The sequence below is a fragment of the Haliotis rufescens genome, unplaced genomic scaffold (genome assembly GCF_023055435.1).
Source record: "Haliotis rufescens isolate VD_foot unplaced genomic scaffold, xgHalRufe1.0.p SCAF_22, whole genome shotgun sequence".
NCBI classification, from domain to species: Eukaryota; Metazoa; Mollusca; class Gastropoda; order Lepetellida; family Haliotidae; genus Haliotis; species Haliotis rufescens.
The window spans coordinates 4,586,868-4,715,795 of record NW_025963913.1 but is presented as its reverse complement, the minus strand read 5'-3'; the positions used below and the strand labels follow the sequence as shown (position 1 = coordinate 4,715,795).

The 128,928-nt window shown below is 41.2% G+C and overlaps 4 protein-coding genes and 1 long non-coding RNA gene across 14 annotated transcripts in view; 3 read left to right on the top strand and 2 right to left on the bottom strand.

The window, feature by feature from the left end:
* Positions 1-9,665: 9,665 nt before the first annotated feature.
* LOC124136311 (mitogen-activated protein kinase 14-like) lies at positions 9,666-29,268 on the top strand. Of its 8 annotated transcripts, XM_048401448.1 has the most exons (15): positions 9,666-10,218; positions 17,536-17,665; positions 19,631-19,689; positions 20,594-20,705; positions 22,475-22,504; positions 23,768-23,815; positions 24,060-24,174; positions 25,414-25,485; positions 26,084-26,163; positions 26,848-26,926; positions 27,046-27,219; positions 27,610-27,955; positions 28,018-28,089; positions 28,152-28,516; positions 28,579-29,268. In XM_048401448.1, exons 1-12 carry the CDS (start codon positions 10,091-10,093, stop codon positions 27,645-27,647), a joined length of 1,065 nt encoding a protein of 354 aa, XP_048257405.1. In that variant the 5' UTR covers positions 9,666-10,090; the 3' UTR covers positions 27,648-27,955; positions 28,018-28,089; positions 28,152-28,516; positions 28,579-29,268. The 8 variants fall into 8 exon arrangements, with proteins under 8 accessions (XP_048257405.1, XP_048257404.1, XP_048257403.1 ...); XM_048401447.1 differs by having other exon boundaries at positions 27,610-28,000; positions 28,032-28,516; XM_048401446.1 differs by having other exon boundaries at positions 27,610-28,067; positions 28,104-28,516.
* Positions 29,269-44,859: 15,591 nt separating this feature from the next.
* Positions 44,860-68,500, bottom strand: LOC124136312 (NCK-interacting protein with SH3 domain-like). The gene is made up of 12 exons (XM_046502203.2): positions 68,229-68,500; positions 65,228-65,337; positions 63,589-63,737; positions 62,697-62,782; positions 61,610-61,942; positions 60,166-60,327; positions 59,559-59,645; positions 58,535-58,673; positions 58,020-58,100; positions 56,967-57,188; positions 56,572-56,744; positions 44,860-54,231 (listed from the first exon to the last, which is right to left on the bottom strand). The coding sequence occupies exons 1-12, from the start codon at positions 68,394-68,396 to the stop codon at positions 54,040-54,042; spliced, it is 1,902 nt and encodes a 633-aa protein (XP_046358159.2). The 5' UTR covers positions 68,397-68,500; the 3' UTR covers positions 44,860-54,039.
* Positions 68,501-68,696: 196 nt separating this feature from the next.
* LOC124136313 (gamma-tubulin complex component 6-like) lies at positions 68,697-111,806 on the top strand. The gene is made up of 32 exons (XM_046502204.2): positions 68,697-68,806; positions 70,968-71,163; positions 72,944-73,086; positions 73,658-73,782; positions 74,621-74,709; positions 76,685-76,751; positions 77,375-77,431; positions 77,696-77,823; positions 83,898-83,940; positions 84,139-84,275; positions 85,004-85,208; positions 88,003-88,298; positions 90,510-90,561; positions 91,108-91,217; positions 91,834-91,925; positions 97,161-97,300; positions 97,404-97,546; positions 98,629-98,720; positions 99,974-100,062; positions 100,188-100,303; positions 101,402-101,570; positions 102,058-103,159; positions 103,563-103,655; positions 103,995-104,151; positions 105,211-105,352; positions 105,729-105,885; positions 106,933-106,970; positions 107,271-107,403; positions 107,832-107,886; positions 108,503-108,664; positions 108,931-109,130; positions 110,685-111,806. The coding sequence occupies exons 2-32, from the start codon at positions 70,979-70,981 to the stop codon at positions 110,774-110,776; spliced, it is 4,809 nt and encodes a 1,602-aa protein (XP_046358160.2). The 5' UTR covers positions 68,697-68,806; positions 70,968-70,978; the 3' UTR covers positions 110,777-111,806.
* A 1,649-nt stretch (positions 111,807-113,455) lies between these two features.
* On the bottom strand, positions 113,456-114,731 carry LOC124136314. Its single transcript, XR_006861342.2, has 2 exons — positions 114,597-114,731; positions 113,456-114,298 (listed from the first exon to the last, which is right to left on the bottom strand). It is a non-coding gene; the product is annotated as an uncharacterized LOC124136314 (long non-coding RNA).
* Positions 114,732-128,145: 13,414 nt separating this feature from the next.
* Positions 128,146-128,928, top strand: part of LOC124136316 — an 11,482-nt gene continuing 10,699 nt past the window's right edge. For 2 of the 3 annotated variants that reach the window (XR_006861344.2, XR_006861343.2), the window contains exon 1: positions 128,146-128,503. Coding sequence is in view for 1 of the 3 variants with exons in the window: in XM_046502206.2 (XP_046358162.2) it covers positions 128,485-128,503; positions 128,859-128,923 (84 nt within the window). In the remaining 2 variants the exon portion in view is untranslated. Of the gene's footprint in view, positions 128,504-128,858; positions 128,924-128,928 lie in introns of all 3 variants that reach the window. The other variant, XM_046502206.2, reaches the window with a different exon arrangement.

Sequence of the window (128,928 nt, the reverse complement as noted above, 5' to 3'; positions counted from 1 at the left end):
AACTGTTCACCGCAGATACGGCGAAATGTTTGCACCTGGTTGAGACTGATCGGTGACTAGTGACTGGGACTGGTCGGTGACTAGTTGTCGATCGATCACCGATCAAAACATAATGCATATAAAAAAGGTACTTTCCTGAATCTCATCATTTATTTGCAAGTTGTCACCGATGAAGCGCCGGTCGATCACCGCCTCATCACTGATCAATCACCGATAGGTCACCACTTGTTTGCAAAGAGTCAAGGCCCTTGTGTGGACGAAACCGATCGCCGCACAGTGGAAACCAATCTGCGATTAAAATAACACCACTTGGGGACCTCTAGGAGACCAATGAAACCTCCGAGCGACCAAATCGGTCGCAGCCAGTCTTGTGTGCATGTTCAAAAGTCTGGTTGCGACCGAATGGGTTTTGCGACCGCTCTGAAACCTTGTAGCGACCTCAGTGAAACCTTTCAGAGACCCCTGGAACCTCATTGCGATTGTCAAATATTTTGGTCGCCAGGAGGTTGCATCGCGGTCGCATTGTCTGTGTGACGGAGTAATCATACTGTTTGAAGCAGACGTTATGTTTCACCGTAAAACTGAATAGAGTTATCACCCCTTCTGTATTTTTATTTTCACACACGAGTAATTTAAATGCTTTCGTATGCAATATCTTCTGCATTCGACATATATGATGCAATTTTATGGGTGAAATTTCCTTGAGTGAAACTCAAGGAAATTGAGTTGTCCATCACTACACACTCTGTCCCCAATCAGTTGCCACTCCCTCTGCACGAAGTTGTGAAAATCCAAGCCTAGTTTTCGACCCAAGAAGGCAAAAGTGTGAAAAAGGTCGACATACTATAGACACATAACCAACGCTGATAAGCTTGAAATCCACAATCTATCAATCTATGAGAGTTCGGCACACATCGACATTCAAAATAAAGGATTTTACTTCGAATCAGAATTAACTTCTAGCAGGAAAAGATGTTTTCTAGAGTATTAAACAGGGAAGTAAGTACTTATGCTACCAGGTATTCCCAGTTGTATTCGAGACAGTACACAAAAACAAGTCGAGTTCTCGCTGCCGCTAAACAATTTTGATTTTATTCTGACTGATTTCTATCGAGTTCTATTTGAAGGGATGCCTATTTTTAGTCTGACTGATTTCTATCGAGTTCTATTTGAAGAGATGCCTATTTTTAGTCTGACTGATTTCTATCGAGTTCTATTTGAAGGGATGCCTATTTTTAACCTGACTGATTTCTATCGAGTTCTATTTGAAGGGATGCCTATTTTCAGTCTGATGTCCTTCGAACTGGACTCAAAACGAAACTTTCGAATGTGTCGGAGGTTATCATCCTAATGTTATGGAGATACGATACGCTGGACAATCCGACGTTCCATATGGACTCAATCTAATCTTAAATGAAGGCAATAAGATAGATTGCAAGACAAAATGTTACAAAACATTATTTGACAAGACAAAGTTGACTAAAATCGCATACATGGTAACATATTCAGAATTAAAAAAACTGATCTGAAATTTCATTTTCATTTAATTCATGTCCCATTTACCAACCCAATATTTTCGCACCAAAATTCTGTAAATACAAGTAATCCAAAGAGTCTGGCCTCAGCGTTGGACAATTGTTAACAAAGCGAGAAAGCATTTTTTGTTGTCTGTATCACTTTTATTGTATCACAGTTCTACTTTTATTGTATCAGTTAAAACACAGTATAAAAGGTATCACTGTGCAATGAGTGCTTTGGGTGGGTCCGCACCGTTTGTAGCAGCTATCGGTCTTCGTTCTGTTGGTGTCCGTTTGTTGTCAACTATGAACGCAGCACCCGTTGTTGTTGGGGTGGACGTACATGTAGCTGCTGCAGTCTCTGGACAAGACGGAATTGTTCCTAAATTCGTGTCTTGTTGGTTGCACAATACAATAACATATGTGTAATATTTTATTCCAAACTAAACACAATTTCAGAACATATCTCAACTGCCGTGTCCTTGGTCAGATAACCCAGGAAGACTTTTGGTTGGTCCTGTCAGAGTTTGAAAAAGTCATTCAGATGTAAGAGATTTAAAGAAAGTGAAACAAAATCTCTGGTGTGAGTGAAGAGGAAACACCAATACAATGAGGCAGGGGGGCAACACAGGAAAAGTTCTGTACAAAAGCAATGGCAATGTCCACAGAATCAACTGTTTTCCTGGCATTTCTAGACCATGCAAAATGTACTTGACACTGGTAATAAGGATCGTCGCTATAACAGAATATTAAAGAAAGTGGTAATCCATAAATTGTGTCTACTTTGTCATCCTTCAACTTCTAAGAAATGCTTATCAGACAACACTTGCTTCCCATACACTCCTGCATAAGACTACCGAGCTACGCCAAAGATTGTAAAACATGAAAATTCATATTTGTCTTTATGTGTGATCTGAATTTTTTCATGCTCATCACATCTCTTAATGGGACTCATTCCACCATCGAAGTGAAATATGCAGTGACCCTGAGGTGATTTGGGCATGGAATACATAATGGAGAAATCATGAGAATCTGTTGGAGTTATGACTCCAACTTTATGTTATCAGTGTTATAGTTGATATTTAATTTCTCTATTTTGCATAACAAGAGGTTACATAATGACCCGTAGCGTCAGTTTTACACATTCTGAATGGCCAGTGAATAATATACTTGCTCAGAACCAACCACAACAACAATAGCGCGAAATCGTCATAATTTAGCATGGTTCAGACAAGAGATCTACCCTGCAATGGTAAATTCTAGACCTATCTATGTGCCAAGTTTAGTGATGAAATAGTGAACCTTTTTTCAAAATCTGCTCAAGAAACAACATTTTGCACGCACGGACAGTGTCCTTGTTAATACACCCTACTATGCGGGGGATAATAATAGAAATGTGCCAAAAGGCCCAGTAGCTCACCTTTTTTTGTGGTAATCACACAAATAATTACATCATCAGAGTATTTACATACTTATGCTTCGATACATATTGCACATTCAATCTCATTAAAATACGATCTTAGTTCTCGCTATCGCTAAACAAAGCGGCAGCGAGAACTTAGATCTGTTTTTAATGAGATTGATTGCACATTGATCTTTAAATACCAGGGAAGTCCTAACTGGAAACGAATGACGATCTAACAAGCGTCTTCAGTAACTCGTCTTGCCCAATATAACCCCTGTGACCTCAGTTAAATCCGGTGTCGGAAGACACACCTACCACTACCCCAAACCCCCACCCATCCTTAATGTCATTATTCTCTTCTCTTCTCTGGACGTGGATATGGAATCTTACCTTCTGTTTTCGACGGATGTCTCAGGCATTTTTGTGGTCGATTTCAAACTGTCTGAGTTCATTTGATTTTGCCGCCAAGTGCCGTTACTCTGCAAAGGCAAGTAGTAGGCGGAAGACCCCCGTCTCCAGGCTGTCAACCCCAGTGTCTCCTCCCACTAAGCTGCAACACTTGCGGATTTTATTGCCTATCTTCAGATTGATCAGAAGAAACAACAACAGGCTAATCAGCTTGGTTGATTGGCCATCCCAGGCCTAAAACTTCGGCAAAGGCTACTCCGTCTCCGACAGCGACGCTTACACCATCATATCGGGCAATTCCACCTCTCTTCTGAAGTTGTGGCGGACAAGAATGCTAGGCGCCAGTGAGGCGATGGCCTGTTTCCCTTCGTTCTTCGCCTGGCAGCGCCTCAAACTCAAGGAAACGGTCTATCACGCTTACCCGGGCATAGCATAGGACGGACAACACCTTGACTATTACTCTACCACTTGAAAATCTGGAGAAAGACTTCCAGAATTTTGAGAACCACACAACCTCTTTCAAACCACCTAAGCATTCAAAGAAACAACAGCTTCATGAAGATTATGCCGAGAAGGTTCCTTCCTAGGACAAGACCATGAATGTGTGCCTATCAGAGCACCATACAGAGGAGATATGATATGGTACCCCTGAGATGTTCAACAACATTTCCTCGGGCTGTAAACGACACACACATGATATGGTACCCCTGAGATGTTCAACAACATTTCCTCGGGCTGTAAACGACACACGAATGATATGGTACCCTTGAGATGTTCAACAAGATTTCCTCGGGCTGTAAACGACACACACATGATATGGTACCCCTGAGATGTCCAACAACATTTCCCAGGGCTGTAAACGACACACATGATATGGTACCCTTGAGATGTTCAACAAGATTTCCTCGGGCTGAAAACGACACACACATGATATGGTACCCCTGAGATGTTCAACAACATTTCCTATGGCTGTAAACGACACACGAATGATATGGTACCCCTGAGATGTTAAACAACATTTTCCTATGGTTGTAAACGACACACACACATGATATGGTACCCCTGAGATGTTCAACAACATTTCCTAGGGCTGTAGTGAGTGCGTGAGTGAGTTGGGTTTAACGCCGTTTTTAACAGTATTCCAGTTCTATCATGGCGTGTGAGCTTTATGTGGGAGGAAAGCCCGAAGTGATGCAGGTCCTAGTATTGACCAATCAGATTCCATCTCTCATATCACTTGCATTTGCTTCATACAAAACGGCGGCGCCCAGTCAAGACGATCTGCTCGATACTCAAGATCTGTTTTGTAATAAAACTGGCCTTAGCCCGCGAAGTGCATCAAATCACGTGAGCATCTTGCTTAAAAATATGAAAGAATTTGCAAATCATCCGTCGACGCCCGGTTGGCGGTACATAACCAGCAGCCTAGTTCGGAAAGAATGGAAACTGGACTTTTACATTCAGTTAGCTCCCTTGCCTCGGGAAGTCTTGTAGGGAGTGTTTTGTCACTCAGAATCTTTATGCACAGATCTAAATATGAAAGAGATGAGGCCTCGCTGGTCTCCTTTATTTCTAGTTCGGATAGGTAAATCAGTGGAAGGGAATTGGCTATTTGATGGTTATTGAACGATATCAGATCATCGACATAAGCACAGTAAGAGGAATAGAGCCACTAGGCCTCATCGGAATATTTCGGGAATGTATCAGAAGGTTGAATCAATTGTTAAAGAGAATAAGGTCAAGTAACAGTCGGCATACTAGGTATCCTCACAGTATATTATTAATAACCTATGGTACACACTGATATATATTACTAATAAAACATTGTAATAAATAAATTAAACGGTATTTGTTACAAATAAAATAACATAAACGATCCCAGAAAGCAGAAAATATCGTTTAAGAGCATCAATATGTTTTTTAAATTTCCTGGGAGCAAGACCCAAACCCGCCTAGCGGGCCCACGTAAATTTAGTTTTGCTTACAGTTAAAATAAGCCAAGATGTGCCCCTGTATGTGACTGTTAGATAGTTGCGCTAAAATAACAAACAGGGCAGCCGATAGTTGCAAGGGATGAAGGCTACAAGTACTGTGACTGATGACCGTTACTTACAATGGTGATTACTAATAACAATATGTGAATGTCTACCTTTAGTGATAAGGCTCGGTGACTTGGTTGATGCATGTCATCGTTTCCCAATTGCACGGACCGATACTCATGATGTCAATCACTGGATTGTCTGGTCCAGGTTATTTACAGACCGCCGTCATATAGCTGGAATATTGCTGAGTGCGGCGTAAAACAGCAAACCAACCAACCTTTACCACCGTAACAGTCACATACGTAGGAGAACCATAAACAACTGTCTAACACAAGGATCACTCCAAGGAGAATAAGGCCATCTCCGACGCATCGTGACAACATATAACAGACATAGAATCAAACCTGTCATCAGAACCATCAACTCGACTATGCTAGATCCGGAACACTGAGACAGCACCATGTGCCTTCCGTACGGGGGTAAAGCTCACAAACAGTCTGAAACATCCAAAACACAGATCAGAAATCCATCAAGCACATTCAATATTCGCATCACTGAACACCAAGTACAAAAGATCGAGAAACTAAAGGAAGCTATTCGCGTACAAAGATTACATCTATCCATCAACGGAGGCCAGAGTTACTTCCCCCCAACCGCCAACCATGGCCCTTTAAGCTAGCATCACATTCGTAAACACCACTGTAGTCATAGTGTCCTGTTGGACACATCAACTCGAGAATATCGATTTAACTACAAGCTCCAAAGCTTGCAACTATAGAATTTACCGAACTAATTTCAAATTTGAACAATATCTTCTCTTATCACCAGAAATCTTTACTCCTATTATAAAATTCAGAACCCTAAATAATAATTTGCGGATTGAGACTGGCCGCTGGGAGGGCATCCCAAGCGAATATCGCACATGTAAGCTTGGCACCTCCGCCATAGCCGACGAGTTCCATTTCCTTTTTAGATGTGAATATTTTGACGAGCAAAGAAAAACTTTAATTGATAATAGATATCTAAACTTGTCAAACAACATTTCCTTTAAGCATTTGATGTCAAATATGAGAACTTGCAATCTTAAAAAAATATCCAAATTAATAAAAATAATACTCTCTGTACTAAAGTAAACCGCTGTTGCCATTTGATCACATTAATTTTTGTTTATATGTAAGTTATTATGTTGCTCATATACAACCGGCTGGTGGTTTGAGTTAATAAAGAAATTGAATTGAATTGAATTGAATTGAATTGAACTGAATTGAACTGCATCAACAGTTAATGATTCTACCAACTCAAAAAAATAAAGGGTCCCTAAATTTGTCCTGTAGAGATACCATACATTACCACAATGACCAAAAGCAAATCCTGGCAATATGCAGTCTTGCGCCAGTAATCGTTTGTGGGCTAGTAAACTGATATATCCTGATGGAACAAGCATGACTGTGTGCAGCTGGAGTACAAGGACTCACACTCACAGCCACTCAGGCCACAGGTGTATTGTTGGGTCGTTAGTGGTCTCCCATCTATAATACTATTCATACAGAACAGACACTGTGGTCATCCGACCCACATTCTTCTTACATTCTAATCTTACAACAAAGAATACGGCTCTATTCGGGGACCACTTGGAAAAGGCGACCTTTGTAGTACAACTAATGTAATCCTATGTTAAAGTGTAGGAGTAACACTAAATTTATTGATGAGATAATTCTGAGCTAGTGTGCCGTTAGCCACAACAAATTCATCTGGGGCACTTTGCTGAGGTCAGCTTACAACGAAAACTGATAATCTGGACAATGTTATCGTGGGTATTGATCCTATTCGATTTATTTGATAATTTATGCATAACTTAACATGGTAAAGATTAAAGTTATTAATAAATTCACATAAGCCACCATCGTAGTCTGTTGGCATATTTTCTCAGTGTAATGTAAAGACCCTTACACCTCATTGCACCTCTTCCGAGAGATAGAATCGAACACATACACCTTCAACTGAAAGGCCAGAACTCCAGGTACCAGTACCTCTGGCCACCAGGGGACAACACAAGGAGTGAGTGAGTGAGTGAGTGAGTGAGAGTGCGAGAGAGCGACATAATCAGGGAGAATCGGGATTCGAACCCACAACCACAGGTTTCTAGTGTGCCCATCGGACGCAACTCTGCACACCGAATTGGGGCGTCTTAGACGTCTGGCCTACCCGTGCCCCCTACAACAAGGAACATCTCCATGCTGAAAAGAATCCACGACACTTGCCCCAACCAGATGTCAGAAAAAGAAGCAGATCACTTCACACCCAGCTTTACAGAATACAATGCCTGTCCAGCAAACACGTAGTCCAACCTCAACCTCCTAAACACAAGTGTTTCAATAGAGGAATAAGTGAGTGTTCGTTTCATGTCACAGCTATATTCTGGTTATGCTACAGCCAACCAAGGATTGGTAACTGAGCTAGCGTTACCGGTTGGCTCTGATCCTGTCGTATTCGTTTCTCTATCTCATCCCAGATATGTTCTATGTAATGCTGCCTCGAAACGTCTGTTACAACACGTACAACACGCCATTCAAATTACTATTAACAATGTTGAGTTGTGTTCTCCCATCAATTGTGATGCCACCCCATACCATAACACTTCCACCCCCATAACTGACGACGTTGAGTCTCGCAAGCGTCGCTAAAACGTTCTCCTGGGTCCACGCCTGTAGACCCTTGCACAACCATCGGAGCTGTCCAGATGAAACATGTGAACAGTACCTTTAGTCTACTTGTCCTCTTGTCTTCTGAACCTCAGATGCCGTCTACACCAAGCTAGGCGTGGCTGGCGGTGACCTGGAAGCTAAATTAGGTGTATCATTGCCCTGCTGTAGATAACGTATCCATTGTGTTTCGATGAACATGAACATTAAAATGTCTGGCAACTTCGTTTTGCGCCATTTTTGTTTGCAGCACACTCACGGCGTTGATTTTCAGCAAGCCGTGACATTGCATGATCGTTATTTACGGTTTAAAAAAGTGTTTTATGAACACCTGATAGCTAAACAGTCATTATTTGCTGTTCACATTAGAAAAAAAACACTTGTATGCCCCCAACAAACACGCAAACATCCAAATTAACATGCACGTGCAAAATGTGAATCACGACCTTAAAATCAAGGAGATGTCTTCAATGAATATGTATTGGAAGATACATTATTTAATTTCATATGAGGTAAGCCCCTTTAACAATACACTTGTCATCTTTCAGATGGAGGTGATGCGATGCCTCGAACGGGTGATTGATCCCTAATATGAATAATATCATTGTGTGTCAGTCTTTGTTTCCTTTGATCAACGCAGCTGTCAATTATTATTAAAGGAAACCGGATTGCGCAGATCAATGTTCATGCTGTCAATCACAAGATTGTCTGGTCCAGACTCAGTTATTTTCAGAACGCGGTCACATATAGCTGAGGTACGGTGCTAAACAACAGTCAATCAACCGATCAATCAAAAGAGGTGAAGTTCCTTGCAATCAGTGGTTGGCGCCCATTATTGCCTCACTCCTGTGGCTCTCTTGCTCTCTGCGGTTTGAACGTGGCATATCGTTCATGTTGTTTCACTACCTGTGATGATTTGGCAACGGTCCTTTTCATTTTATACCATTTCTGCTCTTGCATTTTTACGGATACCTGAAACAGGATGTTAAGCGATTTTTGTCACTGCTTCACGTGCATCTCCCAAACCAACCCGTTGAAATGAAACAAACAAGACATGGTTATTCGATAGTGATGTACTAGTATTTGATACGGGTAAAATGGTTGTGTTTTGGACCAAAGACTGCAGTGTTTCAGCATTGTAATTTTTTGTGAATACTTCCTTTTGCACGTCGGTGTATTAATAATGATTAAATAGCAATAATATTTGAAACTGTCCAAAAAAAGATCTCCACATGACTACCAGGTAATTTAATAATAGATTTTAAAGGATCTACACACGCGGACAGCCATATTACTGGTGCGGCAAAGCTTGAAACAACATATATCTGGAAACTTCCCGTGAACGACAGTAATCTACTTGTACGGACAATACTTATCAAGGAAATAACCATACACGTAGATAACGCTGTGTCTTTCGTAAGAAGGATCCATTCGCAACATGACAACTTCGTGATTACGTAAGGACTCGTCATCGACCGTTTCACTTCTCACCGCTCTCTGATTGGTTACCTATTTCCGTAATGAAAGGGGATTTCCCGTTGAAAACAAACAGCACGTGACCCCGACCATCGTGTTTACGTCATCAGCGGAGTCGATTGCCTACGCATGCGGAGTTGGGATTACCAAGCCATCTAACGGTGGAGATTTGTTTAATCAGTTGGGTAATCCTGCCTCTTGATGGAGTAACTTGCGGTTTTCGTATGCAGTGGAGCATTTTGCAGGAAGAGGCGCGTGCAAGCGGGGACACTCTTGCCACGCCCACTATCCAGGGAAAGGGAATATTTGCAGTCTCACTCATCTCGTAAGTCAGTGCCTTGTGCGAAACGAGGTCAAAATGACTGTTACTTCGCTACGCTTAGGTGAATAAGAGTGCCATCGCGGAAAGGTCGAGTGACTCATGGACCAGACCCGGAAATACGTTCGATGTTGAAAGAAAGAATCCTAGAGGATTAATCGTACTGATCAAAGTTCGGAAGAAGATTTTATAATCCTCGAGCAGTGATCTCGATAAGGATAATGTCGAAAGATCGTTCCCCTCCAAAACCCGGGTATTACCACACGGAACTTGTAAATACCCTCTGGGAAGTCCCCAACAAATACAAGAAGCTGAACCCGATAGGTACAGGGGCCTATGGGCAAGTTTGGTAAGTGTATTTTCACTGTGTATTGTTTACAGATGAACAGACCTTGACCATGAGATTCAAGGACGGTACAAAATAAGATGAAAACTTTTCAAATGAGACATGGTAGATCTGTATCTATGCAATGGGACGGTCTTTAGTAATATATATGTTTCATATTGTTATTCATATTATTTCATCGACAGATGAAGTAAACTTAGAAAAGACACAAAAGTTGTTTGAAGATACAGTAACAACTTTGGCTTTGTTATGAAATAGTCTTACACACCACACACACACACACACACACACACACACACACACCAATTCCTTTCAGGAAAAAGTAATGATTAGATTTTCATGAAAATAATTAATTTAAATGTGAGCCTGAAGACATTTTTATTTTGCCTATATTTAAAAAGAAAACTGTTGAAGGCATCTGTGTACATTGACTGTGGATGGATGTGTTTGGGGGGACTATGTACAGTGTGTATTTCGTCCCGTAAAGGTAGAAGGGAACACACACAGCTATGTTCTTCATCAGCAGTTACTTCGAGAAAATGAAATAATGGGAAGAGGGGTATTTGTAAAGCAAGGAAGGGATGAAAATCTAATAATAAATTTCCCATGACCTAACAATATAAACAGTGTGTGAATTATGCCTTTATAAACAGCCTCCTCACAGGTCCTTTGGTCATCATGATGTCACCAGTTGGTGAGCAATTGTTTGGCTGGTGATTGATTGAAAAGTTGTTTTGAGCAACGGTCAACAGTAATGTTGCAGACTAAATGATCAAGTCTGGCCATAAACTAGTGGTTTCACAACCATATGGGGGTGGATGGGGCATGAAGAAATACCATGGTTCTAGCTTTACATTATTTAAAAAAAAATATTTGAACATTATCTAGGGTTTAGGACTGGTCATTGTTATAGGGAAGGGAGTGTCATGAAAATATGTTACATGTATTCTTTTTAGGGGGAAATTGAAAAATGTTACATAAAATGTGGGGACAGCATCACTGGTATTGCAATGAACAATGCATGCCATTTGACGTCCCACGATGATGATTAAGACGTTTGCTTATTCAAAGTTCATGCACAAAAGTTATCATCACTCCTTTTTTATATGAAAACTTCTGTTCACCCCTCCCCTTGCAATGACTCTCCCACCAATGAAAACACTTTATTCAGCATGATGGGCGGACTTGTTGGGGGTGAATATAAATGATGTTTATATCAACAATAACTCAAATAAAGACCCTTTCATGAGAGATCTTGCAGCTTTTCATTGCAAACATACAACTAGCTCCTAAAGCTGAAGGTGCTGTCACCCATTTCATCCTGTAGCACACATTTATCATCTGTTCTAAGCATGGCTTGTGACATCTTGTAACATACTGAATCACAACATTCTGAACAAAAACTTGATACTTAGAAGTAATTACATGGCAGTTTTCATATCATATTCCATATCAACTGGAGACCTTCAGCGCTTGGGCTGATATGGGGTCGAGGGTTGATACAGGCGTTATATGAAAACTGCCATATAATAACTTCTAAGTATCAAGTTTTTGTTCAGAATGTTGTGATTCAGTATATTACAAGATGATTTTGTTCTAAGCCAAACAAACAAAACAAACACTTGTGAAAGTGTTTTTAATTTTTTGGTCAACATAATGTTCCTACTTTTTACTATGCTTCTCATATAGATAGTGAAGCTTTTCCATTCCAAGACGTCACGGCAGCTTTGCCGTCATCATGGTCATAGCCTGTTCGGTGAAGGTGTTCTTTCAGTTTAGGAAACATGTGGAAATCACTTGGTGCCAGGTTTGGCGAGTATGGAGGGTGAGGAAGCTCTTTGAACCCACATTCTCACATAGCAGCATTTGCAAGTCTAGAGGTGTGAGAAGAGGCATTATCATGAAGTAGTAGAACTCCTGCAGTCAGCATTCCTCGCTGCTTTTCTTTGATAGAATGTCTCAGGTGATGAAGCAAATTAGCATAGTAGGCACAGGTAATCGTCATTTGACTTTCTAAGTAATCAACAAGGATCACACACTTTGCGTCCCAGAATACAGTGACCATAACTTTCTTCACTGACCTTGAATGTCTTTGGTGCCGGAGAAGTGGAATAGTGCCATTCCATGGATTGATGTTTTGACTCGGATCATAGTGATAGACCCATGTTTCATCACCCATTACTAATCTCTTTTTGAATTTGACGAATTCCTCCTTAATTAGCTCTAAATTTTCTCTGGCAATGTCATTTCTTTTTTCCTTAAGATCAGAATTTAGAATCTGGGGCACCCAAAGAGCAGATATGTTATTCATCTGTAAATGTTCATGAATAATAGTTTCAAAGGATCCATGGCTAAGACTTGCAATGAACTACTCAAACAATGTACTACATTGACTAGTTCACTTTGTTAAAGCCTGTAGTTGAAAGTTAGTCAGGCTTAGAATTTTTTTACCAGCCCTCATAATAACCTTTCTATAATATGCCATAGCGCAAACTGTAAAATGTATCTATTTGTATTTGCAAATTAATGCAATACCTTTGGAAGACATTGTCATGGGAAAGCTAGCCAAGCAGATGAGCATACAACGCAATAAGGGATGTAATTCAAATTTTTACCACCACTGATATCGCCCTTTCAAACTGCATTGATAACCTATATCAGCACAGCAGGGTTGTAATACGGGTCAGGTTATTACAACACTGAGATATGATCGTCTCATTGTTGGCTCTATCGCACCTGCAAAATGCCTCATATCATTGACCGATATATGATAAGAAAAATAATTTCCCCAATGATATTCTAGGAAACTCTATCATTCATTGTAATGGTACAGGGAAATCACTCAATAATTAATAATGTATCAATGGACTATCACAATTGCAAACCCATGATGATCAGATCCTGATCTGAAGGTGAGGTGTGGTTTAATGTTGCGTTCAACATTATCATGATTATTGCACTTATATCATGTATATAGCATGTGCATGTATATATGCACATGTGTGTGTATGTGTGTGTGTGGCTGCTTGTATTAGTCCAGACTTATGCTGATTTTAAAGTGCTAGCCGACTGAGATACCATGCGTCAGTGTAACATAACTACCCCATTTAGACACAGTATACTGACTCTGAGCCCACCAGTCCTTGTTTTAGCCCCTTATGCTGAATGCCAGGCGGGGTAACAAGTACCATCGTTTAGTGTGTTTTGGTGTGATGTGGCGTGGGATTGAATCCAAGAATATCACTCTGCGGTCAGACGCTCTATCCACTAGACCACCGAGGTAGTCCTTGCCAGCTAAGGGACGTAACTCCACCCATTCAGTCGGATCACTGTGCACCTGTGTCCCACGACACATCAAGGCTATAGACACAGATAACAGGTTATTCAATATCAAGTTTGCAACTAGAGATAGTAGAGATTTTAGGTGACATAGAAACCAAGCCTGATATTTAAGACCCTTTTTGTGCACATAACAGGCTTCTCCACTCCAGTGTAACTGCATGTGATATCTGCTCCACTGTATAAACACTGCCTCCTGCTTGTGTCTTCTTTGAGAGGCATTTAGAAGTTGAGGTGCTAAGTAAGGGTAAGACACATGGATGAACAACTTCTTTATTACAATTAGGAGCAACGTTTCGGTGTAGGTTCTAACACCGTTATCAAACAAGTGATGTTCAGTTCTCGTCAACCATACTCTGCACATCACTTGCTTAATAACAGTGTCAGAACCTACACTGAAACGTCGCTCCTTATTGTAGTTCATCCATAAATCTTATCCTTACTTAGTACTCCAACTTCTAAATGTCTCTCAAAGAAGTTAGGCAAGACTCGGCTTACAGGTTTAACTGACCCTAGATATATGTAAAGTAGCAAAAAACATATACTGATGAAAATGAGTATCATCAGGGAACATTTAGTTTTAGACACAGTAAAATGATTTATGCTATCATGGGTTCCCAGCCTTGGCTACCAAATACACGTTGGAACAATACGCACAAACACATCTCAACATTTGAATCTGACTTGTGTTGAATTTGTATGCGTGCTATTTCAAATGTACTGACATTATAGCATATTTCCCTATATATTTAATTGTTCCGTTATTCGTTTCCATCATTATACCTGAAAAGCACCATTTTATATTCCTGTGAATGCAAACGTATGTAGTACATGTAGTAACCACAAACAAATTTGTGTATACAGTAAGTGTAATTGACAAGACAAGCTTTACTTACACTGCTCATATCAACAAAAATACCCTGACAAAAATATGTAAAATTTATTTTATATTTTTTTCCTTACCTACTGACCTGGATTTGGCCCAAAAATATCTTACACTAAGATATAGAACCAACTATCACTTGCTTAAGACATGGTAAAATGCACCTGACCATGCCTACGGGAACAAGTTTTAAATAAGTCTGTGTGAAACTATAGAACTACAGTAGAACCTTGATGCGTTGAACTTGGATGTGTCAAATTCCCTGTTGTCTCGAATTCATTTGGGAGTACCAAGTATTCAAATTAAGGCTAAAATTCCCCTGTTGACTCGTACAGTTCAAAATAAATAACGTCCACACACTGACAGTCACCAAACTTTCAACTTTCAACTGACTTCACACACAACTGACTGACCTCACTGAACTTGACGCAATGACATCAAATGCTTTTACTCTGCCAATACCCAATCAAGCTTAGTTTTAACAAGCACACTTTACATCAATGGTGCAAGCTGATTACTGTATACACATTAGCAGTTAGTTACTTAATTGTTCTCACGTGACTGCCGATGACACGTGAATATTGACAAATGAATATAAGGGATTAAGGTTATGTTAGTGAATCTATTATTCAAGATATGACTTAAACAAGGATGCCACTCCAGATGGGGGACAGTAAGATCAATGATACACCTGAGTTGCCATCCCCTTCACAACCAGAAGCCTCGGCACTGAAATTTATGTACGCCTTTAAATCTATTTTTGTGTCTGAACCTGGCAATAACATTTTATAACATGATGTTTGATTTTCGAAAACAATCGTTGTGTCCCACTCGTGGGGAACAAGTTGGAGACAATGAGGTTCAACTGTATGTGTGATAATACTATATTCCTTTGAACTTATATTGAACTCTCCCCTATGACTGATGTTGGAGTCCTCAACAGGAGGTTACACAGGAACTGGATGTTCAGGAAATACAACCTCTCATGACACTGAATCACTCCATGTGTTGACAGCTGTTGTCTTTAGGAAAGGAAAACAAAATTAAAGGATTCACCAGTTCAAAGTTATTCCAGAAATTCCCATTTAACAAACAAGGATAACAGGACAAGTTCCTTGTTTTCTTATGTACTCTCAGTGTTGACCACCTTCAAGTTTTACAAGGACATGGGTGGTCCAGTTGTTTAAGGCCCTGGCATTGGTACGGACCAATTCAGTTTGCTTTGCAGGACTGCAGAATCCTGTGATTGTGAGTTCGAATGCAAGATTCACCCAGATGATTCTTTCTTTGTTTCTTGTTTAATGCCACACTCAGCAATATTCCAGCTATATGTGGTCTGTAAATAATCAAATCTGGACCAGACAATCCAGTGACTGACATCATGAGCATCGATCTATGAAATTGGGATACCATGACATGCATCATCCAAGTCATCGAGTCTGACCACCCGATCCCCTAGTTGCCTCTTACAACAAGCATGGGTTGCTGAAGACCTATTCTAGCCTGGATCTTCACGGGTAGATCTTTATAATGCTGTACACTGTGTGTAATGGTAGCAAGAACTAAGATCAGATTTTAATGAGATGGAACTTAGTTTTTTGCTATTGATTGATGCCAAGTAGTACGTATAATAGGTGATAGAATTGAAATACTGTTGAAAGTAGTGTTGAACATTGCTGAACCCCGCAGAACACTCCCTCAACAATATGGACATTGCCGTGTATTTGCATAATATTCCAGGTATGTGGTATGGCTTGTCTCCCTTCACCACACTCAGGTATATGAATCTGTCTGGGTACAGTGCTGTTGCCCTAATTGTCCCACCATTAATTGTCGCTGAGCTACCTCCTTCCCAGAGTTCGTGTAAGCTGTCAAGGAGGTTTTGCTTCTGTAGAGGAGCTTTTCAGTGTTGGAGGAATACTTGCCCTTGGACCCGTGAAGATCTGGCCTGCATCATTGTGTAGTTAAAACACTCGTCTACGTACAACAAATTGTCAGAGAACTAAAAAAAAACATTGTCCAAAATCACCAAATGAGGTTCTTTTATTTTTTAAGCCACTGTCAATATGAGGCCAGTTATCAAAACAATCTTGACTTTATAAGTATATATTTCTTTATTTCGTTAGCTCACAAATCTTTGAATAAACTTCATTCTTATGTACCAAGTGACCTTTTTTAGAAACATTAGAATTGATCTTCAGCAACCCATGCTTGTTGTAAGAGGCGACAAACAGGATTGGTTGGTCAGGCTTATTGACTTGGTAAAATGAGTCTCACATCGCGAAGTGCATCAAATCACGTGAGCTCCTTGATTAAAATCATGAAAAGGTGTGGTAAATATCTGTTGACAACGAGTTGGAGGTGCACATGCTTTGCAAATTCTGCAATCGACCGAATTCAGCACGAAAGTTTACGAACCGGATTTCGATTTTTTGTGCCCGATTTTGATTGGACTATGCATAGACTCGTTAGCCCAGCCAAAATGTAACTCCATAATACAAGCCTAGTTCAGCAAGGGTGGAAACTGGACTTTTATAGTCAGTTAACTCTCTTGCTTCGGGAAGATGGGACGGGATGTCTGTGTTTTCACTGTGTATCAGGAAGTTCAATGAAAAAAATACATTTTATTAAATGTCTGATGTGCAGCAATCTTTTTGTTAAAAATGTCTAAAAGGGTATTTAGAGCCCAGACATATTCTGGACTCTTCACTGGGTATGAATACTTTTCCTTTTAATTATAAGTATCATCACCTAATTTTAAAATGCAGAACTTGTCATGGCAACACGAATATCCCATCCATGGTTTATTGCATTGACTAATACTTATCAGATAAAAGATTATTTAGCGGAATTTTCAGTGAAACAGTAAATTACGATAACTTTCCCTTTGTGCAGTGTGGATAAACATGGCTGGTTTGAGATAAGCAGGTATTACTGAGTATTTGAATCCTGCAAATTTACAAATATCAAACCTTGGCTTCTTCAGCAGTGCAAAACACCTCTCTCAATCGTTGACACCGTAGCTTACATGCCCAAGATTTTAAGGATACTTTCTGAAAGTGTTTTAGTGTTAAACTTCTGTTTGTTGATTATTTCAGCTCTGCTACTGATACAACAACCAACAAGCAGGTGGCCATCAAGAAGCTAGCTCGGCCATTCCAAACAGAGACTCATGCTAAACGTGCTTACAGGGAAATACGGATGCTGAGGCACTTTCATCATGAAAACGTAAGAGTAACAATAAGACTTCCTTTCATCTAAGTAGAGCGTCCGCCCGGAGAGCGGAAGGTCCAGGGTGCGATCCCGGGCCGCGTCATACAAAAAGACGTTAAAAGATTGTACTTGTTGTTACCCTGTCTGGCGCTCGGCATTAAGGGGCTAAAACAAGGACTGGTCGGCTCGGAGTCAGTATACTGTGTCTGAGTGGGGTATTCATGTTAAACTGCGGCATGGTATCTCAGTGAGCTAGCACTATAAATCGGCATCAGTCCGGACTAGTACAAGCAGCCACACACACACATACACGTGCATGCACGTCGCTATATAAGTGTAATAATCTTGGACGCGACGTTAAACCCAATTTCACCTCACCTCCTTTCATCTAATGATCAGTTAGGCCAGCAGCATTTTCTCCTATTTCTTTTGGCCTCTAAACGTGTTAGTTTTTTCAAATTTATTCAGATATGCATGCTGTTTGATTGAAAATATTCTCTTCTGTTGTTTGTATTTTTGTTTAGACTCTTATTTCTAGGTTTTTCTTTGGTTATCGGCCCTGACAACTTTAATGTGGTCCAATGTATATTTGTACATGGACCAAGAAACTGTAAATCAAGAACAGAGTGTCCACACCAGATTGACGGATAAGAGTTAAGGGACAGTGAATATTCTTGGGGGCCTTGGGATTTTAGTTGGAGAATATGTTTTCAGTTACTCCTTTAACACGTTGAAGACATTCTTTTTGTCTGAAAATAGGTGCCAAACAATGTTTCAAATGAGCACAACAGATTTATTTCAAGATACAGCATGTTGAGTTAGGGCTTGATTTAGCTGTATGAAACATCGCCTATTATTGAAAAATGCAAGCTAATAGTTATGTCTACATGTACCGAGTGTATAGGAAAATGTTTCAAATTTGAGTTTAAAACTTACATGCCCACATTACATCAATCTTTGGACACACTCAATACCTCTAAGCTTTATTTATGATAATATGTTAATACTCCCTGTGTTATATGTAATCTGTCATGCTTTCTGTCAAACAATAGGTAATTCAGGATTATGTGCACATATTTCAACTTTGATAAATATATGGGACCAGGGTGCAACCTGGTTTTGTCTGGTCACTCAATATTTATTTTGTGAACTTGTTTTTTCTGTATATTTTGAAACAAATTCATTATTTTTTAACGATTCGCATCCACCCCCACCTTACCCCAGCAGAACAATCAATACTCTATTCGACGTAATAAGCGCCCCGGTCTAATAAGCGCCCACGGCAACATTTGCCAATATATTGGCTAGTGAACAATCCAAATTAGTACCCCTTCCGATTGATCAATGTACACAACACTTATTTATTCGCGTATAATATGCACTTGTGTGTTATATGCACCCTTAATTATGGGCAATTAAATTCTGGAAAAATATGTCTGTCGTATATAAACTTTTCAGGCTGTCAGCATAAACCATGAAATTTATCTTTCAACTTGGATTTTTTCACCAAAATAATATTCTACTAAGAGCCCCCTATTTAGATTTTTGAGAGCGCCCTGGGCGCTAATTACATTAAATACGGTACATGCAATATTATTTGTCTGAAAAAGTAATATTCACAGTGTCATAAAACGATTTGGAGTAAGAAACATAATAATATAAATGATGTGTATGGCACATATCTAGTACTTGGGGCTTGGGTGTGGAAATACAGACCCATGTACATTAGCCTGCTTGACAAAATTTAAGCCATGTTGGCCGTTGTCGCCCCCAAATAATATTAAGTTAAAATATTATTGAAAGAGACCATTGACTTATCTGTGGGGACATAGACATTCATGTAATTGTTATGAAATCAAATGTAAATTATGTGAGTTGCCAGAAGTTATCTGAAACCATCCCTGTGCATGGAAGTGGCTGGGTGTCGTCTCCGGACACCTGTTGTTCTCAACTGCTGAAGGTGTTGACTCCATGTTTCAGATAATATGTCTGCAGGATTTGTTCACTCCAGACCAGACGTACGACAGGTTCGGTGATGTGTAAGTATAACAAATGCAACAGGCATTTATGAACAAGGTTTAGCTTTGTTTATTTGGCTGTAATATTCTGAATGCCACAAGAAATAATTTATTCATTTAGATGAGCCATGTTCAATAAAACAAAGACTCAACTTTTAATATCTCCCTTTGGAAATTGACAAGCAAAAACTAAAGTCATGTTATTACAACCAAACAGGAGCTGTCATAAAGATATGTTTGTTTGTTTGTTTGTTTCATGTTTAACGACGCACTCAGTGATATTGTGGGAGCTATATGGCGGCAGTCTGTAAATGGTCAAGTTGTGACCAGACAAGCCAATGATTGATATCATGCGGGTCAATCTTCACAATAGTATATCATGACATGCATCAGCCAAGTCAGCAAGTCTGACCACCCAATCCTGTTAGTCCCACAACATGGGTTGCTAAATCTTCCTCACAGGGTGTCACAGAGATGTATACAAATGTCCTCTCCGTGCAGGGTGCTCTGTTATGTCTTTATGTACACTCAGTGTAGTGGTCTATGGGAGATAACTTAGGGAGTAAGAAAGGGGGGAGTTCCAACATGTCCGCCTGCATGTATGCCATGTGCTCTGTGTGAATTAAAACCCTTATTCTACATTTCCTGAATCCATTATACAACATGCTCCTGAATTATTGGATCAGTCGGTCAGGTTAAGTAACTTATTCAACTGTGTGTCATTGATGTGTAGATTGTTGCTCATAATATCAATCACTGGAATGGTGGGTCCAGACTCGTGATGTCAACAGGCAGCCGTCATATAGCTGGAATATTGCTGAATATTATATTGCAAAAAAAGAAATAAACAAATCCTACATGATGAATTATTATTCATGTTTAATGCACTGGTAGCTGTTACCCTGCACCATTGTTTTGCCTGTAGATACCTGGTGTTGCCTTATATGGACACAGACCTGCATGAGATCCTCAAGCTGCAGGCTCTGTCTAATGACCACATACAGTTCATGCTGTACCAGATTCTCAGGGGACTCAAGGTGAGTTACTCTCAACACATCTCTGTATGGTGCTCTGCAGAGTTATGTCCCTTAGTCATGCCAGGATCTGCCGATCATAGATGAGTATGTTAGATTCACCCTGATTATGATCCATGTTCTGTTGGTTAAGTACCCATGTTGTGGGTTTTACTGAAGTGGAAAATGTCTATGACCTGTGTCATGTTGGGCTTTTCTCCCACAACAAATAGACATGATGTCATCTCAATGAAATACTGTACAAAGTGGTATTCTCACCTACTGACTTACAGTAATTCTTCTTCATATAAACACATTTTGTAACTTTCCTAACTTTTTTAAACATGTTTTTAAAATATGCCAATACGGTGGGCCAAAAAGGGCCCTTATCATACCTAATTCACTGTGAACATCAACCTGATGTGCATCAGGTGTCAAAGGAACTGACAGACAAGCTGCTGCCACCATTACAGCCTTGACCCAAGGGGGCTTAACGGCTTCATATGACCATGGTGTTGTCATATTTACCTCCCCTATATTCATGGACATCCTTGAAAATCCATATCTCCCTTTTACAGTCATGCCCCGCTTATACGGACTTCAGATATCCAGAAACCTCGGTTCCCAGACAATTTTCATTCAAAACGAAATAATTACTATATAAATTTACCCGTATATCAGGAAATTCAGTTTCCGGAACCGGACGGTCATTTTCATACACAAAACACTGAAATGCACACAAAATTGTCTCACTTATCCGGACAATACACTTCCGCGGATGGTAATCCTTCCGCTGGTGGTAATCCTTTGATTCGTGAGAAGTCAATTAACCAAGTGACACTGAGTTACGTTTGAGACGAGCTTGTTTATTGTACATGTAATCCCCTTTGATAAATATGGCGTCTGTGGAGGTCAGAGGTCAAAGTTGGGTAAGTATGGCCTGTCAACTCACAAGGAGGCTCGTGCTTGTATAGAGACCTTGATTATCTATTACGAGAACACAGGCGATCTGGAAAATTTGGAATTATTGTTTAAAATTCAAACCTCAAAATGTGGTAAAGTTCCATGACAGACTTTTTGAAATGTGTATGAATAAAGATTGAGTGGATGTATCTGTTTGCTCTGTCATCTGTGATGAGTTGCATAATGGAAGGGAAGTAACTCTTCCAGTAAGAAGCTGGTTTCAGTTATACGGAAATTCATTTATATGGACGAATTGTGAAATGACGCAAGTGTCCGTATAAACGAGGCACGACTGTATTATGATAAACACCCAGCACCCATTCATCACCATAGCTTTGTTTGGGAAATGACATCACAATCGTCATCTCTCTTATCACCAAATCTCGCTCCTCAACTTGAAATCAATGCACTATCAAAATAAGTCTACTCAATATGAATCCAGGATTGATCTAATTTCAAAATTGCATCCTCATAATGGTGATCCCTTGATACATTTACTTGAATCAAAAGACTGTCATAAATGTTTTGGCTAGAAAAAATGTTTTTCTGAGAAATAAGAGGTGGAGAATCTATGGTATACATTGACAGTAGTATTTCAGTAGAGCACTATTAGTATTGCCATTTGTTTCAATCATTAAGAAGGGTAATTAGACTGGTTAAGGTATATATTGTTATATAATGGAGTTATATTAATAATACACTGGAAAATTGATGATAATTAATAAATTGATGAAAAGGTTTCTGATTCCCAACTATTTCATGTATTCTGTTGCTATCATCAGTTCCTTGGCTTTCTTTGTAACATTGTGGGCTTTTTCTTATTTTTGCAGTACATTCACTCGGCTGGCATCATTCACAGAGTAAGTGGACAGTTTGCTAATTTAAGAAAGAAACATCGAGTGGGATGTGATTATCATACAATAAAACACTGCAGGGAGAATAAACAATATTATGTACAGCCTCTTTAGGGATGTTGCTAAAATGTACAAGCTTTAAAAATATTTACCTGTATTTAAATAATGATAACTCCCTGAATAGAATCCGACCTTGGCAATATCGGACAAGTCCATTTTATAAACAGGTTGGTTTAATTTGGTCTTTTCCTGCATGTACCCGGTACTCACAATTTTCATGTTGAATGTCTGTACCTTTTCTCCCAATACCGATTGTCATATTTCTCCCACTTTTGGGTGCGATCTTTCGGCTTTTGTGTTTATCTGTGTTGCCCAGCTACATCTATGGGGAAAAACTCACTAGATACTTCCCTCTCAATAATAACATTGATCAATTTACGACGTCATGAAGTTGCGAGTGCATGTTCGAATCTCCAGAAATGATGTCATGATAGAACAATGTTTTATTGTGAAATAAGCCACGCTTCATTCTTAATTGTTCTTTGCGATTTATCACTTAACTATTAAATATTGTCTTCTAAGCCTCTAATAGGAAGTACAAAGTCATTATACTGTAAATCACACATAGTAATACCAATTCTAGGAAGGAATTTTCTATTTCAGTCAGTGTAAATCCATGGGAATTCTGGACAGAATATATTTTCCCTCTTTTTAAAAAAAATATTTCGAGATAAAGTCGCTACAAATATATATTTAACCTTGAAGCAAAGAGAAATCTTATTTCCTTGCACTAAAAATCCTCATGGTAACCGACAAGTTGACTTCGTTTAAAAAATATACTCATATGAATATCGCCAATGTTTTGTTTAACAACAAACATTGATAAGGTACTTTATTTGCCGGTCCACAGGGACCGTCAGTTACATGAATTACTGGTCCAAGCCTAATTTTACCTGTAAAAACTGGTAATTACCGGTAAACGGGAACACTGTCACGATCACGTGTTTCGGGAAGACAAAGTCAATATTTGACATTCTGGTAGCCACGTGCTTGTTTTTCACTGGTTGTACTATAATATCACCTCAGCTGGGTATGATGGGTTTTTTTAAATACCGCCTTTTATATCAACATGATTAGTGACATCATTTCACTAGAAAGTAACAGGCCAAATGAGCAGTTGGATCCCTTCACAAGGTACTCCCTTGTTCAAACATAGGGTTACATCTTGATATTGTAGCGAGTTGTTGTAATACTATCATTCTGTTTCAGGATCTGAAACCCAACAACATAGGCGTAAATCAAAACTCGGACATTAAGGTGAGACTTAGCCATGAGAGGTCTGTTGTCATTGTTTATGTACAAACTTTCAATTTTTTTTAGTGCATACCCTGAACTATACTAGTGAGATATTTAAATGAGATGTCACAAGAATTGCTACCTCGTTACTTTCATTTGTTGTGAGTGATAATTCCCTTTCATTTATATGGAAACATATTTTGGTAAAATCATTTTTCCAAATATAGAGTCTATGGTCATGATGGTGTATTTTTGTGTTCTATAGATTTTAGATTTTGGGTTAGCTCGGTCAAGCGCAGAGGAGATGACGGGTTATGTTGTTTGCCGTTGGTACCGAGCCCCAGAAATCATGCTCAACTGGATGCACTACAATCAGAAAGGTATTTAATACATAGACATATATATTGTACATATTGCCATACAGGCAGACAGACCCAAAACTAAAACATGATATTGTTTCACAGTCTGTGCCAAACACTTTTAATTCTACCTGCCCAAAATTGTATTTGGCATAAATTTTGAAGTATATTTTAGTGTATGCTGATCCTACTTATAAGATGTCTTTATATATTTCCCCATATCTAAAATCACCCTGTGTGGAATCAAGGTTTGAATAGGCGTTCAGCAACCTCTACAGGTTGTAAGTGGCCACCGAACCGATCAGGTGGCCAGCCTCTGTGACTTTTGTTGATTACGTGTCATCGTACCCCAATGATGAGGATTGTTGCTCACGATATCGATCACTGGAGTGTCTAGGCCAGACATGATTATTTACTGGCATCCATCATATGGCTGAATTAATGCTGAGTGTGGTGTAAATCCACAAACAAAGAAACTATATCTAACCTCGCTGTATGAATAATGTAAGATGACACACTAACCTCTTACTAAGTTTATAACCATTGTATAAGAGATATTTCTGCCATTATTTAGAGGTTATTATATGCAGTTTTCATATCATACCCGATGTCAGCCCCCCGAGAGCCCCATATCATCCTGAGACCCCTATATCATCCTGAGACCCCCATATCATCTCGAGACCCCCATATCAGCCTGAGAACCCCATATCAACCCGAGACCCCTATATCAGTCTGAGACCCCCATATGAGCCTGAGACCCCCATATTAGCCTGAGACCCCCATATTAGCTCGAGACCCCCATATCAGCCTGAGACCCCCATATCAGCCCCAGACCCCAGAGACCCCCATATCAGCCTGAGACCCCTATATCAGCCCGAGACCCCCATATCAACCCTATATAAACCACAACATAAAACTGTAATATGTATCTATTTGCAAGTGATTGCAAAATATTTTCACCTTGTTTGGAAGTCATTGTCATGGGAAAGCTAGCTGAGCAGACGGGGAAATGTAACTCTAATTTCTTACCACTCAGGATGATATCGATCGCTCATTCAAAATACATATCACAAGCCATATCAGCCCAGTAGGGGGTGTGATACGGGGGTGGTTATTACACCCCCTGTGTGTGACATGACTGTCCATGTTGGCTCTAAGGCCCATGCAAAATGCATCATGTCATTGATAGGTATATGATAAATGGTATTATTTATAACCCAACAACCATAACAATGGCTTTTTTGTTTCTTCTGTTGACAGTGGACATCTGGTCCGTTGGCTGCATCCTGGCCGAGATGATCACCAGGAGACCCCTGTTCAAGGGCTCAGACCGTATCCTTGCCTCCGTGTAGGATGTTGTCGTGACCAGGCAATGTTATTTAGTTCTCCAAGTTGAAAGTCTTACAGCCACACTAATAGACCTGAAAAGAGGTCACAAGTAGACATGCACGGTAGGAATGCATTAATCAGGGATGAAGGGGACAGGTACAATAATACATGTGCTAATGACATAGTCACAAGCAAGCAGAATGCACTATTCACAAGGTCACAAACAGACAGACATACTATGAATGAACTATTGACAAGGTCACAAGCAGACAGGGACACTATGAATGAACTATTCACAAGGTCACAAGCAGACAGGCACACTATGAATGAACTATTCACTAGGTCACAAGCAGACAGGCACACTATGTATGAACTATTCACAAGGTCACAAGCAGACAGGCACACTATGAATGAACTATTCACAAGGTCACAAACAGACTATGAATTAACTATTCACTAGGTCACAAGCAGACAGGCATACTATGAATGAACTATTCATATTTAGACTGGGACACAAGAGAAGAATAATTCAGTGTCAGACACTGATTTCAGCACAGATTGTATTGTGGAACCTTGTTTGTCTCCGTGACGTCTGTCTCAGATATTGACCAGTTGAACAGGATACTGCAGCTGACCGGGACACCCAGTGAAGAGTTTATTGCGAAGATGGTCAGCGGGGATGTAAGTATCGGAGACTTCTAGTCCCCAATGTGCCCAGCGTGTTGTGAGAGCTCACTACAAGTGTTGGTTAAGATGGGTGATGGAGACTAGAACTGGGGAAGAGACAGTGTGGCATTGCACCACAAAGTCAGGCCAATTCTTTGTCTTGTTGCATGGATGATTCACTTCCCTTAAATCTCAATGTTTTTATTGAAAATTAGGGGGCTGTTAAACAACTTTCAATGTTAGATTTTGTCATAACCTATATCAAAGAGATCAAGAAACTGTAAATCAACACTGCCCAGAAAATCCATGCAAACAAGACAACCATGTTGTCGCTAATAAATGAAAAACCTTGTACTGGTTTTTGTGCTAGGATTCTCTTCCTTATCTTTTATTATCTGTCACATATAGGTAGGTACTGACCTAACCTTGGACAAAAAACCATTAGGGAATTCCATGTGATTTTTTGTTTTGTTTATGTTTTGTGAATGCTGCACTCAGCTATATTCCAGCTGCATGACGCCAGCCTGTAAATAATCAAGTCTGGGACAGACAATCCAGTGATTGATATTATGAGCAACGCCCCATGCCATCGTGGTACAATGACATGCTATCAACTAAGTCTTTGAACCCGACTACTCGATCCATTTAGTCACCTTGTATGACTTCCATATGACATTATCTCTGTTTATCTTCCTCCAGGCACGAAGATTCATACGGTCACAACCAAAGTCAAAAAGGAAGAATTTTTCAGAATATTTCCACAATGCTGATCCTCATGGTAAATACATTGAAACCTTTTCCGTTCATGCAATGTAGCTCACAGTTATTGTGTTGACAACACCACCTGAAACTGTAATCTCCATCTACAGGTAGTCATGTTTTAATATCATTTTTCAGCTGTTGACCTTCTGGAAAAGACCCTTGACCTTGATCCAGATTCCCGTATATCCATAGAGCAGGCACTGGCACACCCCTACCTCCGTCAGTTTTATGACCCCGAGGACGAACCTCTCTCCCCACCCTTTGACAGTTCATTTGAAGATCTGAAGCACGATTGTGAAGGATGGCGAAGTAAGTGAAGTTTCTCTTTTCCAAATGCCTTTATATCAGTGTGATTAATTATTACAGCTAAAAACCTGCTGTTGTACAAAGCGACCTTAGCGCTAAGGTGATCGTAACTCCCATACCTTAACATAGACTTACAACAGTCATAGCGCTAAGGTTGTTTTGTACCACGGCATCCAGGTTATCATAGGGTTGTTTACATAATTCCATGATCTCCTGACTAAAACCACTTTCGTCATGTCTGGTGTAGGTGTTACGTACTAACTACATCTTCTTGTGATGTAGCATCAGCTCGTTGCTGCATTTGCTCTTCATCATTCATTGCTACCAACAAGTTTAACTTTTTTTCATGTTTTCATCTTCAGTTTTGTTCCATGGTATTTTACTGTTTTGCAGGGTGTGTGTATGATGAGATCTGCAAGTTTAGTCACTGAAGTCTATGGCAAACATATCAGGAGCGTGTGTTTGTTGACATCCTACATCAATCAACTGGTGCTCTTTCTACCCACAAGGTCATACCACAGCAGATACCTGTGCAGACTCGACATATCACAGAGGAGGAGTGGTCTCCATTGTGGTCAGTGCAGGAATATATACTACAGGAAGGCCACAATACAAAGAACACCCCACACCAAGGACTCAAGGCCATGAAATAGTGGCAGCTAAAACACACCCCAGGCAGGCCACTGAAGCAAGGTCATACCACTGGGAGGTCACTGCAGCAAGGTCATACCACTGGGAGGTCACTGCAGCAAGGTCATACCACAGTGGAGGTCACTGCAGCAAGGTCATACCACAGTGGAGGTCACTGCAGCAAGGTCATGTCATACCACAATGGAGGTCACTGCAGCAAGGTCATGTCATACCACAATGGAGGTCACTGCAGCAAGGTCATACCACAGTGGAGGTCACTGCAGGAAGGTCATACCACAGTGGAGGTCACTGCAGCAAGGTCATGTCATACCACAATGGAGGTCACTGCAGCAAGGTCATACCACAGTGGAGGTCACTGCAGCAAGGTCATACCACAGTGGAGGTCACTGCAGCAAGGTCATACCACAGTGGAGGTCACTGCATCAAGGTCATACCACAATGGAGGCCACTGCAGCAAGGTTATACCACAGTGGAGGTCACTGCAGCAAGGTCATACCACAGTGGAGGTCACTGCAGCAAGGTCATACCACAGTGGAGGTCACTGCATCAAGGTCATACCACAGTGGAGGTCACTGCAGCAAGGTCATGTCATACCACAATGGAGGTCACTGCAGCAAGGTCATACCACAGTGGAGGTCACTGCAGCAAGGTCATACCACAGTGGAGGTCACTGCAGGGAGGTCATACCACAGTGGAGGTCACTGCAGCAAGGTCATGTCATACCACAGTGGAGGTCACTGCAGCAAGGTCATACCACAATGGAGGTCACTGCAGCAAGGTCATACCACAGTGGAGGTCACTGCAGCAAGGTCATGTTATTCCACAGTGGAGGTTAACAGTAGTTCTCAGATTATGAAGATTCCCTTGCATAATGACAAAAGCATATACTAAGTATTATTGTGAAGCATGTTAAGATATGTTATCATTGTTTAGGAACTGCTGATGCATGTAGTTAGTTCACAAGGACTGAATCCAGATGCACATGAATTAGTTACCAAAGACTGCTGTACATAGAGACCTTGCAGCTTTGCAGCACAAAATGTGTGTTTGGAATTGTTCGATCTATTAGCTATCAGCCAAGACTTAATTTTCCTTTTGAAACCTTTTTTTTTTAAAAGCTGCTTCCATTTGAACTCCCACATTTGTCATTACAATTAAACGGTTGGTTGTCTAAGGTGTATATAATAATTATGATAATTATTGCAATATCAGCATTATTTATTTCAATGGAATATATAGATATATGATATATCAGTTGAATTTGGCTCCAGTACAAAAGGAATATAAGGTCTTTGAAGGGCATTTAGAAGTGATTAACATAAGGAAGAGAATATATGGATGTCAACTTCTTTATTATGAGGAACACAACGTTTGGAGTATATGCTTACTCCTTCATCAGGTGAATGAATGCCATGAGGCAGAGAGCATATATATATGTACATGTAAGGACAACAACATTAATAAGATAACAAAAGGTGAAAAATAACAAAGGGTAGAAGCTAACAAAGGAAGCCAACAGATGATTGGCGCTACTAGGTGATTAGCACTAGACAATGGAAGCCAACACGTAAGTTATCATAGCTAAGTAATTACATGTACATATATATGCTCTCTGACATCAAGTTGACATCCATATATTCTCTTTGTTAAAAGGAATATACTTGATAACTCATCCATGCATAACTCACTTATGGAGCATTACAGAAACTGTTGGCACAATGTTTGATATGTAAAATAAGCAAGTCTGTGATTATGATAGAATTATCTGGATCTGGGTGAATAGATCACACTTAGCAATCAGTTCTAGCCAATATAGTGCGTTGTTTGATTTGGCCCAGGTGATGTGAACAAACCATCACACAGTCTAGTTGTACACTATCAGAAGCCTTAGGGGTATATCTCTGTGTTTTGTGTGTAATAAAACATGGACAGAGAATTATCAGGGTATTTCTATCTTAAAGTTGTTCCTGGGCCTTGTGAAACACAATGTTGCACATCCAATCCACTGCTCATCAAATGGCATCTTCTTTAAATGCTAATGAGAAAGAAAATATGTTGCTCAATCCAAAATGACCTTCTTAAAGCTTCGACTGAGCCAACATTTCTGGCTTTAGGGAAAGTTCCAGCACATGTATCAGCTAAAATTAGATTCAATGGAACAAATCTCAAAAAGTGTCTGTCTTTTCATCCCGAAAACAAAAACTAACACTTACAGTAGGGAAAAAAATGTCTCTGTGTGGAATCTGGGAATTCTATGTGCGCATAGTTTTAGCAAGATGTCAATGAGTCCAGCCTTAATTTTGACACTTTGTGTATAATGTGATCTATAAATGTTTGTTAGAAATGTAAGCTTAAAGTCTTTGTCACAATATTCCAGACACACAGATAAAAAAAAAGAAATTGTCAGAGCAATTCTTGACTTGCACATTCAATGGGAGTGGTTGGATTTGGAATATTTGGTTGAAGCCTGGCACTATCATGTCCAGTGGAACATGAACACTTCAAGGCAGCAGAAATACCCTGGCTATGCCTATATGGTAATCAACAGAGTGAGTGAATATATCAACCTTACCCACACAATATTCATCTATGTCGTATGATTCATCATTTGCATAACCATGGCATGTATATATATATATATATATATGTATGTGACGTTCGTTGCTGTTTTGCTCACATAGTTGCTGTATAGTTTGGTGTGTGTTTTTTTCATAAATTGTTTATGTCATATCTGTATTTTTATCACAGTTTACTATTTATACTCTTGTATACACAGTTAATGAGGTTATGTAGCTGTTATGATATATGGAACATGTTAAGTGGTGCGACAAGTCCTCAGGAGTTTGGGTGTCTGTTGTACACTTGTGACACCAGTCCAAAAACATTTTTTATCATACCTTTATCAATATTCAAACTGCCAGTGATTTCAAGGGATGAAGGTGACCTAGATTCAAAGCCTCTTTACCGAACAGCGTGGAGTCCACAAACATTTCTCTGGATTTGGAGGGGTAGAGCTGCAAGGTCCCTTAAAGACATGGATTCTCTGCAATCACATGAGCCCTTGACCAAAGGGGCTCATTCTATGGGCCCCAGGAGCCCTTGAACACAGGGACTCACTGCATGGCCAGAAGCCCTTGAACACAGTGACTCACTGCATGGCCAGAAGCTGTAGCTTGAACAAAGGGACTCACTGCATGGTCAGAAGCCCTTGAACACAGTGACTCACTGCATGGCCAGAAGCTCTAGCTTGAACAAAGGGACTCACTGCATGGCCAGAAGCTCTAGCTTGAACAAAGGGACTAACTGCATGCATGGCCAGAAGCCCTTGAACATAGTGACTCACTGGATGGCATGTGGCACAGAAGCCCTTGAACACAGTGACTCACTGCATGGCCGGCTGCCTTGAACATAGTGACTCACTGCATGGCTGGGTGCCTGGAACACAGTGACTCACTGCATGGCCAGAAGCCCTTGAACACAGTGACTCACTGCATGGCCGGTAGCCTTGAACACAGTCACTCACTGCATGGCCAGAAGCCCTTGAACACAGTCACTCACTGGATGGCCAGAAGCCCTTGAACACAGTGACTCACTGGATGGCCAGAAGCCCTTGAACACAGTGACTCACTGCATGGCTAGAAGCCCTTGAACACAGTGACTCACTGCATGGCCAGAAGTCCTTGAACACAGTGACTCACTGCATGGCCAGAAGCCCTTGAAAACAGTGACTCACTGGATGGCCAGAAGCCCTTGAACACAGTGACTCACTGCATGGCCAGAAGCCCTTGAACACAGGGAATCACTGGATGGCCAGAAGCCCTTGAACACAGTGACTCACTGCATGGCAAGAAGCCCTTGAACACAGTGACTCACTGCATGGCCAGATGTCCTTGAACACAGTGACTCACTGGATGGCCAGAAGCCCTTGAACACGGTGACTCACTGGATGGCAAGAAGCCCTTGAACACAGTGACTCACTGCATGGCCAGATGTCCTTGAACACAGGGACTCACTGGATGGCCAGAAGCTCTTGAACACAGTGACTCACTGGATGGCAAGAAGCCCTTGAACACAGTGACTCACTGGAAGGCCAGAAGCCCTTGAACACAGTGACTCACTGGATGGCCAGAAGCTCTTGAACACAGTGACTCACTGCATGGCCAGAAGCCCTTGAACACGGTGACTCACTGGATGGCAAGAAGCCCTTGAACACAGTGACTCACTGGAAGGCCAGAAGCCCTTGAACACAGTGACTCACTGGATGGCCAGAAGCCCTTGAACACAGTGACTCACTGCATGGCCAGAAGCCTTTGAACACAGTGACTCACTGCATGGCCAGATGTCCTTGAACACAGCGACTCACTGGATGGCCAGAAGCTCTTGAACACAGTGACTCACTGGATGGCCAGAAGCCCTTGAACACAGTGACTCACTGGATGGCAAGAAGCCCTTGAACACAGTGACTCACTGGATTGCCAGAAGCCCTTGAACACAGTGACTCACTGCATGGCCAGATGTCCTTGAACACAGTGACTCACTGGATGGCCAGAAGCCCTTGAACACAGTGACTCACTGGATGGCAAGAAGCCCTTGAACACAGTGACTCACTGGATGGCCAGAAGCCCTTGAACACAGTGACTCACTGCATGGCCAGAAGCCCTTGAACACAGGGACTCACTGCATTGCCAGAAGCCCTTGAACACAGTGACTCACTGGATGGCCAGAAGCTCTTGAACACAGTGACTCACTGGATGGCCAGAAGCCCTTGAACACAGTGACTCACTGGATGGCAAGAAGCCCTTGAACACAGTGACTCACTGGATGGCCAGAAGCCCTTGAACACAGGGACTCACTGCATGGCCGGGTGCCTTGAACACAGGGACTCACTGCATGGCCGGGTGCCTTGAACACAGGGACTCACTGCATGGCCGGGTGCCTTGAACACAGGGACTCACTGCATGGCCAGAAGCCCTTGAACACAGCGACTCACTGGATGGCCAGAAGCCCTTGAACACAGGGACTCACTGCATTGCCAGAAGCCCTTGAACACAGGGACTCACTGGATGGCCAGAAGTCCTTGAACAAAGTGACTCACTACATGGCCAGAAACCCTTGAACACAGTGACTCACTGGATGGCCAGAAGCCCTTGAACAAAGTGACTCACTGCATGGCCGGGTGCCTTGAACATAGTGACTCACTGGATGGCCAGAAGCTCTTGAACACAGTGACTCACTGGATGGCAAGAAGCCCTTGAACACAGTGACTCACTGGATGGCAAGAAGCCCTTGAACACAGTGACTCACTGGATGGCCAGAAGCCCTTGAACAAAGTGACTCACTGCATGGCCGGGTGCCTTGAACATAGTGACTCACTGCATGGCCAGAAGCCCTTGAACATAGTGACTCACTGGATGGCCAGAAGCCCTTGAACATAGTGACTCACTGGATGGCCAGAAGCCCTTGAACACAGGGAATCACTGGATGGCCAGAAGTCCTTGAACAAAGTGACTCACTACATTGCCAGAAGCCCTTGAACATAGTGACTCACTGGATGGCCAGAAGCCCTAGAACACAGGACCTTGGTGACTCACTGGGCCACTGCATTTTTCATGGATAGAATGTGATAGAACAATTCGATGGGAGAACGGGATATTTTCTATTGATGACTTTGTATAATGCTATGAATCATTCAAGTTCATCATCAGAGAGTAAACTTGTATCATTGTTTGGTCAAAGGTTTGTTCACATCAAGTGTTCAGACTTATACACCACGAATCATCCAGCCATACAATCAGCTTCTTGTACTCAGAGGGGGCACGGGTGGCCCAGTCGTCTAAGGCGCCGCGATTTGCTGTGCAGAGTTGCGTCCCTTGGGCACGCCCGAAACCTATGATTGTGGGTTCGAATCCCGGTTAGCCCCTATTATGTTTCTAGGTTTGTCAGCACCATACCCATGCTCGTGGGTTTCACTGATGTGGTAAACGTCCGAGACCTGCATCACTTCGGGCTTTCCTCCCTCATTAAACTGACACGCCGCGATATAAATGGAACACTGTTAAAAGCGGCGTTAAACCCAACTCACTCACTCACTCTTGTACTCAGACAAAAATCAAAAGGATCAAAGGATGCCACACCAACAAGTGTGTCCTGACTGCAATGGCAAGGGAAGTAACTCTTTCATTTATCAAAGAATCACTCCAAGCATCCTGTTCCTTTCATACCTTCACAGACATAAACCCAAGTCACCACTGGTAAAAAGAGCAGTTTAAAAACAGTAATTTGTCAGAAATATTAGTTTTATTTTCATTTCAACCTAACAAATGTAAAATGTAAATGCGTCAACAATGTGATCAAATATCAGGCCTAACCTGTCATTAAATTTCCTTTGGTGATTAAGTTTTAGAGCCTCTGGCCATGACGAAGAATTACATAAATGGTCAATACATCATAAATGTTTTACTTCTCAGTCCAGCAGATTTGTAATGTTGTTATATCATTGACATTTTTGAGATGATACTTAAATAATGTTGTTTTTTGTGCCATGTTTTGTCTGTAAAAGGTGTATAAAGTTATATGACATTATGAAATAATCATGTTATTAGGAAATGAATATGAACCACCGAACTTGATTTGAAATACGAATGTTAAAAATTAATTTTGTTGAACCTATATTACTAACGTATGTGTACAATAATAAGCATGTATAAAATCATGCCTTGATTATATATGTATGTTCAGTCATTATTAAGATCATGCATTATATAAGTACAAGGTCAGTGAAAATAATCATCATGCAATATATATATATATATATATATATATATATATATAACAATCCCACCTTATCATAAGTATACCTTTTCTGCTGATATATTTGATAGTTATTTCAATTTATAGCATTATCATTTTCAGGCACATACTTATACTCTTTTTAATTTCACCATGACCATCTGTAGTAAAGTACATTGCGGATATTTGGGGCACACCAGAGTTTTGCTTGTTACTAAATAACATGTTGATGAAGATGAACTCTCTGTGTAAACAATACTCAGTGATGTGACTTAGAAAAACTGATTTTATTACAATTGGTCGAGGTTTTGTAATACTGCCGTGCTTTATACACATGTTTTATCTTTGAGCTTTTACCTGTGTACAGTTTGTTGTCGCTTGTCTCTACACAATTTGATATTTTTTACACAAGATTTTTAGTTTTGTAGAAATCATTTAATTTTAGAAATATTTAGTTGGACTTCACAAGCTTGTGTTCAGACATGATGATCTGTGTCCTGGCATGACTTATCAGGAAACAGGAAGTAGTTTATGTCCTACCTTTCAAGTCATGATGTCAGACGTGCCTGATTGATTCAATCATTACTGTACATTTTTAGCTGTTTGCCAGAAATCACAGCCAGATGAAGTAATTCATTGTGTTCATGATTTTATGTACATATTTTTCTTCATCTTCCAGATAAGAAAACTCATTGTCGTTACTTTACTTCCAAATCGTCTACTGAAATGTGCCACCAGTATCTCCAACACAAGCCAAACGTCATGGTGAATGTGTGTTAGGGCAGATAGGAAGGATGTTACCATTGCCAGATACCCATGTGTGGCCCCGGCCACCCACTACGTAATTACCGATACTGGACTGGGAACTAACCATGTGATAAACTTATGTCTATTTACCCTCAAATGGAAAAACAACTTAATTCAATTAGTAATGTTATTTCAGTGTATGTTTTTATGAGGGGAAAGTTTGCAGAAAATGGAGTCGGCCCAACCATATTAGTTTTAGTATTTCTCATCTCCAAGTGTGATGGAGTGTGCAATGTGAAGACAGCTGTTCGTATGATATTTATCATTCACTGGGGATATTGCTTGGGTGACCATGTATCACAGTCACAAGACTTGACTCATCTCCCTGTCACTGAGGCTGGCTAGGTGCACCTTTACACCCAAGACACTGGTTATTACTGTTTACAAACTGAAAAAAGTTGGAACATAATAAATACAATCTCAACTGTAAAAGCAACTAGGCTTGTTGTAAGAGGTGACTAACAGGTTTGGGTGGTCAGGCTCGCTGACTTGGTTGAAGCATATCATCATATCCCAATTGCGTAGATCCGTGTTCATGATGTTAATCACTGGATTGCCTGGTTCAGACTCGTTTATTTACAGACCACTGACATATAGCTGGAATATTGCTGAGTGTGGCGTTAGACAACATTCAACACCTCATTTCTTTTGATATCAAATATATCAAAACTCGTCAATAAATTTGCATACTTGCATAAGATGGAAGAATGAATTTGGATTATCAAATAGAATCTCACAGTCAAGTCTTTTGATATTTGATATATAAAATATGAGAGTAAGAGTCTCTACATCCTCTCTAATGGTTGGCAAACTGAAAAAGAATATTGATATCCATAAATTTGAATATCAGGCTACTCGAAAGCTACCAGACTTAATGGAACTGTGTATGTGATGGAGTACAATAAGACGTCAAGGTTCTCAATATGAAAAATTTTTTATTATGTTTTGAGAATACTGCATTGATTAAAGGAAAATATAATAAACATTCTGATATAAAACTGTTATATATTAAAATTTCTTAATATTCTCATGAAAACTGGGTATTTCATAAGCTATCTTTTTACATAGAATGTGCCCTTGAAGATCCAGGTTAGAGAGCAACTTCTTCAGCAACCCATGCTTGACGTAAAAGGCGAATTATGGGATTGGGTGATCAGGCTCACTAACTTCGTTAATGCATGTCATCGTATCCCAATTGTGTGGATGGATGCTCATGATATCAATTACTGGATTGTCGTGACCCCCGTCATACAGCTGGAATATTGCTGAGTGTGGAGTTAAACAACACACAAACAACCCAGAATGCAATTGTTTCATTGGCTTGGACACACTATTGGCACAAGTGTATCTGTATGGGAGTTTTGATGGACCCGATAACCTTGAAGTAATTACGAGCATCCAGTCCATTCAATCTAACCCTACGAGACTCATGTAGAGAGTTGTAGCATTCAACCAGTGTCTTAACGCCTTGACATCTTTTCTAAAATTCATTGTTGACAGTGTTTTGTGTTTTGGAGATATTTCTATATGTAAGATTGCCCTATTCCAAGAGCTTTGACCCCCATCCCCCATCTTGTCCATTATCCTGCCTTCCCAGAATACCTCAGTCCAACACCTGTCTTGCCACCTGGGGATTCCAGGCAGACTGATCATGAAGGATGAAGGAGACCTTTGAGGATGCTAGCAGACAGATGTAACAGGGATTGGGTCTAAAATGGCTACTTACTATGGATAAGAACTGAATAGGAAACAGCATGGAGAGACCATCTGAGATGACTACATTGGAGATTGGGTGGTCTTCTTACTATGGATAAGAACTGAACTTTTGTGTCTTGATTAAGTGTTGAAGTTCAAAATATGTGGTTACTGATATGGGGATTGGATGGTTAAAATGACTACTATTTAAGGGTAAAAATTGGTTGATGGACTTCATGGAACGAGCAAATAATAGCTGATTTAGTGGGGACCCATGTCCTGAGTTCAGGTATTTAACCCCTCAGCTAATGTTTTGTCTGCCCAGATGTGATGTTTTTCATAGGCCTCCATGACACATGGGAATAACGTCTGAAACAGGCTGAGGGTGAGATAAAGTTCTCTCACTGCCCCTTGAGAATGTAGATGGCTATCATTAGATACAATAACAGCAGTGTAGATGTACACTTGTTAAGGTTGACAGAAACGTGGCATTATGAATAGGACCTTACTATGGTGCTTGACCAACCAGAATTACCTACCCCGTGAACACTTGGTGCTCCTCAACCACACATTGGCAGTGGCTATCTCTGTGACGCTGTGTGACACTCTGTGACACACTGGACACTCTGTGATTCTCGATCACATACTCTTGTGACATTCTGTGGCACATTCTTGCCAGTCTGTGTCCTGGTGATATTCAGTGACACAGTGTGACACTCCAGAAACACATCCACCTGCCGAAATATTGATGGGAAGTGCTTTAATGTCTTGTGGTGCAGTAGATGAAGAACTTTTCCTACAGTTGAATCGAATGAAATAACAATGTCTGTTTTTCTCTCCAGCATTATATATTTACCATAGAGCAGAAAGTACCCACCTGATATGACTGTTTAACAGAAGAATTGGGTGTTATGCTATTCTTCCTCCTAATCATACTAATCGTGTGAGGGGGCACGGGTGGCCCAGTCGTCTGAGGCGCCGCGATTCGCAGTGCAGAGTTGCGTCCCTTGGGCACGCAGAAACCTATGATTGTGGGTTCGAATCCTGGTTCGCCCCTATTATGTTTCTAGGTTTGTCAGCACCATACCCGTGCTCGTTGGTTTCACCGAAGTGGTAAATGTCCGAGACCTGCATCACTTTGGGCTTTCCTCCCACATTAATCTGATATAACTGGAATACTGTTCAAAGGGGCATTAAAACCCAACTCACTCACTCACAGCATCCTGTGCATCAGCAGAGCATGTATTGCCTGAGTGTGGTCTCCTCTGTGATGCTCTTGTAGCACACATAACAGTAATGAATCAAGGTAATGACACAAATTGTTCAAACTAGTTGCATGGAAACAATTTCAAGGTCGTCTCTGCTGGACATAATTCTGCTTAAAATTTCTTTTCTTCAATCATGAAATTATTGACAATAATATTGTAACATCTATCAACCTTTTTCTTTTCCAAACAGTTTTTGTATAAGTGTTTTTGAGAGTTTTTCTAGGGTGATTTTACAGTTAGTTTTATTTCATTCAGTAACGCAGTTAGTTTTTTATTTGTTTACATCATGTAGTTATTAATGTTGCATTTAGATATCCAGAGATATCAGAAAGTTTATTCAGAACATGTTCATTTAATATATTTGAGAAACCTCTGTATATTGTTTGTTTCTTGTGTTTCCGTTGTAGAGATCCGAATTGCATGCTTGACTGCTTAGGATATATCCTCTATTTTTTTATTATATATTTGTAATGAGGAAATATAATGTTTTGGAGAGGATTTACTTAGCAAATTTCTTTCATCTATAGTCTATATCTGTTAAGTACTTATGTAAATATATTTCACGTCTTTCAATACGATGTGTATGGTTTTGTTAAACAAAAATATCTTCCCATGGCAAGGGAGTTAACTGACTGTGAAATCCAGTTTCCACCCTTGAGAACTAGGCTGGGATTTTGTACTTGGATTGTAGCGATACTAGTGGCTATTATGAGCTATGTCCCTTTTGTGTCCCTCCTTTTGACCAGTCAGATTCCACCTCTCATATCACTTGCATTTGATTCAAACAAAATGGCAGCGCCCGGTCAAGACGAACTGATTGATAATCAAATTCTATATTGTGATAAAACTAAGTGCATCAAATCATGTGAGCATCTTGATCAAAAACATGAAAACATTTGGAAAATATCTGTTGATGCCCAGTCGGCGGTACACATGCTTTGCAAATACTGCAATTGACCGAAATATGCATGTCAGTTTATGAACTGGATGTTGATTTCGTTATGAGATTTTGATTGGACTATGCATAGACACGTTAGTCCAGCTAAAATGTAACTCCAGAATTCCAGCCTAGTTTAACAAGGGTGGAAACTGTACTTTTACAATCAGTTAACCACCTTGCCTCGGGGAGATGATCAAAGAGGACATAATACAATGCTTAGTTATCAAATAGCTGTGATAATGCAGTTTGGTCAGCATGCTCAGGATAAAATGTAGATTTGCCATGAATGTGAACTTGTTTCATATTTATTACACCAAAGTTTTATATTAATTGAGTACTTTGCTCAGGGAAATTCACAATCCAAGTTTGAGTCAAGATGTTCACAACACGCTTTCTGCTGTGAGTGAATTTGAAACATGATCTGTATCAAACATTTATTGTTATAAACAAGGTTCTCACAGACTTTATGGGGCCTTGAATTTGTCAGTTCAGCTTTCAAAAGACATAAAAACCAATAAAATGCCTTAAAAAGTTCTTGGGAATTTGGGAACTGTGCTACACACTGTCAACAACTGTTTAACTAAATATATTATAGTTATTTGTTTTTTCCAAATAATGTGTAATGATATTGTGATCATGTGTCAAAAGATTTGTCAGTTACTGGATCGATAAAGATTTTAAAACACAGGTATTGTTTAAGAGTGTTTTGGGAAGTCAAATGAAGCCATATTGATGGAAGAATGGTATAGTGAATGTGTTTGACAGCACACATGGGGCTTACTTCAAGCAGTGAAACGTGGGATTATTGCATCTTGTGGGAACCTGGTGACAGTGTTCTGAATCATAAGATGTTATTTAGTCGATGGTAACATGTTCTCTCCAAGTTTAAACTTGCAAGAACAGCATTTTATCCTGATGCCAGCAACAGTACTACTCAACTTTTGCTAGAGATAATCAGAAAATGTCTTTCTATTTCAATATACACTTGACATATCAGAATCCGTGAAGAAAATATTATGAAGATTAAAGAGTTTGCTTGTTATTCGCCTTAGGAAACTATTGGATCTTGTTTGTGAGACATTCCCTTGTCAATACAACAGGAAAATTACATCATGTTATATTGAAATTTGATACCTGAAATATATGTCATGTGTCAACATTAGAGATGACTTAAGGCTAGTTAGCTTCCTAATTACTCTGTTTATTTCTGCATTTCTGGAGTAAAAGAATTACTGTATATCAGCTTACCGCATTCGACATAATAAGCGCCCACGGCGATATTTGCTAATATATTGGCTAGTGAACACTCCCAAATAGCATCCCTTCCAATTGATCAATGTACACAAGACTTATTTATTCGTGTATAATACGCAATCGTGTGTTACATGCACCCTTAATTATGGGCGATTAAATTGTGGAAAATATATCTGTTGTGTATAATACGCACAGACTTTTCTTTTGTATCATTTTCACCACGAAATTTACAATCTTTCAACTGTTTGTTTTTTCTCACCAAAATTATATTCTAATAAGAGCCCCCTATTTCTAATTTTGAGAGCGCCCTGGGCGGTTATTGCGTCGAATACAGTATTTATATTTGTCATCTCGACTGAGTGTTGACACTGATAGAAGACATGTTTTTTGCCTGAAAATCAGATGTAACCCATCAGTGGTGCTTTCCCTGTGACATGCTGGTGTACATGAGATTATGTAGATGCTATTCTAGTCACAGCATGTTAAGGATGTCTGCTGGTATGTACACACAGTAATACATACTTCACAAGTCTAAATCGTTTAATGTAGCTGTCTAAAGGAAACAGAAGGGAGTCACTGTGCTTCCAACTATTCTATATGCACATTTGTTAAGTACCACCCCCAAAATACATTTTACTGTGCAATCAGTTTTAGTAGGCATTTTATTTTAAGTATTTACACATTTACATATTTTCCTTAATGTCCAACGTATGACATTCCATTGATGATGTCATAGACTTATGATGTCACTGATGAGGTAATAAAGCGATGATGTCATAATTGAAGAACATTGTGATGCTCATAAATTCCCATTTGCATGATCAATGTCGTAAAATGGGTATTAATTAAATTTTTGTGTAATATAAAAAGCCTTTTCCTGAAAGATCTTGATTAACATTTTCACTTTCATATTGAAAATAAATTAAATTAAAAAATGGTCAAACTCTCCAAGACACAACAATTGGAGTAGCACTGTGTTTACACAAGTAGATCAGTGGACATCCTTGACTGCTGAAATCCTGTTGAGTTTAATCAGCCATACACTGGCTGGAACGTAGAGAAGTCATGAAAAATTAAATTTACTGCTTTCATTGTGTATGTATGTATGAATGACAAGGATGCTGAAACCATTATTGAAACATCTTCAGTTCTTGTTAATTACAAGCTGATAATACATACCATAAACAGGCAGGGACAGTGGCCAATCATGGGATGGAATCTCAGACTTTTGCTCACATTATTTTCCAAGCTCGTTATATTTGATTTAATGTTATGAAATATAGAATCAACAATTTCCATTTCACTATGTTGTTGAACATCAACTTCAACGTCACACAGATTTGTAAGAAAAGAGAGATTGTATAACATTAATAAGATATGCAGTCTAATCAAAGGTTGTCGTGTCAGATTGTTGAGATTTTGTTATGCATGATAAAACTTAAAACCAAACTGCATCGAAATGGACTTGATTTCCTAATAAAGAATGCATAATACCATTCGGTCTTTGCGTTATCACTGTGGGGCACAGGTGGCCCAGTCACCTAAGGCATCACTTGCTGTGCAGAGTTGCACCCTTTAGTTATGACAGGATCTATTAACATGGGTTCGAATCCCACTTTGGATTAATTATTATTGTTAATTTGTCAGCACCAAGTCTATGCTACTGAGTTTCCTTGGTAGTTGTCTAAGATCTGTGTCACTTCAGGCTTTCCTCCCATAATAAACTGACACCAGGATGCCCCTGCAGTCTCCACCAGGATGCTACTGCAGTCTCCACCATGATGCCCCTGCAGTCTCCACCAGGATGCCCCTGCAGTCTCCACCATGATGCCCCTGCAGTCTCGACCATGATGCCCCTGCAGTCTCCACCAGGATGCCCCTGCAGTCTCCACCAGGATGCCCCTGCAGTCTCCACCAGGATGCCCCTGCAGTCTCCACCAGGATGCCCCTGCAGTCTCCACCAGGGTGCCCCTGCAGTCTCCACCAGGATGCCCCTGCAGTCTCCACCATGATGCCCCTGCAGTCTCGACCATGATGCCCCTGCAGTCTCCACCAGGATGCCCCTGCAGTCTCCACCAGGATGCCCCTGCAGTCTCCACCAGGATGCCCCTGCAGTCTCCACCAGGATGCCCCTGCAGTCTCCACCAGGGTGCCCCTGCAGTCTCCACCAGGATGCCCCTGCAGTCTCCACCAGGATGCTACTGCACTCTCCACCATGATGCCCCTGCAGTCTCCACCAGGATGCTACTGCAGTCTCCACCATGATGCCCCTGCAGTCTCCACCAGGATGCTACTGCAGTCTCCACCAGGATGCCCCTGCAGTCTCCACCAGGGTGCCCCTGCAGTCTCCACCATGATGCCCCTGCAGTCTCCACCATGATGCCCCTGCAGTCTCCACCAGGATGCTACTGCAGTCTCCACCATGATGCCCCTGCAGTCTCCACCAGGATGCTACTGCAGTCTCCACCAGGATGCTACTGCAGTCTCCACCAGGATGCCCCTGCAGTCTCCACCATGATGCCCCTGCAGTCTCCACCAGGATGCCCCTGCAGTCTCCACCAGGATGCCCCTGCAGTCTCCACCAGGATGCCCCTTGACAACACAAAATGCATCACAGTGTCAGGCATGACCCAGTCGGCTAAGAAGTCACAATTCACTGTGTAGAGGTGCATCCCAGAAACCTGTGATTGTGGACTTGAATCCCAGATCCCCCTGACTCTATCTTGGTTTATCAGCACCGCTTCCACTCCTGAGTACCAGGCAAGTGGTAATCATCTAAGCCCTGCATCCAGTATAAAACTGACATCCAGTATAAAACTGACATGCAGTGAAATTCTGTTCAAAGCTGCCGTGGCATCATCTCAAAGTGAATGGCTCCTGGTATATTGTTTCAAACCCATCCACAACACAAAATTCACTATTAAACTAGCCACTTGTGAAGGTTGGTTTTTATTTATCGCCTGACACAGCAATATTCCAGCTATATGATGGTGGTTTGTATATATTCAAGTCTGGACCAGACAATCCAATGATTGACATCATGAGCATCGATATACCCGGATCTTCACAGGTATTGTGAAATGTTTTCAATCAGCAGTGAACCTGTTACAAGACAAAAACACATAGTGATGTTGTGATTTGTTATTTATTGTAATTGTTAACAAACATACATCAGTGAAAAACACTGTAACAAGATCAAGAAGCAACCAACTCACACTGTACCCGTGTCAACCACACCGCTCTCACCTGCTAAGCTGATACTATAGCTCACTGTAAATGTCAGTCCTTTGGATTGTTACCATAAGTACCCAGTGAGTACATTCATGCTCAATATTTCCATGAAAACCTACTTCGTATCAACATGACAACTAGTCTACACAGGGTTAGAACTTTACACGAGCCTTTACACGAGAACTTTTTACCCAGCTAGTCGAACCCAGCTACAGTGCAGTCTGTAATACAGCTGAATCAAAGCCTGGTCCCAGTCAGGTCAGATTTGACAAACAAGTGGTTGATAGCATGAACATTTTATCTGATCTTGCTAAAACTAAACTGTTTACTATGGTGACAGAGCAGCATGACTGACATGAACACATGTAATAAATAAACATGCACTGAATATGAAATATTACCCAATATCTTGAATATAATCAGACAATGAAAATGTCAAAATAAGTTTAGTACATCTGTACCAGTTGACAAACACAAACATGTTAGGACTTGGCAGGAACAAAATATATCCAATAATTAACAAAATATTCAAACAAAAATCATTCATACTTAGGTATAAAATCACTAATCATTTCTGACATTATATAATTGTTGTAAAGTTTTGGGAAGACCTGCACAATGATATGAGCTTGCTCATAAACTTTTAATGTTATTTGGACTGACAAAGGTAATGACAAATGTTCTGATTTCATATTGCAAATCACACAAAGCAATAACTGTTTCTTCAACCATCAAATGAATAGCATGTACTCCTTTGTAAATTCATTTAATCCTAAGAGGTGAGGTGAAATGGGGTTTAACGTCGCGCCCAAGATTATTGCACTTATATAGCGACGTGCATGTACTTGTGCGTGTTTGTGTGGCTGCTTGTACTAGTCCGGACTGATGCCGATTTATAGTGCTAGCTCACTGAGATACCATGCCACAGTTTAACATGAATACCCCAATCAGACACAGTATACTGACTCCAAGCTGACCAGTCCTTGTTTTAGCCCCTTAATGCCGAGCGCCAGACAGGGTAACAACAAGTACCATCTTTTAACGTCTTTTGGTATGACGCGGTCAGGGATTGAACCCCGGACCTTCTGCTCTCCGGGCGGACGCTCTACCACTAGACCACGGAGGCGGTCTTTAATCCTAAGAACAGAACCCTGCCAATGAACATGTACTAACTGCTTCAAGCCCCAAGAAAATATTAATACTTAAAGACTATTTACCAGTCTAGTAAAGTGTATACCAGTTTATGAACTTATCTGATATAATACACAGACAGATCATCTTGCAGCAACTTGAAAAAGAAAGTTAAAACTTCCTAAATCATTCCAAACATGACATGCCCATGGTAGCAATCCCCAAGTCAATATAGTGGTAGGTCCACCCAACCCCTTAAAGTAATGTTGTCACTTCTGACCGCCTCCGTGGTCTAGTGGTAGACTGGTTGGCTCAGAGTGGGGATACTGTATCTGAGCGGTGTGTACATGTGAAACTGCAACATGGTATCTCAGTGGGCTAAAATTGGCTTCAGTCTGGACACACTCATGCATGCACGCACGCACACACGCACGCACGCACGCACGCACGCACACATTGCTAATAATCTTGGATGTGATGTTAAACCCCATTTCACCTCACCTCCCTGTTTTCACTTCTGAAATAATGGGACAGTTGAGTTGACAGTGATCTACAACCTACTCATATGCACATAGATATGGCTTTTTATGGAAATCAAACTGAGTACAATGACCGTCAACAGATTTCAAGCTACTTACCTACCAAACCCACCAAGGCTTTGTAAATTGATAGACTTTTCCGAGCAATGGTGGCCGGTTACAACCATCCATGCATGCACAGTGGAGTGGCGGCCTGTTAGATTTACTGTATTGGAGCAATATGTAAGTAAATGGAAGGTAAACTGTGTAAGTTTGTAGGATTGCTATCAAATGTCCTGTAGCAGTTACGCAGAGCATACAATATACTATAGGTATATGCCAGGACACTCTAGTTACATATCAGGTTATGGGTTTTATGGTATAATGTACACTTTTAAATTCAAAGCTGACTTGTCCTAATACACATGTAGCAGCCATAATATTTCCTCTAATTAAATACGTTGCATCCCATGTTTCATTCACTGGTATGAGTGAGTGAGTGAGTGAGTGAGTGAGTGAGTGAGTTGAGTTTAATGCCACCTTAACAGTAGTTCAGTTATTATACGACTGCATGTCATTACTTTGGGTGGAAAGCTCAAGTTACCTTTATGGGTCTAGTACTGACAGATCAAGGATCTGAACATGTCTAGATCCTGGCAGAACTAAGGGATGCAACTCTGAACAGCACATTGCTGTGCCACTGTGCCAACTGTGCTCCTTATTTTCACAAAAGAACATTGTCCATTAGATCTGTATCATCTGATGGATCACGACTTAAGGCTATAAAATATATCTCATTTCTCATGACCCCCCTGCCTGATATATATTTTCTTATTTTAGTCACTGATAAGAAAAGATAGTTCATCTGCAAACAATCAGGGTCTGGTATTCTTTTATAATAATCAAATCATTGTTCACTTTATGTGTCTACCAGTATTTTAGGTGGCAGTGGGGTAGCCTAGTGGTTAAAGCATTTTCTCGTCATGCCGAAGAACTGGGTTCCATTCCCTACATGGGTACAATGTGTGAAGCCCATTTCTGGTGTCCCCGGCTAGGATATTGCAGGAATATTGCAAAAAGTTGTGTAAAACATTACTCACTCCCTCACCAGTACTGTTGTGTTTTGTAGCTTACCGAAGTGGAACAATTCATCACATACTGGCGGTTTTCTGAGACTATAAATGTCAGCTCACAAAGGATGTAAGTGAGAGTATAAGCTACCGAGACCTGAATACTGAAGAAACATAATATCACATTGGCATGATTTGATCTAGAGATACATGACAAAAACAAGTTATCTTCAAAAATACTATTCAATCTTGTTCTAAATCCTTAAATAATGCCTGGTCAGCAGATGACCTAGGTTAATGATGAGGTTGATTATTGTTGAAAAAAACACCCAATTCCTTAAAAATCTATAAAAAAAACCATGCTGTGAAACAAAAAAACCCACATGTAATGTAAGATTTAAACAAACATCTAATCACAAGAATAATAACAAATAGCAAAATCTTTAGACTGTAGGAATAGTGTCTTAAAGAATATGCACTCATATAAAACTGTGTGTACCTTAATGTTTGATGAAGAAGAAAGACAAAAAAAACAAAATGCATTATAAGCTTGAAAAGTTCAAACTGATGGGTCATTTATATTTTATTAATTGTTTCACTATTTCGGACTCACTATTGCATGCCAAAGGCCAAAATAAAAATAAACTTTAAGTCATTAACTACAAATATCTTGGAAGTGCAAGTTGCACAAACCCAAACAGATGCAATATCTTTCTAATAACTTTCTAATATCTTTGACACACACATGTTAACAAACTATTTCTGTGCATTATATCTGTTGAGTTTCAGCAGCAATGAAAAAGTGTCAAAATCAACCATGTATGCTTCCCATATCAAGTCATCAACAGATATTAACTTGTTGGATCACAGATTTCTTCCGCCAAAGTCAGATGTTGGAAGAAAGAGAGAAAAGCAAAAAATGACATCAGCCTCAATCTAAATGATCTAGGTACTTGCATTTTCGAATTCTACTAGTCTGTTACATGTTGCTTATCACTGAAGACTAAGGTAAGCTAAATTAATAGACAAGTTAAATTGAGTATGATAACAGTGTTGAGGATTTTTCTAAAAGTACTTTTGTGTCTGATGAGTTGGCTGAAAGACGTGTCTGTCTGGAGAAAAATATTTTTGTTGTTGTTCAAAATAAGTTCAGTGGATCCATGGTTCAACAAATTAGAGACTAATGGCCATAAAGTCATAAGTTTAGACCTCACAGATACCATCAGTATATGGACATGCTGGGATGTGATGCTTGTTCTAGGATGTCTAAGAAACATTTATCCATTTCATTTTGATTGATGTGTATCTAATCAAAGCAAGTCAACGAAGAGACATACAACCAACTTGTACGTCAGCACCCCGCATACTCTCACATCAATCAACAGGTAGAAACTTCAGGTTACTTCCTACAACCAACTTGTACATCAGCACACCGCATACTCTCACATCAATCAACAGGTATAAACTTCAGGTTACTTCCTACAACCAACTTGTACATCAGCACCCCGCATACTCTCACATCAATCAACAGGTAGAAACTTCAGGTTACTTCCTACAACCAACTTGTACATCAGCACCCCGCATACTCTCACATCAATCAACAGGTAGAAACTTCAGGTTACTTCCTACAACCAACTTGTACATCAGCACCCCTCATACTCTCACATCAATCAACAGGTAGAAACTTCAGGTTACTTCCTACAACCAACTTGTACATCAGCACCCCGCATACTCTCACATCAATCAACAGGTAGAAACTTCAGGTTACTTCCTACAACCAACTTGTACATCAGCACCCCGCATACTCTCACATCAATCAACAGGTAGAAACTTCAGGTTACTTCCTACAACCAACTTGTACGTCAGCACCCCGCATACTCTCACATCAATCAACAGGTATAAACTTCAGGTTACTTCCTACAACCAACTTGTACATCAGCACCCCGCATACTCTCACATCAATCAACAGGTATAAGCTTCAGGTTACTTCCTACAACCAACTTGTATGTCAGCACCCCGCATACTCTCACATCAATCAACAGGTATAAACTTCAGGTTACTTCTTACAACCAACTTGTACATCAGCACACCGCATACTCTCACATCAATCAACAGGTATAAGCTTCAGGTTACTTCCTACAACCAACTTGTACGTCAGCACCCCGCATACTCTCACATCAATCAACAGGTATAAGCTTCAGGTTACTTCCTACAACCAACTTGTACATCAGCACCCTGCATACTCTCACATCAATCAACAGGTAGAAACTTCAGGATACTTCCTACAACCAACTTGTACATCAGCACCCCGCATACTCTCACATCAATCAACAGGTAGAAACTTCAGGTTACTTCCTACAACCAACTTGTACGTCAGCACCCTGCATACTCTCACATCAATCAACAGGTATAAACTTCAGGTTACTTCCTACAACCAACTTGTACGTCAGCACACCGCATACTCTCACATCAATCAACAGGTATAAACTTCAGGTTACTTCCTACAACCAACTTGTACATCAGCATACTCTCACATCAATCAACAGGTATAAACTTCAGGTTACTTCCTACAACCAACTTGTACATCAGCATACTCTCACATCAATCAACAGGTATAAACTTCAGGTTACTTCCTACAACCAACTTGTACATCAGCACACCGCATACTCTCACATCAATCAACAGGTAGAAACTTCAGGTTACTTCCTACAACCAACTTGTACGTCAGCACCCTGCATACTCTCACATCAATCAACAGGTAGAAACTTCAGGTTACTTCCTACAACCAACTTGTACATCAGCACCCTGCATACTCTCACATCAATCAACAGGTAGAAACTTCAGGTTACTTCCTACAACCAACTTGTACGTCAGCACCCTGCATACTCTCACATCAATCAACAGGTATAAGCTTCAGGTTACTTCCTACAAGTACAGAAGATCAGCACACTGCCTGTGCACACTGGGGAATGTGAGGACTGAAAGACTACAGGGAAGAACAGAGATCACACACTGCAGCAATAGAACAGTGTCCATAGCAACCTTGGACAGCAGCAGCAGCACTGACAAGGACGCGGAGATATCCTGTCATTTTCACTTACAAAGAAATGAACAACAATTCATACTAAATAATGCCAATAAACAGCTTATTTGATTAATCTGCTTTTGCACATTAATATTGCATTTAAAGACTAGAATAATTATAAAAAAACCTTCAAAATTATGAATATGAATATATAGAGTAGAATCAAGGTGCTGCCAGGAATTACAGATTATCGGTCAACAAGCAGAGTAAATAAACAGCCACTGGCAAACAGATCATCAGTAATTTCAGGTTTCTAGTCAGTTATTCTATAAAATACCCATTTTCAGTGAAGAAGAAAATGCACACATACAACCTACAGACACTTCACTAACATGCTGCAGTCAACCTGTTGCTTCAGTGATATAGGCTTATCAGTCTGTGACATGATCAATGGTTGACACCATCTCGTATTGTTCTAAAACATGCAGCAGTACAACATCATATAGTTTTCACTGACCAATCAGCTTTGAGAACCACTAATTTGCACATATGCAAAACATCAAGTTTTTTTAAATGATCATAACTTTTTTCTCATTACAGTAAAAAACAGTGAGAACAATTTTCTTGATCTATTCTAATCAAAATTCATATAAAATATAGTATTTTAGTCTTTCATCAGTATGAGTACACCATGTTGACTGCAGTGCCAGAGTGTAGGCTGCACATGACGACGCAAACACCATATAAAATATGCAATGTTAAACAATCATATTACAAATACAACACAGAGACATACAAAAAGACATACAAAAAAACAGCACTGACTCTCACAGATCAATACTTGTCAGTTCAACTGAATATACATCTTGTCAAGCATCCTGCCAGTCATGAAGAATAAATATTGCTTTAAATCATCCCTGAAATTGACAACAGAAGCTCTCTACTTGGGCCTGGCCAAGACACAAGTGTTGCTCAGAGTACAGCACTCCATATGATCAAACAGACCGACCCTGGATCTCACAGTGACAATATCAGGTCATTTTACCCTTGTTTTTCATCATACAGTTTGCAGGCTGACTGATCGAGTGGGTTTATCAGGTCCTAGAGCAGAAACTGTTTACAAACAGGTAGCCACAAAATGTCTAGTCAAGCACATTGAGTTAAAGTTGAAGGGACCTAAATATGAGGTTCGACAAAACCGAAAAATGAATATGGCATACATTTACCAATTGGTATAAGTTCACACTTAGCTTCAATCGATTCTACTGTAAAGTTACGTTCTGTAGGTGTAGAAACATCTGATACAGTTATCCTACCAATAAAACCAGGCCATCACCCTATGGCTCAGTCACCTTAAGCCTTGTTCATTGATCCATGATGACTGATGAGTCGAGGTAAGATCGACTTATAAGAGTAAATTTGTGGTGGAAGTTTTATTTTGGACTGGAAAATGACTTCGAGACAACTGTTACTTTGACACATCCATTTGGACACATCAGAGCTTAAGTAATGATGAATAAAGAAGGATTAAGCAGGGACCAAGCTTTTACTTCAACACACCAAAACCATGATGTTTGAATGTATTTATCATTTCAATGATAAACATAAACATTGCTAGGAGAACAGTCTGCTACTACATGCACATAATGCTCTCAGGTTTCTCTATTCCTTCAATAAAAACACTATTTCTTATTTTCATGTTTATAATTTATGATTGCTTGATAAGATATGGCAACACCATATGATAGGGTATTCCTTCATTGAATGATAAGGTATGGCTATATCATAAGGTAAACAGCAATCTTAGCACTAAACAAACTTGTACCATAACACTGACTTGTCACTAAGATGACATCACTTAATGGGTCTAGCTGAAATGCCTTATCTTGGCCTGGCCCCAGTGTCTCATCACACATACAAGCATAAATGTAATGACAGTACCATAGCAAAAATAACACAGGAAAGTCAGAAAAAAACATCAGAATAGCAAAAAGATTGTCTTACTGACTTTTTTTTATCAAAACATCAATGTTGAAAATGGTCAGTATTTCATTAATTTTACTCCAAGCACAACCATTCACCTGTGTTTCATAAAACAGCAACAAGGACGTCGCAGTGAGTTCCACAAACCCTCACTGACAGGCAATGTTTCTCACAATGGCCACGATCCATCACCATGATCATTAGTCTTGAGATTCTTGTGTCTCTCCTCACTACTGACTCTGTACATGACCTGTGTGTTGTAAGCAGCATCATGCACCACACAGGGTCTGGCTGTATCATGCCTAATGAGTGACGATGTTGTAAGTCAGATACCAGGTAATACAGAAACAAACAATTCACTCTCAGTATTTTAGCATCAGCAAAAACTCCCATCAGCAAAATAGTTCTTTAGGACTTCATAAGTTGTTTTCTCACAAATTTTGGGTCAATGGCTAAAAAAGAAAGAAAAAGATCTTTCCATTTCATATGTTTTCGTGCACATCTTTGACAGTTGTCATTTTTGTGAAATGTGACAAGCTTGTAAATAAAACATGGAGAAAAAAGCCACACACTGCTTGGTTTAGTGGAGAAATAACAAATAACTTTGAGCTTGAGTAAAGGTAAACATATCAATGGTATCTTTGTAACCTAAATGACATATATGTCATAATTTATTGGTATTCAAACAAGCAACCATGATAACAAAACAACATTTCCATTATCCTTATTAATGACGTCAGTGATCAATGAATTTGTTTTCATCCTAAACATGTACTTACAGCTCCTCTAAATAAATCTAACTTTCTGGATCAAAATCCATTTTGTTAGATTAATGAATTCATATTATCATGATTATAGATAGACATTTCATAATATGCCAGAAAATGGATTGTCCAAAAATAATTTCTTCGGATACTGGCACACACTTGGTATCAAAGTTATTGTCCATTCCTATTCCCCTGTGCTATGATCCCTTGACAAAGTCTCTGTCATCACATGAACACACAAACTGTGGAAGTTTTTGTTCATCATTAGTCATGCAGGCGTGGTATATATTCTGTTTGGTACAGAAACAATCTCATTAAAACCAGATCTTTCACTCTGATACTAGACCTCTGTGTGTGAAAATCTCAGGACAACTCATGTCAGGTGACTAGAGTGACCTTTGATGGACTAATCCAAATGAGGCATGCATGGGTTCTTGAGCCAAGCTGGTGTAAGCTTTTCAAAACAGTTTGTCTTAATTTTTCTACCACCTTGATTCGGAAACAAATGACACAACTATTCCTTCAATGTTACTCATTTCTGGTGGAGATGCATTGAAGTTCAGAAATGACACTGATAATAGAGCCACAAAAATATAATAGCACGACCTTCATTAAGCCGATTTGGGAATGGTGGTTAAAATTTGTTTATGAGACAGAAATCAGAAATGCTGGTCTGAGTGTTTTGCTCATTTCTGCTGAGAACTTCAAAGCCTTGACGCTGACTGGCTATCAGAAAGTTCACCTGACACGACCTCCTATGAAAGTTTTCTCAGATCATGGCACAGAGAGGTAAAAGATCTGACCTTACAAAAGGCCTCCTCAGTTAAAAGAAGGTGAAAGCCCAAAGAACACAGAACACACACGTTGCTCAGAACAAAGACATTCTTCTAAAATTGCACATTATGACATTATGGCAGGTAGAGCATACATATATCCTATACATCAACAGGGCGCATATAAAACCTAGAAAGTTCCAAGACTTTCCATGATTCCATACCTGTTCACCATGTCCTAAGTGTCATTAGCTGACACCCAGCACTACTTGAATGAGTACAGATGAACCTGGTTGCTGTTACACGTACTAGCCTGCAGGGATGTACCTGGCTTATTTAGTTTGGGATGAGGAATATTTGCATTTTCTTTTCAAAGACCATTTTTTTCTCACTGAGTGACCTGACAAAGTTGATATTTTCATGAGTGGCACAGCGTTATTCCTTTTTATTTTCATTTTATCAATTATGTAAAATCATATATAACGTTTACTAGAAAACCATGCTACCAAATTATGAAATAGCAGCATTTTCTGTACTCTGTATTTTTGTTGTGTCCATTTTATGCAAAAGGGCACCTGGTATTTTTGGCTAACATTTTTCATAAAATTCAAATATTTTAGATTGTATCTTGCAGACTGCGTATGCCACAAAGCAAGCTTTGAGCAACCTCACAGCAGAATAAGGCAGTAACAGAGCTGAGCATGCTGAACAAAATGCTGTAAATAGTGGGAGATAACGTGGTGTCATCCAGCAGGCAGATGTTAGGAAATAGTGTAGAGCCAAGACAGCAAATACAGACGAGACTGACCAGCCTTCACTTCTATCATCACTATTGTTCAGACCTCATCAGATGAATCAGTGGTCACCTCCCACCCACACATCCGGTGCTCCTCCACCCCAAAGGCTGGAGGCTCGGGGGACTCAGGTGGGGCTGAGTGTCTGGTCGTTCTCCAGCAGGATGAGGGTACACAGCTCCTTGTCCTCTGGGACATCGGCCTCCTCGTCAGCGATGGATCTCAGGATATAGAAGAGTTCTTCCTGGCGGTGGTAGAACTCCTTGTAGTTGGAATTCTTTAGCACAAGCTTCGTCAAGACCAGGTAGGATGTTCGAGTCTGTGGAGGAAAGTTCAGGTGTCAGAATGTATCCAATAAGCCTTACCAATCATATCAATGTTAAGACTGTCATAAAGAGTAACTAGTCTACACTAGGACTGTTACAAGTCTACATTAGGACTGTCACAAGTCAACACTAGGACTGTCACAAGTAAACACTGGGACTGTTACAAGCATACACTAGGACTGTCACAAGCCTACACTAATACTGTCACAAGTAAACACTAGGACTGTTACAAGCCTACACTAGGACTGTTACAAGTCAACACTAGAACTGTCACAAGTCAACACTAGTACTGTCACAAGTAAACACTAGGACTGTCACAAGTAAACACTAGGACTGTTACAAGCATACACTAGGACTGATACAAGCCTACACTAGTACTGTCACAAGTAAACACTAGGACTGTCACCAGCCTACACTAGGACTGTCACCAGCCAATACTACAACTGTCACAAGCCTACACTAGCACTGTCACAAGCCTACACTAGGAATGTCACAAGCCTACACTAGGACTGTCAAAAGCCTACACTAGGTCTGTCACAAGCCTACACTAGGACTGTCACAAGCCTACACTAGCACTGTCACAAGCCTACACTAGGACTGTTACAAGCCTACACTAGGACTGTCACCAGCCAATACTACAACTGTCACAAGCCTACACTAGGACTGTCACAAGTCTACATCAGAGATGTCACAACTTACAAGCCTACAATAGGACTGTCACAAGCCTACAGTAGGTCTGTCACAAGCCTACACTAGGACTGTAACAAGCCTACACTAGGACTGTTACAAGTTTACACTAGGACTGTCACAAGCCTACACTAGGTCTGTCACAAGTCTACATCAGAGATGTCACAACTTACAAGCCTACACTAGGACTGCCACAAGCCTACACTAGGACTGTCACAAGCCTACACTAGGACTGTCACAAGCCTACACTAGGACTGTTACAAGTCTACACTAGGACTGTCACAAGCCTACACTAGGTCTGTCATAAGCCTTCACTAGGACTGTCACCAGCCAAGACTAGGGCTGTCACCAGCCAACACTAGGACCGTAACCAGCCAACACTAGGACTGTTACAAGCCTACACTAGGACTGTAACCAGCCAATACTACAACTGTCACAAGTCTACACTAGGACTGTTGCAAGCCTACACTAGGACTGTCACAAGCCTACACTAGGACTGTCACAAGCCTACACTAGGACTGTCACCAACCAATACTACAACTGTCACAAGCCTACACTAGGACTGTCACTAGCCTACACTAGGTCTGTCACAAGCCTACACTAGGACTGTCACAATCCTACACTAGGACTGTCACAAGCCTACACTAGGACTGTCACAAGCCTACACTAGGACTGTCACAAGCCTACACTAGGACTGTCACAATCCTACACTAGGACTGTCACCAGCCAACACTAGGACTGTCACAAGCCTACACTAGGACTGTCACAAGCCTACACTAGGACTGTCACAAGCCTACACTAGGACTGTCACAAGCCTACACTAAGACTGTCACAAGCCTACACTAGGACTGTCACAAGCCTACACTAGGACTGTCACAAGCCTACACTAGGACTGTCACCAGCCTACACTAGGACTGTCACAAGCCTACACTAGCACCGTCACCAGCCAATACTACAACTGTCACAAACCTACACTAGGACTGTCACAAGCCTACACTAGGACTGTCACAAGCCTACACTAGGACTGTCACAAGCCTACACTAGGACTGTCACCAACCAATACTACAACTGTCACAAGCCTACACTAGGACTGTCACTAGCCTACACTAGGTCTGTCACAAGCCTACACTAGGACTGTCACAATCCTACACTAGGACTGTCACAAGCCTACACTAGGACTGTCACAAGCCTACACTAGGACTGTCACAAGCCTACACTAGGACTGTCACAAGCCTACACTAGGACTGTCACAATCCTACACTAGGACTGTCACCAGCCAACACTAGGACTGTCACAAGCCTACACTAGGACTGTCACAAGCCTACACTAGGACTGTCACAAGCCAACACTAGGACTGTCACAAGCCTACACTAAGACTGTCACAAGCCTACACTAGGACTGTCACAATCCTACACTAGGACTGTCACCAGCCAACACTAGGACTGTCACAAGCCTACACTAGGACTGTCACAAGTCTACACTAGGACTGTCACAAGCCTACACTAGGACTGTCACAAGCGTACCCGGGTCCTCAGCATGACACGCCAACACTTTTTACCACTAGGCTACCGCACCCTCCCTCGTCAACAGATGAATATCTCAATCCTATCAATCAACAGCAGTAATTATAAAAATGTTAAGGTTACCAGATCTCCTGCAGACAGGTTAGCCAGCTGTCTGATGATGATGTCGATGAGGACCATCGCATCATTGGTGTAGAGCAAGTTGGCGGTGCCGGGGAAACTATAAAGGTCTTGCATAAACTTTATCACAGAGTGGGGAGGTTCAGGCAGGTGCTCAAACATGCGGACAGGATCATCTGCAATAAACAATCAGAAATTCAAGAAAGAAAACAGATACTCAACAGTGGCAAACCTCATTATTCAAACACAGAAGTTAATCTCCATTCTATCTTGACAAAAATTGAAGTTAACTCTTTAGTAATAGCAAAGTCAAAGACCGGCTGAGCTAATGTTCTGGGTAGACTTAAACATAACTGATAATCATCTATAAACAAATTAAGTTGCAGTATATCCCCTACCTCCTCTATTGAAGAGCAGCATGAGCTTCTCGGTAAGCGTCTTGGCATTCTGCTGCTCGGACAGTGACTGGATGACCATGTTGTGGTTGACATCCTCGAAGTGCAGATTAAATGCAAGGATCAAGGTGATGAGCATGTCAGTGGCCTGTTCGTCGTGCTCCATTGAGGGAGGGCTTTCGATCAGGTCAAGGACGTGAGCAATGAAAGACTGGTTCAGGTGATCTGCAGATGGAAGGAAAGTTGACCTTTAGATTTGGAATAGCACATAAGTTTTAGCAATACTGCAATATTTTTGTGCCAAGGAAGGACTAAGAATGAGCTTCTTACAGCCATGCTAGGATTATGTTCAGGTACATGTGATGTTCAGGTACAAGTGATGTTCATGTACAAGTGATGTTCAGGTACATGTGATGTTCAGGTACATGTGATGTTCAGGTACATGTGATGTTCAGGTACAAGTGATGTTCAGGTACATGTGATGTTCAGGTACATGTGATGTTCAGGTACAAGTGATGTTCAGGTACATGTGATGTTCAGGTACATGTGATGTTCAGGTACATGTGATGTTCATGTACAAGTGATGTTCAGGTACAAGTGATGTTCAGGTAAATGTGATGTTCAGGTACAAGTGATGTTCAGGTACAAGTGATGTTCAGGTACATGTGATGTTCAGGTACAAGTGTAACCATTAGACTACCCAACTGCCAAACCAACTGCCAAACCAACTTTAGAAACATTAAAACCGTGGATCTGCATTGTCTGTGCAGTTGATAACTGGAGCATAGGTGAAATATTTTCCTAATTTAAGATTCTAAATTTCTATTATAAACAACCTATTATAATCTCTTACAATCAATTCACTACTATGAACAGTTACATAGTACTGGGTCAGTGAAGCACAAATATGAATACAAACAGCATGAAATCTGCATCACATCGCAGTCTCCTGTTAAACGGAACGCCGTCTGTCCCAAAATATGATGTTCACACAGAATTGTTAAGTTTGTTAAGAAGTTAGTCTTAATGCTGGTTCACAACAATAATGAACGTTACCATGAATATTAGCAGGTACATGTTCTCCTGTAGAAAACAACATTGCCATGACTAATGACACGTAGCACAATCTTGTGACATCTGAAAAACGAAATTGAAATAAATCAATACCCAATTCTAAAGGCATATTGTTGTGGTGCCTTCAACTGCAGGTCACAACAGACCAATAATTTCGTCTTTAAGACTAATTTTTTATGAGGTTAATTTCCTAAAAACATACTACAAAAAGATGTTTGAAAAAGCATATTTTCAATGTAACAAATAATTTGTAATTTACTTCCTTATAAACTGTGGGCAGTTCAGGGTAGATGTATCGGCAAACATGGTAAAACCAAACCATGAACTGACCTGGACTCACTGCCATGAGAAAAAGAGTTCATTGCAATGGAAACATGAATGATTCCCCCAAAAAGCTTTTTCAAACTAAATAACAATGGAAAAAAAGGTCACTCACTTGCAAAATTAAAAACAAAGTTGGTCTTGAAATAATTAATTTATAATCTTGTGAAGCCTACCATCAGACTTGCTCTGGATGTCTTCGCCCAGCTCGAGAGGTAGGACCGAGAACAGTAGCATGGTGATAGCCACCTTGTCCAGGCCGCTCATAGCCCCAAACACTTTCAACAGCAGCAGGCGAATACTTAGTCGGGTCTCCTGGGGACAACAGACTTGACATGATGACTGCTTCTCAATCAACCTCAAAACAACATTAAGTGTAGTCCTGGACCCACTTGCACAAAGCGATCTTAGCGCTAAGATGATCGTAACTCCCATACTTTAACATAGGCTTACAATAGTCTTAGCGCTAAGATCGTTTTGTGCAATTGGCCCCTGGGGTCCTTGAGTTTTTCCCAAGCGTATCTTGATCTAGGGACACTGTGACTTTAGTGCCAAATTTAGAGCACAAAATACCACAACTAAAATTGATCAGATATTTACAACCAGATAAAATTATCCATAACCTTTTATCATACGTCCATGTCAGAATGATGGGAGCTGATTGGTCCACATGATTTTCATAAAATACTATTTATCCCACCTTCGAGGGAAATAAGTTGTCAGCATGTGAATAAATCCCTTATACCCCGCCATGAGCAAGACAGGCTGCCTGTGGATTACTGAGAGGCAGATTAATCCCTTATACCCCACTTTGAAGCAAAAAGCTATACGCTTTTTCCGAGTCAATGAAAGTCATGTGACATAGCACAAGCTAACCTCCGCCAATCAAACAGCTGTTTTCTATCAATTTTGAATTTGTTTTAATTCTTTTACAATGTCATATTAAAACATGTCAGTAAGATAAATTTGTTGTAGCAGGATCACTTGGGGTACATGGGGTTTTATGCGTCCCTCGTAAGGTTTTATACCACGAGCCTGAGACGAGTGGTATAAAAACAAACGCGGGATGCATAAAACCCTATATAAACCCTCGTGATCCTGCTACAACTTATAATGTTTTAATCTTAAAACAAATTTGGAGTTAAAATTTAAAGATGAAGTTACATGTAACATGTTTAATTGCTGGAAATTGTAACTTACCATTTGATAGTACTGCACCAAGTTATGTACATATTCATAATTATCTTGAGCAATAGCTTTCCTGCATATTGAAGGTTTGGCATTTTCCTGAAAAAACAAACAAAATAGTTCTATGTTTAGAAGTTGAAGTACTAAGTAAGGGTAAGAGAAATGGATGAAAAACTTGTCTATTACAATTAGAAGCAACATTTTGGTGTAGGTTCTAACACTATTATCATGCAAGTGATGTACAATTCTCTTGTCAACCTCACTCTGTACATCACTTGCTTGATAACGGTGTTAGAACCTACACCAAAACATTGCTCCTTATTGTAATAAAGAAGTTGTTCATCCACATATCTTATCCTTTCTTAATGAACATATTATCTCCTCAAGTGTCTAAAGCATGATAATCATTGAATTCTCGTGTTATTTGACAAGATTAACAAGATATGCTCCATGGTCCACAGAAAACCTGTTTTTGTGACTATGCTGTTCTTGGACTGTGATCATGATGATAACTGCAAAGTGGTACATTGTACAGTTTTCATCACATTATTCAAATCTTGACATTTCACTGTCAAGTGTATATCTGACTATGCTTACTGAAAATATAATTGGTTATTACCAATATGGAGAGCAATTCCTGGAGGTACTCCTTGATGATTGACTCATCCTCGTGGAGAGCCCAGCTTCGTTGTTGTGAGTCGTCCTTACATGACGTCAGTTCTGAAAATATCACCTCCAGTCTGGATGCATCCCGGCTGCCCACCTCCTGAATCTGGTCTGCCTGCAGAGGGAGACTGACATCAGCCCTACACATCCCAGCAGCAACAGCAGCATACACTCACACACATCACAGATTCACTTCGACTACCAGAGGGAGACTGACATCAGCCCTACACATACCAGCAGCATACACTCACACACATCACAGATTCACTTCGACTACCAGAGGGAGACTGACATCAGCCCTACACATACCAGCAGCAACAGCAGCATACACACACACACATCACAGATTCACTTCGACTACCAGAGGGAGACTGACATCAGCCCTACACATCCCAGCAGCAACAGCAGCATACACTCACACACATCACAGATTCACTTCGACTACCAGAGGGAGACTGACATCAGCCCTACACATCACAGCAGCATACACTCACACACATCACAGATTCACTTCGACTACCAGAGGGAGACTGACATCAGCCCTACACATCACAGCAGCAACAGCAACATACACAATATGTTTCATCTCATCGACATACAGGACCATTCAGCTGATACAATCATGCACACCTGTTGTTGACTATCATAACTTAAGTTTGCAACAGATCACGACACTGTAGCTCACCTGAGTATGAAGTCAACAGTCTAGTAAAATGTCAAGTTAAGAAAAGCTGCTGTCACCACTGATATTCAAATTTTCAAACATATGTGTTGAAAGCCTACAGTAAACTAAACACATACCAAATTTGATTACATTTTGCACAGAAATGGTCAAGTAATGGTCTTAAATATCTATTTCAATATGGCTGCCATGGTGGCCATATTGACAAAGTTGAAATTTCTTATAACCATCACTCAAGCCTTTTCTTTCAAATCTAATGAAATTTGGTATAAGTGTATTTAGAAGTAGAGTTCAACACATTTGTTCCCGGTGTGATATCTTAGCAAAGGTCAAATCAAGCTTAAAATAATAAATTTCACAAAAAACAACACATATGTTGTGAAACCTACTGATTAAATCATTTGGTGACATGTCAACAAAAATCACAATTGACAATTTATTGTCTAACAAATACAAATTGTTTCCTGAATGTGCCAGCATTTTTGTATTTGAAGTCCTACGGGCCCTTGACTTGAAATTCGTGTCTCTTACGAGTGGAGGAAAGTTCTATATGATGACCAGATCATTAACAATCATAAGATGAACAAAATGAGTTAAGCATGTTAAGAAAGCTTTCAATTTATCGGACATTGTTACATCTCAAACTGCTTATTATTTCTATGTTTTCTTAAGTTAGTTACAATTAACTTAACCTAAACATGATGAAGAAGTTTACCTCTTTACTGAGTGTTGAAAATACTTTATCCATTGTGGCAGCCAGCTTGGGAACCTTGAAGCCAATGTAACCCAACACTGTTTCAACGGCAACTCTGGACTTGTCGTAACTCAAACCTGTGTTAGTCCGAACTTGTTCCAAAAGTTCAGATCCTAGGTTATTTGGAACGCACAACGCTTTGACGTCAATTTCAGCACTAAATTCTGGAGATCTGAGGTTCTTGACAGGAGATGTGGCGATGTCTACCTTGACAGGGGATGTTCCCATGGCAATAGTGCCATTAGAGCTGGTCTCTTCCTGACCAGAAACAACTCCATCCACTGCTTCTGGTTCCTGGAAAAATACACTGAAATCACATCTATCAACCAATAAAGTGAATGAGTTGGGTTTTGCACTGCTTTGGGCAATATTCCAGCAATATGACAGTGAGGAACACCAGAAATGGGTTTCACACATTGTATCCATGTGGGGAATCGAACCTGCGAGTTCAGCATGACAAGCAACCACTTTACCACTAGGCTACCCCACCACCTCTGAACCAATCTAGAGAAATTACCCAAAATGTGTAGTATTGTGTTGCCACAGAGGCAGTCAATGAACAATAACGTGGCAAGAAGTAGCCCTGAAATGTAGCGACAAGCAAAAACGTTGTTTCTTGTTCTTAACATTTTGTTAACTTCATATTTGAGATACTATCAAGTTTTTGAATGGCAAAAAAGGAAGCAAAGTCCTGTCCACCAACAACAACAGCTGTCAAAGGAAACTACAAGATGCCATTAATAGGACATACCAGCCAGCCATAAACCGTGACCAGGGAGCATATGTTGGCTTACCATGTTTTTTTTCCACCTGTTATCTTATTACCTTTGTTGTTTTTCACATGTACAAATATATGCTCTCTGTATGCTAGCTTCATACACCTGATGAAGGAGTAAGCATATACTCCGAAACGTGTTCCTCATAATGAAGAGCTGACATCCATTCTCTCTCTCTCTCATTGAGATAACTAGAAGCTACTGTACTATATCAATATGCCATAACATATACATAAATCATTAATAGACATGGCAGACAAATGTGTACTCACCAATAAGACAGAGTTTTCTCTTGGGGGAGCTGGTGCAGAGTTTCGCTTGCTGGATGCCGGCTTGTCATTTTTTTCTTGGGCTGTGGCTGAAATTATTCCAGTACATAATACTAAATCTTTCCGAGTGATTTCTACTACAGGGTAATGGTATACAATGTGAGAAAGTATTGGGTTTCTTGATGTATTTTATTTCTTACAAGACCCGCTAGAATTTCCACACACAAAATAAAATATATGGAGGGAGGGGGTCCCCTGCCTACAGCCTCTTTCTATAGAAACCATGGAGATAAAGATCCATTTACAGCTAAACAGGACTTTATATCTTTATACAAAACATTAAACATCCACTGAAAAGAGTCATTACCAAACTTGAAAAATGAATCTTACGCAGTCCATTCATGTGCTTTACATCTGTTTCATTTTCAATGTGTCTACACATTTAGATAAACATACGTCATGAAATGTTTAACTTTCACTGAGAAAATATCCAAAAACGTGAAAAAACGTGTGCATATTTATCTCTCACATCCGTTCATCAAAGCCCTATGAAGAGCTAGCAATTTACGGTCAGTTTGATGTGTAGGGTTATATATTCATGCACCTCACTGTCGCAGTTGTAGCTGTATATCTATATAATTATGCAGAGCAATATGTAAAGTGCACTGAAAGGCTTGCATTTGGCCCATCTGCTCTTACTTCAGAATAAGTATGTTTTTTCACAAGCAAGAGGAAAGTCAGGTCACACAGTAAGCCTACATCCGTGGTGTGGTCACTGGAGCAGAAACAGAAAAAGGCGAGCTACAGAACGGTCAATGTACTGGCCCTTTAGGTTGAATATATTGACTGTCAGTGATTACAATGGAAACTTTTCCCAGCTACACCAGAAGCTTACTTCCTGCAACATCAATGCTACTTTCCCGTGGTGGGGGCGGGGCCTTCCGCCTAGCTGATGAAGCCCGGGCATCTGGGGTAGAAGAAGACTTCTTCACTCTGGATTGCCTGTTGCCATCAGACACCACACTCCGATGATGTATCAGCTTCCTGGAGACCAAGGAAATATCATCAGATACTTGTTCAGAGTATCACAATGAAACAGTACATGCAGACCATTCAGCATTATAAGGATGTTGTACCAGTAAGTGATTTTGGTTGTACATGTTTAATACTGAACTGTTTGATTGGCATTTTTGAAAGTGGGTAAGCAACAGTAAAAACAAGATATTTTATGGATGACAACTTCTTTATTCTATCATGATGCTTTTTACTGTCACAATCAACCATTCACTTCATTCTCTTGTTCATGTTGTTAATATATCAATCAACCATTATCCTTTGTTGATGTTTATCCCTTTCATGAATATTGTTTTTGTTTGTTTGTTTGTTGTTCAACGCCACACTCAGCAATATTCTAGCTATATGACGACAGTCTGTAAATAATCGAGTCTGGACCTGACAATCCAGTAATTGACATCATGAGCATCGATCTACACAATTTGGATACGATGACATGCATCAACCAAGTCAGCGACCCTGACCACCCGATCCTGTTAGTTGCCTCTTATGACAAGCATAGTCGCCATTTGCAGCAAGCATGGGTTGCTGAAGACCTATTCTGACACCAATATTGGTTCTGTTAATCCTTATTATATGTATATAACCATGATAACCCTGTACTGTGCTGTGCTGTCTCACTTCACTCTTGCTTGACAATGGTATAAGGATCTATACCGAAACAACGCATCATAATCATGATAATAGAATAAAGGAGTTGCCATCCATAAAGTATCACTTTACTGATGTTTAACATGTTTAATACTGCTTTGAATAGTATTTCAGTTATTATGGCATGTCTGCTTAATGTGGGAGGAAAGTCCAAGACATATACCACTTTGATAAAAAAATGTGAGCATGGGGTTGGTCCTGACAAACTAAGATCCACAATCAGAGCGAATCTAAGATTTGAATCCGTGATCATAGGATTCTTGCATGCCTGAGGGACACTGATCTGCACACAATGTAACTCCTTATAACACAATATGGCATTTCTTCTTAATCATCACTGTCTTGTTATTTCATTTAACCTGCATGTGTCGTACACAAGAATTGTCTGGTCAAGACTCGATTATTTACAGACCGCTGTCATATTGCTGAGTGAAGCGTTAACGAACAAAAAAAAAAAGAGTCATATCTATGTTAATGTTAACAATGAGATAATGAAAATGAATTTCACATGGCTGGCATAGTTTTTCTCAGCAATATTTCAGCTATATGACGGCAGTCTGTAAAAAATAGTCTGGACCAGACAATCCAATGATTGATATCATGAGCATCAATCCATGCAAATGGGATATGATGACTTTTATCAACCAAATCAGCATTAGTTTCCTGTTACATCAAGCATAGACGCTTTTTACAACAAGCATGGGTTGCTGAAGTCATGTTTTAACCTGGATCTTCACGGCTGGCATGGTAGATATAATTAACAACAGATCAAAATTAAAACAAATTTTCTCGTTAGGAAATCAGTTAACCTGAGCACTTCTCTTTCCTTGTGCGAGTAACTTCCACCATTGCTTGCAGCTTGAAGATGAATTGCTTCAATTGATCCATCGATGAATTTCATAATTTGAGAGACTGGTGCCTGCAAATTTGACAAAAGAATTCTTGGTGTGTGAGCATGAACTGATGCTGTTGAGTAAAAGGGAGTTTAGCATGTTTGGTAAAGTAACTAGCCCGTACTAGGAAACACCTGCACATAATCACTGTCTGAATCATAGTTCTTGATGAAGAAATGTCTCGCTGTCAAATTCAAAATGTTCAGGACTTATAAAGATATTTGTCTTTTACCACCAAAACTGTGTACAGAACCATGAAATAAAACAAATAGAGTCAATAACCAACATAATCTGAAAAAAGGTTGAAGTTGGAAAATAACTTTTAATAAGAATTGGTTACAACAGATGAAAACGAACCTTGTAGACTTTTAACATCAATATTTCTTAAGTATGTATTCAGTGCATCTTTCCCATCATCAGTGCACCTCATGGGATTCTGGGGCAGTATACCATGCTTGTCTGACAGGCTGACAAACTAATTGTGTGTCATCTCAACCTGACGGTTAGGTTCTTGGGTTACAATTGTGATATTTTACATCTCCATCTTTACCATGTTTGCCTTTAACAGGGTTTCCAATGTGTGCTGGTTGTCAATGGTAGGAATGAAAACTAGCTATCAAAATTTGCCTGGTAATGATGAAATATATACTACTCCTAAGAAATGATAATCATCACTGATTCTGTACATGATGAATACTTGGTAACTTATTATCGTGAGATGTAAATATTTAACTTAATGTTAAGAATGTGACTTACTGTGAATATATCATTTTTATCATGATTATCATGCTTACTGTACTCTTTGTATAATAAAGAATACAGCTTACATATGAATACTCTTTCTTATCAATGATATCCTCATGCTGTCAGGAAATATGCATGTCTTGAATGATAAACTATTCAGTATCATGTACATGATCATGATGTAATGGAAACAAAATACATTCCTAAATAGTAGAATTTCTCCATCTACTACTATGTGAACTATCCAGGATACTCTATCTCTAGTTATACTTCAAAGACTTTACCAGGTGCAGCTTACATCACTAACAGCTCAAGCTGCTGGTTGTGGCTCTTGTTTAATTCATGATTCTTGAATGCCTTTTTTGATCCTTAGGGTTAGTTGTGCTAGGGTCAGGTAAGTTACACTTAGCCCTTGTATCCCCTTCCCAATCCAGCACCCCTTTACAATCATTAGGGTTAGGTACCCATTTCCAAAAACAAACACCCCCTCACGATCCTTAGGGTTGGGCACCACTTGCCAATCAAACTTGACCATGTTTACCATCCTTATGGTTCTGGACCCCTTTACAATTATTAGGGTTACTAGAACTTGTGAGTTAGGTTATGGCTTAGCTATCTCTTATAAGAAATTAATCCACTGTAATCTGAGGAAAATCAAAAAAAAATTTTTTATCAAGTTTTGAGTTTCATGGAGAAAATGGCTACTGCATCTGCTAATAAAGGTAAACAATTGGCGCTGATCACTTGGTAAACAAACACTAATGGTTTGTGACACCGCCTGTGTCCTGTGGTAAAGTGTGGCTTATAACATTAACTTATTAGTTATGCTTAGCTTGGAGCTTGCAATGTTAATTGTTATATACTCGGACCCCGTGGTACCGCGGCAATCATGGCATCGCAACATTTGTGATTTCAGGTAGTTCACTCCTCTTAGCGGCTGTCTATTAATGCAAATCAGTATCCAGGAAAATGCTCACTTCGTAAACAATTTCAATTTCCTCGGAATGTTCTGTCTGCTGTAAGTAAGGAGTTATTAATGCGTTGATACTTACTTCTGGCATATTTTTAATATTGCCTTACCCCCATCTATCAATGGCTAATGATATAACCCACAGTTCCCCAAGTAAACTTTCTCTATCGACCTGAACTAGATCATCTGCATATTCCTGGCGACTAATAAGGTAACGGAAGTTACTTAGTCCGCACATTTTTTCCCGCTCTGGGCCGAGAATCTTTTGGGTGCCAAACTTAGAAATACGTTCTTCACTAGTAGCCAAAAGATAAATACATACTTTGGGCGTACTAAGAGTGCTTTTTATATATTTATTGTTGACTTTCAGAATTTTTCCATTTTGTGACCAATATTTCAAATGTTTTTGTCATCCATTTTTTTTTAAAAAACAATGTAAGAATATCATTTCTTATATTTTGTTGTTGATATTAAAAATATTCTTTTCTTACTTTTCGGTAAATATGCATTGAATACCTATTACCATGATTACTGATAACACATTTAGAATTATACTTGTGCTGTCTTTGCACTTGTCTGGACAAATCTCTGATGTCTGGCATGATCATACCAAGTGGTTGGTAGAATTATGTCCTCTTTTCGTCCAGTTCAGACCTCCATACACAACTTTTCTCTGTACCGCGATACGATGGAGTTCTCTCCCTTTATCAAACTGAGCGCGAGGCCCGGCTTTTACTCGGAGCTACTAATGTAAATAATGAACTTTTGTCAATAAAATATGCATTGTAAGATAAAATAAAATAACCTGGTATAGAGAACACGAATAATCATAAAGGTTAGTGAGTGCATTTTGTTTCGTTTAGCGTACATGACAAGTGCCGCGATACCCTGAGGTTGCAGTTTACATACTCCACACACAACATTAATCCGATCCTCCACACAGCGGAAATTGAAATATAAAAAAAGTGACCTGATAAAGTGCACTACTCCCGGGACTTCTACATCTGAAAAACATAAACTGACCTAAAAATCTTGTAAACTTTGCAGGTATCTGGGGTTCATCATGCATCATCATTATGCTCATCTGATCTTGTAAGATCAAATATGTACATGTGAAATATTCAAACCACAGCACAATCGAATTCAAATTACAGCGACAATCATGCGTAATAACCATAATAAGTGTTTCAACTGTTTTCTTACATCAATTTTGATGACATAATTATTGGGGATGTAGCCAAGCTGTCCGATTCCATTTTGAGCGTACAACCAGTCGCTTCTGGATCCATCGAGAACTGTAAACTTGTCGCCTCCCAAAAACGACAAATATTGTGGCAACTTGCTCTTGTAATCGTACAAAGCTCGATACATTTGTAGCTATTTAGCAAACAGACTAACACTCTGAGAAAATACTTAATTATAACGATTACTAAACGTCAAGGGCGGGTTTTCGTCTCAAGAGAGCGACATTTTGAAATCATAGGTCCGCAGTAAAAAATTGGGTTTATTCGTGTGGATAATTCATATATTCGTAAAATACAAATATAATTAAAAAATAACAATGTATGTTTAACATCATCTTTAGTTCCCTAATATTACAAAAATGTAGTTTCAGTGAAATATAAGAATGTTTGACGATTTATTAATTTCGAGTTTTTCTTATTTACTCCGAAACTTGTATGGCGGAAAACATGAATGTTTGGAAGTGTGTTGACAGCTCGCAAGAATACATTTAACATGACACGCCTCGCCAAAGTCAAGCAGAAACAGGCGTAAGCGGAGTAAGTAAATTACCATGTGGATCATGAGTGTCATGTTGTCGATTGCCGAGAGAAGCTTTTGTGACTCCAATAATAATGATAAACCGTGAAATGTCATTTACAGTTACTCAAACTAACAGTAACACAACTTACAGTTAAGCCAACAACTTACACAACATGTTAAAACTTAGGACAGTCTGTGAGTATTCACACAGAGCTAAAGCCTGCATATTTTCTCTCAGTAATGTAGGATTTGCTTCCAGTGTTATTTCAACAGGGTTAACTTTGTACATGTTGTACCAAACTGATAAACATGCGAATGGTAATGTGTGACTTGATTTACTTCATTAACAGGACGTCGATTGTTCTGAAGCTTTGTTTGTAAATAGCCGATAACCCCTGAGCATACTGAGGATATTTCTGAGCCAGTGACCACATTGCGGGTGTAGGCTTATCACATGACAGGACTTTTCTCTTGTTTGAAAAACAAACATACTTTTTCTGAAAAAAACCCCAGTTGTTCCTAATTCTAGCCTTTCGGTGTGCTTTACATATTGTTTTGCATAATTATATAGATATACTACAACAACTGCGACAGTGAGGTGCATGACAATACAGCTTTACATATCAAAGCAACATTATCGCAAGCTCTTCATAGAGCTTCGATGACAGCACATGGAGGATAAATATGCAAATGAAAATAGTTTTTGATGTTTTAGGATATGTTTTCAATGAAAGTTATGTTTATCTAAATGTGTAAACTCGTCCAAAATGAAACACATGAATGGACTGTGTAAGATTTGACGATGTGACAGAGGAACTTGACTGGCCGTACTCTGGGTAGGAAAGTGATTGGTTTCATACAACTGAGGAATATTTTTATTGTATTCTGGGCTTTGATAAACACTGGTTTATATCAGAGCTTTTATTAGAATATGTGCACACGTTCTTGTTATGATTCACAGCAATACATCATTGTTCTATATGACATTGGCAGCAGAGTGGCCTATGCTTCCACTTTGATAAATTTATTGGACCAGGGTGCAATCTGGTTTTATCTGATGCAACTGGGATTTCATGTAAACATGCACCTGGTGCAAGTTGAATCAAGTTCATTAAATCGAACCCTGATCAAGTACTGGAGACCGAGTCTTCTGATTTCTTTTAGTGTTAGGGCTAGGCTGATACACCAGCAGTGCGATCCGATACGTATAATGATACCTTGCTCACAATCCGATACGTATCACAATACTTGCATGTACTTTTATCTGTGATGGGTAAGCCATCTTTTTCATGGACAGGATGGCCAAAGACTTGGCGCACTGCCATTTTATAGTTGGCAGTGCCAAGTATGGCGCATTGGAGGAAAATATTTATGTTTTCACTACAATGTCATTAAATTCAGATCTAAGTTCTCGCTGCCGCTAAACAAAGATCTGAGGACATCCCATTACGGGTCACGTCAGAATGACCTTTCGCGAACTTTGACCGACCACTAAAATGACAAACATCAGCCAATTAGAAAGCAGCCATCTCAAGCTTTACGGTACTCGTTTCAACCTGGCGACTTCAATTTCAGACTACGCTTGAAAAATATGTTGGCACAGTTCTCGATTAAAATTTTGAAAATTGAACAAACGAACATTCCGGAATGTCTAATATATGGTTGAGATTGTATGACAGTACTTCCCATGTACTGTGCAACGCCTCCTCCGTTCAAATGTTTGACCCACGGAAGCGAGAAATAGACGATAATTTTGACAGTATCAGTCGTATGGGCCATAACTGTCATTTGGAATACCCTGTGTTAACGTTTTCGAGGTTGCATGATGAGAAAACACATTCCGACTGTCACTTTCATGATCTGGTAAGCAACGCTTTGATTGGTTGTATGAAAGGTCGTTCTCATGTGACCCGTAATGGGATGTCCTCAGATCTTTGTTTTGCGATAGCGAGAACTAAAATCTTATTTTAATGAGATTGTTTTTCTCTACTAATTTGTGTTTGGTGTAACAGTTATTAAAGCAAACATTTTACGTAAGAATCTATATATATTTAACATGTTTAATTTTGCGTAGTGTGTGACTGTGATTGATATAAATGAGAAGTAAAAAGTCATGATCCAACAATGCATCTGTGTATCGTCCCACTACTAGTTTCAGTATCATTTTCCTCATTCTAGAAGTTGCCAGTATGGAAGGTGGTGTGTTCAGTGACAGTGTTGACGTGCTGCTGACACAGCTGTGCAAACATCACCTCCAGGACACTCAGAAGCGTGCTTACATCGTTCAGCCTCAAACGTCTCGGGATGTGCAGTGTAAACGACTCAAAAGAAAGGCCTACAACACATTATTTGAATTTCTTAAAGGACGAGGAAGGTTTGTATTTGTTGAAATTTGATTTATATCTTTTCTGCCACTAATCAGTCTGTTATTCCTAACCCGTCTAAAAACATTTATCATACCGACATGTCAGAATGATGAGATTTGATTGGTTCACATGATTTTCATAAAATACGATGAATCCCGCCTTGGGACATAAATTCTTCAGCGGGAGAATAAATCCCTTATACCCAACCATGTTAAAACAGGCTGCACATTGATTGCTCAGCGGGAGAATAAATCCCTTATACCCTGCCTCGACAATGCTCGATGCAACCGACCGCACGCTTTTTCTTAGTCAGTAAAAGTCGCATGGTCTAGCACAAGTTACCTCAGCTCAATTGAATATGTTGAACAGCTGTTTTCAATCAATTTTGAATTTGTTTTAATTCTTATACAATGTCATATTAAAACATGTCAGTAAGATAAATTTGTTGTAGGAGGATCACTTGGGGTACATGGGCTTGTGGTATAAAACCCAACGTGGGATGCATAAAACCCCATGTACATGATGTACCCCGAGTGATCCTGCTACAACTTATGATATCTGTGTGTGATAAATATTATAGGTAATTTTAACAATCATGTTTAAGAACTGTCCACATTTTACTGTTGTATTATGTGTATCTTTGTTTATGTAAGATTAAGTGGAGATGTCTTATCTTAAGGAGTTGGTATACTTCTATTCTTGTGTATAGTGCGCACCTTTTGAAAAGAATTACAGCTGTGTAGTGGGGGATTGGCATAATACATACAGACAATGACTTTCAATTATTTTTTCCAATCACTGGATTGTCTAGTCCAGACACCATTATTTACAGACTGCCGAATTTCCTCTGGAATATTGCTGAGTGCAACGTGATACAAAAAAAAAAAATTCAGCTTGGATGAATGATATAATTCATGCATTAAACATGCTAAATCCTTGGATTAAGGAGGAGGGAGTTCAGTTAACATGTAAATCGGAGAAGGCATTGGATTTATTGCCAAGTGACCACTATCTCATCACCCTTTAGTACATGTAGTGCAGGGATGCTACCCTGTTCAAAGTACCCTTGGCAGGCAAATTGGGAAAAACATTGTAATATTTTTTAGAATTGGATCTTTTTACTGTTCTTATTTTTGCAAATTCTGAAGTACTGGTAAATTTGCACACAGTTATCACTTCACTACATGCCATATTTTCTTGTGTAGAGTGTGCACTTCAGTATAATCATCATATGCACCTACCAATTTTGGGTACAAGTTTGAGAAAAAAAATAATTATATTGTTTATTGGGTGCACTCAAAAACTACATTGCATTGTTTCAGGTGAACTAACACGAGATAACAAAATTGGCCAATGAAAATGTGAAATTTGAGATAAAACATCACAAGACATGATGATTTACAAGTTTGGTTGTTTTTCCATTTTATGCTCGGCATTGTTTTATGTGTAGAGATTAAGATTACTGAGGGTAATTGTCTGGTAAAATAAACTGGAAATAACAATCAGCTGTACACACATTTTCTCCCAGATCTACCGGTGATGAAATACAAAAATGTCCAATATTATAGCTATAGTAAGTTTTTGTGCAGTGATTGGAAGAAATTGTATTTGTAACTATACTTGAACAAGGATAATCTGATCGTGGTTCTGAATTGGTGCAGTACGCTAACCAGTTCACACCTGATTTTGCCGAATCAAATGTAGACAATATTAAATGAAATGTGAATAAAGTTGATTACAAACACAAGTCAAGATGTGATAATAAGGACAGTTTTCTGTATTTTTCAGATATTCTTGCATATCCCCATCTGATCCTGTGAAAAAAGAAATAGATGGCATTTTGATCTATGCTTACCACTTACGATGTAATCGATTTTTCGATGAAGCCAATCGTCTGGAAGCTCTCCTGGACACTTTGTTATCAAAAGATGGTAGGTGTATAATTGTCTAAGCTTAGTGTTTGATTTGGTGAAATTTAACAACCTCCTTCATACATGATATGTCAGGTATTGCAGTCAGCGCATCTGCTTTGAAGCTTCATAATTAGACCGTGCCATTTGGCATCGTTTTCAGTAGGTTTAGTGTTAGTTTGTGGACTATTGTTAGCTGAATTCATTGACAGAAAGACATTTAACAAGTCTTGGGCTAAGGTAGCAGAATGAAATGCACACTGCTTACTTCTGATATAACTATTCTTATTATTGACATCAGATTTAGTTGTAATCATGGTAATCCAAACCAGGTGCCTATCTGCCTCCCTTAGGTTACATGCATTGCGTCATACTTGAAATAGAAGCGGTGATGACATGCCAAGTTCTATAATGAGCACTACCAGCTGTTTTTAACATTGAAAAACCATAAAGCATGCATTTGTAGATAAAGAAACATGCTATTTTGTCTTTTTGTAAACTCTGTAAAGAGAGGGACATTTTGAGATGCCCTCCTGTTAAGTAAGCAATGTTTTTTTCAACTTTGGTTCTGGAGAAGTGTTTTTGATTACAGGTGATAAGAGTGATGTGATGTCAGTGTTGCTGTTGCTGGTGTTGCTGTCAGAAAGGAGGAATCCCACCAGTAGTGAAGTCATTGGACATGCATCACAAAAGCTGCCTCTGGTGACATCTAAAAGGGTAATGACCCGTTGTCAATAGTCAGCTGATTGTGATGGGTCCTTATCAGTCTGACTGTGATAAGCAATATGAGGATACTTATGAACTGGGGTGGGGATTGTTGTCCATACTATCAGCCACTGGTTTCCCTGGCTAAGACTTTGTTATCTTCAGTCAGCCATGATCATTATGTGTTTGTCCCGATCACATCTCTAAAACTAATAGGTATTCTTTCATGAAACTTTGCACATATAAAGACCAGGTTGTTAACTGGTGCCTTTTGCTTTTTAGGGAGTGTTAGAATTTTAATTTTTCCGGTTCCATGGCAGCAATTTGACTTTGACTCTGGTCAGACCCCAAGATTGTCTGTTAAGCTTTTCACCAGTGAAGGTAACCAAAGTAACAGATGGGAAATGTTTAGCGTAAACATTTTTATCTATATTTCTATTAAGCTGCACTTTATGTTTCATAAGTTGGTGAAAGGTGAGCTTCAGCAACTATTGACACACTACTGTTTGTAATGCAACAGATTATAGCATGAGCCATGTATCAATTGTGTGACATCCACTTATTCATATCTTTGCAAAAAGTGACGTGACCTAAAAAACAAATTTCCGAGTCCCATTTCCATGGTATTGTTTGACAGCTCAATAACTAGTCTTGTATACAGAAAGACTGCTTAGATAGGAATACCCTCGTCAAGTTCACCGTAGGACTTGCTCTAACAATCAGATGATTTGTTCCTTCGTCTCTATGGGGGCCCGGGGGGATGTGTCACTTTCTGATGACACTTCTATATTTTTTTTAATTTGCTGAAAAATCAATCCCTGACTTTCTGCATTTGTTGTGTGTTGTCCAGACCCAGCACATGGTGTTACCTGAAGGACCTCCTGTGTACGGGGACAGCCAGGTTGTCTGTCCCGACTCCTTCTACATGCATTACCCACGGTAAGACAGCTCACACCCACGCCTCATCATCATGTCTCAAACCCACGCCTCATCATCATGTCTCACACCAACACCTCATCATCGTCTCTCACATACACGCCCCATCATCATGTCTCAAACCCACGGCTAATCATCGTGTCTCACACCCACACCTCATCATCATGTCTCACACCCACGCCTCATCATCATGTCTCACACCCACGCCTCATCATCATGTCTCACACCCACGCCTCATCATCATGTCTCACACCCACGCCTCATCATCATGTCTCACACCCACACCTCATCATCGTGTCTCACACCCACACCTCATCATCGTGTCTCACACCCACACCTCATCATCGTGTCTCATACCCACGCCTCATCATCATGTCTCACACCCACTCCTCATCATCATGTCTCACACCCACGCCTCATCATCGTGTCTCACACCCACACCTCATCATCGTGTCTCATACCCACGCCTCATCATTATGTCTCACACCCACTCCTCATCATCATGTCTCACACCCACACCTCATCATCGTGTCTCATACCCACGCCTCATCATCATGTCTCACACCCACGCCTCATCATCGTGTCTCACACCCACACCTCATCATCGTGTCTCATACCCACGCCTCATCATCATGTCTCACACCCACTCCTCATCATCATGTCTCACACCCACACCTCATCATCGTGTCTCACACCCACGCCTCATCATCGTGTATCACACCCACGCCTCATCATCGTGTCTCACACCCACTCCTCATCATCATGTCTCACACCCACACCTCATCATCATGTCTCACACCCACACCTCATCATCGTGTCTCATACCCACACCTCATCATCATGTCTCACACCCACTCCTCATCATCATGTCTCACACCCACACCTCATCATCATGTCTCACACCCACACCTCATCATCATGTCTCACACCCACGCCTCATCATCATGTCTCACACCCACTCCTCATCATCATGTCTCACACCCACACCTCATTATCGTGTCTCACACCCACACCTCATCATCGTGTCTAACATCCACGCCCAATCATCGTGTCTCACACCGACGCCTCATCATCGTGTCTCACACCCACGCCTCATCATCATGTCTCAAACCCACGCCTCATCATCGTGTCTCACACCCACGCCTCATCATCGTGTCGCACACCCACTCCTCATCATCATGTCTCACACCCACGCCTCATCATCATGTCTCACACCCACGCCTCATCATCATGTCTCATACCCACGCCTCATCATCATGTCTCACACCCACACCTCATCATCATGTCTCATACCCACGCCTCATCATCATGTCTCACACCCACTCCTCATCATCATGTCTCACACCCACACCTCATTATCGTGTCTCACACCCACGCCTCATCATCATGTCTCACACCCACACCTCATCATCATGTCTCATACCCACACCTCATCATCATGTCTCACACCCACTCCTCATCATCATGTCTCACACCCACACCTCATTATCGTGTCTCACACCCACACCTCATCATCGTGTCTCACACCCACACCTCATCATCATGTCTCATACCCACGCCTCATCATCATGTCTCACACCCACACCTCATTATCGTGTCTCACATTAAGAAAATGAATCCTTATATTTTTTTATAACTCAAATTGTCCTCACCATTTGAATTCTGGTTCAGAATATGTCCTGCTTGTTGTAAGAGGTGATGGAAATAGTGATTGGGTGAGCACAATGGGGCTGAATGTGGACATGGAGGTGGTCACCTCTCATCTGTTTCTCACACAATCAACCACGCTTTGTCTGGTCCCCATTGCACAAAGTGATCTTAGCGTTACGGTTATCGTAAGCCTGTGTTAAAGTATGGGAGTTAGTTATTTTTGCGAAGATAGCTTTTTGCAATGGGGTCCTGGACTTACAGAGGTCTCGCTTTCCCAAACTCACCTCCTTATTACAGTTTGGGTTTTAACAATTGCAGTATTTTTCAGGGAGCTGTTTGAGGCAGCACACCAGCAGACAGATATCCGGACAAAGATGGACATCAAACGTCCAAATGTGAGTCAGTTTCTAGAGCATGTGCGATATGATTCCAGTTTGTATTGTCATATCAGTCTGAGACTGGTCTAGCAGAGAGAACCATTATTTTCAAAAGTGCAGCAGCATGTATATATGCAGGAATATTCCTATATTTTTAGGAAACTGGTAAATAGTGTAACAAATGTAAGCTTAAGGTTTTGTAGATCTTTTACTCTGATGCGTGGGTCCTTGAGCCAATCAGATATCAGCTTTCTAAAACAGTTTTATTTCTTTGTTACCACCCAGATTCAGAAATTTGAAATCTTAAAAAAACAGCTCATATATTAAACAAAAATTCTTTAGAACATATGTTGATGGTACTCCTGTTTTAGGGTAGATGCCATGGTCCTTAGAAACAACTGGGTCTATGCGATATCCACAATTGACCAAGATGAATTGAGTGGTCAGTCTCAGTGACTTGGCTGATTGTGTGTCATCATGAACTGATGGCATGGAGCATTGCCCGGTTTGCCTGGACCAGATGTAGCTAAAATATTTCTATTCACTCACACATTTCTAAAAACAAAGCAAATGAATATTGTACTTTTCAATCCGATGTCACCACATGGAGAAAATGTAATAATTTCAACACCCTCTTTCAGCTTTTTGAGCTGACCCCCGGCACGGAGCTGGCCGGAAATGGATGGTTTAATTACAAGGTAAACTGTTACTGTGTTACAGTGTACTGTGTGGATGTGTATATGAATTCCTGTCTGTAATTTTACCTGCTTTTATAATTTTGCACTTTTGCTCGGGATTACATAATTGTATCCATGGTATCATTTCATGTAAATGACTTGGTGAGGAAATGCTCCACAACCGTTATCAGGGTACCAGGTAGTTCACAGATTCAGAATGTCAACAGTTGTATGTTTGAGCTGATTACTGCCTGTCAGGTGATAAAACTCCTTATCCTGTTTCAGCCACTCCTGAATGATGCCCATGAAAAGGAGTCAAGAATGACCATGTTTGGAGGTCTAGTGCAAGGAAGAATTACCTCCCTTGACGCAAAACTTGAGCTGCCAGAATTGCCAGATGAATTTGATATGAAGTAATCTCGTTTTCTTACTTCTTCTTTTTGAACGTTTTGTCATTAGAAATATTCATACAACCAAAACCTGTGTCTTATAAAGTAAACATATTTTTTACTTATCTTGCATTACTCCTTAATGCATATTACTTGCTTGTTCTTGACAGAGAAAAGAGCTGTGTGAAGGTCTTTGCTTGAAGAAGTTGCTCCAACTAGCTGAGAGACCAACCCATCACGCAGCTCCCACGTGACCACCGGATCCTCACATTACTCTTGTCACTTGATGAGAGAAGACCTGTTTTTTTTGCTGTAACATAAAACTGATTCAAACCCTCACATGTTTGCTGTCTGAGTTAATGTTGTTTTGTCTTTGTGTTGTGCCTACGGTTTGTATTTTGTACATTCTATGTTTGATAAACATGTGCATAACGTTATTAGACACTTACTGGCGTTTTCTCAAGAGGAAAACATAAGGCCAGGTGTCTTGTTGCTCCAAGTAGCCATCTTGAATATTTTGCGTAGCCAGCAGTTTGTGAACTGGTTTGCGTTCTATATTCTTTTGCTTGGTACCCCAAGATTGGCGTATCCTCGCAAGTATTGTTTGTTTTGTTGTATGTTGTCTCACGTTTGTCGTAATATTTGTTTCATAAACCCACACAGTGGGATAAAAAAATTATAGCATACATAATTGGGCGGGGACGCATTGTGATTTTACACTGCTTCGTTAGAGCAGATATCATGCCCTCCTCCCAAAGTGCCGGCGTAATATGTCGGCGTGGGATCCCCAGCCCCTGTGCCTTACTTGTACATCTCAATGCCTCCAGGGTCACTGATGTAAAGACTGTTGACTGCTTTCCCACAGCTTTCAGACAGTACCTCAGTGTGTGTAAAAAACGCAGAACACAGCAGGCCAGGAAACAACGGCGCACGATGTCTGACTACTCTGAGGTACTCTACTACTCGGATGACCACCCCCCGACCTCAACTGCTACCTTGATGACGGACCCCATGGTTGTAGTCTCTACCCAGAGCACTTTGACAACCACGACAGCGTCTATCTTTACAGCGGTGACCACAGTGACGCCCGGCATGGTGCTCACGTACCAGACGGCGCCTATACTATCCTCCGGACAGACGCATGGTCTCCCACAGTGGTCCCGCCTGCGGCACAGACGCTCGGTCTCCCACAGGCACCCCCGCCTACGGCACAGACGCTCGGTCTCCCACAGGCGCCCCCGCCTACAGCACAGACGCCCATTATAGACGCTCCCCCGTCCAGTACTTTCAGTACTTACAGGCCAGACAGGCCTTGCGCCTCTCCCAAGTGCGCCTCTACAGGCGCACACCCGGGACAACCATGCAGACAGACGATTAGCCATTCCACGATGTCTTTGTGGCTACCTGCTCTCATTCTACAGGCCTATGAAATCGTCAGCTCCAAGGGCCAACTACCTACGGAGACCAGAGCGGTCGCTGGACACTTGATTGACGTCCAAACAACGGCGCTCCAACACGGACACTTGATTTGCGTCCATACAACAGTGCTTCAACACTTCCCAAGGTTGCTGGAAGCGCCTAACCTCGTGGTGACGGTTCTGTGGAAATCTCCCGCCAATTCTCCTCGTCTATCAACGTTGGTTGAACTTTTCCTCGGAGAAAGCGAACAGACTCTCAAAGATGTCCCTACCCACAGCGTCTGGTAGATATTATCTGCAACCCCATGACCGATTCGGTATTCTACAGAATCGTCATATGCTCCCGGGTACCCAACTTGGTCATCGTTCCCAACACCGGACCAGTCGTCACTCTTATCATTTGGATCAACTAATCAGGTCAACCGACCCTATGGGATCCATGCAGTGTCTTTGTACAGACTGGCTTGCATGATCGCTTATGCGTAACATTGCAACCACTCGACCAGACGCCTGTCAAGGACTCAATCCCGAGTCTCAGCTTCGCCCGAGACGAGACAGCTCTCAAGACCCTGGCTCGGGTGTCACAGCCAGCCTTCGCTGTGGCGTCCCAGCCTGGCTCATACCAGCCGTGATGCAACACCCTCCAGCCCCAGTGGCGCGGCACCACCTCAACCTCTCGGGGTAGAGGAGAAGGCAGGGCATCGGGCACATAACAGTCCCGCCGTTGCCACTCCAACAGAGTAACGCTGACCGAAGGGACCACAAGTGAATCGCCAGACAAGCACGACGGGGACCTCCCACCCCCAGCCGTTCAAGTTGTCAACACCCCAGTAGGTGGGAGACTGACTCACTTCTGGCGCAATTGGGTCCCATAGGTCACCAACGTCATGCGTCATGGGTACTGGCTGACGCTTATAGACCCGCCACTTACGTCGTCACCCATAGTGGATACATATCCCCCAACAACAGCAGCTAATGAGCCGGAACATCACAGCGCTGCTAGACAGGAAGCCATAGAGGTTGTACACGCCCCAGCCACAACACCGGGCTTCTACTCACCTGTCTTCCTGGTTCCCAAGAAGGGCTCGGACTAACACAGGATGATCCACAACCTCGCCACTTTCAACAAACGCTACCTGGCGCGTCCACATTACTTCAGGATGACCACGCTCAGGCTCCTGCGATCACGAATCCAGGCACAGGAGGCGCTCATCAGCCTGGATATGGAGGATGCCTACCTCCATGTCCCTATACATCCCGACGATCAGAAATTCCTCCGCTTCATCTTCATGGGAGTCCATTATCAATGGGCGGTCCTCCCATTTGGAATTTCATCGGCCCCCTGGCTATTCACACGGCTTACCCAGCCGATAGCCTCGTACCTCCATCGCCGGGACATCCAGTTCGAGGCGTCCATAGGCGACTGCCTACTGGACCATCTGGACCCTGTCACTCTACTCCGCCACAGGGACCTCAACCCCGGCTCCTACGCCAGCTGGGGTGGAAGATCAACCACTGACACCCACCAAGCGTCTTCAATTCATCGGGGGCCTCTTCCAGATGGACCTCGATCTCATCTCCGTACCCAGAGACCGTTGGGAGCGCATGCAGGTGCACCTGACTCCAGCTCTCCACCTCCCACGCACTCTGCGTCAATGGCAAGTCCTCTTGGGCCTCCTGACCTCAGCGCAGGACTTGACCTACAGAGGAAAGCTCCAACTGCGCCCAATTCAGATGTTCCTAGCGCCCTACATCAGGCGCCAGGACCCCTCCGTACCCATTGTCCTCCCGAATCATCTCAAGCAGCATCTCCGGTGGTGGACGGTGGAATAGAATGTCTTAGGCGGCGTCTCCTTGACATGGCTTACGACCTCTCTGCGCCTATTCGTTGACGCGTCCCTACAGGGATGGGGCGCGCACCTGGAGGGACAGGTCGCCTCGGGGCTGTGGTCTGCCCAACAGCGCCTATGGCACATCAACAACCTTGAACTGGAAGCGCTTATCTTGGCCATCGCTCACTGGAAGACACGCCCGGCTCTCCATCTCTACGGACAACATCACTGTCGTATGGTGCCTTCACATGCCTTCGGAACCAAGGACTGACTCACTCTACTTTGCTCCTTCAACAGTTCCGATTGTTTCACCTGGTGGATTATTTGGGGATTCAGTTCCAGGTCCACCACATCCCAGGCTGCCAAAACATCCTAGCGGATGTCCTCTCTCGGCCGGGCAAAGTGGCTCCCACAGAGTGGAAACTTCACCCAGATGCCTTCGACCATGCTCTCATAGACATAGACCTATTTGCCACCAGCTAGAACTACCAGATCCACGACCTACATATCTCTGGTGCCGGATCCACTGGCTTGGGCAGTCGACACTTTCAGTGTGCCCTGGGAAGGACTAAAAGCGTATGCTTTTCCGCCACCTGTACTCCTTCCCAAAGTCATCCAGAAGATCAGATCGACACGGAACCTGACTTTGGTCAAGCCCTGGTGGCCAGCGAGGGCTTTGTTCGTCGACCTCAGAGAGCTGTCCGACATCAACCCACTGCCACACCAAGATTGGCCAAATATGCTGATCCACCCTCACAGCAGACAGCCACACCCAGGACCAGACAGGTTATGTCTTCACGTCTGGTCCATTTACAGGGAGCACTGAACGCCAAAGGCTACTCGGCCAGAGCGGCTAGGGCCATCACGATGGCACATCGCCCAACCACCAGGAGCCTCTGTGATCACAAGTGGCAATCCTATGAGAGCTTTTGCAGGGGCACCCAACATCTGCATCGCCTCAATTCCTGGCAGAGTTCACGTCCATCTGCGTCACAAGTGTAAGCTCAAGGGCAGTACCATCATGACCTTGTGGCGCTCAACCCCGTCCTGGCAGTTCCGGATGATAGGCGCATGACATAAATCCCGGAACTAAATCCACTCATTCAGGCTGGAAGACCAAAAGGCGAAGTTCCGTCCCCCAGCTTGGGACTTGAACATCATCCTCACCTCACTGAGAGACGCGCCTTTCGAGCCACTCGAGACATCATCGTTCTACCATCTGACGAAAAAGACAGTCAAAGAATCAGCTCCCAGGCCAGCCCGATAGATCGTTCCTCATCCCCCCTCATTCATCGATTGTGGGCTCGGAAGATGAAGTAGAGCTCCGTCTATGTCTGGTTAGAGCTCTTCGTTGCTACATCTGACGATCCAAGGAACGCCGTAGACAACAAAAACGCCTCTTCATACCGGTATCTGCGACCTCGCAACCCCAACACGATCACCCTCTGGCTACGAGCCATCATTCTCCAGGCCTAGGAGGCAGCAGGATTGGACCCCCCACGCTCCAACAACCCGCATGAGATCCGGGCGGTCGCCTCCACCATGGCGCTACACAGCAACTGCTCTCTACGCACCATCATGGAGGGATGTTTCTGGCGATCCAACATGGCCTTCGCCAGTCACTACCTGCGAGACGTCGCATTGGGGGATGTGCAAGGCACGCACAGCTTTGGTCCGTTAGTAGTGGCCCAGCAGGTCACCACTACTACACCTTATTGACCACGCCTCCAAGTCCAGAGCCGGCCTTTCGACCTCCCCTGGCGTAAGCCCTGGACTAGAAGGTTCATGCCTCATTTGCATACGGCTCAGTGCTCCAGTCTTGACCTAACCGAGCGTTATTGTCAGGCTGCGCAGTACCAGGACACAACGCATACCTGACTCTTCCGTTCCATGTAATGGTCATCCAGGCCGACCATACAGCCGAAGACGGGCTGAGGGAAACAGAGTTTCCCATACATGGAGTGGTCACCTGATGCCGACCACACAGCCGAAGGACGGGCTGAGGGAATTGGAAGTTCCCATACATGGGGTGGTCACCTGAAGCCAACCACACAGCCAATGATTGGCTAGGGAACAGAGTCTGGGATTAAAAGATGAAAGTCCACATCTGAAGGTATGCCCTCCTCCGGTTCTGTCCGATAAAGATGCATTAAGGAGTCATGCAGGATAAGTAAAAAATCTAGTAAAATCCTAGATATTTTTTATATTTGTATACTTATCCTGCATTACTGCATCTAAAGGGACCCACCCATCGCAGATCTACCTCCCCATGATGCCTTCCGATGTTTCGGACTCCAGAGTTATGTGAGGATCCGTGACGTCACTTCTGGTGGTCATGTGGGAGCTGCGTGATGGGTTGGTCTCTCAGCTAGTTGGAGCAACTTTTTCAAGCAAAGACCTTCACGAAGCTCTTTTCTCTGTCAAGAACAAGCAGTAATATGCATTAAGGAGTAATGCAGGATAAGTATACAAATATAAAAAATATCTAGGATTTTACTAGTTTTTTATTATCATCTGGGGATACAACAATGTGCATGATTGCTCATATTGTCAACCACTGGCTTGCCTGGCCCACAATATTAAGATAAGATTATTAACAGGCCACAATTATATAGCTGTAATTTTGCAAACCTGTGGCATCAAATAAGAAAGGGTTTCTTACAAATTTTGAAAATCAGTTTTTATTTTCCTACCTAAAATTGTAATGCTGCAATGAAAATCAAACAAAAGCTTCTGATCATGAATAACCATTTGTGGTTCAACCATGTTAACATGTTCATGAAGATCTTGCAACCATTTGTGGTTAAACCATGTAAACATGTTCATGAAGATCTTGCAACCATTTCAGATGTCCTGAAATCAGAATTCCAAAGGTCATGTCATCCAGTCAGGTATGTGGAAACAAGTAACTCATTTCTACATTGTGAAGTATCGGAACATTTGGTCATTTATCAAACTCATACCAGAATGTCAAGTGCAGCGTGCCTTCTATGGATCGTTCTCCTTCTCTCGAAGCCAGAAAGGATTTAACCACTAAATCTGGAAACAAATTTATTCTGATAAAAAGTATTTGATATTTTCATTTTCAGTTGTCTCAAGACACAAATGACACCTTCATATCGACATCGATGACAACATTCAATGACTCTGCTATTGAGGAGAACATCTGGGATCTAGCCCTGAAGTGCAAGCGAGGCAGATACTACACTTGGGAGAGGAGAGGAATGTGAGCTACCAAACTTATTCAGTCATTACCTGTACCCAAACTCCCTCTACTAGAATTCAGGGACTAGTGGCATGATCATTAAACCCTGGGAACGTCATGTGATGTTGATATGTGAAGTCTGGGAAAGTTTTGAAAAATGGAATTAGCCCAAAAGTCGTGGAAATGTCATGGAATTATTTTCATACAAAACGTTTTGCACCCAAACTTGAACTTCCAATTAACTCAGTATTAACAAATGAAAACAAACAGTATTCAGTTTAGTGTTACCAGTTGATGGTGTCATACTGTTTTCATCAGTCTTCGTATACATGGCATACCCACAAATAACCTACAGAAATTGAGAACATCGGCCCTTGTGTTCATCGTGGTTTCAGCTGCCCATTCAAATATTCTGTCTCCAACAAAACTCCCAGTTACCCAAGAATATTAAATGGTTCAGGAGCCATTGGTTCGTAAGTGGTAGTGGTTTTGTTCTATACACAGATATCAGTTACGTCACGTAGATGTTCCTGGGTCAGCACCTTATTGTGAAACACAGATGGCTCCTAAAACAATAACAGAAGTCATTTAATTCTCTTTCCAATTTCTTCAGTTGTTGGGTTTTGTAAAACAACTAAAGTAGTCACTGTATCACTACACAAGGCTAAACAGGTTCTTTGTGTTTGGCAGAAATAAAGTTTGTGTTCAACATGTTCAACACATGACACATTGTCTTGAACCAATTCCAGTGAAGGATCCATTGAGAGACCCTACTTCTCTGAGGCAGGTCCACTAGCTGTGGACAAGTGGTACACACAGATGCTGCTGCAGCTCCAGGTTATCGCCCCTGGAGTAGTGCTGCCACCTAGGAGAGAAATCAGCCAATCACAGCTTCTCAAGGATGTTATCTACCTTCTGATTGGTGTAGAGTCACATACCTTTAAATTGGATGAGGTATGTTGTGTATTAGGAGGTACTTTCATGGTATCAATATATTTCTTTTGTCTATGTTGCCAATATTTCCATCAGTGCCTTCCTGGGAGTCTGTGGCCTACCCAAGTGGTTAGTGTCTTCGTGTTGCACAGTCAACTTGATTCCCCTGCACACAGGGAGATCATTGTGTCCCTGTCAGAACATGGCTGCTATCTGAACAGAGGCCTGAACAACTGTCCAGTACACACAGTTGGGATTCCAGTAGGATGGGATGGGTAACTTGGCTACTCTGGTCAGGCTGCTCCTGAGTGGGACCTGGGTACCCACAGGACTACCTGGACTCTGGCTAGTCATGGGATATATTGTTTATTGACAATAACAATTAATACGCAGGGTTACACTACAAGTCGCTAATGTTTGCATTTCTTTGACTGTGCATGCATTCCTTCTGACTTGTATGTAGAGATTAAGCTTCAGTCAGCCTCAGTGAATGCATGACCAGCTTGTTTTGTTCATATATCTAAATAGGTTTTGCCAGGGCTCCAGTAATGCAATCAGACATTTTGTACCCAACTCTTTGAGACCTTCAACAGGTACCAGGGTCAGGTTGGGTAATAGCAGATCCGGTACCTTGGTAATTCATTTTGACTTTTCCCCTCCCTAGATTCCATGTTTGTGTTGCTTTCCCCTTGGTTCCAGTGCTTAGAATTAAGAAAGGCTGATTGTTGCTCATGCTGTCAACCACTGGTTTGACTGATCCAAGTTGCTGTGATTTAGCTGGAATATTGCTGACTGCGTCATAAAACAACACTCATTCATTGGTAATATCAACAACTGGTTGTCTGGCCCAGACTGTATTATATACAGACCACAGTGATATAGGTGGAATATTGATGACTGCGTAATAAAACAACACTCACTCATTGGTAATATCAACAACTGGTTGTCTGGCCCAGACTGTATTATATACAGACCACAGTGATATAGGTGGAACATTGATGACTGCGTCATAAAACAACACTCACTCATTGGTAATATCAACAACTGGTTGTCTGGCCAAGACTGTATTATATACAGACCACAGTGATATAGGTGGAATATTGATGACTGCGTAATAAAACAACACTCATTCATTGGTAATATCAACAACTGGTTGTCTGGCCAAGACTGTATAATATACAGACCACAGTGATATAGGTGGAATATTGATGACTGCGTAATAAAACAACACTCATTCATTGGTAATATCAACAACTGGTTGTCTGGCCCAGACTGTATTATATACAGACCACAGTGATATAGGTGGAATATTGATGACTGCGTAATAAAACAACACTCATTCATTGGTAATATCAACAACTGGTTGTTTGGTATGGGCGGCCATTCGGTCAAAAAATACAAAGTTGAAAAAAAGGACAAAAGTAAGCAATTAAGGTCAAATATTACGAAAAAAGAACTAAATGTTGCTACTAAAGGTCAAAATACAATATTAATACTCAAATGTTACGAAAAGACGTCATAAGAAAAGAAAGAACAATGTGTACGAAAGAACGTCAGTGAGCACGAAAGGACGTTTTCAATAAAGAACGTCAGTGAGCACGAAAGGACGTTTTCAATAAAGAACGTCAGTGAGCACGAAAGGTTGTTGACAATAAAGAACGCCAGATGGGGCTGCAATTTGTAAAACATTCCGAGTTTAATCGGCTTGTTCCGCCGTGTATAGTATATGATAACTGCATGCCGAGGTGCACAATGTATTACGTCATTCCTCGTGCACTCACCGTCTAACGTCACACATATAAATGTGGATGTAAACAAGCGAAATAAATATGGTTTGAAAACGAAAGCTGGCATCATAGATGAAACTCGATTTTCTTTATTTATGGCGAGCTATTTTTCCTAACAAATGTGTAAGTTATACATATACATACAAATCCATTTGGTATATATATTTGTTGTTCAGATATTAGGCAGCATTTTGTTCGCACACAGTTTCCGAAAAGCTGTTAAATAAAACAAACTCTCACACAACGTTCACTTTTCAGATGAAAATGTGCGTCTGAAACAAAACTCGGCATCATAGCACCCTCGTGTTGCACCAAGCATGAACAGTTATTGGATCACTGTAGATGAATCCTAGTTTAGCGTTAAGTGATTGTTTTTTCAAGGTTGTATACAAAATAGACGTTAGACGGTGAGTGCACGAGGAATGACGTAATACATTGTGCACCTCGGCATGCAGTTATCATATACTATACACGGCGGAACAAGCCGATTAAACTCGGAATGTTTTACAAATTGCAGCCCCATCTGGCGTTCTTTATTTTCAACGTCCTTTCCTGCTCACTGACGTTCTTTATTGAAAACGTCCTTTCGTGCCCACTGACGTTCTTTATTTTCAACGTCCTTTCCTGCTCACTGACGTTCTTTATTGAAAACGTCCTTTCGTGCCCACTGACGTTCTTTATTGAAAACGTCCTTTCGTGCTCACTGACGTTCTTTATTGAAAACGTCCTTTCGTGCTCACTGACGTTCTTTCGTACACATTGTTCTTTCTTTTCTTATGACGTCTTTTCGTAACATTTGAGTATTAATATTGTATTTTGACCTTTAGTAGTAACATTTAGTTCTTTATTCGTAATATTTGACCTTAATTGCGTACTTTTGTCCTTTTTTTCAACTTTGTATTTTCTGACCGAATGGCTGCCCATAGTCTGGCCCAGACTGTATTATATACAGACCACAGTGATTTAGGTGGAATATTGATGACTGCGGCATAAAACAACACTCACTCATTGCTATTCCTTATTCGCAGGCGACTCAGAGTTTTATGACAACAGAAGGAGTGTACGTCACAGGGATAACTCCCGATGCCCTCAGCAATTGCCTGAGGGATTTTGTTGCTTGTGGTTCCAACTACTACCGTCTCAACCTGTGCTCTAAGGCTCCTGTGGTGGACTCCTTCTATGAGAAGGGGATGGTGTTCCAGGCCTACACTGGTGCCGTGCGCAAATTCCTGCAACACTACCGAGCCGTCATACTCTCTGTCCCACCCAAAACTACACTTCTGCAGCTCAAGTTTACCTGTGAAAGAACATTCCAGCAAATTAGGTACATTCACATGATAGATCTAGTGTACATTGTAGGGATTAATGTTTATCAATATTAAAGAGGTAGATGGTATGAATGGATTTTATGCATTTTTCGTGTGTCCTTTCTAAATCTGTAGTCATCATTGCAATATTTTCTATTGGTCAGACCATTTTTGTTTACTTGATTTAAGGGTATGCAAACATTTTGCTTTCAAAACTTTCTCGGAAGTTTTGAGCATTTATTGCTTGATGAATGTTCTTGGTATACTGTGAGACTATAACAATTGCGTCCCTAAACTATTCCTATCCTGCTACGACAATGTGCAGGTTGCTTCTTATCTTCGATACCCACAACAGAGTGAAAACTCATCACACGAAGACATCCCAGAATGCAGCCACCCTTTCAGAGCTAACTTCCCTCGATCTTCCTCTTGTCTACGTCTCAAGCAGTTCTACCAGTTCAGGAGTGATGGGGAAGTGCTACTGTGTGGCTGGGACCTGTCACCACCAACCACCCCGGCTGTTTCCAATCCAGTAGGTGGCAGATGACAGAAATTCTGGAAGGATTGGGAGCAAGTGTTCAAGGACACGGTAGTCAATACCCTGAGATACCTATATCGACTTGGATTAGGATTCTCCAGCCCCTCGTCCTGCATAACTACCCTGCCCACAGGGCCATCAGATACTCCGGATAGAACGTGGAGATCTTGTAGGAAAGGCCATAGAAGAAATACTGGCTGACGTGGTTACTCGGGGATTATATCCCAGAATGTTTCTGGCACCCTAGAAAAACTCCATGTCACACATAACAACCATGATTGGCAATCTCAAGGTTTGAAAGTATGTTCCCAGGTTCTGTATACTCACGTTGGTGCAGCTGTATCTGTGCATTCAGTCACTACATTAGACGTACAGGATGCCTACCTCCATGATCCAATACACCCATACTCGGTCAGGTATCCATGGTTCCATTTCTAGGGTTGACATTTCCAGGGGCTCGTCCTACCATTTGTCAGCCCCATGGCTATTTACCCAAATATCTAGTCCAATATAAGCCTTCCTATATCATTGGGGGATCAGCTTCGATTCCTACATCAACGTCTGCAATCTGTGTTACTGAAGTTGGTGATCCTGTCTAAAGTCTCCACTTAAACTTCTCCCCTCTACTCTTGGCACAGCTGGGATGGATAATCAACGAGGGAACTCAGAGGTAAACCCTAGGGCAGTCCCTGCAGTTCATCAGTGTAAAACAGCCTGGAAAACATCTCGGTTCCGGAAGACAGGTGGTTACAGATTTAGATGCATCTGGAGACATCTCAGTACACCAGTGGCAAGTAATGTTGGGTAGCCTCACGTCAGCCAAGGACTTTACCAGATGGGGTTGACTCCAACATTGAGATCTTTAGGTTTTCTCCAATCTATGATAGATCGAAATCAAACCAATCTTCTACTACCATTAGACCGGGATGTGCATGCCCATCTTAAGTGGTGGACCTTCGAGTTGAATGTCTTTGATGGATTCTCTTTGACAGACTTTGTGCCCACTCATCACCTGTTTGTGGGTGCCTCTCTTCAGTGCTGGGGAGTGCTGATGTATGACATGATGGTGGGAGTGTTGTCAGACATTGTCAAGGATTGGCACATCAACTGCCTGGAATTCCTAGCAGTCACTCTCGTCATTAAGACATGGCAACAATCCCTTTGCCACAGTTGTGTAATGACTGCCATCAACAACTCCACACGTGGCAGCCTACTACACCAACATGATGGGATCCATGATTCCCAACTCCTCCTGGTGTTGACATTCCGGTTTGACAACCTGATACAAAGTGTTTCGCTAAAGGCACGGGCATGTTAATGAGAATGTCTCCAATCCCAGGTCCTCGACCAGTGGATCACAACTTGCTGGTGATCTTGTGGGAGAACCCCCATGCATACACTTATCCTACTCCAATCCTGCTGCAAGATGTTTTCACTCTGTGTTATGGATATCCAAGATAACAAGCAGATTGCCCAATATCCTAGCAGGCTAGGAATATACAGAACACTCAGATTCATGTAACAGGGTGATGTGATTGACATTCTGGTTGCTATAGTTTGGGTTACCTAACCTCCATCAATGCCTTCATCTTATAGAATGTTCCGTAGAAACACCAAACTAGATTCCATGTCTACACTTCATCATCATGTTCATAATGATCTGAATAATGATATTCTGTTCTGTGTGTAGGTTCCTGTCTCAGCTGTGTTGGTGTGGACGAGACAACATCAACTTCCCTACAGTGAGTTAGACCATCCATATAATTTTTGTTTCCCATCTCCATGCTCAGCTTCAGTGGGGGTGTGTGGGCGGTTGAAAATACCAAAGGAAGTTTTAGCTCACCTGACTGAAAGCCTTTTCTGCTCAAAATGTCTATTTGTTCTCTCAAATGCATTGCGTGGTTTGATAACATCTCTGAAATTGACAGACGGGGCAAGCTGAACTTTGGCATATATGTAGCTCCTTTAGACCTTATGATGACAACTATTTTCGTATTCTTTTTGGTAGTGTCTCTTTTAGATGGTTCCTCTTCAGTTTTGTTTGGACATGTGAAACCTTGAATGAAGGAAATGCCAGAGGTTTTACATTTTCAACCAAGATCGAGGGTGTTGTCAGGGTATGTCCAGTGAACATGATGGTGTCTGTGGTATGTTGTCAGGGTATGTCCAGTGATCGTAATGGTGTCTGTGGTATGTTGTCAGGGTATGTCCAGTGAACACGAAGGTGTCTGTGGTATGTTGTCAGGGTATGTCCAGTGATCATGATGGTGTCTGTGGTATGTTGTCAGGGTATCCAGTTGCTGACGTATCTGTACCAGGAGACTCTGGAGGCGGTGAACACAGACAACTACCCCATGATGCTGGCCATCCTACAGACAGCATGTGGACCTTACACCGTGTAAGACTGGTCACTGACGTTTCTGCATTCACTAGCCTGATATGAATATGTGTTCCATTTGCAGAAAATTTCCTGAATCACTGATAGAAACATTTGTAGTCCACTCATCCTTATAATGATAATATATAGCAAAACTCTTAAAAAGGGCGATTTAAATGATACCTTTACTATTGGGTAGACCCGGGAAGATCTAGGGTAGATTAGGTTTTCAGCAACCCATGCTTGTCATAAAAGGCAATGACTAACGGGATCGGGTGGTCAGGCTCGCTGACTTGGTTGATAGATGTCATCGTATCCCAATTGCGTGGATTGATGCTCATGATGTCAATCACTGGATTGTCTGGTCCAGACTCGATTATTTGCTGACCGTCATATAGCTGGAATATTGCTGAGTGCGGTGTTAAACAACAAACAAAGGAAACTATTGGGTTGTTTGGCAAGAACCATAGGACGAGTGCCAATTTTTATTGTGCAGTAAATCAGGACCACACGGCTTGCAAATTGCTATTTGTTACGACACAGTTAACTGACCACATGACCACACAGATCTCTATGTTCCATGTTATCTTGTAGTATGTGTTGTGTATTTGATCTAACACTGTCAGTGATTGTACAGGTTTGTACAGGAGTGGGTGTTTCATGGCTCCTTCAGAGATGTGTATGGAGAGTTCACCATCCAGGTCAACCACCAGTATCTGGAGTATCGGGGTGAGTAGGCAGACGTACTCCTTCATACACACTCATAGAACAACCACCAGTATCTGGAGTATCGGGGTGAGTAGGCAGACGTACACCTTCATACACACTCATAGAACAACCACCAGTATCTGGAGTATCGGGGTGAGTAGGCAGACGTACTCCTTCAATCATACTGTCATAGGTCAACTACCAGTATCTGTAGTATCGGGGTGAGTAGGCAGACGTACACCTTCATACACACTCATAGAACAACCACCAGTATCTGGAGTATCGGGGTGAGTAGGCAGACGTACACCTTCATACACACTCATAGAACAACCACCAGTATCTGGAGTATCGGGGTGAGTAGGCAGACGTACTCCTTCATACACACTCATAGAACAACCACCAGTATCTGGAGTATCGGGGTGAGTAGGCAGACGTACTCCTTCATACACACTCATAGAACAACCACCAGTATCTGGAGTATCGGGGTGAGTAGGCAGACGTACACCTTCATACACACTCATAGAACAACCACCAGTATCTGGAGTATCGGGGTGAGTAGGCAGACGTACTCATTCAGTCATACTGTCATAGGTCAACTACCAGTATCTGTAGTATCGGGGTGAGTAGGCAGACGTACTCATTCAGTCAAACTGTCATAGGTAAACCACCAGTATCTGGAGTATCGGGGTGAGTAGGTAGAGATACACCCTCAGTCATACTGTCATAGGTCAACTACCAGTATCTGGAGTATCGGGGTGAGTAGGTAGAGATACACCCTCAGTCAAACTGTCATAGGTCAACTACCAGTATCTGGAGTATCGGGGTGAGTAGGCAGACGTACTCCTTCAGTCATACTGTCATAGGTCAACCACCAGTATCTGGAGTATCGGGGTGAGTAGGCAGACGTACTCCTTCAGTCATACTGTCATAGGTCAACCACCAGTATCTGGAGCAACGGGGTGAGTAGGCAGACGTACACCTTCAGTCATACTGTCATAGGTCAACCACCAGTATCTGGAGTATCGGAGTGAGTAGGTAGAGATACACCCTCAGTCAAACTGTCATAGGTCAACTACCAGTATCTGGAGTATCGGGGTGAGTAGGCAGACGTACTCCTTCAATCACACTGTCATAGATCAACCACCAGTATCTGGAGTATCGGGGTGAGTAGGCAGACATACACCTTCATTCAAGCTGTCATAGGTCAACCACCAGTATCTGGAGTATCGGGGTGAGTAGGCAGACGTACACCTTCATACACACTCATAGAACAACCACCAGTATCTGGAGTATCGGGGTGAGTAGGCAGATGTACTCCTTCAGTCATACTGTCATAGGTCAACCACCAGTATCTGGAGTATCGGAGTGAGTAGGTAGAGATACACCCTCAGTCAAACTGTCATAGGTCAACTACCAGTATCTGGAGTATCGGGGTGAGTAGGCAGACGTACTCCTTCAATCACACTGTCATAGATCAACCACCAGTATCTGGAGTATCGGGGTGAGTAGGCAGACATACACCTTCATTCAAGCTGTCATAGGTCAACCACCAGTATCTGGAGTATCGGGGTGAGTAGGCAGACGTACACCTTCATTCACGCTGTCATAGGTCAACCACCAGTATCTGGAGTATCGGGGTGAGTAGGCAGATGTACTCCTTCATTCACGCTGTCATAGGTCAACCACCAGTATCTGGAGTATTGGGGTGAGTAGGCAGACGTACACCTTCATACACACTCATAGAACAACCACCAGTATCTGGAGTATCGGGGTGAGTAGGCAGATGTACTCCTTCAGTCATACTGTCATAGGTCAACCACCAGTATCTGGAGTATCGGGGTGAGTAGGTAGAGATACACCCTCAGTCACACTGTCATAGGTCAACCACCAGTATCTGGAGTATCGGGGTGAGTAGGCAGACGTACACCTTCATTCACACTGTCATAGGTCAACTACCAGTATCTGGAGTATCGGGGTGAGTAGGCAGACGTACATCTTCAGTCACACTGTCATAGGTCAACTACCAGTATCTGGAGTATCGGGGTGAGTAGGCAGATGTACTCCTTCATTCACGCTGTCATAGGTCAACCACCAGTATCTGGAGTATTGGGGTGAGTAGGCAGACGTACACCTTCATACACACTCATAGAACAACCACCAGTATCTGGAGTATCGGGGTGAGTAGGCAGATGTACTCCTTCAGTCATACTGTCATAGGTCAACCACCAGTATCTGGAGTATCGGGGTGAGTAGGTAGAGATACACCCTCAGTCATACTGTCATAGGTCAACTACCAGTATCTGGAGTATCGGGGTGAGTAGGTAGAGATACACCCTCAGTCAAACTGTCATAGGTCAACTACCAGTATCTGGAGTATCGGGGTGAGTAGGCAGACGTACTCCTTCAGTCATACTGTCATAGGTCAACCACCAGTATCTGGAGTATCGGGGTGAGTAGGCAGACGTACTCCTTCAGTCATACTGTCATAGGTCAACCACCAGTATCTGGAGCAACGGGGTGAGTAGGCAGACGTACACCTTCAGTCATACTGTCATAGGTCAACCACCAGTATCTGGAGTATCGGAGTGAGTAGGTAGAGATACACCCTCAGTCAAACTGTCATAGGTCAACTACCAGTATCTGGAGTATCGGGGTGAGTAGGCAGACGTACTCCTTCAATCACACTGTCATAGATCAACCACCAGTATCTGGAGTATCGGGGTGAGTAGGCAGACATACACCTTCATTCAAGCTGTCATAGGTCAACCACCAGTATCTGGAGTATCGGGGTGAGTAGGCAGACGTACACCTTCATACACACTCATAGAACAACCACCAGTATCTGGAGTATCGGGGTGAGTAGGCAGATGTACTCCTTCAGTCATACTGTCATAGGTCAACCACCAGTATCTGGAGTATCGGAGTGAGTAGGTAGAGATACACCCTCAGTCAAACTGTCATAGGTCAACTACCAGTATCTGGAGTATCGGGGTGAGTAGGCAGACGTACTCCTTCAATCACACTGTCATAGATCAACCACCAGTATCTGGAGTATCGGGGTGAGTAGGCAGACATACACCTTCATTCAAGCTGTCATAGGTCAACCACCAGTATCTGGAGTATCGGGGTGAGTAGGCAGACGTACACCTTCATTCACGCTGTCATAGGTCAACCACCAGTATCTGGAGTATCGGGGTGAGTAGGCAGATGTACTCCTTCATTCACGCTGTCATAGGTCAACCACCAGTATCTGGAGTATTGGGGTGAGTAGGCAGACGTACACCTTCATACACACTCATAGAACAACCACCAGTATCTGGAGTATCGGGGTGAGTAGGCAGATGTACTCCTTCAGTCATACTGTCATAGGTCAACCACCAGTATCTGGAGTATCGGGGTGAGTAGGTAGAGATACACCCTCAGTCACACTGTCATAGGTCAACCACCAGTATCTGGAGTATCGGGGTGAGTAGGCAGACGTACACCTTCATTCACACTGTCATAGGTCAACTACCAGTATCTGGAGTATCGGGGTGAGTAGGCAGACGTACATCTTCAGTCACACTGTCATAGGTCAACTACCAGTATCTGGAGTATTGGGGTGAGTAGGCAGACGTACACCTTCATACACACTCATAGAACAACCACCAGTATCTGGAGTATCGGGGTGAGTAGGCAGATGTACTCCTTCAGTCATACTGTCATAGGTCAACCACCAGTATCTGGAGTATCGGGGTGAGTAGGCAGACGTACACCTTCAGTCATACTGTCATAGGTCAACCACCAGTATCTGGAGTATCGGAGTGAGTAGGTAGAGATACACCCTCAGTCACACTGTCATAGGTCAACCACCAGTATCTGGAGTATCGGGGTGAGTAGGCAGACGTACACCTTCATTCACACTGTCATAGGTCAACTACCAGTATCTGGAGTATCGGGGTGAGTAGGCAGACGTACATCTTCAGTCACACTGTCATAGGTCAACTACCAGTATCTGGAGTATCGGGGTGAGTAGGCAGACGTACATCTTCAGTCACACTGTCATAGGTCAACCACCAGTATCTGGAGTATCGGGGTGAGTAGGCAGACGTACATCTTCAGTCACACTGTCATAGGTCAACCACCAGTATCTGGAGTATCGGGGTGAGTAGGCAGACGTACACCTTCATTCACGCTGTCATAGGTCAACCACCAGTATCTGGAGTATCGGAGTGAGTAGGTAGAGATACACCCTCAGTCACACTGTCATAGGTCAACCACCAGTATCTGGAGTATCTGGGTGAGTAGGCAGACGTACATCTTCATTCACACTGTCATAGGTCAACTACCAGTATCTGGAGTATCGGGGTGAGTAGGCAGACGTACATCTTCAGTCACACTGTCATAGGTCAACCACCAGTATCTGGAGTATCGGGTTGAGTAGGCAGACGTACACCTTCATTCACGCTGTCATAGGTCAACCACCAGTATCTGGAGTATCGGGGTGAGTAGGCAGACGTACACCTTCATTCACGCTGTCATAGGTCAACCACCAGTATCTGGAGTATCGGGGTGAGTAGGCAGACGTACACCTTCATTCACGCTGTCATAGGTCAACCACCAGTATCTGGAGTATCGGAGTGAGTAGGTAGAGATACACCCTCAGTCACACTGTCATAGGTCAACCACCAGTATCTGGAGTATCTGGGTGAGTAGGCAGACGTACATCTTCATTCACACTGTCATAGGTCAACTACCAGTATCTGGAGTATCGGGGTGAGTAGGCAGACGTACATCTTCAGTCACACTGTCATAGGTCAACTACCAGTATCTGGAGTATCGGGGAGAGTAGGCAGATGTCACACAGTCATCAGGTTTGTAGAGGGCATACAGGGATTCACTGAAGTTAGGAGAGTTCCCAAATGTCCTGTAAAGCCACATGCCACTGTATGTATTGGAAGTGATCAGGGAGCATTCTCACAAGACTACATATCACCAAACATAATGTCACTGTTTTATCTGCTCAGTTTAGTGTGAATGAGGTCAAGAAGTATTGACCTTGGTGCTGTAGAAACAATATTGTTGCCATTAGAGGCAACTACAAATGATTGGTTGTCGAGTTCGTTGACGCTCACTGCATGTCATCCTGCCCTGATTGCATGGATCGTTTCTCAGCCATGATAAGTACCAGTAGCTAGGATAGTGCTGACTAAGGCATTCAACACTAACTCACACACTGCAGGATCTGTGATGAGATATAATGATGTTTTCCTGCAGACAAGCACTACTGGACCGACGGCTATGCCTTGGCTGCAGAACAGATTGAGGACAGCGCACCTGTCTTCCTCCGTGACATGGCCTGTGACATCTTCATCTGCGGGAAGACCATCAACCTTCTCAAAATCTGCTGTCCAGAGGTGGGTCACATTGCAAGGCTTCACAGATATCTAGAAGTTCCATCTTGATATAAGTAGTCTTGTCCTTGCTGGAACCTGTGGTGACAGAATATGTTTCTTTCAGCACTTCATCTGTCAAGTTGATGACAGTGACATCCCACATGTGACAGTGACGTTTTCCGAGGGGCAGCTGTCAACACTTGACACACGCTGTCAGATATATGTCAGCAAGATGCAGCAGATTGCCAGGAACCTCACCATATCCAGGTAAATGACACATCCAGGAGGTGCCAGTTATATCCAGGTAAATGACCAATCTATAGGATGCCAGTCATATCCAGGTAAATAACAGATCTATGGGATGCCAGTCATATCCAGGTAAATGATAGGTCCATAGATGCCAGTCTTATCCAGGTAAATAACTGGTCCATAGATGCCAGTCATATCCAGGTAAATAACAGGTCCATAGATGCCAGTCATTTCCAGGTAAATAACCAATGTATAGGACACCAGTCATATTCAGATGGATAACATGATAGATTCAGACCAAAGTCTTTAATCTGAAACTTTTCACACACAGCAGTTAGCCTGGTTACTGTAAATCTTGAAATTTCGCGTGAATTAAATGCGAAAAATGCGAGTGGTCTTTGCTGGCATTATAAAAACATCGCATTTATATCAACAATAAGACACACGCTGAAAACAAACAACTATGTATTCCACATCACTGTTTATTGAGCAGCACTTGTAACAAGTATATAAACACTAATTACATCCTGTGAATTGTCACTGCTGGTGTCAAGACAAGAGTTCTACTCACTTATGTCATCACTGATCCCACCTGCAAGTCCAGACAGACGCCACCCACGCAACATGGTGTCTTTGTTCTTTGCGACTGTGTCAAAGGCCGACATGAGTCAGCACGCATGTATTGTTTTAGCCTAAGTAATCTACTCAGCGCTAAAAAGCGGTGCTATATGGTGTGTGATTGGATTAATGTAAGGTTGGATAAATGTGAGTATTCTCCTGTAAACCTGAGAGAGAACATTTTCTTTAGATATAAATCCACTGATGCTTGAGAGGAGGGGGGTGTCGTATTCATATTGAGTCGAAGTTTTGGCTAGGGGCAAGCGGTCGCATTCTTTTGGAGACGCATTAATTTCACGATTTACAGTATTTGAGTGTAGCTAGGAGAATTAGAGTGAGCACATCAGATGTATCAGGATGGTGATATTGTATGAAGTGCTGGACTTGGAGTCTGTCCCTTTTGACCAAGGCATTGACCCTGTTCTAGACAGTCATGCCCTGCTACATGTGGACTAATGAAGTGTGTTATGACTGTGCTTCAGGGAGCAGATGGTGGAGCAGGCTGAGCAGGCGAAGCGAGACTTGATGGAGAAGGCTCACACGGTAGCTTCGCAGGAGATTGCTAGACTGCAAGGTCAGTCTCCTTGTCACTGACACTAATCAGCAGGGATGTGAAATCTCCACGGAAATGCGGAAAACCTCGTTTTTTAAAACAGTAGTCCTCAGAAAAAATCATCTTCCGCGTAAAAATATAATCAGATTTTTTAAAAAAACACTCGGGGAAAAATGGTATCGAAAACCGGACAACCGTCGCGGATTGTCCTGTTTTTGATCAGAGCTTTCAGCATCATAGGTTTTCGGACATCATATGTTTTCTATCACGAATACTTAACGTGGGGTGTGGCGTCACACAGAAATTGTAAATACTCAGATGATGGCTTGTTTTTAAGATAAAGTTGTCTTTTAGCCTATAAGTTGTTCAAGTGATTAGCGAGAAAACTATGAATGTTTCTTCAGCGTCTGAAAACCCATAACCTTGGGATATATATTGTCTTATGTTTGCAATGGAGTTTTGGGTTTTTTTCAACAAAAGGTAAGTATGTACAAGGTAAGTTTTTATCAATATGCTTCAACATGGGGAAAGGGTCAGACATTGCACGCTTCTGACAGTTGTCCTTGTGTCTGGGGGATGGGGGGTGAAGTTTATGGCAGTATTGCTCCCAGACCCGGCAGGTAGCCAGGTGCACGGAAGCTATGCCCGAATTTTTAAAAGTACTGATTTAACTTCGAAATTTTACTGCAGGAAAACCTGCTCACATCCCTGAATCAGGGTTCTCTAATCTTCAGATAGAAGTGTACTTTAGTGGAACCTCTGTTGGTGACTGACACCAATTTAGTTTCGAGTAAATATTGAAATTAAATCAGTTGTTAAGTATCTACATAGAACTAGTTACTTGTGCAGATTATATATGATGATGAATATTAAAGCAGTTGAGACTGAAATAGTTCTTTGTAACTGTCAGTGCTCTATACCTGTGTTGGCTCTGCCATGTTCTTCTGTATTCATGTTTACCATCCTTGATGGACCCACACCTGCGCAACATGTCCCCTTCCCTTCCAATGGGAGGATCTGGGTGTCTGAGAAGATCAGGAGGCCACGATGGCTACAAGTTGGATGGTTATCACTCTTGGCCTGTCCTGGTCGATTGTGTGTCATCATAACGTGACAATGTGCATCAAGTACTTTCATCCTATGCTAGAGCCTGCCCTTGTTGTGTTGATGTCCGCCATAATATTCCTGGAATGTTGCTAAAAATGGCGTAAGACCATACTCACTCACTCTTATGAGGATGCCAACATTCATGATGTTTTTCCTCATGTTGGCAGCTAAGATTGATGAGAGGAAGAAGGCTGCCGACATGAAGAAGAGGCAGGAGTTCCAGCGGCTCAAGAGTCAGATGGTCACAGACCTGCAGGTGGGTGGAGAGTGTCAATACACCGCAGGTTGAAAACCTACCTAAACTCAGAAACACTATGCAATACATGTCAGGAGCTTGTTTCCAGTTACACGTGTGTTGTGACTTGCCTGTGTGTGTTGTAGAGGCGTGCCGGGGAGAAGGAGCAGAGTGCAGAGGAGGACAAGGAGCACATGGCCCGACTGACCAGATCTGAGGAGGCCATGGAGGCTCGGGAACTGCAGCTGGAACAGGAGGCCAGGTAGGACCTGTAGATAGGGGATTAGTTGGGAGGGGCTAGGTGGTGCAGAGGCTGGGTGGGAGGGGTTAGGTGGTGCAGAGGCTGGGTGGGAGGGGCTAGGTGGTGCAGAGGCTGGGTGGGAAGGGCTAGGTGGTGCAGAGGCTGGGTGGGAGGGGCCAGCTGGTGCAGCAGCTGGGTGAGAGGGGCTAGGTGGTGCAGAGGCTGGGTGGGAGGGGCTATGTGGTGCAGAGGCTGGGTGGGAGGGTTTAGGTGGTGCAGCAGCTGGGTGGGAGGGGCCAGATGGTGCAGTGGCTGCGTGGGAGGGGCTATGTGGTGCAGAGGCCAGGTGGGAGGGGCTAGGTGGTGCAGAGGCTGGGTGGGAGGGGCTAGGTGGTGCAGAGGCTGGGTGGGAGGGGCTAGGTGGTGCAGAGGCTGGGTGGGAGGGGCTAGGTGGTGCAGAGGCTGGGTGAGAGGGGCTATGTGGTGCAGAGGCTGGGTGGGAGGGGCTAGGTGGTGCAGAGGCTGGGTGGGAGGGGCTAGGTGGTGCAGAGGCTGGGTGGGAGGGGCCAGATGGTGCAGTGGCTGCGTGGGAGGGGCTAGGTGGTGCAGAGGCCAGGTGGGAGGGGGTAAGCTGGTGCAACGGCTGAGGGGCTATGTGGTGCAGAGGCTGGGTGGGAGGGGCTAGGTGGTGCAGAGGCTGGGTGGGAGGGGCTAGGTGGTGCAGAGGCTGGGTGGGAGGGGCCAGATGGTGCAGTGGCTGCGTTGGAGGGGCTAGGTGGTGCAGAGGCCAGGTGGGAGGGGGTAAGCTGGTGCAACGGCTGGTGGGAGGGGCTAGGTGGTGCAGAGGCTGGGTGGGAGGGGCTAGGTGGTGCAGAGGCCAGGTGGGAGGGGCTAGGTGGTGCAGAGGCCAGGTGGGAGGGGGTAAGCTTGTGCAGAGGCTGGGTGGGAGGGGGTTAAGTGGCGCAGATGCTGCATGGGAGGGGGTTAGGTGGCAGGGTAGGTGGTGCGCACAGCTCAGGTTCGAGGGAGAGGGCATTACTACGTTTCTAATGTGGTAGAAAGTTTTGCACTTGTCAAGCATCATGTGGACAGTATAGTGAGGCAGCATCACTGCTGTAGGGAGGAGTTGGTCAAGTACTATGCCGAGCTGAGTGAGGAGGCGGCCCAGAGGGAACAGAAGGCCTTGTGGAAGGTGCGACGCTCTCGACTGGAGCTGGCCAGGGTGGACTTCCTCTCAGCCGACCAGGAGAAGTGGAGAAGAGAGATGGAGGAAGCAACTGAAGCCAAGGTAGGGGCACTGGTCTGCAACAAACCTTTCTACAGTAACAAGTGTTGACAACAGTGATGTCACCCTGCATCATGAATTCTGCAAATATGGTTACACATTCAGAAAAATGCGTAAAATGTTATTAACTGAGTTTTAGCTCACCTGACTGAAAGTCAAGAGAACTTTTGTTGTTTGGCTGTCATCCATCAGAAACATCTCCTCACAAACTACTTGACTAATGAAGCTGAATCTTCACATCCCACCAATGATTACATCTCACTCTGGTTTAAGAAGTTCAAATCTGAATTTCAATATGGCTGCTATGTTTTGTTCAATTATTATCATTTATGTTTTCAGTAGGAACAAACCAATATTAACCACTGATTGATGATTGCAACCAAGAAATCTGCCAACTTATGTTTTCCCACTCAATTCATTGTCACTTTCAATAAAGTTATGGAACGATTATATTATATTACAAAGTTTGTATTTTGTTTGTCTCTCTAAGGCTGTGTTGGAACGTGACCAAGACACCAGCTTGCCTGTGTGGGCGGAGAAAGTCAATGATAGCCCAGATGGAAATCCTGTGATAGCAGACGACACAGAACCTGATGCTGCTGCTCTACCCAAGTGGGCAGAGCGTGGACTCACTGCTCCTCCGGCTGCTGTGTACGGTCTCGATACATCAGCTGAACAGAAACTGCCTGGGTGGGCGAGGAAAGGGCTTGAGACGTACAGTGTTGAGGAGGAGCCAGTCGTTGTGGAGGGGGGTGATGGCGACGGACTCCATGATGGGGTGTTTGTGTCCCCTAGGAAGAAAACTGGGCTCCGCATGAATGAATCTTTTACTGCTTCCAAGGAGTCGGAAGAAAGTCCCGAGAAGAAGACCATTCGTGTGTTTGAAGAGATGCACTGTACAACAGAATCCGATGGAGTTGGTGCTGCTAAGCCACAGGTGAAGCTGATGCAGGACAGACATGCAACGACTGAGACTGTGCCTGATGAAGAATACAAACCCAATGTGAAGATATCTGAGGAAATGCATGCAACGAAGGAAACTGAGAGTTCAGATCAAAAGCCCCACATTAAGGTCGTCCTTGACGTCCACGCCAACATGGAGTCAACATCCAGCCAGGAGGTATCTGCACCCAAGCTGAAGAGACACAGCGAGCAGCATGCAAATGTTGAAACAACTTCAAAAGAATGGAAAGTGAAGAAGCAGAATTTCTATGGACATGTTTCAAAAGTTTCTGGCTTGGAATATGATATCACGGCTCCTAAGTTGAAAAAACATGCCGAGATCTATGCCAATTTGCAATCGGACACAAATGACTTTGCCATCCGTCCAATGATAAAGATCAACAAAGCCTTGATGGTGAACATGGAGAGTCAGTCGGCAGCATTTAAGCCGATGATCCGGGTGGACAAACACAAGCATAGCTCCAGGGAGTCTGAGTTTGTGGACCTGGATGAAAGGAGATTGAAGAAGTTCAGGATCAGGAACATACACGGCCATTCATCCGACTCAACGGTGCAGAAACTGTTGTATGGAGAGAAGTATGGAAGTCCAAGCAGTGAGCGAGGGGAGAAGGAGTCGGAACATGTGACAGGTGAGAGAAGAATGTAATGTGTATTTTGTGATTTGAACCAGAAGTAGTAGGTACCTGCTGGACTGTCAAACATTGTTTGAGAAACCATGGATGAAGATTTGTGTGTGTGCTTGCGAATAAGAATGCTATGTTTACAGTGTCTGAAATAACTGCCTGCCCAGGGCTGGTTACTCTTCTGTCGGGATGTATGAAAATTTTCTCCACCTTCTCGACTGTCTGGCAGATAATTTTATGACTACTTACATATTCAGTTTTTTGTAGATTCTCAAGTAATTGTTTGCATTATTTCAACTGCATCGGATGAAGATGGCCAGCAACTTTGATGATGTGCAGGCAACATTTATGGTCACCTACCCGACTGACTAGTTTTAAAATTATTTCAAAAAGTGTATGTTTCTGTCAGACACCAGCATGGACATCATGACTGCAGCGGCATCCCACTCCATGTGGATGGATAACGAGAAAGACCAGTACCAGGACAACTTTGACTGCCTCAGTGAGTTCAACTTATACTTCCAGCTGGAGATTTTGTTGATTCAACCTAGTCTCATGAATTTATGTTTCTAATTTAGGACCATATTGATCTCACAATAATAACAAAATGCAGCAGAAGTGTGGAGAACATAATTTTGGAGGCATACATGGATTAATGAAATATATTTCATTCATATCATTTCATTGAATTTTACATTTTGTTAAATGATAGAAAAATACTAGAAACAGAAGTTGTCAGGTTTTCAGATTAAGAACTAAGTAATCTAGGTTATCGTCACAGATGTTGAGATTGTGTGAAGATTGAAGCATGTTGATCTTCATATTGCCTGTGTTCCTGCAGATGAGCCTCCAGTGGCTGACCTAATGGCGTCGACCCCCATGGCATATGGCAGCTGGGGGGACTATGGCATCAGCCTGGAGGGAGAGGTGGAGGCTTTCCGATACATGCCACTGCCAGCCATACTGCACAGAACAATCACTGCCTCACTCAAAGCTCAGTAAGTCGAACTTTGTGAACAGATCATTTTTCATGTGTCTTGATTCTCGCTTACAATACAATTGTCCTTTGTATCTTAGCCCGCGATAAAATATTTGGTTTTTATGCAAATTGGGGGGCTTCACTTTTATCCCACGTCATAATGATCTGGGATATAGTCATCATCTGGTCCGTCTGTATTTTGTTTTCCAGAGCATAATTTGAAAACCATGAGAGATTTTTCAGCGAAACTTGGTGCATTTATTAGCCAGGGGCTGAAGTGGTGCCTTTTGCTATTGTGGGGGCGGGGAGATTTGTCATCTTCTGATGACTCTTGTTGTCTAAGCAAACTGTCAACAGATTCACATGAATCAGTGAAGCACATGAAATTTTGATGTCATTGACCACTGGTTTACATGCTATAACTTTGGCTACACTGTAATGCTCATCTTAATGTCCACACGATCCATTCAGATCCGGGGTAGAATAGGTCTTCAGCAACCCATGCTTGCCTAAAAGGCGACTATGCTTGTTGTAAAAGATGACTACCGGGATTGGGTGGTCAGGCTCGCTGACTTGGTTGATGCATGTCATCGATCCTAATTGCGTGTATCAATGTTCATGATGTAAATCACTGGAATGTCTGGTCCAGACTCGATTATTTACAGACCGCAGTCATATAGCTGGAATATTTCTGAATGCCGCGTAAAACAATAAACCAAACCAAAAACTAATGTCCACACATACTGAAATTACAGAGCTTGCCTCCTTGTCATCTCAATCGATTCAGGGAAGGTCAGAGCCAGCAAATAGAGGAAATGGTTGATTGTGTGCCATCTTTCTCTTGCTATAAATCACTGGATTGTCTGGTTCGTAGGTCCAAAGCACTCAACTGGATCTGGTGGCTTCATTGTATGTCATCCACCGAGTGGGACCATGCTCATAGCATTAACCACTGGTCCAGACTGGATTGTTTAAAGGCTGACGAAATACAGCTGGAATTTTGCTGACAGCAGTGTAAAGCAAGAAACAAACAACACAATGGTTGTGACACTTGTGTTCTCATTTTCCACCTTTGTAGAGTCAACCTTGTGAACAAGTGCATCATCGACTACTTCTTCTCTGAATTAAAAATACAAAGTCATTTTGAGGCTCTCAGAAGTTTCCTGTTCATGGGAGATGGAGACTTTGCTCAAATTTTGAGTGATATTCTTCTGGACAAGGTGAGATTTCAGTCATTGTTCATTAAATATTTGAAATAGTGAAAAGTGAAACCATCAAAAAAGCCATTGAGATTTGTGTTCAGACTGTGCGACTTGTGAGAATTTCTATCCTTGTGATTTAGGGGGTACAGTATGCATTAAGAGCCAGTACATTGTTCATCAAGTCACAGGAGCAGTGGGGTAGCCTAGTGGTTAAAGTGTTTGCTCATCATGCCGAAGGCCCGGGTTCGATTCCCCACATGGGCACAATGTGTGAAGCCCATTTCTGGTGTCCCCCGCCGTGATATTGCTGGAACATTGCTAAAAGTGGCTTAAAACCATAATCATTCAATCATCAAGTCACAAGTTTAGTGACCATGTTGTTTGATGACTCCAGCTTGCCCAGAACCCACTACCACAGGAGATGCTCAACCCTTTCTTCCTGAACGGAGCTCTGACGAAATCGCTGCAGTTGTCCATGCACTCGGAGGACAAGTTTGCTGACAATCTCAGCTTTGCCGTCAAGTATAGTCCTACAGTCTTCCAACCTAATGGTGAGTGTGGGAGGACTGAACCTAAAAGGTGGTCCATGGCTTGTGTAGTAATCTTCAGTAGTCATGAACACAGGGAATAGAAGTATCAGTATCTGCAACACTACATACTCATACTTGCTGTAGACGGGCTAAACATGGTGGCACATAGTCCTGTGTACAGGACACAGGTCACAACTGGGTGAAGTTAAGTAACATTGGTCACAGAGGCCTTAGAAGGGAGACCATTTTCGGTTGCTTGGCTCCTGAGAATTTCTACCGGGGGCATTGGTCCAGCTCCATGCTGGAGCACACGTAACACATGGGGTGTCTCTTGGGCAAGTGACTTCGTTCGAAACATGCCTTTGTTCATGCAGCAGTGAATAGGTACCTGGTAGGATTAGATTTCCTTACGGAGCAGAGACTGAAAAAGTGCCCAGGTAATAATAATGCAGAACTTTGAACATACATTGCATGTTATTATTTTATTTTTAACTTCTCCTGCTTTACATATTGGAACTAACAACCTGGAAATGAGGCCCGTGAAGATCCTGGGTAAAATAGGTCTTCAGCAACCCATGCTTGCCGTAAAGACGACTATGCTTGTTGTGGGGGCGACTAATGGGATCGGTGACTTGGTTGATGCAAATCATTGTATCCCAATTGCGTGGATCGATGCTCATGATGTCAGTCACTGGATTGTCTGGTCCAGATTCAATTATTTACAGACTGCCGTCATATAGCTGGAATATTGCTGAGTGCGGCATTAAACAACAAAAAACAAACAAACAAACCTGGAAATGAATGACAATCAGTAACAGTGTGAAACTCTCACACCAAAGGATTTCTTTGAAAATCCAGGTAGGATATCGTCTCTCGCGTCCTGCTTAGTCAACAAAGAAGAGAATAATGACATATAAGGGTCGTGTCTTCTGACACCAGATGTCACGGAGTAATGGAATACCTTGTATGATATTTGACATGAGTTGACAATAACCTGTAATCAGTACATTGGTTAAATAGTTATATAGATAACATTGTAATTCATGCTTCCTTCTTTTTTTTCAATAGCTCATGACACTTTGGACTGTTTGGAGCTGAGATACAAGGTAAGAAAAGGGATAGGTGTGTGTCGTCAACAACACTGAACAAACAACACAACAGGCTGGTTGGTCTGTGGTAATTACACCATGAACATACTGAATGCAGATTGTGTCACACTAACTGCCATAACTAATGTCATAATGATTTGAAAGTTTTCATATTCCAGGCATCAAATACTCATATGTCACCTGCTAATCTGATGAACAACCAGTCTAGAATGTTTCAGTGCAGTGAATTACTCTTCAGACAGTTTTTTCAACCAACATATCTGCTGCATTGATTCAGATTTTGTTTGCTAAATCCAGGTTGACTGGCCAATGAACATTGTGCTGACAGACAGCTGCATGACCAAGTATGGTCGCATCTTCTCATTCATGCTGCAGCTGAAGCGGCTGGTGTGGGCACTCAAGGACATCTTACACAGGCTCAAGAGAGACTGTGAGTTGCTTTGTCTCTTTTGGTATATGAATTTTGTTTTACGGTGCATTAATCCAGCCATATCATTGCAGGCCTGTTTCTAATATGAGTTTAGTTACGAATTCTTAAAGAGCTGATATCAGCACTTTTACTTGGGCATTTAAATGCTTTCTATGAATATTATGAATTTGCCTTCTCGGAAATTGACTATATGTATATAGAATTGATATTCACAGCAAAATAGCAATCATTTTTTGCTTTTAATGCATCTGTGTCATGCAATAAACGAAATCACCGCGTTTTACCACTTCATTCATCGGTTACTGGAGACCAGATCTTTCCCAGGAGTATCAGGGGGCTATAGATCAGTAGTGTTTAGTATTGGAAGGAGATTGTTCACATCTCATTCATGTTTAACATAGTTCACATTTCACTGATATCTATTGCAGCCATTATCAACAAGGCAGGGAACTCTCCACAGTTTAGGCGTCTTCAGCTGCACAGGTTGGTACTTTCCTTGTCAGTGTTCTAACCTAGGGATGAAAGTTACAGTGTCCTTGCCATAACACTTATGTGAAGATCAGGGCTTTACGTCATGCAAAGTATTGTGTCCTATATGCATTCAATTTGAGAATGCACACAAATAGTTTACATTGCGAGTCCTGTGGAATGCCAAAATATCTATGGCTATTTGAATTATTAGATCAAAATTGTAGTAGAGTGCATGTCACTTATCACTGTTATTTCAATTCTGCCAAGAAATACAAGGTTCAGCATGTTCAGTGTGTCAGTGGTTGAATTTCTTTCAAGTCCAAATTTGTGGTAGGTCTATGGCCTTTGAGCATGTATATACAATGACTTGATGTTAGTAAACAACATGGAAATCAAATGAAGCATAACAACCTGGGACCCCTATCTTCTTGCCTTGGACTCCCAAAACTTATTGCTGAGAGTCGAATAGATAAACCCTGGTAAATCCTTGAACTTCAGGGTTTTAAGATTAAGGTCAGACGTCTCCTTCAATTTTTATATTGCTATTGCGTCAGTGTTAAAATATAAGTGTTTTTCTTGTAATAAAGAAAATGTATGGCACTTTGAAGGTATATTGATGATGTTGCAGGTGGGAGATGGTGCACTTTGTGAAGGTAATACAGGAGTACATCGCTAACCAGATTCTCCTGCTGACCTGGTCGGAGTTCATGGACGCTGTGCACACTGATGTCCATAATCTGGATGACCTGCACCATGTACATGCACGGTACCTGGAGAACGCCATCTTCAGGTTTGTTGCATGTAACTCATTTAACCATCCTCAATTTCCTAGTGTATTTCGTCTCTATTCTATTGTGATAGCTAACCTGGACCCATTCGCCACCTTAGCTTTGTTTTGGAAGTAATGTTACCATCCCCATTTTTCTTCTCACTGACTTAACACAGAATTTCGCTCACTCATGAGCTTGAAATATAAAATACAATCAAACTGATTCTTCTATGGTGGACAATTGTTTCAAATTAATGCAATTTATTCTGAGATTTATTTTTCTCCAGATCTCTACAGAACAAGAAAGCTGCTTTTGTTATGAAAATCATTCAGGATACCTTCTCTCTCATCCTGAAGTTCCGTTCTCAGCTTGTCAGCGCCCCTTGGATAAGAGATGCCAACACAGGGGAAATGACTCACCCTAATTTCAACAACATGGTGGCCTCTTATGATGCATTTAAAGCATATACCCTCTTCCTCTTTAAAGGTAAGTTAGATAACAAGAATCACAAAATAGGTAGGATAATATTCAAACTTCAATCAACTGGTCTAAATGAAAGGATACACTTGGACTTACACAAAAATAATGAAAGGTGGGAACAAATCTGTAAAGAATGGTTATTTTACCATAAAATAAATGTGCATACAATAGATTAAACTACCAACGAAACAAGCTTAACTAACCCCTCACCAAACACCTAACCCAAAACAATCTGTAAACCAAGATCTGGGCTAACCGAAATACTGTTGAAAGCTGTTATAGTCCTGATTCATTTAGTGCAGTACAAGGGCAGCTCCAGCATTTAAAAGGGAGGGCTCCAAAATATCAAAATCCTCTCTCAGTCAACTTTAATACCTACCTCATACTACATTTGTTTTTTAAAGTGTGTGTGTGTGTGTGTGTGTGTGTGTTTCCTCTTCCCCCTCCCCCCCCATGCAGTACGTAAATTATACATAGCAACTTTATATGCAGGTTAGAATATAAGTCTGAGGGCTTTCATGACATTTATAAAACCCTCATCAAGGTGGCATCAGCCCTGAGATTTAATCCCGACCATGAGTGTTTTAAATCTCACAAAAGCCATGGACTTGTTTTATCCTACACATAATGTTGCTGTGTAGAGGTTCATGATTGTAGTTAAGCTTGTCTCATGGGTTGAGTCGGAAGTGTTTTATCTTACTTATATCATGTTTCTACTGAAAGAAAAATCTGAAACATTTATCAACAATTTGCTGTTTCAAACAGTTTCAATGAACCTTAGGAAACGGACATAACATATCTCTTCCTGGCATAATGTACTTGAAAAAGAGATTCTTAAAGCAGTATGATTTATCAGTGCCTCTGTAGCCCTGTGTTTCTCTCACTGGGTCACAGACAAAAAGGTTACAGGTTCGATCCACTGAAATATAAGATCAACGATATTTTGTGTGTGAAAATTCTGCAGTATTTTATGTGTAAAACAAGGGGGATTTTATCTATAAAATCCCGTAATTTCATACACTGAACAAAAAAGTTAGGGATCTTAAAATGTTTTATATGCCGTATAAAACTCAATCTCCATTTCAAAATATATATCCTGAAAATATTCATAAATCCCTAATAAAAAAGAATCTGTTCACTGTATACGAAATCCTGTCTGTTGCACAAGTTGGGGATTTGATGGGATATAAAGACAATGACAGGACAGTGGGATGACATCACTGGAGGTATAAACACAAAAGTACATGTCAGTTAAATAATTCTGTGTTGGCTATAGGCACCATGATGGTCATCTTGTTTTATGACCCAAGTTTCTAGGCTAAAGTAGCACTTGGAATAGATATTTGGCATGAGATATGAGATCTCGTACTGAGATATTTGTGTATTTTGAAATATAGGTATGCTCCTCATTTTTTAGGGTTCATGATAAACAAAAAAAATATTTTTTTAATTTCCCTTTCACTGTAAACATGTTGAAAGGGTCAGTGGTCTTGGTTCTATTTTTACTTTACAACAAAAATGCTTTTAGAAATGTATTTTTGTGAAACTGTTGCATTGCAGTTGTGAAGAAGCTTGCTCTCCGGGGCTACCAGCCTCATCTCCAGGAGCTGCTGCTGAGATTCAACTTCAACAACCACTACGACAATAGCTAGACCATCTTCATCCCTCAGATGTGCTGTAAAAGTCAGGGCACCATTTCCTTGTCAGCATTTTCTTGAGCCTTCCAGTTATGTTTGTCATGCAAATGAAGTGTCAGGTTATTAATGAATTAGTGTGCATGGTATGAAACAATTCTACACAAGGGAACTGTACTAATAAAAGCAATGCAACATGTGGTTGACAAAAGTCCATGGTAATTTGATTCGGTCTATGATAAAGTAACATGTTCAAGACCAATATAGTCTGTGACAGCTGTTTGAGTTAGTGTTACAAGTTATATATTCCACATAAAGTCGTAAATAACGATCTGATTGGGTGTATGATAAAGTGAGGTGATGTATCATGACTAAAATTTTCATTTACCTAGTCTATAGTACAAATTCTTCAAGAACATGTAGCGATAACTGCTTACCGCTAACCAGCATGTTTTAGATACATATACTTGAATCAACAAATTTACAGCTAGTTTGGCTAAATAATTGTCCCATAGCCCCAATTGCATTTGGGATGGTTTTCCCATTTATATCTCTGTAAGTACTAGTAACATATTACAGGTTAGTTTCTAATTTTGCTATTCTGGGAGTAGCGGGTCTAAAAGTATTACTGGAAAAAAATAATTTGGCCTCAGATAGACATCTCACTATGAAACCCTGTGGATTGTTCCATTCATAAACTCACAGTATTACAGATGGTTCCAAGTTTGCCAGGAGGGCTTTCAATCTTCAAAATGCTCCATCAAATATTCAGGAACTAATTTGAATTTGATAAATCTAATCGAAAGAATAAAGATGTGAATGAAATTTGTGAATTATTTCCAGAAACTTGTAAATCACTGGTATGTGATCCTGTTTGCATACAAATACCTCATGTGCCCATGCATTTATAACAAGAATTTTGTGCTTGCTTTTGTTTCTGTGTATAATCCGTCCTTTCAGTTGCAAGTAATCTCATATTTCTACATGCATGTATAATTTGTACAAATATTGAAATTTTGTAAATTTGAAAATAAATTAAACTGTGATATATTTTGAAATGTTTTTCAATACTGTAAACACAAAACTTCTTAATGTTTGAACCTGTATTTCATACCAAGGTTAAAAAGCTACTTTGGATGGCTTGATAAAAGTTGTTGTACTATAAATAAGCTTTGTCAACTCATTTATTGTATGCGATGTTTTAGTGTAGATTGGATAATTGTGTAAACAAATATAAGTTTTGCATACTCACATAATATTTATTATCCTTTAACTGAAGTGACATACATTCACAATTTTACACACACATAAATACATCAACTCAAGCATCAGACGCGTCCATCCAGACACCCATCGAATGGGATTCCAACCTGTACAACGACAATGTTTGATTGATGATTATCTCATGTCTAAAAACGCAGAACAACATTGATTTTTATGGCCATTTTACCAAATATTACAAAATTTAGAATATGAGTTTTCAAAGTGCATCAGTATATATACACTTTTGAAGACATTCATACACATACACACTATAAGATTCATACTTATTGGTACTTCACACACACTCCGTGACACTCGCATCATTCTGTTTTGTACATTGTTATCATGGTTATTGTCAATGTCCCATAACTTCTCGCTGTCTTCTTGGGGTGTGTGTTCTGCTTCTGTCTTCTCTGATAAAAACCAAAGGCGTCATCTTAAGATTTGGGGACATTTTTGAAGACGAGCTAAGTTGAATAAGATATGAATAAGATGTCTGTGTTGGGTTAGATGTAGAGGCTTCCCCAGTTACTGTAAATCTTGAAATTAACGTGAGCGTCAATTAAATGTGAATAATATGAGTGGTCTTTGCTTGCATTAACTAAACTTCGCATATGTCTGAAAAATGACTATGAACAAGAAAACGGCCTCACTGCACAAATACCAACTTGGATATAAACAAACAACTATATATTTGAGATGATTTTGTTCTTGTATTTGTAGCGCTGTATACAAGGAAAAAAATTAACACCAGCCAATTTTGCCAAATTGTTTCAAGAATGCCAGAAGAATGGCAAACTTTTTTATTTGTCTGCCTTATATGCCACTGCTGTTCAGACAATAGCCAACTTAACATGTTAATTCCTACCCCTGAGTATCTAGTTGATTGGTCATTTTGCGATGTTAAAATTTAGGGTGTTTCACAAAATATTAACAGGACCAGCAGATCTCAGTGTTAAGTTCTATCTCTGCAATGTCTACTCCAGGTACAGAGCTACAGATAAGCTGCAAATTTGCGTAAAATTCACCAAAAAAATTATTCAAAACCGAATTATTTTCAGTTAACTTGTATGCAGAAACAGTACGGTAAATACCCAATGAAGCTTTTTCAGCATGCGTACACAAAGCTTATTTCCAAAACACAGTTACGAGCTTATTTACTTTCCGAGTCAAGCCTGTATTTAGAACCGTTATATACATTTAAAACATTTCATTTTTTTTTAAATCTCAAAATGTTTACTCATTTTGGGAAACAAACCTGATAGATCTAGAGTGATGAATAGATAAGAGAAAAAAATATTGGTTACCCATTGAAAAATGTAACAACCCAATTAAACAAGAAACCTTTGAGTAAAAACTCTAGCTCAAAAAGTTATCTGGAGCTCTGAGGTATCAAAGGTTATCCAACCTAAAAACCAAAGTAAAACCCAAGTGAAAATACACATTATTTATTTGATCAACATTAATATTGTAAAATGTCCAAAAGGTCCTTTATGTGTCTCTATATCTGAAAATATCCCACAGTGACTGTTCAGATTATGTACAGGGTTACAAGATGCCACTAAGAAGCGTCCATCTTGCCAGCACTGAACACTCTCCTGAAAAACTTGGCCACACGTGATAACAACTCTCTCACAGGGGAGCGGGCCTCCTTGTCATCACCCAGAAGGATTTCCACAAAGTGACTGTCGTCCATGTAGATGATGTCGGGGATGGGGACAGACACTGACAGGGAGACAGGGTCAGGAGAGGAGACAGGTGTGTGGGGGGTGGGCAGATCTGAGAGGGGGTAGGGTCGGGTCTGGACACTAGGACGCTGATAGGAAGGGGAAGATAAGTAGACAGTGATAGAGTAGGAGAAAAGGCATGAGGGTTGTGAAATAGTTTGACATGTTAGAAAGATGACTGAAATAGGGGAAGCAGCGTTAGAAACTGGTACTAGTCCTGTAGTCCTTACCAAACTGCCCAATAGTAATGGTATCCTAAGGACTAGTAGAAATTGGCCCATTTTAAGGGTTTTGCTATATGTTATCATTATAAGGACTAGTGGACAAAAACTGTTAGTTTCTAACTCTGGGAAGGAATTACAGGGATACTGGGTGAAGTCTGTGAAGATATTCCGTATTCTTCTGAATAAAGCAGAGTTTTTAGAGGACATTTGCTAACATAAGCATGACATGTTATAATCTACCAATGTGCCACTGCCACCTACTTTGCGTGGAGCAGGAGGGGCCCAGATGGCGAAATTCAGAGGAAACCGAACCACAAGATCCAAATCTATAAAGAACGGACATGAAAATTGTTAAAAGAAGACATTCCTACAAAGAAAAGCGTAGCCTCACAAACAGAACAAAAACAACTGTCACATTCGTGGCAGGCTGTAGAAGGCTTGTGATCGGCCCTTTATGTGTCTATAAAATGTTATAATTTGAATCGAAATTCCATGAATATTCAATAGTCAATTACAATTTGGAAACAGAATAGCTGTCAAAGATTGATTTGATGCAGGTTTCAAAATGAATTAAAAACTTAATGAAATAAGAATGAATTAGAAAGATTTAAATACAGAACAAACCTTGAACGTAACGATTCATGGTGCACAAGACGTAAGAATCGTTGACTATCAACCAGATGAGCGCAAATATACGAGATGAGCAGACGAAACACAACAACAACAATGGCTGCGATTTACATCCGAAGTAAGGTTCGTCGTCAAGACGACGTCACAAGTCACACGAGAGCGTCAGAGTATCGCGTGATGTCAGGAATCAAGACTGGTTATAGCGTAGGAAATCGAAAAACTATTTGCGCCCAATTATAAACCCAGTCTCGCTGGAAGGCGAGTTGACAGTTTAGGTGGCGCGAAGTTTAAACAAATGAATCTTTCTTTAAAGATGCTGACACTTAACGGGAACAGGTCAAAACGGCCTCATGCCAGAATGACCTCAAAGGGTAAAGTTGGTGGGTAAATCAGTGGAAGGGCTATTTGATGGTTATTGAACAATAACAGATCATCGATATACCTTCTTGGCCAAATTACCTTTTTGGACTTTGCCAATTAGAGCAGAAATTCTGATTCATATGCTTAAAGAAACAGATCAGTAAGAAGAGGGGCTCAAGTGGTGCCCATGGGGATACCTACTTCTTACCTAAATGTCGCATCTCAAATTCACACGTGTTATCAATGAGGAAGTCCAGCATTTCACATATTGTTTTCTCGGTAAACTTCATATCGCATTGGCTTCATTTTTTGATGAATTGCCTTGAACATCTGAAGATGGATATGTAACTATATCTGTGGTCTTCACGTTTTGTTACCCCCAGAGAATCCGGGGTAGAATCTGTCTCAAGTAACCCATGCTTTGTCATAATGGCAACTATTCTCGCCGTAAGAGGCGACGGGGTCAGGTGGTCAGGCTCGCTTGCTTGGTTCTTGCATGTCATCGTATCCCAATTGCGTAGATCGATACGTATGATATCAATCACTGGATTGTCTGGTCCAGACTCGATTAGTTACAGACCGCCGTAATATAGCTGGAATATTGCTGTGTGCGGCGTTAAACAACAAACAAACCACGTTTTGTAACAAAAGCCCCATGAGTCAAGGAATGAAGTTTTTCCTGTGTGTGTCATTTGGGCTCCGAGTCTCGTGGTGTACAATGTTTTCTCAGAATTGGTTCTTTCCTGAGATTGAAAAAAGTCAATCAAAGCAGCTGAGTGGGATAGAAAAATGGGTTTGATCCATATCTGTTTTCCCCCCTTTTTCAGTTTGTGCATTCTACATCACGCACTGACTTAACCCACTCTGAAAGACGTTCAACGGGTTCTTGACCGCCTCCGTGGTCTAGTGGTAGAGCGTCCGCCTGGAGAGCGGAATGTCCGGGGTTCGATCCCTGGCCGCGTCATAAAAAAAGACGTTAAAAAATGGTCATTGTAACCCTGCTTGCATGCACGTCGGTATATAAGTGCAATTATCTTGGACGCGGTGTTAAACCCTATTTCACCTCACCAGGTTTTTTGGCCCATTTATTGGCATACGCTTCCACAAGTATTGTAAAGTTGTAACCCAAACTGGCAGCAGATGGTTCACGATATTCTGGGACATATTTGAATAACCGACGAAGGTTGTTACTATCAACATCATACAAGTCACTTGTAAGTATATGACCAACAGGTTGGTGGCTGTATGATGAGTCTTGGCAGGCACAAGGAGTGGAATTTACATCAGGAGCTGCCAAGTCCACGTTCTGCAACACGTTCCCATAACTGAACAACATGGATGAAATAGTGTTGGTAAAGGAAAAAGAAACTGTTGGTGGTTCCTGAAATTTAAAATAATGTGGCACATTTTGGGAAACTGATTTTTGTCTGAGAATGGTACCGTTTTTGTCAACGGCACGAATAAAAAATGCTTATATCTTGCAACTGCCGTAATATAGCAACTGCAAGATACAAGCATTTTTTATTTGTGCGATTGACAAAAACATATCTAACACCATTTGGTTCTTATCACATAATCCCAAAGAATAGTATGCACGATGTAGTATTTCTCAACTTACTTTAATTCTAAACCTCATTAATGTTGTGGCATATTTATATAAACAAATGTCAGATTAGGTTTCATGCACTGTATATTTCACACAGGTGTTCGCAGTATCGTCACGTGGTGTCGTGGTTACGAGTATAACCAATCAGAGATCACTTCCGTTGCACGAGTTTTTGGTGCGCGTTAATTCCAGACGCCATAAATTGAAGCAGACGTAGTGTATTTTCAACTGTGCCGGAGCATGTCCATTTATTTCAAACAAGGTGTGAAAATTCATTTAAAGCCGAAATGAAAATGAGATCGCCACTATTTATTGATGTTTCTACTACATTCGCGCTACAACTAACGTAAAGAAAAAAAAATTATGTCAGTTTTGAAGGCTTTCCACGAAGAAACGTTTTTCAAGTTGAAAATGTCAAGGTAAGTGGATGCAGGAATACGTAATGAAGCCAGCCATTTGTGTACATGCAGTGTAGACTATAATCACACATGTCCTATTTGTGCTATTTATTGATGGTTGTGAGGACGAACAAAGTGTATAACGCCACTCCAAACAGTACTGACATGTGAACGACATGATAATGGTATAAAGTGAATTGTCCCTTGTTTTCTGACAGTGTGGTTAAGAGTTTTCAAGGTATGGTTAGTTTAGCTGTGGGAAAAGTGTTCGCTCGTGACTCGAAAACGAGTACGATTCACCAGAGTTGTGCCTCCCATTGTGATATAGCGGGGATATTGCTGAATGTGGTGTACAATCATATCTACCTTGACATTCAAACAGCGGGTTGGAGCGTTCATGTCTTTACTCGGAACAATATGTAGTTTGTTTTACGTTAGCTGTATTGCTATATCAACTTTCTGCATCAGCTCATACACTGCGATACCAGTGTTAGTCGGTCCTTATCATGCAAGGGTTGTCTGGCAAATCCAGTATAAGCCTCAAATATCTAGGACAAGAAAACTTGATGCAATGCATCAACACCTCGGCAAACTCTCTAACAAACAGTACACTAAATATCAGCATTAAATACTTACAGAAATTGTTAATGGAAAATTAAGGTAATAATATTAGGGGTATAAACAACCTAAATGGGTGACGTATATATTCCGACTTATTACACCTGTAAAGGACTATGTTATTTCAACACATTGTCTTCATTTAAATACCAACTATACCAAAGCTGCTGTGTTTTATATCCAGCATATATTTTGTATTCAGCTATTTGTCTCTACTTGAGGACATAATCGAGATACTCGTAATACTCGTGTTCGTCGAAGGAGACGGTCGCACGTAACATCGCTCTGAGAAAAGTGCTACTTATCTCATGATCTGTACAGCTGTACTAATTGAGGAAGTACCTACTTACAGCTGAGCATTACAGGAATAAATGCCGTGAAAACGAAGTTTCTAGGAAACTGAGTTTTATGTTGTTTTTGGTTAAAATCTGTAAAACTATTTGCAATAACAAAACTATCTCTCCACGCATGTGTTAACAACCCAAGCCTGCCCAACAATGGAGTCTCCACCAGAGACGCACAGTGAGCGCTCGGGTACTGATTGGCCAACAATAGAAGAATCCGACGAGGTCTGCAGTACACAGCCCAGCGATGAACAGGACAAAGCCATGTATCTGGAGATTAAGAAAAAACTTGGACACAAAGAACAGCGATCATTCATGGAAAGCTTACTTGGTATCTACGACAAAAGCATGAAGGAAATCAATCACGTCAGAAAGAGCTTATACGATTATGCAAAGGATAATTGTGACAACTTTCCACCAGGATCGCTTGTCAAACGACGAAATACAAATGGCGGTGTTCACAATGCCCTCGATAAATGTGCACAAGATGTATACTATCTTTTCCACTTCATTGAAGCAGGTGTACCAGATCATGTACTCCAGTCTAAAGTACTCAGTAGGGCGAGTGTCAGGACTATGTCCTTGTCAGTTATACCTTCGTACGACAACGATGAAAATGACGCTTACATTGATACAGATCGAAAACTAACAGGCGATACTGATGCCATTGGGCTCATACTGAGTCACATCGTGCAACTTAAACAGTGTGTCTCACAGGCTACAAAATCCACTGACAAGAAGCTCTCGGATATCGAGTTGAAACTTAATGAAGACCTGTCACAAAAAGATCTTGAAATCGGCCACAAGAGCAAGACAATTGACGACCTTGCTAAAAGGCTGGAAGATTCAGAACTAAGACGATCGGAATTAAGAGCACAACTCAAACTCGACTCACAAGAAATTAAAACTCTCAAGGAAAGAGTTCAGGAGCTTGAGCATGAACTACTTCGTCTTAATTATCAAAGAGACACCAAACTAAAGACTATTGATAATAAGATAGGCAACGTCATTTCCAAGATGAAGCTCTCGTATGCCAGCGCAGTAAAATCGCCCCCCAAATCAACTGATGTACCCACTGAACAGACTCAAACTGCATCAACAACGATCACCCCTGACACTACCCAGTGCCAGCCCACACCCACACAACCTTCAACGAACGCAAACAGTCATGACAACGAAAAGACTGAGAAACAGAGCACATCATACAAGGAGAGAATCTCACAAAATACAACATCAGAAACAACGACTTCAAAACCAAATGAGAAACCACGTATGGTAGATTTGACAAACACTGATCTTCTGTGGATGTCTACAATGATAACGTCCATGGTCTAGTGTTTTCCGGCATGGAAGATGCTGACAACTCTCACCCTGTCCATCCTCACACAGGAAGTCACTCTGATAAACCTTCAGGCACCTACAAGATCAAGTCACTGGCTAAATCCTACAACACACTTGAAGGGGTTTCAAGAGTCCGGACCAAAAGAGTTGTCCTCTCTAATATCAGGGCAGACAAATCTTTTGATGATGTCAAACAGTTAATCTTTGCATACGCACATGAACGCCACGTACGTGTTACTCATGCACGCCTGCTGAAGAAACGTGTCCACTACGACAATACAGAGACATACACAGTTCAAGTCAATATGTCATGTGACGATTATGATTATGTCATTAATGACAAAAAGTTCTGGCCTGAAGATATACAATGTCGTGACTACGTTCCGCGCTTCAGGAACTATGAAAAGCACGGTCAGTACAGTGATAACAACCAAAGACGTCGGTAGAAAACATGCATTAGTGCTGAAACCAGTGTCCCACTCAATCATGTCTCTTGTGTCTTCAATTATGACTCTTAGTCTTCTTACATGGAATGTGCGTGGTCTGTTATATGGTACACGTGGTATAAATATTGTAATTCCAAACTCAGTGGACATACTGGCTATTCAGGAACACTGGCTTTCGCCGGATTGTGAGTATAGATTAAATGACTTGTCTGGTTTTTCAGTTATTACCTATTCATGCAATTCAAAATTACTTTCTGCTAGAGGCTCTGGTGGCACGGCTATTCTATGTAATGATACATCCATGTGGAGTGCTAAGTCGCTACATACTAACTCTCATTTCTTTGTAGCTGCTACTATTAATGCTAAGGGTTATAATGATGTCTCCGTCATATGTTGCCGTCTTCCCTCAACTAACGTCTTATATTCAGTGTATGTTAACGCATTAGATGAAGTCATGTATGATACTTTAAGTGCCAAAGGTGACACTGTCATATTAGGTGATTTAAATTCTGATATCCACAGAATAAACAGAATATCTCCTCGCGATAAGCTACTCCAAAAGGTAATAGATCATAGGCACCTAGTTAGTGTAACTCATAACCTATGCAACACAGGTCCCGGGTATACGTACAGAAGTAAAGACAATGTTAATACATCACGTATTGACTATGCCCTCATACCATCCAACATGCGTAACTGCATCATCCAGTGCAGCATACTTGATCAATGTCAGTACGATACTTCGGACCACTTGCCTTGCCTTGTCTGCATACAATGTACACGTCAAACCCCATCCAATGTGGAAACAACACATGTTCCAAAGTGGCCCAAGGCAGACGAAATACACATAAATATGTATACAAAAGAAGTTGACACACTTCTCTCCTCCGTATGTATAGCATCTGACCACGTTCAACCTGATGTCATAGAGCATTTTAACGGAGAGCTAGGTAAATGTCTTATGAAGGCAAGCTCTAACCATATCCCCCAAAGTGTATATAGATCACATTTGAAGCCCTGTTGGAAAAATGATGGGTTAAATCAGTCCCACTATGAAATGAGGGTGGCCAGGCGAGAATGGATAGCGGATAATAGACCACGGGGAGGAAACTCTAGATTATACAAATCCTATAAAAATGCAAAAAGGGAATTTAGACGTTTACACCGAAAATTAAAACGTAAACATTGCAAAGAAATAAGTACAGAACTAGAAAAGACATGTGAAGTCCATATAAATACATTCTATAAACATGTTCGTAAGTTGAGACGCAAGAGTCCGGTTATTGATAAATTAGTTTACAATGGACGTAGTGCTGTTTCTTCAGCTGATATATGTAAACTGTGGGGTGACTATTATTCAGACTTGGCAAAACCTCACCAATCTGATGATTTTGACGAAAACTTTAATCTCACCATTGTATCAAAACTTCATTATATCATGGAACAAAATCGTCATAATCATAATCCACTAGATGATATCCTGTATACAGAAATCCAAGTCCCAGAAATCAGATCACATATACACAACCTTAAAAGAAACAAATCTCCAGGACCTGATGGTATCACAAATGAACACCTGATATTTGGAGGAGAGATGCTTGTAGTAACCCTCAAACACCTATTCAATCAAATACTTGCATCCCAGTATTATCCATGTGCCTTCAGAAAAGGTATGATAATACCTATTTATATAGGCAAAAACGACAAACATGATCCACGTAACTACAGGGGCATAACTCTTACATCGTGTCTATCTAAACTCCTAGAGAAAATCATTTTAAGTAGAATAGAAAAATATACACCCAGTAATCTCCAATCATTCCCGATGCTTTACAATTTGGTTTCAGAAAGGAACATGGAGCAATCATGTCTGTATTTACCGTTTTAGAATGTGTTAATTTTTACCTAGAAAGAGAATCACAAGTGTTTGCTGCATTTTTAGATAATGAAAAAGCTTTCGATCGTATTTGGCACGACGGTCTATTTGTTAAATTACATGACCTTGGTGTGAAAGGTAAATTATGGAACTTACTTTTCCATAGCTATACAGACAGCTGTGCTTTTATATCCTACAACAGAGAAAGATCTGATGAGTTTCCCATTAAACAAGGTGTTGGGCAAGGTCGAGTTATGTCAGCATGGTTCTTTCTCGTTTTCATAAATGACCTTATATGTGAACTAAGGAAAGCAAACGATGGCCTCTCTGTTTATGGCATCTATATACCCTGTGTGTTATTGGCCGATGACACAACGCTCTTGTCTACAACCCCACGGGGCTTAGTCTTCCCTTGATTCAGTTCGTTTATATGCCAACAAATGGAGACTCACCTATAATGCCTCCAAGAGTAATTCACTTGTATTCTGCAAAACACGCCAGCGTCATAATAAAGTAACCTACAAGTTTGGCGATGCAATAAGTGACACTTCCGACTCCGTCAAATATGGCGGAATAATCATAAACAGTAATTTATCCTGTAAAGAAAGAATCATGACATGTTGCTCAAAAGCAAGAAAATGTGTTAATTCACTACACTCGGGCTCAACGATTCCGACCTCCACCCAGTTACATGTGTCAATATATGGAAAAGAATGATTTTATCTACAAGCTTTTATGGATGTGAATTGTTACCAGCCTTATACGGTAAAGAACTTGAAATGATTGAATGTACACAACGCTACTTTGCTCGTCATATACAAGGATTTGGTAAAAGACATCCAACCGATTCGTCTATTTTTAACTTGGAATGTGGTCAATGAATGGCTACATTGATAAATGTAGACTACAATTATTAGGAAGGCTCTGCAATAACGATTGTAACTCAATAACAAAAGACCTATTTTGTGCTCACATTGCTACCAACGCTATTGTCAATATTAGCCGTCCAGTAAGCATATGCAACATCCTTCTATATACTGCTAAAAAATACCATTTGGATAACCATATAAAGGGATATACTGATAGCGGTTCATTCCCAACTAAATCGGCTTGGCGAGCTCTTGTAATCAGACGTCTATCAGAGAATGAACAGTACATCTGGAGAGAGAGACTAGCACAGAGCCCGGATCTTTCAGGATACCATAAAATTCATAAACGGTTACAAATGCATGTTCTTTATAATGTAATGTATCTCTATCCACATCTAAGACAACCCATGCAACTTTGTATTAAAATCGGATCAAGAGCAAAAGTGTCGAAAGAATGTAACCATTTTAATAGACATTGCTATGACTATGATTGCCATATTATTTTACACTGTGAAATGTTTATGCCTGACAGAAATAATTTCTTCCCATGCCTGATTGATAAACTTGATGTAGATGTATACGTGAAAATAGATGTGCTTGACGATGATGAGAGAGAGAGAGAGAGAGAGAGAGAGAGAGAGAGAGAGAGATATTCTTTATTTCCTCCAGATGTCATTCCGAAGATTACAATGAAAATATATTCAATTACACGCAGTTAACACAATAAAAAGGCATAACATATTTACACATTACACACAGTTTATCAAATTTAGATACCTAAATGATGACAGATTTTCACTAGAAGATATATATCAAAAGATGCCTTAGTTTGTACAGATACGAGGCGAATTGAAGTATAATAGTTTCCCAGGTGTGTTGATCCAGATTGTGAGTAAATTTTGTTTCAGCCCCAAATAAGACTGATAACATATCTGTTTCGTCTTGCATTTCAAAATCAACATATTTTTGAACGCCAAGTACGTCAATGAGGGAAGAGAAAAACGCATTTCTTTCTGATATCAGCGCTTCACAATGTAAAATAATGTGGCTTTCATAGTCGAAAGCATGCCTATTACAGAGCATGCACTCTTTCGAAAGTACTGACATATAATTGATATAATCAAAATTATCTGTGATCGTGACAGCCATACAATGTAGACCATATTCACAAATTTCCCACACGTTGTGACAACATAAATGAAGTAATAACGCAGCTTTTCCCAAATACGACTGTGCACTGTGCAAATAGTATTTTCTCCTTGCCAAACATATACCTCCATCATTTTACTGCAAAGTGATATTTGGAGTGATTAAACACTTAATATCGTAGCGTTCATAATTCAACAACCCTTTCAGCGTTATTAGTTTATGATGAAAGCACAAACGAAATCATTAGTATGTTCTTGGATCACTATTGCCATCTTGGTACCATAAAAATGTAAGCCAGCAAAAGGATAACTACACGTTGTTCAGCTATATAATTGACCCCAGAGAACGTTTCCGGCACTCTGCTCCAAAATCGACACGCGACAGTCACGGTGATTTCAATTTAAAGTAAACATGTCCGTTTACCCAAGTAGATTATACCTAGACGACCAAGGTGCCTGGACACAGGCTACAACTGTCTGTGGTCACGTGGGCTCCATTCTGAGAAAGCTGTGTTATGCTGGTCTTTCCATATGAAGAATGTGGTCAGTAGATATAGGGGTGTATTTTGCTGGTCAGAATGTTCCGAGTAGTAGGGAAAGTATAACCTTCCGCATTCATGGTGAAGTGTAAGAATGAGTTGCGGGTGCTGTCCGATGATACCCAAGTTACCGCGAAGAAAGGCAGTTGTGGTGTCAGCTGAGGTCGTCCAGAAGCCTGACCTCATGTCTCATGCAGGGGAGCGCAAGCAATGCATTTGAGCGACAGATGATGTCTTTGTAATGTTATTGTAATGTTGCTCTTGACAGAAAAATTATTTCACCTCTTTGTGAGGATTTAAACAATCAAAAATATATATTTTGTAGACACACATGACAGACACCTTATCTAAGGGTTGGAGACCTTATCATTTTGTGTCTTGTGTAATGGAAGAGAACAATGATTCAGGTACAAAGAGTTCTTGTCACAAATACTTGAAAGAGCACTTCTGTCCAAGCTCAAACTTTCAGGGCTTTGTTCCCCAAACAAAAGCTAGACAACAGAAACGAGTGTCAACACTAGTTATTTCAACGCAGTACAAATGGCTCGTGTATATTCCTTGTTTGAATGGGGGACTTTGTTTTCCTGTGTCCTGTTTCCAAATTTGAGTGATGCCCACAAATCTTCTGGTACATTTGTAAGTACTCCATTTACAATCTTGTCCAAAGCAACTGGTAAAGAAGGGGCACCTGAGAGTCACCAGAACACCAGACAGCCATGCTAGCAAGTCTTGAACTTTCTTGAAATTCGATGTAAGTTTGAAAATTCCTTGTCTTACCAGCTGTCCCGTCAAAACCAAGAAATGTATGATCTGAACAGTCACATTTTGAAGGGTAGTGTGTATTCAGTTTTGTGCTGTGGCAGACAAGGATTGCCTCTGAGAGGCCACGGAGATGACAGTTCATCATCTGAAGCAAATAAAGGAAATTTCCTAGCCGTTTTAAATCAAATAGCTAGTACAGATGGCAAGCTGAAGTACCATTTAGGGTATGGTAAAAGAAATGCAAACTACACTAGCTTAAGTTATGATTGCATGTCTTCATCCAAAGTTAATGTGCAAGCAAGAATTATGGCAGTAACGCCCACTACCCTCTTTACCCATTGCAACAGTCATGTTCTTAATTTGAGTATTGTAGCTTAATGCAAGCTTAAGATGCCCCCTGTCAGACATATTATGAACAATGTCAGTGAAGTCTTTAGAGTTTTTTGTGTAAAGATTCTTCAAAACAGTTGCAATGAAACGAGTAGAACTCGCCTGCTGGGATTCTGTAAACCTAGGTGGGTTGAAAGGTATCTCATTTGCTGTACAGTCACAAGACCCGGGTTCGCCGAAGACCCGGGTTCGATTCCCGACATGGGTACAATGTGTGAAGCCCATTTCTGGTGTCCCCCGCCGTGATATTGCTGGAATATTGCTAAAAGCGGCGTAAAACCATACTCACTCACTCACTCACTCAGAAGGTTACATACAATAGCAGCGACTCTACAAGTCACAAGTACAGGGGCTGAAAGAACATTTTCAAGTTTAAGACGCACAAAAACCCATTTGAGGAGCAGCAAGGGTCAGGAGCGTTTGTCAGGACTGACCTTAATGCATCTGAAACCAAAAAAGGTAACTCATTCTTAAGAGATAGTTCAGTTGTACATTGGGAAACGTCACAGGCGCATTTTTGAGAAATGTATTCTGTAGTAGTTGAGTGAAAATGAACTAACCACGATTTTTAAAAAGCTGTATCCGCCCCTGTTTAGATTCAGATGTTTCGGTCTGAGGTACATTAGATGATTGTTAACATGTGAATTTTGCACAGTAGTCAGAGCAAAAACAGTGGCACCTCGATCCCGTGATTATCTAGATATATAGTTTAAGACGATTTAGGGGTATCTTTATTACATTGTATGCTTCTAATCTCCATCTAGGAGGACTGAAACTGAGAAAATTACTGCAGATCGTCTTATATACTATAAAACTAATAAAGCATGTCCACTGTCACTCACATATAATACTCACATTTAATATCAAAATGTCTTTCCTTAGATTAAGTTTCACGAATTACAAAACAACAACAATATGCTGTGACCTAATATTTAATATGGTAACCTTAATGCATCGCAATACTGCTCCCGTGGACTTTTAGAAAGTGAATTGCAAATGCTTTACAATTGTTACAGGTTTTTAAAGTAAGCGAATGTTACATGTAATTGTCAGATACACATTGCGAATAAGTCATTATTCATAAGTCATGATACTGTCAATATTTGTAAAACGTGCACAAGAAAACAAAAGATTTAAATATATAAGATCTTAAAGTAAGACTTTGTTAATTTATATTTTGTGTGCTAAATAACCATTTGCTCTGGTATATATTTGTTTCAAACAAGTAAATACGTTTTATACAGGTAGTAGCTGTTAAACAATGTGACAATAAAAACTGGCGTCTCTAAAATAGGGCACAGGATTCCGAGGCGGTTTCAAATATATCTGCGATGGCTGTCTTGTTGATCATACTTTGGGGCTGGTCGCTGTTATTTCGACATATATTATCATAATAGATTATTTGTTATGCCGCAAAATTACAAAGAAGTAAGGTTTCTATTTTGAAAAGTTATATAGAGGTTATCACGCGAGTGTGTTTGGGTATGGTAAATATCCTGCATCCTATCCAAGGCTCGCTAAATACAATGTTTATTCCTTATGCAGGATATTTACCATACCCAAACACACTCGCGTGATAACCTCTTTATCATATAATGTCATGCTTTAATTCTGTGCTTTAAAATCGCTATCCCTCTCTCACAAACATTACCGAAACATTGCGAGTTTTCCTGGAATGCGCGCTTTGATATTTATTACGTCACAGGGTAAGTGATGTGTCAGTCGGACAGTGACAGTAGCCAATATAGTTCCTACTGAAATCCGTTTCTTATACAGTGGCGAAGCAACATATACGAAAAACAACAGTTGTTTTTAACTGCCTTTCGCGGCAATCCATCGGTCTGTCCGCTAGAGTAACTGCCCTTTGTCAAAGGGAAGCTACTCTAACCCTAGTCTATGAGACGTCACGGGCACTGTCAGACGTTGTTGACAGTCGGTCTGTCCTGTCATAAGGTTAAGAAGTGTAGTCAGATGTACACACAGCGACAAAACCAAACAAGGTAACAATTCAAACATATTTCGGCCAAATCCAACTATTTTAATTTGTGGAGAAGGTTTCAAGTCGCAGAGGTCTACAAGCACAGATATTGCTACTGATCCCGCTTGGCTAGGCCTCGCGCCCTCGCAAAATTGTTTCGAAATTTATACCTCCAAAGTAGCCAAAACTTATAAAATGCCTTAGCTACGTCACAGTTAGACACTGATTTTCAGTATATTAGACTGTTCTTTTGATAATGGTAGCAATTATCCCTGTTGTTTATCCAGATTCCCGATGGTTAATTTTGACTCGATCGCCGAATGACGAGGACGACGCCATGTTTGTTTATAAACAGTGAAAGTAGTCCTACTTGACCTTTGATATTTGCATCTCTATCCGCATATGACCCCAACGGATATCGTTTTTATCCGTTGGCTTTATCCTGCCGAGAAACCTGCCCATTATATGATAAAAAATGTTATCATGCTACTTGTTAGAAATATGGTGTCTATTATGACCTGAATATCCAATTTTGCAACATGCTTAGTGTACTGTACGTGCGATATCGCGCATCTCGCCAAAGTGACAGATTGACTTTCACAAACGGGAGACTAAGGAAATTTTTTTTCTTGCTAACAGTATCGGATGGTCAGGCTCAATGACTTGGTTGATGCATGTCATCGATGCTCATGATGTTAATCACTGGATTGTCTGTGCCAGACTCGATTATTTACAGACCACCGTCATATAGCTGGAATATTGCTGAGTGCGGCGTCAAACAACAAACATATACCTTCTCGCATTTGTGAGGCATCATTTCCCTTAATGTCGAAGTCAACTACTCTTTCACCTCACTAATAACAGGCATTAAGTCCTGTCACTTATCAAAAGAAGTACGTCATTACTGCTGGCATGTAACATGTCAGCATCGATGTGCCTATTTAGAGAAAGGAATACGCACAATCTGAACTGCCTTGTCAGCAAGACTGGGTTTCTGAATGGGCGCAAATAGTGATTCAATTTCCTTACGCGAAACACTTGTTGACATCACGCGATACTTTGACGCTCTCGTGTGACTTGTGACGTCGTCTTGACGACGAACCTAACTTCGGATGTAAATCGCAGCCATTGTTGTTGTTTCGTCTGCTCATCTCGTATATTTGCGCTCATCTGCTTGATAGTCAACGATTCTTACGTCTTGTGCACCATGAATAGTTACGTTCAAGGTTTGTTCTTTCTGTATTTCCGAGTAACTCAATCTTTCTAATTCAGTCTTATTTCATTAAATATTTAATTCATTTTGAAACCTGCAGCAAATGTACCAATCTGTGACAGCTATTCTGTTTCCATATTGTAATTGACTACTGAACATTGTAATATTCATGGCATTTCTATGCAGACATTACATATTTTAAAGTCACATAAAGGGCCGCTCACAAGCCTTCTACGGCCTGCCACGAATGTGACCGTTTTTTTGTTTGTTTGTTTTTTGTCAGGCTACACATTTCTTTGAAGGAATGTCTTCTACAATTTGCAAATCGTTTCAACCAAAATATTTAATAATTTTTCATGTCTTGATAGATTTGGATCTTGTGGTTCGGTTTCCTCTGAATTTCGCCATCTGGGCCCCTCCTGCTCCACGCAAAGTAGG

Bases quoted from the DNA above. Each gene is read 5' to 3' on its own strand.
- LOC124136311 (XM_048401448.1), top strand. From the start codon at position 10,091: ATGTCGAAAGATCGTTCCCCTCCAAAACCCGGGTATTACCACACGGAA. The intron at 19,690-20,593 runs GTAAGTATAACA...TTTTGCCTGTAG, and splicing joins TACGACAGGTTCGGTGATGT to ATACCTGGTGTTGCCTTATA. The intron at 26,927-27,045 runs GTAAATACATTG...ATCATTTTTCAG, and splicing joins CCACAATGCTGATCCTCATG to CTGTTGACCTTCTGGAAAAG.
- LOC124136312 (XM_046502203.2), bottom strand. From the start codon at position 68,396: ATGTATCGAGCTTTGTACGATTACAAGAGCAAGTTGCCACAATATTTG. The intron at 62,783-63,588 runs GTAAGCTTCTGG...GAATAATTTCAG, and splicing joins TAGCATTGATGTTGCAGGAA to CCACAGCCCAAGAAAAAAAT. The intron at 54,232-56,571 runs GTAACCTTAACA...TTTCCTCCACAG, and splicing joins ACCTGTCTGCAGGAGATCTG to ACTCGAACATCCTACCTGGT.
- LOC124136313 (XM_046502204.2), top strand. From the start codon at position 70,979: ATGGAAGGTGGTGTGTTCAGTGACAGTGTTGACGTGCTGCTGACACAG. The intron at 73,783-74,620 runs GTAATGACCCGT...TGTGTTGTCCAG, and splicing joins CTCTGGTGACATCTAAAAGG to ACCCAGCACATGGTGTTACC. The intron at 109,131-110,684 runs GTAAGTTAGATA...GTTGCATTGCAG, and splicing joins TACCCTCTTCCTCTTTAAAG to TTGTGAAGAAGCTTGCTCTC.